The 121896-nt window shown below is 39.2% G+C and overlaps 1 protein-coding gene across 5 annotated transcripts; it reads right to left on the bottom strand.

Moving 5' to 3' along the window:
• Nucleotides 1-6360: 6360 nt before the first annotated feature.
• ADGRG6 (adhesion G protein-coupled receptor G6) lies at nt 6361-121025 on the bottom strand. 5 transcript variants are annotated; one of them, XM_054819522.1, is made up of 26 exons: nt 120649-121025; nt 120117-120295; nt 114574-114674; nt 76987-77328; nt 70721-71341; nt 65804-65872; nt 62631-62714; nt 55364-55449; nt 53943-53995; nt 53809-53862; nt 44472-44614; nt 43663-43777; nt 38387-38448; nt 36684-36891; nt 36044-36209; nt 32671-32811; nt 28852-28968; nt 27696-27741; nt 25844-25950; nt 22899-23026; nt 21316-21584; nt 19631-19745; nt 18271-18554; nt 14271-14372; nt 11725-11877; nt 6361-7057 (listed from the first exon to the last, which is right to left on the bottom strand). In XM_054819522.1, exons 3-26 carry the CDS (start codon nt 114671-114673, stop codon nt 6879-6881), a joined length of 3744 nt encoding a protein of 1247 aa, XP_054675497.1. In that variant the 5' UTR covers nt 114674; nt 120117-120295; nt 120649-121025; the 3' UTR covers nt 6361-6878. The 5 variants fall into 5 exon arrangements, with proteins under 5 accessions (XP_054675497.1, XP_054675496.1, XP_054675498.1 ...); XM_054819521.1 differs by lacking the exon at nt 120117-120295; XM_054819523.1 differs by lacking the exons at nt 120117-120295; nt 120649-121025 and adding an exon at nt 119844-120014.
• Nucleotides 121026-121896: the final 871 nt, after the last annotated feature.

Here is a 121896-nt window from a genome sequence, read left to right as displayed (position 1 = left end):
AACAAAAAAATGGTGAAGAAGTCATCCATGGGTCGAGGTCCAGCTAGGTTGCTGGACCTGCACCCCCCCGAGCCACCCTCCCTGCAGAGTTCAGCCTGGGCCCATCCCACACCGAGTTGTTGCAAACGCACGCAAAACTCCTCTGAGAGCTCTTTGAGTTGCACTCTGCATGGGAAACCACAGTATTTCAGCCCCTGTCCTCCAGTGCCCCCGCAAAGCTTTCTAAGTGCTCGTTTCTCATGCTCACCCTCCTTTCTTGAGCACCCTCACTGTCTTAATCTGTTGATTGCAGCTCCGTGAGCTGAGTAGCATTATCAGCATCTGCATAATGCCCAGCTCACCCTGTACCTTGGGTAATTCTAGAAAATCACCTTGTCTGAGCAACGAGATGTTTGCAGCCAGACTGAGAGGCATGCTAGCACGTCTGCTTTCCTGGGAAGAGAGCGCCGGTGGTAGGGAGTGCAGAGAAACAGCGGAGAACTCGCGCTGGCTCCTGCCTTGTGCAGACCTGTGCTTGTGTAACTTCACCGAGAGGTGATGAGCCAGTAATGCAGCTGTGCCGTGACTCTGAACTTGTGCAACACCAACACCACCAGAGTTTTGGAGAAGTGATGGTGTCATGACGTCTGTCATGCTAGTCTTGTGCCCTGCTCTGTACACCGGGTTCTGACTGTTCCTGGGCCTCCCTTCCCACTGCTCCTTCTTCCCATGGCCAGGGCAGCCTGTGGGCTCTCTCCAAAAAAAGTAGGTGAGGCTAAAACAGGTCCTGTCCTTCCCTGCCTTCTCCACCCCATCTGTCCCGGACCACCCCTCACCCTTAGCTTGGTGCAGGTGTGCGGTGAGAGGGACATGTCAGCGAGACTCCTGGGACATGCAGAGATCCAGGGATTCAAACCGTTACAGAATTTTTTCCCTTGAAGACCTCATCAGGATTGCAGATGAGACATTTTAATTTCAACACGGTGCCATTTTCTGGTCAGTTCTGCCCCATGACAGACTGTCCTTGGGGGCAATTGTACAGCTGAGCATGTAGCCAAGTGGTTTTGCACCTTGCTTGAGCTGACCTGGTAATACATGCCGTGGGGAAAGAGTATGTGGAGCAGATGATGCAGCTGTGTCCCTTTGCTGTTGAGGAAAAAAGTGGTAGGTAGGTATGGACCTGTGTGCCACTGTCAACAGAGGGCTGCTGGTTTTTCTTTCCTCCCTGGATAACTATGCATACAGTGAATTTCTGAGTCACAGGATGGCAGCCCAACGATCAAATCATTTGTCCAGTACTGGAATAAGCTAGTGTGCAAGCCTGAAATGGTGAGCTGGCTCTGTTTGCTCAGCTGACAGCAGTGTAGAGTTGCTAATTCCATTGCACATCCCCCCCCCCCCCAAACAAAAAAGGAGAAAATGTAGCAACCAGCAAGAGAAAATACAGAGAGATTCTGTATTGCTCTTTCCACTAAATATGCCCAAATGCAGGCAGACAGCTCTCTCCCCTCACTTCCCTGAGCACAGAATGTTTGCTTTATCCAGTGATGTAACAGATTGCTAAATAATAGACAAACCTGATATGAACTCTCCTACTTATCTCTGTGTTGGTGCTTACACGTGGAAGAATCTTGTTGCATTTTCACTTGATTTTAACAGCTTTACAACTAGCAATATGCCACTGCCCTCTGCTGGAAAAGCACAAGCGATCGTGCCAGGCGAGTGGAAAAGAAAACCAGAGTGGAATTTTGTAAATGCGTAATATTATGGCACTTACTGCATTTAGAACTGGAGTGCTGAGAAATGCAGCCCCACAAGCACAGTGGGAGCCCTCTGCCCGTTGGGCAGAAAAAGATGCACTCCCATACCATGGCTCTTCCCTTCCCTTGCTTTGGTGGGCTTCCAGGATGGAAAAAACCTGGCAGTGGAAGGAAACATCAGACCAGAGTTATCGGCATTTGCTCTTTCTCCTACACTTCTCATAGGGAATACAGTCAGGATTTCTGAGAACTCTTTTCTATCTAAAGCTGTGTTTTTTGAGAACTCTTACTAGAACAGTCTGGATACAAAGTGCCCAGTTTAGGCTATATCTGGTACATGCTAAAGATTCAAGCTGGCATTTATTTTGTAGGGTAGGTTGTTCAACACACCTCGAGAAAACCATGTCATTCAAACTGCTGTCATATGGCTGTGGTTATACAAGCTGTATGGACATCACCACAATGTGCACTCCTCATGAGTACTAAATCTGGACTTAATCTAAGACCAAGAGCAGTAGCTTTGAGCGAGCAGATGTATCTGAGGAAGGGCTATCTTTGCAGAAAAGGTTTCCATGAGATTTATTTAGCTATTTCTGGTTTGGTGCTTGAAACGTATCAGACTGATTTCTCATCATGAGGGGCATTACATTCTTCCCGAACTACAGAAATATTATTGCTAGGTTAGCCTCTAAGCATGGAAATACCGGAGCTGCTGCTTTGAAGAACCACGGTAGATCCTCAGCTTAAAGCTGGAGGGTCAAAAATATTAGTTTTAATTGACAGGGGCACAAATAGCCGTGGTGGTGTGTTGTTCCTACTCCAATGGCCTGCCTCCATCACTGGTCAGGGTGACATACCCTGGGGAAGGGGCAAGAAACCACGTGGAAAGTGTAAGAAGATGCAGAGCAGGCCTTGGCAACTACACTTTCCCTCCCCCCTCTTTCCCTTTCAGTTTCCTTTTCTTTCTTTTCCCCTTCTCTTTCCCTAGCACTGCAGCAAATGATTGTCCTGAGGATGGGCCCCACGATGGGGCCAGGAGCTCTGAAAATTAAGTGGACCGAGTAGCCAAAGACCGGCTAAGCAGAGGGTGAAGGGGAAAGCCCCCTTAGCAGAGCAGCAGCTGGAGCCCTGGGCATGAAACGGCTGCTCCACAGACTGGTTTGCATGATTGGTTTCCCTGACCTTAACTTCTAAGCCCTTTGCCTAACTTGCTGATCAATATATGGTTTTACGTCTTTATGTATAGTAAATGCATAACAACTCTTTATAATGGCTCTGTGAATGACACACTGCTGCCCTGTAACTTGGTAGCTGTCCCTGTGGTTACATAGATGCGTCTGTTTATGGATCAGCCTTTCAAAAGTAATAAAATGAAGTGGCATTTTATGTAACTCAATGGGTTACAGTAGGAACCTGTTAACAGTAGAGGATTAAAATAAAATTGTTCTTGATATTTAAAAAGTGATGAAATGAGGAGAAAAATAAATCCACCCCCAAACGCTGCAAATCACTCCTTACAAGTTTGGCATCTGCCAAGATCCTACTTGGAAAAAAAAAAAACCTGGTCTCCTTCCCTCCAAGGGTCCTCCCACGCCGTTCGAGGCATAAAGCTCATGGGTGGCGTTCACTGTCCACAGACACGCATGGACAGACCGTCCACAGGCACACCCAGCATCCTCAGTAATCAATGCCACAGCACATGGGGTTGGTTTTGACTGCTTTCTAAAAATATTACTGCTAAATCTTCATATTCTGTGCATTTTCTGTGATGACTTAAGTACAGGGGAGCAGATCTGACACATTTCAGCAGGCTTCTGTGTTCTTTATAGGTAAACATTGAAAGGTAGACCATTAGTGCATTACATTTAACCTTTATATATTAGTGTGCATTAATCAAGTGATTGGCTGACTTAATTATTTCAACTGTGATCAGTCAAAATATGGTTGTAGTTAAATCAAGTTACTGATAATGAGGGACTACATTCAGCTGGAAAGAAACATATGAATAGAAATAACCCCTGAGTTTTAGGTTATTCATTTGTAGTATTTCTAAAAGATCATCCCAGCATATTTTCTGTTGCCTTGATTTTCCTTTCATTTCTATGGCATGACTGCTACCATAAATAAATGAACTTGCATAACTTTCAGATGATTCACTGGATGTGACATTGAGTAAATCACAAAAGGGAAAAGCATACTCTGCAAAGTGCGTTCCTCTGATGAGATGGAGTTAGTCTCCCACATTTCTTTCAACATTTTGGCTAGACATCTACCTGTCTTACATAATTAATAAACACAAGATTATTTTCCAGAATTCCACTGAGTAATTTTTGCCGTTAAACACTAAAAAAGAAGAAAAAAAAATCAACCATTCACTATTAAAAGACTTTAATTATTTGGAACACTAACATCAAGAATGTTTACTTGAAAATGTTTCTTTCCACTTTAGTCCATCTTCAAACCTGCTACACTATATTCCACTGACTAGTATTACAAATTACACTGACATGTTTCCTCATACTTGTAAAAGATAGAACTACAGTAAATTGTTTCACAAGGTGTTTGGAAAAAACATATATAAGAAATTATTCTTTCCCTCTTCTTCTATGATGAAGCAGAAGCTTAGTTTTAAAGTAACAAGAACAGTCATTATAGAGCTAAATATATTTGACATATTTAACCTCACAAATAAATAAATATATACAAGGGAGGTTACAGCATGTCAGCTACAAAGTAGAAGCTTTACACTGTAGAATTGAGAGCATTCAAGAGCATCTAAGTGATACAGACAGTTTAAGATTACTACATGGTAGTAAAAAAAGAGAAAAAATCTTAAATCAGCAAAAATATAGGTAGCTGTACATTAAACTGATAGGTTACAGCTCAGTTTCAGTCAGGATACTGTGTTTGCTTTTTATTTATATTTTACTGATCTATTATGTTTTATTGATTCCTCATTTTTTCAGGAATGTTTGGTTTTCCTTCTCTTCACTTCTGAACACCTTAATCATCAGGTAGAAATCTCACAGTAAGCTGCTACGTGAACACTATTATCTACAGTAGTTAAGCAAGTGGGATGATAAAATATAAGTTCAGTAAATGCTTGTACATAATCTCTCCCTAAAATATTTCCCTTATTAAAGATATCTGACAACATTCATCCTGTTAAGAATTACACTTTAAGTGAATTGGGTTGACTTCCATTCACACCACCACGTTACGTATTTGTAGTTACAAGACTGAGGTTTCGTTAAGGTCCGTGTAGCGACAGCAGTGTTTCTGGATGGAATACTGTCAGGACATCCTCCTCCTGCCAGGTGCTTGCAGCCAGGGAAAATAACGCCATTTGTGCGGTCACAGCATTAAAAGATCTCTGCACGCAAAAGCGTGTGCAAAGAGCAGAGAAAGGCACAAATCCACATCCCTAATCACTGAACATCCACCTGCTTGGCAACTGAAAAATCTCACAGCACAACTTTCTGGTCACATTCTGAATACCATTAATTAAATATTTGGCTAAAAATGTTTTGGTAAAAAGAAAGCTTTTAAGAATGAAAATTCCCATTATGAGACATTTTCTTCTCAAAAGATTATTTGAAAAAAACCTTTGATATTCTGGTTCACGCTTTCAGCGACATGTGCAGTTACGATTTTTACAAAACCCGTCATGGAGTGAAACGTGTTTCATGAGGAGAGATGCACTTTTGGCAGCCATGACCGCACGCTAGTGTGTCACACATTTGTAGAGATTAAAACAAGTAAGCATTTTATGCTCTGGTCTCTTGTCTGCACACACACACACAACTCGGTGTTGTTGTGCACACAGAATAGCAATGCGAAATTCCCTATGTTGCCTGACCACTGTTTAAACTCTGTGCCTCCCACAACCTCAATCAAATCAACCAACTGGGAGGGGTGGGCAGGAAGGGGATGCTGACACTGATAATGTTACGTGCCCGGAAAGATGTTATTTATTTATTATTGGTAAATGTATTCCAGGTTATTCTAATGTTGCAATGCCATCTGATGGAGGTGTCTATACATACAGTATATGTGAAGTACAGAGACTGACAAATGAACCCATGGGCTTACAAAGTATTCATCTTGTATTTAAATACTTAAGTTTCAGCACCGTTCATTGCTCTTAGATTGCCTGTGGTACACGTTGTGGTTTCCTCTGTCATATTTACTGCGTGCACTATTATAAAAATATGTGTGGAGAGGGATCTAGGTGCGTATTTATATATCTATATGTAGTTGACTGTCTTCTATTTCAGTTAGTGAAAAAGAACATTAAACATAGAATTGCGATGGGAGATGCCGTAGTTCATACATACCAACCGATGAATGTTGAAACATGGCTTTGTGTAAACTTTGGATTTACCTGTGTACTTGTTCCACACAGATGCAAATGATACGTACAACTGTCTGTTTCCATACATATCAATGGGCTTAAAATTTGCAAGAGTTACCAGCAACCTGCACGTCCTTCTCAGCCAGCAAGTCTATGTAATAAGTGTGTTTCTATGTACATGGATACAAAATAGCCTGAATTTACAGCACATACTGTTTTGGTAAGCAAGATTAGGTCTATTTAGTCAAAAATGGTTTAAAATAACCCTTTAACACTGGTGTTAAGGTTTTATTCACTTACGGATAAAGAACAGACAGCACTAGACAGTCAAGGAGCAAGAATCTAACAAGTGCCATAGGGGAAATCCATATTCTTCAAAAGCAAAACCCCATCAGTAAACTGTTCAATAAGAGCTTGCCTGTACTAGGTGACATGGCTGCTATTTTCTCCAGGAGTCAAGACTTGCTTCTGTTTGGACTATATAATTTAGAGTTAGGCTTGTGTCTCTTCAGTCTTACAAAATATTTACACAGGATTACAATTAGCTGTCCAGGCATCATGTTGGCTGGCAGACATTTAAAAACAGCTCAATACCATGGTGGAAAATTGTCTTTTTCCACAACAGTGAAAAAGGCAGAGAAATTGGTCCTCGAGTGGAAGCTGTTAAGAGGAAACATTATAAACTGGGAAAAAATAACTAAACAGGTCACATTCTGTGACATCCAGTATTCTCAATTCCAGGCAGACTTTTGTCTTCCTTTGGTTCAAAAAATTCAGAAGCCCAGTTAGAACTTTGTGCTGTGACTAAATGTGTCGGACATGATGATATTTTTATAGAAGTTGTCAGAGTGAGGATTGCAGTATCCCTTGACCTTGTCAATAACTTGGTGGACAGGGATGATTGATGTCTGTTCTCCATCCTCTTGGCCAAATTTTGAAGATGGCTTGTCAAGAAAAACATTCTCTAGGAAGAGGAAAAAGCAACAATAAGTTAGGGCATCTTAAGCAAATTCATAGTTTAAGAGGTGTGTCACTCCCACATAGATATGCCTTCAATTACCACTACCACTGAATGAAATTACTGCCCTAAAAGCCAGCAAACTGGCTTTTTTGGCTTGGCATTGCTTCGTCTAAATTCTTTTCAGATGTCTGGTTTTGTGGGCAGACCTCTCAGGTCTCTCTTGAAATTATCCCCCTATTATTTTACCTAAAGTGTAACTGACTCCTACGACCCTTTAATATATTAATTTACTGTTGATGCTTTGAATCTTAGAAACTAAAAACATTTCAATGGCACTGGAAAAGGGGTGACCTCCGTAATATCTGGTAAATAATATCTTCATATAACGAAGTAGTGGAAAATGACAGTAAAAGGATTTAATTATTTCAACAGTGGAGGTTTCAAGCTATGCACAGAAATCACGTATTCTGTGCACAATGTAGCAGAAGATGACTTGCATCTTAAATCAGATAACCAGAGCCAAGACTGGCCTAAACGTTGTGCTTGCCCAACATCTCTTTGTCTTTTGCGTAGCGTGGAGGGTACAGACTGAACAGCTGTGGGGAGGAAAAGATGCCGAAAAGTGGCATCCCTTCCGAGATCAGGTGCTGTAAGCCGAGGGTGGAGCTGAAGAGAAAAAGAGGCAAGGCAATTCCCAGTCGGGCTGGGAAAAGTCTGCTTCAGCAGCTAACGGCATTGCTGTTCGGAGAACGGTCAGTAGGTAGAGCTCATGTAGTGAGAAACGAGAAGGAGAGAGCTTGTTTCTCCTTTTCTCAAGCACATTGTCCTAATGAGCTTTCTTATCTCTTCCACTGGAGTGCACAAAGCCGGAATTAATTCTCTTAAGCCAGGCAAGGTGTGGACCGTCGTAAGGCAACAGTAAGATGGAATATCCTGTGAAGCAATGTTTTCTACAAGTGACATTTTTGATGGCTGTTTACAAGACCTTGGTGAAATCGCCTTCAAAAATTCCTTGCTAAAGGATCATTTAAACAATTTTTCATATTATTTAACTATGATTTCATATAAAAGTTGTTTCTTATAGAAATAAATCATTAATTAAAAATAAACAGAAAAGTAACCCACCCCTGTAGAAGTTACGATATCAAGCCACAAAAGAGTATAAAGTGTTGCATGAAGGAGAAATGGATTGCAGCGAGAAATCAAAACAGTTGTACTGATGAAAAAAGAAACAGGCATGTTCAGGCATATCAGAATGATTATTTTCAAAGCACGTAAGAATGTCCATGAATCGCAGCAAACAACGCCATGTCCAATAGCAAACTGCTGGGTACTGTCTGCCTTTCAAGGCAATGCATTTATTAGCGAATGGTACTACATTTTGAAGTTTTTCTATATATTGAATATCTTATTACAAAGATGAAAAGTTAATTCTTAGTCTTTAGGGAAGGTTTCTGAAATTCCTCGCAAATATGTTCACTTTTTTCACAAGGCATCATTACATTGTTAAATACCAGCTATTTCCTCATGCAATTTACATGCACAGGAATTATGTAAGTCCTTTGAAATCAGTGGGGCCCTCTTTTTTTTAGCTCAGTGGGCTTCAAAGGGTTAAAATCCTGTATCATTGAAGTAAATGGGAGTTGTACCACCAAATTCACTGCAGAAATAATCTTAACTTCTAATTCATAGAAGCGTTATATATGGTATTTAAGTACCATCTACAATAAGTTTGTGTCAGACTCATAGACAACAGGGCCACAAAATGCCAAAGTGATTTATTTCGTCCACCCAGTAGGGTCCACCCAATATTCGTGTCCCAGTTGGTGCATTCTGCATTCAACTAGCAGTTCACAGCATGGCTTTCAGGCATGTATAGTTTGTCATTCAGACTTACTTTGGGTGTGACTGGATATGAAATAACAATGGTTAGAAGACTAATTCCATAATGGCCATAGACCAAATAGAAATACAGTATCTTAAAATCCCTGTAATAACTTTTTAAAATATGTAAAATTTTTCTAGGACTCAATCAGAATGGTTTTGCTTTTTAATGTATGCTTTGTGTATGGCTGTTCCAAGTTAATCTCCTTTCCCCAGACTACTGTACACAGGCATCAATGTCAGGACATGGTCTATTTCCTAAAATCGTATCTTCCAAATACTTCGTGCCCCACGCAGAATGCAGACACCCAGAGTTTGAAGCACACTTATCCTTTGATTCAGCATCAATGTCGCAAGGCATAACAGTGAGAAACAAGCAGCGTTTCTGATTAGCAAAGTTCTTTGTGTCAATGAGAACGTCATGCAAATGGCACCCCTCCACCCTGTTCAAACCATGCATTCAGCAAAAGCAATTCTCACTTTACCTGTAATGCTCCACCACTGATGAGGAAAGGGCCTTAGAAGACATTATCTATACCACAAACACATGAATGCTTGTGTCAATTCCAGGGAGCACATTATAACCATATTAACAAGAGTTGCCAAGACATTATTTGCCTGCAGTTTAGCTAAGACATCAAACTGAGAAGTTTAGCTGTATTAAAAATCGGAATCTTAATGTTATTTTCTGTTATTTTAACATGTAAGAAGATATGTCAGTATTTAAAAACCTAATGTTAGCAAAAATTCCTTCAGAGTATCACAATGAAATGTGTATTTTCAGAGGTCAAAGCAAAATTTATTAAAATTTTAAAAATATAGACAAACTGCATTATTCCCTTAATGTCCAATAAACAATCACTTTACAAACTATGATTACATTACCAACTGCAATCTCTTTTAGGAAATAATTTATGCATGGGATTAAGCTCACCACTTTTGAAGACAGTACATGAGCATGTTCCTAATTGCAAGTTTCTTTTAACTTACTTCTTATCTGAAGCTGTTTTATTGTTTTGCTTCAAGAACGCATTGCAAAAACTCCAGCACTAAGTATCTTTAATTGTCAGACTGATAAAAAGCCCTGAGTCCAACAAAACATTTAAGCATATTTTTATCATTAATCCCAATACCAAGGGTCTAAAGGTTGATCTGCCACGAGTACAAATGGGAATTCTCTGTCTGCAGAACGGAGAATGCCCTGCAGCGGAAGGGGCACGATGCTCTCCTCCTCTACTATTGATAGTAGCACTGCCATGGGTGAATATTACAGACGCCGTTCGTGGAAGACTGCTGACAGAAACGTCACTTCGTAGGAGAGAGGGCTGAGGATAGCCTGCTCAGGGCAGCTGGGTGCGTGGCACACCCAACCTGGGGCGGCAGCAGGGACGGGCACCCTGGTGAGGCAGGCACCAGCTGCGCGCTCCCGGCACGACTGTGGATGGCAGTCCTGAGACCCAGCTCACGTACACCAGGGAATTTCTGATACCGCTCATTTTTACTGTATTCAAAGCAAAGGTACTTCGTGTACATTCTTGAAAACCAAATAAGATTTACACTCTTAAAAATACCTGATGCACAACCCCTCACGCTAATGGATGCGCTGCATATTGGTTAGTGAGAAAATAAAAATGTAATTCTTAGAAAAGGGGATTTCTAGACAAAAATTGTCTAGAAGCACATCTAACTGAACTAGGTAGTGATCATCAATTAAAAAAAAAAAAAAAAAGAAGGTATTTCCTGGAAACTATGCCACATATCAAGAAAGGAGACTGTACCATCATAAATGAGACGTTGGGGACTTCGGAAAATAATTTATACTTAAGGAACAACATAACTTTCCTTCCAGTAAAATCATATATTTCATATCTAAACATTGCTTTCAACAAGTATTTTAAAGCAAGTAAACACATCTTTGGGTTAAATATATGCACAGATTTTATTTTCACTATGCTTTAGAAGAGGATTCTGTGATAATGTTACGTGACTTTATACAGGACAAAAACATGAGTTCGCAAAAACACAGTAACAAAAAAATCTGAACTATTCAAGAGATTTTCTGAAATACTATCTCAGATAGAAGCAAACAGACTTGCAAAAAATTCCAGCTCCTCTCTTTTCTTCTTGCTTTAAAGTGTTCTTAAAATCAGCACATTTTTATGGCACGAGTGGAATACAGATGATGTCTTTTATTAGATCTACCATTGCCATCTAAATAAATAAACAGTAGATACGGCATGCTAATTGTAGAAGGGAAAGACAGTGCATACTCTGGGAACACAATATTCATTTTCAAGGTGCCTCCATTTGCCACTTTACCCATAAATGTGTTACAGTATAATGGAAGGAGTTTGGCCAAGTGAATCAGCTGTGGACTTGGACTCCGAACACTTGGTTCCTATTTCCAGCTGTGCTGCTAGCTTTGCTGTTACCTTAGGCGATGAACGTCATCTCTCTGCGCTTTGGCTACCCTGTCTTTACAAGGGGATAAGAAGACTTACCTTATTTTAGCCAAAAAGGTAAAAGCGATATACAAAAAGCGAGATTTGCTTTCGTCATGCCTATTTTGTTTAGCACGGGAACATACCGAGATCAGAACTATACATTGGATGCATTGTATATTAGATTAAGATTCTTACCGAACAGTAACATTTATTTTAAAAATACTGAATCTGTACAAATTGGTGAAACTTTCTAACATTAACCTTGCGACAGAAATCCCTACTGTACCTTTAACATGAAACTACGCATTCACAGCTGCACTGTGTTACAGTGCAAGAACTCACCTGTATGGCTGTTTCGTTTGCAATATGTATTCGTTGTAGATTTTGATTTGGATGTTAAGTAGGTTGAATTGGAGCCGATAGAACTAGAGGATAAGGATTTCCCAAGATTATCAGAACTCTTCTTTATAATATTGGTTGCTGTTTTGCTCCAATCTAGAAATGATTGAAAAGTTTTACATAAATAATTACCATGTGTACATAAATAATTGACTAATTTATTCAGTTATGAACATTTCAAGTATCAGACGCATTTCTTAATGTTGCTAATAACAAACAGCCTATCCTTTTCTTGTCAGGTAGCCTCTTTGATTCCTAAGATACACAAAAATTATTCCAACTTTATTTGCTTTGCTGTTTACCACAGCAGTTAAAACTGGTGGCTCTAACAGTCTAACAATCATTTGGCTGGACAGCAGAACCCTAAGAAAGATCCAGCTTTCCAGGACGCAGGAGAGCAGTGAAGCTCTGAATCAGTATAGGGATGCCAAAGTTTCATGACCTGAAGAGAGAAATCCAAAGGGATGGGTAGGAAAGGGATGGAGACGAGCATTTACAGTACTGTTTAAGGGCTTGATCTGCTGAAGTAGATACTACATACTAGTGGAATTGCACTTGTTGTTATAGGGTTTAGCATATTGGTGCACTGCTAATAATGATGAATAACAATAGTTACTCAGTAGTTCACATTCGAAGAGTTTTGTCCGAACTGTTAACACAATTGGCTCTTATACTGGAACAACTTCTAAAATTAAATGAAATAACTAATACCAATAAACTTATTGAGGAAAACTGACACTGGAAAACTCATCACAAGTGTCCCAATACCAATAGAATAAATGTATCTAACTACTCTTTATCATATGCTTGCAGGTAGGTGCTGCTAGTTTCACACTTTCATCTTGTTGCCGTAATTCACTGTTCTGCAATGAAATGCACAAAATGGAAGAGAAGTCCAAACCAAAGACACATGGGCCATTTTAGCCTTGATCTAAATCAAGACAAATATTTTACCCTAAATCATTGCTATAGGGCATAGGTTACTATTTCTCTGATCTAGCTAGGGCAGTGTGGCAAGGCTTTGGCTTGTTTGTTTCTTTGCTTTAACATAGCATGCCCTAAAGTACAGTTCAGTCGGATAGGTATGTAAGTTCACATTTGGCTTATATTTCACTGTTCTGCCTGAAAACTGTGTCAGGTTCATGGAGAATAAAACCAGCTGGTGGTGATGGACTGGTTAATGCTAGGCGTAATGACAGCACATTAAGTATACCACTGAAGTACTCAAATCCTTCAGGTTTTTATTTCTATCGTACCCACAAGCTGCCCAACAGCAGCATAAAAATCTGGAAATAATTTTATCCATCTGTGTTTTCCAGTTCAGGAGCTACAGCATGAACCACATGGAAACTGAACATACGAAACAATCTGGATGCCTGATCAGAATGAATACGCTTTTCCTAATTTGTATTAACTCTCTGAAATCATGAATCAGGTTTTCTTACTACAAAATGAAAGCATAAACGTTTTATAGTGTACAATGAGAACGCATTCCCTAAACAAAATGGAGCAAGACAAAGCAAAAGTCTTTATGGCAAAGCAGTTAGTTACAACCTTGAAACAAATCTTGGATACCAAGAAGGAAAGGACACAAGGGTATTTGGAGCACTGTTATTATCCGGGATAGCCTGGCTTACCTTCCTAGGCAATGAGCTTATGCCACCTTACATCAACTGTGGATTTCAACCCTGGTCATTGAGCAAGAACCGTATGAGCAAGCATTATACGGTCCAAAATCATTACATCAGACAGCAAAGCAAGAACAAGTTGCCTAAACGCAGGAGTCTAATGCCACCTGAGATGGCCAAAGGTGCAGGAGACCATACAGGCAGTGTCCCAAGTGTTGCACTTTGAAGTGTCCAAACCAACTGCTCTCCTTTCTCCCTGAGAGTTGCTGATAAAGATTAACTTCAATTCTGGAACATAATCAGGCTTCTGCTAAAGGAATTTTCTATGTTTTTGAGTCTCTAATGGTCTCTGTGAATTATATGGTGAAGGGTAGTACAGTTTGAAAAGGCAAAGATAAAGGCAAAAGAAGTCAGAGTATTTCTATCTGCCTTTTAAGAATTGCTCCTACATCAGCCTAACAGTCCACACAATTCAGTCAACATACTGTAAAGTAGGAGAAAAGGAATAAGATTGGCTTTTGAATGACAGAGTTTGAATCTCTGGATATTTATTTAATTTTTTACATTTATTTTTTGCAGGGTCCAAAGGGCCTTCCAAACCGTGCTTACAGCACTACAAAATTTACCAGCTGCCCTCAGTGGAAAACCGAAAGAGAAGACTTGAGAATTTTTATGAAGTGATATCTGAAAAGTCCCTTGGCAATTGTTAGTACTGAAGTGAAGTGACAGCCTATGATTAATCTGTTTTTCCACATCTCTGGCCTACATTGTATTATATTAAAAATAACATAGCGAGCTGTTCACCTGGACTTTTATGGACTACTGCGGCATCTAAAGAGGGGAGCTGTGAATTGCTTTTACCTGAATTGTCTGCCAGTCGGAATCTGCCACAACAGAGATGTCTCCTCCATTGTTTCTGCACATTTTCTTTCATAGCGCAATGGAATACAAATATAAATAGACCTGCAACAAAAGCAAATAAACAGCAAATGAAGCATGTATTTATAAGTAGATAAACAGATTAACTAAAGTCTGATAACAAAAGTATGAAGTACAAGCAAAGGAAAATAATCTTAAAGTTTTGTTATTGCCATCTATCCCTCATTTAAGTGGTTTGGAAATTAAAGATTTCCCATCCTCTAGCTGTGATGTAGGTGTCTGGGATATCCGAAGAGAGAGAACAGGACCCCTTTTATTGACACCGTTGATTTAGATCCAGCTCAGTGTGGATCTTTAGTTGTTGTTGTTGTTGTTGTTTTTGCTTAGAGGAAAATAATTAAAAGGTTGTGTCTTTGAATCAAATGAATATTTTGCACCCAACAGGACTGCAAGAGCCAGATTGCAAAGTAAATATAGACACTATTATATTAGCAAGAAGATATTTTATATTCTTCTGTTCCATATCTACAGAACTGTGGGCTGTATTCTTTTAAAACCAGACCTCTTGTAATTGGCACTAAAGAGTGCCCTGAAAAAGTACACTTGGATTTATGTACATCACATGCATGTACTTGAAATGATTATGAAAATGGTAAGAATATGTTCACAAGTACTAATTAGGTGTCCAGCTACTTACTTCTGAAAAAAATTGCCTGGTTTGTGCAAGCAATCACAATAAATGTGTTTAAGAATGTTTTTGTAGAGTTCATTTTTCTCATGCAATCCTATAATCTTTATTTTCAAGACAGAAGATAAGCATCTACCATGTGGTAAGGAAGGTCTTAACTGGGCGTATGGTACAATTTCATCATTCTACAGAGATACTTTGGAGCTAAATATAGAAGTTGGAAATCTCATATGCTCCTGGCGCTTCCCAGGCAGGCACTTGCTGTGGAATCTTCCATCGTTCTCCGGCTTGGCCTGTTCTTGTTTTACTCTTATTCTCTGGGACAGAGCCAACCTGGGGCTGAACACCTGATGGCAAAATGTTACTGCCAAATCCCTCATGATTATATCTTAAACATGAAGAAATGCTACATAATGTGGGCAAGCGTGGTTAAGTGCCATCCACTAAAACTGTTCCTTTATGATCATCATGAATAGCTCCGTACACTAATGCCTACTATGGTTCAGCTGGTAGAACACAATGGCAGGGTATAGCTTGGAAAAAAAATGCTCTGGAGCATAAAATTATCCTCTCTCCTACAAAGCGCTGAGGTCTAATTTTGCGTGAATGCTTGTCATTGAACTGGACGTGTATTCGCTTATAGCCGTCAGGCCAGGCTGCGACAGCTGAGTTCGCTTAACTTGAGGTAAAGGTTGTGTTGTGAAACATATTTTTTGCAAAATTTTTCAAGAGCTAATGGGGACAAAAAGGAGAAACACAGTTTAAGGAAGGCAAACACACCTTAATGTATCCCATATACAAGTTCTGTTGAATTATGGTTGCTATGTTTGCATTTAGTAAAATATTTCTGTGTGTGATTTAAGCACAGAGTAATTCTAGTCCAGTTGCTAGCAGCTCCTACAGGCTTAGAGTTATGCAGTTGTTGGTGGCCCAAAGTACCTCTTAGGACTTCTGCATATCTACAGACTTTGTAAATTGATGCTTAATTAAATTGTGGTGAAAGTTTGGAACATTCAGAATGGCTAAAGTAGAAAACGTGTATGTCTATAGTAATACAAAACGAACGTACTGCATTAAGTACTTCGCCTTTGCCCTGTCTGGGCTTGGTCTCTGAAATTTTTTTCTCTATATTTCATTATTCATTAAGTTTACAATGTGCTTTAGTAATACAGCTTTGGTTTTGTTTCCCAGAGCCAAATCAGACCCTAGGCTTGGCTCTAGCTTGGCTCTGACTTGAAAGTATTTGGCTTGCCCAGGCATATATATAAAATGAGTAGCCAAAAAAGAGATGTTCCCAGATTTTTTTACTCTGAGTGTCAAAGAGAGAAAAATCATTTCCTATGTAGATGAAATAGCAAAGTACAGTAACAGCAGTAGTTTCTGCAATTTACTATTTCACTGCCAGTGCACAGAAAACTAGGTTGATGGAGGCTGCTGGTATAGCTTAAAATACTAGTGCAGTTTTCAAAAACTCGCGAGAGAGAATAACCATATTTACTGAGGGCTCAATAATTAACCTCATGCTAATACTGGTGAAAGACTTGCCATACTGAACTGCTTTTTGCTGCTAGAAAACGCTTCCTGATACAAATCCTAAATTTTTCTTTGCTCCATTCCGTGCCCTCAGCGCTACGTGTGCACTACACCAGTTACATGTGATTTTAAACATCCTCTTTCTTGTTTCTTTAGCTTTGCCTAGCTCTTTCTGACACAGCAATAAGTAGTTTCTGATACAAGATTGTTATCTTCCTGTGCTTGATATGACAGGCCTGAACACATACTGTGCCATCTTTGCTACCACAATCCATGAGAAGCTCATCACTCCTCTTTTTTGCGTTCACTCCTCAGGTTTTTCAGTTTCATCTTCTGACTTAACTGCCTTCCAAATATTCATTTTCCATTGAACAGTGCTATTACCCCACAGAGAATTAAGCAGTGGTGGTCAACCTTGTGTGCACTCTGTACATACAAGCTTATTTGATTGCACTGGAAATTCTGGTCACAGAGAACTTGTTGAATTTGATCCTTGGCATGCTTTTCAGAATTTTAATCTTTTTTCATGTTCTTCCCATACTTCTAATCTCTCTAGGCCTTTCTGAATTTCTAACACAGACACATTGCAGCAAAAATTTCATTATGCTGCTAGGGGAGTATCAGAATCTGTCCTTTGGAAAAAAAGTCTCTAGTAAGAACACCACATCCAAACAATTTTTGCCATTTTGCCTAGTGTTTTAGGTTGAAACTGACTCAAACCAAAACCCACAACATTATTCTCTTTCCATGAAAGCTCAATAAATCTTTTAGCGCCGTAAATATGTCTCAGTTGTAACAGATAAAATCCACACAGTGTAATATTGAGTGCTTTTTCCATAAAGGGAAGATATTTTGCTGACCCTGGGAAAATTTAATTTTTATCTCAACACACGTTCCTCCAATGACATTCTTGGGTTTGTTTTTTGTTCTATTTTTTCAGGCAAATTTATTTTTTATATCAATATGTGTGTGGTATAACACATGCCCCTTCAATGACCTTCTTGGGTTTTTCTTTTTGTTATGTTTTTAGTTGTTCTTTATTAGTGGGTAGGGCAAGTGGAGGTGGAAATTCTGATGTCATTTGGTACAAACACAAATTTCAGCTCTGAGCTGAAATTCTTTTAAATGTCAGCTATATAATTCTGTAATTTATAACTGTTTGATTACAATTTACATCATTTTTCAGAAGAATGAACTACGTTGGAAAAGTAAAGTATTCAAAACTTCAGTAAAGGAAACAAAAATAAGCTGACTATAACAATTGCTGGATTTTCCTTAAAGAACCAAAGAATATCCCATACCTCTGTGCTATCTCTCCACACTGAAACAGGACTGAATTTTGTTTTATGAGCTTCTCATGCCTTAATAAAATAGTTATGAGCTTTACACATTCCTTACAGGAATAAATTAAGGAAAGAGGCTTCCTATATTTGTTATAATCAGTGAAAGGAAATGTTGAAGGTCATACAGCATCTATCTCAACGGAGATAGCTGCAGACTGTTAGCTAGGAATAGCACTATTTATAATACAGTGCATTTTATGGAAAAGACCTTGAAACATTAATTAATTTAACTAAGATATTCAACCTGTACCTAGTTGGTATCATTATTCCACACAGGGGGAAACTAGGGATGGTTTAGTATCAAGGAAAAATCTAGGGAGCTTGGATCTGAGTTCCCTAGTCAAATCACTGGACACAATATGCCCCAAACAGCAACAGCTCAAATATTACTTGTTCTCAGAACAGAAATTCAGCTTACCTTGCAATGAATTGAAAATTGAGAAGAGGTACAGGAAAGGAAGAGTTAAGGGACCCCAGGCAAAAAAGGCAAAGCCCCACGTCATGCCCAGGAGGAAGGTGAGGCTGACCACGCTACGGAGGTTCCTCAGGATCTCTTCCTTCAGGCTCCGATTAGTTCTTTTCCCATTCCTCCCACAGATCTGCACCATCACCACAATAAACATGGCAACATTCATCAGAAACATGATTCCAAAGTAGCCGGCACAAGTCACATAAAAGACAACTTCATTCTTGATCCAGCAGCTATAAAAAAAATATGAAAATATGATCATTTTTAGATAATGCAAACTATCCCTAAATTATTTATATGACTACAAGGAAAATCAGTCTATGTCTGATACCAGTGATGCAGAGCTATACTTTAAAATGAAACCTTTCTCCATTTTCTGTCTGCAAATGGGATGAAGCCCAGTAGCATCTTAAGTGACTATGGCCCACAGTATCATCATGTCAGAAATCTGAGGGTTGTACTGCATTTTAGTTAAAACTAACTAAAAAGGAAGTCTGACCTCAGATACAAGCTGTGGGAACTGCAATCCTATCATGGAAAGTTTAGACTCGGCACAAGTAGCTTCACCACTTTGATCCCTGTGAAGCACAGGATGCTTTAGTAACAGAGTGGGCAAACTTGGATCTTCAGTGCCAAAATCTCAAGTTTCTGCCATTTGAGCTAAAGGAGAACTCATACATCTCTGGAGAAGAAGCAGGACAGGTAGTCCTTTGAGGTACCCATTTGACAGCCATGTGAGAGATCTAGCTTATTCCTCTAGCAGCAAACGGCTGGAATGCTTAGCATGATACTTTAATAAAAATACAGAGTGACATTTTTATTTAACATGATGAAGCTTTGCCAGGCAAAGAACAGAAAATGAGGTAGAAGTCATATAAAAAAATTGGCATTTAGAGATTATTATCTGGACATCAAGAGAAGAACATAGAAAGCTATTGAACTACATTGACAAAAGGCTGGTTTATTTACAAAGGAGACTAATTTTATACTACTAGTTTCTTTGCTCTTACCTAGAAGATATTGCTCTCATTTAAGATAAACCAAACCAGATATTTTTATTTTATTTTCATGACAAAACTTATGAATTCTTCTTTTGCCAGAGGAGTGTTTGTACCTGGCATTGGGTAATGCAGGTTTCCCTCCCACTTTTCTTATAGACTTCTTCACGCTTCACACTAATTTAGAAGATGATTTTGCCCACTTTGCTTGTTTAATGCACCTCTGACTTTTCCAAAGCAATTTGACTGATGCTATTTTTTTTTTGCAGACTGTAAATGCTAAATTATAAGAGATTAAAGAAAATACTCACAAGTCGTCTCCTCCTTGTCCGTTAGCATCTTTGCCATATAACTCTTTGCCATAAACATGACTTGCATTTGTATTAGCACTTGCTAAAATTATTGCTATCACCAGAGCTGGCAAACCTGTAACACAAGAAAACTTGTAGCTTGCTTTCAAATCTCCTAAACCTTCAAAATCACCATGCAAAGCTTAATTATTGATGTCTTCATCCCTATTGCTTTAGTACAGAGTATCCTGAGGTAGTTCTATGTTAGAAAATTGCATAAAGAAGTAGAAGGAAACAATTTTCAAACAGTAAAAATGTATAAAACTTCCAAAGCACTTAATGGGCATTAATGAATAAGGCTCATAATGTTCAGTAAGGTAGAAAATGTTATTTTAGTAAGCGATATGGAAACTAAAGTAAAATAATCTCCCTTAATTACCCAAAGTTAAATTCGCAATTGCACACAGGCTCTCATAATATAGCAAGGAGAAGAAGATTAACAAATTGTTACAACAATGAGATCTAATGGGGGATGGTATTGGGATTTTTTTGAGGGATTTTTTTCAGAGATGCTAATGTCACTTGATTAGGCTGGGGAAGTGGGGAACATGAACTTGAACCTGTAATTTCTCTACTGCTTTTCTCAACTGTAAATGTCTCCTCTTTTTCTACAGTATTATATATCCTTTATTTAAATGTGTCCCCCCAAAAATGAAGTAAACTATATATTTTTTAATAATAAAGGGAATATTTTGGGAAAACAGACAACTATGGGGAAGAGAACTCTGTGCAGAGAGTTAGAGCTCTCACAAAAGAAATGTACATTTCCTGACATGCCTTATTTACATGGCTTATCCTTGCCATGATAGAAGAGATTCAAAGGGGAAGAGGTTAATTTGCTTTTCCAACCACTCAGTCCTTGTCCTCTGCTGAGGTTGCCAAAGAGGATGCTAGTTGCCAATGGAAAGACATCAATTATCAGCTGGACTGAGGTCAGCGCTCTAGCCATGAGGTTAATGGTTTTGTATTGTGTTGTATTATTTCAAACACAATATGTGCATTCAGGCAGAAGGCACAGATTCCTGATATAGAAAAAAAAAAGAAGAAGAATAAAAGCCTTGCTGCCTGAGCCTCGAGGTTATTTTTCGGTATTACACTTTCCATTTCAGTCCTGCAGTGTACACTGCTTCGGGCAGGCAGGATCTCTCTGTGGTTTAAACACTGTGCTGAAGCTCAGGAAATTTTGGTTGTTTCTGATTCCGCCATATCCTTTGTACTGTTGGCAAGAAACTTTAAGCTGGATTGAAAGGTTTTTGAAAGTCAATGCAAAGATCGCCATAGGCTTTGTAGTAACTGCAAGCATTTCTGAATTCATTGTGCACTACTGTTCACCATCTCTGATACGACACTAGCATTTACCCTCTCCGTTTCTGGTCTCTCTGGAAAGTAAGACCAGTTTATCTGGTCTCTCCGCTCCTCCTCGGGCTGTGAGCTGCTCCAGGCGGAGAGCACCAGTTACGGTGTATTTGCACAGAATTGTACATGGGAACTCAGCAACAGAGAGGGCTGGCTGCACGCTGGCACGGCCGCGGGGCCGGGAGAAGGAAACGCTGATTTTGATTCTGCTCTGCATTTGTGATAGAGAGCTTTTATATAGCATCACTTTGAAATACATGCTATGGAAATACTGCATCTACTGAACTCACCCCAGCCAATGATGCAAAACTTCAGTATGTATCGCCGTATATAGGTGTTGAACACTTTCACTAGAGCGATGTACATGTGAACGGCTTCTAGTCCCATCCATGTAAAGGTGGCCAGAAGAAAAAAGTGCAAAAGTGCAGCTACAGCTATGCAGAGGCCATCTACGTCAAATGATGCAAGCCAACCATCAAGTAAGAAGATCAAGTTAAGAAAGAGCAGGGCTGTGCTCAAATTCATCAGGATTTTGGATGGATAATCTCTTCGCAACTTCCTAACAAGAGAAATACAGGTGCATATGATTAATTGGCTTCAATCACTCAAGCGGCCTACAGCAGGTTTACCAGTTTACAAAGTAAATAAAAGCACAGGGATCTCCTCTCAGCCATAAGCTTTTGTGGCAATAAAGCGCAGTGATGTGCACTTCTGTGTAATATCGCTGAAGGTTCCTGTTGTATGTGGTGGGGGAAAGCCAGTACTTCTTCGGGACCTTAATGAGCTAATTCATTTTGACAATATTTTAGCAACTGATTTATTATTAAAAACCTTTCAAATTAAATATAATACAATGTAGTTTGTACTTTAAATGAAAATTGAAGAAAATGAAAACTTTCAAAACACAGCTGGCCAGAAGCTCATCTCTGGATCAATTTAACTGTTAAATTTTGCTTAATTTTAGGAATATATTGTCCAATGCTTGCTGTTGGCTTTTTTTTTTTTGGGGGGGGGGGCGTGGGGGGCGTGTGTGTGTGTTGTGTTTGTTTTTAATAGTATCTTAGGAAGACTGAAGATCAAGTCCATTTTCTTTTTTCACTGATACGCATTGAAATGTATGAACCAAGGGGCAAGCCAACACCTTCTGCCATCTTGGACCAGAACATTATACCGTAGGTAATGCAGTAGGAATGCAATCATTAGAGATGTTTAGAACTTGAAAACCCCCTTTCCCCTGCCTGCCCCCCTCCAGCAAACTATCATTCAGCAGCTATTCTGTCCTGTCCGTTTAGAGGCAGAATGGTTCCTTTGTGTTGATATGACTTCATTTTCTCTTTTCACTGTTCACAGAACTGTATCACTTCAAAACTTGTGCATTCCCTTGAGTCACTTTCACATTTCAGTAGGATTGCTGTTGAAATTGTTGTAACACTTCATGATTTATCTTCATTTTATTTCCCTTCCTACTTCCTTCTGAAGGGCTCTAGAATGTAATTGTTCCAGTTGGAAATTTCTCTTTTTATACTTAGGACCTGTTATGCTCACACTGGTTGCAGATTTTAAAATAATACATAGCTTTTCAGAATCTGCAGGATACTGTACTCTCAAAAGAGAAAATTTTGAGACACATTAGCCTTGTTGCCCAGCCTGAGCAGCACAAGACATTGGAAACAGGAGGAAAGAGTCTGAACCTATGTCCCCTTCAAAAAAATTTCCACTTACAACTTTGCAACCATGATTTTGCAGTTTGTTTTTTTTAAACATAGATTTCCCTTCCTAGACAAATAAACCACATCAACCATATAGCTGGTTTATTTTATTTACCACATACAGGTACTTCCTTTGTGGTGTTTTTCACAGAACTAATACTTACTCAAATGCAATATACGTCAGAAGAGTTGCAGCTGAAAATATAGCAGATATCCCACAGCCTATGTAAGTGATGAAGGTGAGGACCTTGGTATTCTGTGGGTCTATTTGTGTAATGGTTCTCTGAAGGTCCTACATGAGAGAGGAGAAAGAGGCATCAGTTATAGCAAACACATTTTCCTTGAGTACAACTCTCTCTCCTGGTAATCAGTCAAGTAAAACTCAGAAGCGCTTTGGCAATACCCCTATAACCCTGACATTAGGGTTCATGTTTACTGAGTATACTTAGGCTATAGTCGTTACACCTCTCACTTCCTTCCCACAGCTCTTGAAAACATTGTGCTTTAAGTATTATAACTGCTGGGATCAGCAGATAGGCAGAGCCTGATACTGATCCTTGTAATTCAGTACCAGGAATTCAAATGTCCTTCCCTGGAAAAATCTCCTTTTTTCAAATGTTTTAGCTCCATTTCTTATAGACAACTCTCTTTAAGAAGATGTAAGATTTAAGAAAATGTAATTTAAAAGTATTTAAAAATATGCACCATTCTAGGGAGTTTCTGACTTCACTTCTTGTTAATAAAAGTTCATAAGAGTCAATGTAGCTAATCATCTATGGGTGAAACCAAGGGCAAGATATTGCTTTTTGCTTTTATGGTCTGTTTTTACATGCAAACTACAGTTATAAATAGAGTTGGTCAGAAAAATAGTGACAAAGACAACATTTAAAAAAAAAAAAAACTGGAAATGAAGCAGGAACATTCTGAGGATTTTTTTTCCAGTTTTCTGTCCAACTGTAATTGCCACATAGTGCCATCTGAGAATAAATGCCAGTGTTATTTCCTTTTTTAAGGACAAGAAAAAATGAGAATGTTTGGATCTATATCACTCCGGAGTAAATGTGCGCAAATACTAACATATAATGGTGTCCATTCTACAGTCAGTGTAACTGTTGTCCCTAGCAAAACTATCTAGCAAAAAGAAACCAGCAAAATGCTACAAAACTTGCTATTCCTCATAGGAAAAGGAAGGAGCTGTATGCAGTTTTTTACACCCTGTCCCAACCTTTTATGACAGTTTATATATGTATAAGGAGAGTGTTATTTGAAAATAATTTAATAGCTAAATTAAAGTCAGAAAAGATTATTTGAATGGAAAAGCAATTAAAAGGGTCAAAACTGTGTAAAAATCTCTTGGAACACAGCCCAAATTCAAAGAACTTCTGCCTTATTTCCTACTGCCACAAAAGCTTTCGGGGAAGAGAAGGGACTCATTGAATATATCCTAAAGAAAGCCCTTTTTTTCTCCCTCTGAGGATGAAAAGTAAAACAAGACCACAATTTAGCTTGCAAAAAGACAAAAAGCTTGTGGCTTTTTCATATCTACATCTGAGCATGACGTGAAGAGAGCAGCTCTATTAAGAAGGCTCGGGAAGGCCAAAGCTGAAAAAGTCAGCGCACGCGGCTCCCTTGTGCGGGTAAGTCCTCTGTGTCACTGCAACAAGTTAAATCGAAAACCAGATACTTCCACAGCATTGCTGTGATCGGGAGCAAACGTCTCTTCTTCAGGTATGTTTCGGAGGCCAAAGAATGTTCATTTCAGATGGAAAGAAACATTTCAGCCCATTACTGAGCATAAAAAAAATCACCCGATGTTAAGATAGCAGTATTCCATCTTTTTTCATGTTGGGATTTTTTTTCTCTCGAAAACACTTCACACGTGCAAATAGCTGGAGGCACCTGAATGCCGGAGGAATTCTGCTCCTGAGGCTGAGGAGCTCTGTACGGCTCCCCTTCACCTCCCCGGGAGGCTGTGCTCTGCCGATCGCAGCCACCAGCCTGGAGACTTTGCTTAAGGCTCTGACAGAGTACCACTCACACCTTTCCTAGCGGCCCGACGTGGGCAGATTTTTTTCTAAGAGAAGGCCTGCACTGCAAGGCGTCCCCAAAGCTGATTAAAGCCATTTATAAGAAAACATCAAATATGAGTTTACGCATTTCACGAAAGAAGGTATTGCTTTATACTTTTTGACGTCAGATAAGCATAAATCTTGTCAGATTTGCTACCTAAATTCACAAGGGGCAATTTAGCCCCTTGAATCTCAGGATGAAAAGGAATTATTGTGCTCCCTTGACTTGTCACCCTCACTAGCAGCTTTACTGACTGTAGGACACTTTTCTTTCCCTGACTGCTTTCCTTCACAATATGAGTCTTTTTTTTTTTGTTTTTGTTCTGAAAACAGCACCTCAACTTTTTTTCCTACTTTTTTATTTTCTGCAAACAGCTTCCCACTTTCCTGATCTTCAAATTTCAAATCTACCTAGAGTTGTTTCTCATTCACTTCCCTCTTGTTACACCCTCCTGTCTCAGCTGCAGGTCATTTTTGTCAGATTATGTTGTTAAGGGAAATGACAGGGACCCCTTGTACCTTGGGACTCATTAAGATAAATTTTTTTCCATTTTGCTAGTGGCAGTGTTAGTACTGGGCCTTGGTTTTACAGTCCCTGACTTTCTTTTTCATCCAGTCATGTCCCGGGTTTGAAGTTGTATGTTATAATATGCTATTTGTATTGTGGTATTGCTCAGAAGTATCAACCCCAGGTCTTTTGTGGCACAGTATTTTCAAAATTTAGAATACTCTTATGGGCATATTTTACTTTTTATTTTATAATATTTAGCCACTTGTAAAGAAAATAATAATAATAATAATAATAATGTGCTTTCATGACTAACTTTACTCATTGCCTCATTTGTGAATCATTATCACTAACTATTTTGTTATGAAAAGATAACTTCATGACAATAAGGGGGGAAATGATGCATTATTATTAAAAATGATGTGTAAAAGGAATAACACAAGTAACAAAAAGGAGAGCTGTCTTGACCCAAGACAAAAACTGCATTGCAGTTCCTAGGAAAGATGGGTTGGTGAACAGCGAGTTTGCCTACCATTAGGACCCCGAAGTGCGTGAGGTGATTGCACAAGCAAACCGTCTCGTTTTCATTGGACTCTGCGTCCACTTGGCAGCCCGCAGGGTTCCAGCCACCGTTGCCACCTGTGGAAATGAAAGAGGAGAAACCATACTTTCCAACAAACTCATGTCACCCTCTCTTTCAACAAATTTCTCACTTCGTCTTGTGCAAACGCAGAAGTGCTTTCTCAAATTGAATGAGCGAACATTAAAAACAATGAGGAGAAGAAGCAAGCGTCAGATTTCCTAGTTTCTGCAGAGAGTCATGCCAGATGAATGTCCCAGTAATGGACTATTGAGCAGAAGCAATAGATGGAGATCTATAATACAGGTAAGGACCTTTTTGTTTAATGAGGGATGCATAAGACCTACTACGTAGATCATGCATTAAGACACACCATAGTTTTACCCAACAATAAGATGGTTTTAGAACTCCATCTTACCGCACTGATGTGACGCCTGCACCTCCCTCCCTCCTACTCCCCAGGCACGTGCAAGCATTTATGAGCCCTGCCCTTCCGCTCTCCAGTGTGTAATGCAGAAGGTCAGAGTGCATAATCCCAAATATCTTTTGTGGCCTTAAGAAAAAACATGAAGTAAACTATCCCCTACTTGCCCCCCCTGAAAAGGCCATTCTGAAAAATAAGTAGAAAGATTTTTATTTTTTAAAATTAAATGTCAAAAATTTCTGATTACTTCTCCTTTCCTTTTTCCCTGCTAAAATATGAACTAATTTTGTGAAATAGTTGATCTTCTCTGAACTCTTAAAGACATTTTTGCACAACTTCAGGCAAAATCCAGCAAATTATCTGACTGGCCCTATAACTTTACCTCAAATTCAAGACAGAATCTTACAAAAGATTGTGAAGATGTTCCAAAACCACTTAAAACTCTCCCCCACCTCAAGCATCCACTGAGAATAGTTTCCTCCCTGTGTGTTTCTCCTTTGATGTGCTGCTTAAGTTTAACTTCCTACCTAGGGTCTTTTTTTCCTTTTTCTTTTTTTTTTCCCTCTTTTTTATCCTTCTGCATTCTCCTCGGTTCTTCTGTCTGAATTTCCTGCTTTCAAGTACAACTTTGGATGGTAAATTTTATTTTCTTGCAAGATTCTCTGTACTAAACCCCTCCAGCTGAAATCCTACTGTTAACGACAGTTACTTCTTTGCTCTGGAAGAGTAACATCTCAGTAGTGATCTCTAAAATAGAAGGATCTGGAAAGTCATCCCAGAGAATGGCTTTGTCTGTGCAAGGGATGAAGAGCTTGAGTGTAAAAGCACCCAGAGGTTAGGCAGTAGCAATGAAGAATGAGGTAAAATGCTGCCTTGTTAATTTGTGTCTCTGTATGGGACCTCATCGTGCTGACTGTCATCCATTTAGAAGGTGAATGAAGTTTGTGTAAGGTAGTTTCTAACCTCCCACAGAAGAAAAAAACAGCTTGAGATTTGTAACAAGCACAATCTCACAATTAAATAACCCAACATTTTTAAAATGACCAGTTAAAAGTATGGCTATGAACCATTCATGTGTCTGAGTAGCATTACTATTTTATTTGCACATACAGAAATATCAGTGAAGAACAGCTGTCAGATACAGATAAGCAGAGAAACTTAATTTAAAAATTTAAAATGCTACAGAAATTTACATAAAATTCTTTAAAAGGATATTTAACATCTGCTGCAACTGTACTAACCAGAAGAAATGATACAGTGTAAAGACTAATTCTGCAAGGACTGATTAAGAAGCAAAAAGGGCCAAGACTGTGACTGATTCTAAAACTTAGACACCTTTATTCCCCCCTGTAAAAGAGATGACAGTATTTTTAAACTTACCATTTTTGTTCATATCCCAGAAGACACAGGTAGGCTTAGGATTTTCCTAAGAACACATGCAAAAGCAGACTTTGTATACCTCTTCAGACATAAATCTCATCAACATACACATTTAAAACAAATGTTTTCCTACATATCTTTCCATTTAATGAGCTGAAGAATAAATATCATTTGGATTGTTGAAATTTTGTCCAGTGTCAAATTAGAACTTATTCTGCTAGAAAGACAAATCTGCCCAGATTATAAAATCTAGAGCACTGTTCCTTTTCCACATCCTCAGAATAATGAAGTTTGATTGTTTCACTAAAGTTATCCATGAGTATGATGTCTTTACAGAGTCTAAATACTTTTTACTGTTCATTTCCTTAGGACTTCTCACTGAATCCTCTATGTACCTGGCCTTGAAAATGTGCAAAAGCTTGCTGAACCTAAGTGGAGGTTGTTTTGCCTGACTTCAAAATAATCATTATAATGAAATGCGAGATAAAGTTAAGCCAACTATGAAAATTTCAAACCAGGTTCTCATTACATAAACAATTTACTTAGGTATTGCATTTTAACATCATCTTTCTTAACTTCTCTAGTGCTATTACCTTTTTGGAATAGCTACTGACAACGTGTCTGAGAACAGAGTCAAACTCACACGGTTTTAAACCGAAACAGTATGTGCCAAAAGGTTGCTTTTGGTCTGTATTTCCCTAAACTGTAGCCATCTTTTAACAATGTGGTTCTCTCCATTCTTCCTTTGCTGAAAACCACATAACAACAAAATAGCTTGGGGAACTATTAACAAAGCAATTCATGTCTGATCAAAGAATTTCAGTCATTCTAAATCTCGTGTCCCTGGTCACCGGTCACGAACGTGGTCATGAACAGAGGTTTCACCTACAGTTATTGGCAAAGAAATTGCTTCTGAGTGGCAGAATCAACATTCTTCCAGAAAAATGTTAGATCATGAATGGAGGAGGAATGCGTGAGGATGGGAGATGTTATTTATTTTTATTTTTTTCCTTACTTGCTTTTATTCTAGAGTTTTTATTTCCATTTGAATTTATGTTCTTACTCAAAATCCATCCAAATCAATCAGGCTATACGCTCAGCCTTTACTATATATAATCTGTATTCCTGTTCCTTTGAATAGTCAGTCCTGTCTTACCTGAATTTTGGTATGCTTAATTGTAACCTTCACATAATCCTGAAGATCCTGAATGGTTATGTTTCCAATACTGCATGCCACCACAAAACTGGTCAAATTGGCAGGATTTTCTGCATCCTTTGAAAGATTCAGAAAAATATAATAAATGCTTACACAGCACATAACATAAAAGCCAGACTACACAGTTTCATTTTTGCAGCGTGCCAGAATAAATAAATTGTCAGCATTTCTACACTTTTGATCATGCAATATAAGAACATTATGTTTATAAAATCAAATTATGGGTTTGCCTCATGGAAGTTTCCCTATTTTCCTTATAGTCATAAACATATATATGCACAATTACAGACAGAGGTTAGAAGGCATAAACTCCCCTTTTAATCATTATGTCTGATGCCAAAAAAATTATAACTCAAACAATGTAGCAGATAACAACCCATGATATGATTAGCTCACTTCCCTAAACAAGAATGAACTAGCTTTCTTATCTTATTGTCGACGCTATCCTCCTTAGCTGATGCAAAGTTCTTGGAGAATAACCTGTTTTCTGCGTATAGTTGCTAAATTATCCTCCATTTTACAATGAGTGATTGAGAAGTAGTAAACAAATTCAAAGCAATATTACATACTGTAGGAGACAATATTTTCTACAAGGTCTTATTTGATGGGAATTTAAATAGAAGACTGATGTCATTGCTAAGCAATACCATTTCTAACCTGCAGTGAAAAAATACCAGGTTGATAATTTTCCAGAAGAGAAGTTTTCCTTGGAAACTGATGATTTATTAAAATGCAAGTGCTTTGGAAATACTATTTTCTTTTGACGAGCTTCCATTTAAACTTACATAGTTACATGCTGGGTTGGCCTTATGGGAAGCTGGGAAGCTTGGTCACTGCTTGCAGCAGATCTTGGGTCAAATGAACTGTATTGCCACTCACTTTCCCTCTGGGCTGCCAAACTCCTGAACCCCCCTGATTCCTTCAGTCTAGGGGTTTTGTTAGCCTGACAAAATGTCAGGTATCAGCTCAGCACTGGGCTCATGAGATCCCACCACTCATGAGAGACAGAATAGCTGCAGTTATTAAGTGCACATTATCCTGAGAAGAATATTTCATTTCTTAAGAACTATATCCAAGAGTTTTCAAACACGGTATTTCAGATTATACTGGAACTTAGTGACACAATTTCCTAAAAACTTTAAAATTGCAGAGGCATGAAAATACAGTGTTCTAGATAGTTCTTGAGCATTCAAACGATAGAAAACCTCTTGGCTACCACCTAAATGTCAACATCTGACAAAGTCTATGAAAGCTTTTGGACAGATTTCTATGGGTTTCAGTGGATCCTGTCTGTAGCAGATAACAAAAACCAGAAATAACTATCAGATGGTCTCTTTAGGGAAGGCAATTTAATATATTCTTATTTGTCCTTAGAAAGGAATAGAAATAATGTGTGCATTAAAATAAAATACAGATAACTGCTTATTTAGCTATAAGGCTGTGCTTAGCTAAAGTTAGGGGTAAGCTTTTAGCCAATAAAATACAGAGGCACAAAGTAAAGCAGTGCTGAGGCTAGCGTCAATGAGAAATCTGGTCTAGTCTAAACAATCATTACAATTCATGTATTTATCATATTTGCACGCTATTTTCATGGCCTCAGAACTCATGAGGATGATCCTTCCAACCTAACTTTAGGCATGCAAAAAGAAGGTGTCTAGAACTGAAGTAGCCATTCTAGGGTTTCTTAACATAGTCAATGAAAGGAAACTGGCACATCCAGGGCATAATCCATCTTACCTATTCCATATATCTAGGTCAAATACGGGTTGCCTAAAAATAAGTGTCCATTTTAGAGGCTTTAAGGTATCCTGCTCAGTCTCCAGCTACTACTGCAGAAGATCTCACGCCTCTTACAGGTTCCTTGTCACATCTGTCAGACGGTAGCACCTTTGTACCTTGGGGTGTCTCAAACTGCACTGTGCTCCTTTGGGGAACCGGTGCCTACTCCTGCACTAGGATGAGATGTCTCGCACCTCAACAGTGTCCATTGTTTTCCATCGACTGGCTTGGAAGGCAATTTATGGACAACAGTTCAGGCATAGGGTATGTACATTGAACACACCTGCCTTTGGTGAAATGAATCCCACACTGAATAGCTTACATCAGTTTTTCATACAGTCTTCTAAGTAAAATAAACATCGGATTTTAACGAATGACAAGATAAAACTTACTAGCATACTCTCAGTCGCAGTAAAAAAAACCCTCCAGTGCTGTAAAGTATGATGTTTTGCTCTTATGTTGAATGCTTGTAAGAAATATGGCTAATAGCATTGGGATTTTTTTTTTTTAAATTGCAATTGGAATAAATATATTTATGAAATACTTTAATACTAATGGATAAAGCTACTGGGTTTGAGATGGCATGTGGATCAATTTATTTTTAGGCTTTGTTTTTAGCCTGTATTTATTTATTTTTTTAGACTTACTAAAATGTGGTTTTTACACATTTTTAATTAATAGTGTTGAATATGTTACCCATTAATAGGCTGAAAAACACACAAAAAAATGGAAGGAATTTTAGTTGCACATTTAGATGCAAATTATCCTGGTTTTTGCTTTTCAAGGACTTATTAAGTATCCCTTAGAAACAGATTCTAGCACCATTAAAGGACACATTTTGACTTTATATTATTTTATGCCATTACGACAAGCCTACATCTGTATTCTTCTGGTTTCCTTATTAAATATATCCATCCTGTTTTTCTCAAAAGTGGGCTTAAAATGAATACTATTTTAAATGGTTAAAGATACTTCGGGGTGTATTTCAGAAGGCAACTGAGGGTCATGGGTATTTTCTTGCCTAGATTATCTGAAGAATCTGGATACACTGCCAATAAAAACGATACTATAGGGACAATACAATACTAAAGAGTTCTGCGGATGCAAAAGAGCCAAAGGTCACTTGAAATACTAATGGGAAAACAAACTCAAGTCTTCTGAGGCTCAGTCCACTCACTATGAAACAATGTTTCCTTCTTAATTAACTCTTTTTTTTTTCTAAATAGGTATGGTTTTGGTTGTTTTTTTCCAAGCTGCGAACTCGTCCTAAATTTTTTGGCATCTGCCATGCAGGAACTATTTATAATTGCCATGTGACCGGACCCAAAGGAGAAAAAAATCAAATCTACCTGGATCCCTTTAGTTTTCAGGCACACGTATTGTTAACCTTTTTCCACATTAAAATATGGTGTCCTCATGAGAACACATATATGAAAAGAAGAATAGTATGTATAGGAACAAATATTCTCTGGCTGATGACCATCAGCCCAGAGTTTCCAACTGAATGCAAATAGTCAGCTGGATATGAGTGCCAACCAACTCTTTTAAGGAAAAGAGAAAGAAAGAGTACTTGGTAGTGTTATAGGCCAAATTCCCTTCTGACAGAAAAGAACCTGGCTCCACTGAACGTCAAGGATGTATATTAATGCATTTTAACAGAAGTTATGCCCTTTAAGAGGCCTTGCTACTCTGATTATAAGCACTTGGGATCCAGTTTTCCATAGATTACCCTGAGAAAAAGTTTCTCTCACGTGTGACAGGAATTTGCAGTCAAATCCCGGACTTTAATTCAGCTTGGGCACTTTGGCTATTTTGTCACTCTGAACATAACACCGCCTCTAGTGCCTACATCTGCTATCACCTTCTCATTCCTGTAACTCATGAGATGCTGTCAAATGATTACACAACAGGAAACTTTTAGCAGCTGCCTTTGACTCACCCTAATGGAAATGAAATTATGTAAAGCGCATTATGGTTTACCTGAAAAAGACCGTTTTTATTGAAGAAAGTAAATTGAGCCCTGGATATAACTTCAAACTCATCTTGACTTAAATTCTTCAGTAAACTTGGTGGCAGAACAACAGAAGCAAAGGCATTTGTCTGATCCTTGTCAAAATCTATCTGTTAAACAAACAGAGGAACATGTTCAAACAAACCCCAAACCATCCATTGTCCACAGCTGGGTTCACACCCTTACACAGAGATATCTAAACATGGGACTAGAACCAATCAACACTAATATGACCTGTACCTATGTAAGGCATAGGAGGTTTTCCCACCCCTCCAGCATGAGATCAGCCTTCTGCTACAGGCAGATACTAGACAAACCAACCAACCAACCAAACTCTTCCCCTGCTATAATGATAAATTGGAAATAATGAGATGGTAATAATGGCAGTCATAATAATTTTCAGTAACCTTCAACATACTTTTCCTCATACCAAAAAATGTTGACAACTGAAAAATATGTTCTGATTCCTTCTTTCTTGAGTTGTATTATTGGGCTTGATCTGCACATTTGAATTAATTCTCTTACGAGCTTTCCTAGTTTCTCTGTTACAGAAGGGAGATTTAAAAATAATGATTAGTGTCACGTCTCTATATTTATCATGCTATGTAGCAGAAAAAATACACTTTTTGCCATCAGTATAAGCTTAATCTACACTGGCAACGTGTCAGACAGCTGAAAGCCCTCTATGGCACAGGGATGTAACAAGTGAGCAGGAAATAAATGAGGATGCAAACTTGCATTTCATTAGCTGCCAGACAGCAATTCTATGACTGCACGCTCTCCCACCATGGCATACTCAAGGTGTCCCACCCCACCCATCAAAGGAAGGGGAGCAAGCCATCTCACAGTGGCTCTGTAGTAAAAGCGTTCAAGAATTTTCCTGTGAGATAAGGAAACTCACGCTCCTGACTTCTCCAGAGGCAACTTGGTCATGTATTTTTGCCTCTCACGATCGGTTGTATGATCCTAAAAGCACCATGAGCTAATAGAAACTTAAAAGGCATAGGCTACTGATAAATTTATTTAACTTCTAAATTTTCATGAATTTACTGTGAATAACAGGCATCCTTGGAAATTAGGAAGTGGTTCATAGATATCTCTTGACAGGGCTAAATGCAGTGGAATAAAAGGTTTTCAAACGATCATTCAGACACATTAAACAGGAAGTGTGTGTGTGATAAAGATGTCCCATTTGGTATTGTCTGCAAATAGAGTGGAAGACACTTCTATAAAGAAGTATGGATAGAATACAGGAACAGTTTAATAATATGAATCACAAAAAGCTAACTTAGTCAAAGGTTTGGCAAGAAACATAAAGACACGGGGGCCTGAAATAGAATCTTTCCAAATTGGCATGGATACATTTGCTTGAGATCTACTTTAAGAAAAAAAAAATGAAATAAAATCTGGAAACATTCTGACATACAGCTTGAAGAGTTTAATGCTCCCTGATGAGCCTGGGATAGATCATCACATCACTGGTGAAAAACCTGGGCTTTCACAAGGGAATCTCCCTCCAGCAGGGATAGCAAGTATCTTTCCTGGTAGGCATGGAAAATATAAATGGTGACTACAGCTGCTGTAGTCTTTTCTGGTAGGAAGGATGCTAAGAATTCTCAATCAGCTGTTGGAAATGTAAAAGTCTGAGAACAAACTCATGTTCCAATAGGAACATTATAAATAATTTGGCGGAGTTGGGATTTTATGATTATTTAGACAATGCTGTAATAAATGATTCCAGGGCAAGAAAATTCCTGGATGTCCTCAAGCCACAGATGGTAATTCTTATTATACATGCAAACATCCCAAACCTGACTTCAGAATTTTTCCTTTTTTCTTTCCATAAATACAGGATGAAACCTGGAGGAGAAACGTTCCTTTGATAACAGCTATTGAGCTTCATTAATAAGAGAGCTAAACAAAAGTAGATTCACAATCATCAAAAATTTCTAATAAAATTGATTCAAAGAAATTTTAGCCAAAACATCTATGAATATAAATATGTGAAAACTCAATTCCATTAAATCCATTTGTATCTATTTAAACCAGCATTTGAGTTTTGATCCAAAGTTTATATACTGTAAAAGGTCTGCAGCATATTGTATTACTACTACTTTTTCTAGCACTGTCTTCATTACTGTTTTTGATTTTTACAGTATACAATACTTTATAAAATGATCAGACATTTATCATGATTGTTGTCTTGCCAATTTGCAGTGGGAACTAATTTGGTTCCACAAGATGCTTATACTCTAGTGATTAGTCTTTAATCGTTTTCATAATGTCATGTTTTGTTTGGATTCAGATTTGGTTCCTCTGGCCCAAACAATAGTAGAGTTTTTTATTTTTCTATTGAATCTTTTCTATGTGTTTCTCCAAGTAAGGCTCACTGTATTTGAATGGTTAGACTTCTAGGAAACTACGATTACATTACCTCTGTCATAGATTTCTTACATAATTGTGAAAAAAATAGATTGTACTACATTTCTAAAAGCATTTAAGTGCCATAAGATGCAGACAGGCACACAGTGAAATTTAAAAAGTCTAGGCACCTCATTGCTACTGATGTCAACAGAACCTTTGGAATATCCCAAAACATGCTCATGTGCATCTCAAATGCTATTTCATAACTTTTAGATGTCTGAGCTTTTTTATTTGTGAAAAAAAGGAGAAAAAATATTTTTGAGGTGATGACAAATATCTTAACTATATCAGCCTGCCTAGATACTGTAGCATTGGAGACCATTCCGCCTTTTGAGTGATCTGTGTTTCTTTGATTTTTCATGTCTAGGCTGGTCAAGCTCCATGTGAATGTTTTGCAAGGCCTCGGACGTCCCAAATGGCATCAGCCTATCAACCTACCTGTGGACACTGGATCAGCCTTAGGTCTCTGTTAGCAGTAGACGTTTATACTGGAAGGTTAAAGACCTGTTGTATCTGCAGAAGTCTATGTGTAGATACCTACATTTAGGTGTTTTATTCTAAAGCTGAAATGCACCAATGCTAGCTAGTGCACAACGGGTAATGCATCAGACTGTTAAAGATTATTTTCCCTTTTCATTAGTAAAAAAAACCCAAACAAAACCCACCAAACTAAAAAGGATACAGTCTGTTCTGGATTTGTAAGCAAATTATTTTTCATCCGTATGGAAAATGTGAGTTTATCTGGGTTTCCTGTCACTCAAGGAAACACTACATTAATCTGTTTGGATGATTGCAGGAAAACGGAAGTAGAAAGTAGGGGGAGAAGTGGGAGTTGTAAGTGGTTTTATAGGAACCACAATAAACACGCTTGGAACAACAGGCACATTTCATGTTCAAATACAACTGCTTGTTCCATACCTGGAAATCAGATGCATTATTCTGTGGACTGACACTGAAAGAACCACCTTTGAATGAAGTTGAGTTTACAGAAGACACTCCAAGTGCGAGATTTCTTGTTGAAATACTCATGGATGGTCCAGTGAACTGGATCTTTAAAGCCAAGGCATCAATAGTTTTTAGAGCTCTAAAACCAGAAATAAAATTATTCTAAAGACTGAATACAGAAAATATTATGCTCTGTATGCTCTCCACATTTAAGATGATCCTCTTGTTATTGACTGTTTCTACCACCCATCTGTGTATTCACAAGGAAACTATCAGACTGTAAACTTATGCATCTCTGTTGCAAACAAAAGCTTTTTATTGACATGAACTATCTGACTACATATCACTAGTCTTGAAATAATTTTCCAACAATACTTAGATCTATGCTGTGTCATGTATCAGGAGACTTCTCTTCCATCTGAATACTTTGTCATGTACACAAATTTTAGTACAAGAAGAAACATTTGTATATCTAACTTGGAAAATTCTTTTTGATGGAAATCAGAAAAGTTTGGGTTTTGTACTGCAATTGTTTGTCTATATATGGAAGGATGAATCCTTCCAACCTTGCAGGTTGCTCTCAAAAGTTTGTATCAAATGCAGAAATACTTACTCTGAAGATGATGCTGCCAATACGCTGTCTGAACTGGTTAGAATATTGGAAAAAATTGTCACCACGGTAGAACCCAGAGATTCATCAATTTCTTCATCGTTCACAATTTTTTTGAGCTTCTGCACAACATCATTTACTTTGTCTGAGGTTAGCTGCTGTCCTTCACCAGTGAGATTCAGAAGCTGATTGGCTATGTCAGCTGCATTTTCTGTAAGTATACACGTAAAATGAAGTAAAAAGAGAAAATAATGCCTATCAGTCCTGAAGTAATGCAGAATTACAAATTTTTATCCTCATTGTTGAAAGCTAGAGCATGTTCTGTGGTACTTGTAATGAACATAGGATTTTATCATTTTCTCAAATTTATATTTTTATGAAAATGTATATAAAGCCTGCTGATTATTATGTACTGTCCTCACTGGCTGTGCCTTTCTTTTCCTTAATTTGATTTGAGTTTGTAAATCAGAACTATTATGGAAAGGGCTGACTGAAAGGAAAAAAAGGGGAAGGAATAAAAAGAATATTTTCTCTCTTTTTTTCCTCTTTATGCTATCCTTTCTTTTTCACTGCGAAAACCAGTTTCACTCTTGAAGTGAAACAAATGCACCCAAAGTCACTATTACTGACAAAATAGTCACTCTTTCAAGATTTGGGGAGAAAGTCTGACCCCATTGTAAATGTTTCAGTTCCTTCAGAGTATTGCACTCTTGCTCAGAGGGTTGGCAAGCACAACACACAAGCAAATTTCATGAGAAGAATCTTCCTGGTAAAGAAAGTTTGATAATGTGTCCAATGGCAAAACATTAGTGTAAATCACATGTTAAACTGTAGGTTTGATGCCACCTGGATAGAAAACTAACGTAAACGCTAACATTTTACAATATCAAAATATTTGAGATTTGTTAGAATTTGCAAATAAGATTCTGAAAGATCAGCCTTCTTTAGTCTGCAGCTGGCTCTGGTTTTTTAATGTCGTGTTTTATAACACAGCTTTTGTTACATTTACTGTGGAATGTTCATTTTACATGAAACAGTGTTTTCATATAGCCTGACTGCAAGTATTCAAACAACTAAGTTTGGTAGCCAGGCTCCCTAGGATCTCTCTATCAGAGGAGAAAGAAGAGGCTTCTCCAAGAAAGCAATTCAGAACAGGAGCTTACTGTAGGTACTCCAAATTACTTATGAGAGTATCATTCTCTTCACTAGCTCTGGCACCAAAAAAAGAGGCCATAAAATTGTTGTCTATTTATTTTATTACTCCTTTAAGGCCAGAATGACATCAAGACGTATTTTGCAAACTGAGAATAAATCTGAAAATGTCTGATCATAAGCCCAGTGAAGAGAGTGGGAGTCTTTCCACTGGCACCTACAGGCATTGGAACATTTAAAAATTTGTCTGAACCTGAATATCAAATTGAGGTGAGCTACCACCTGCCTCTATTCTTGCTTAAAGTACCTGAAGAGTTTGATTTATTTCATTATATTGGTATGCAAAGCTTTTAATGAGTGGGCTTAATTCAACTTGGTGCACTTCCCCAGAGTTTAAATATTTACTTTGCATTGATTTTTTTTTAGAAAGATTTTAAACAACTTAGCAAAAAGGAGGAAGATATTCTTCCTTAATATAACTTCCTTACAGTAAAGCAGTAACCATAGTCTACAAAACTATTCCTTTAGCCAAAGACCAATATCAATATACCCACCTGTGCAATTTCTAAGATCAGGCTGGCCCCAGTATGATGTATAATTCTGCAGACCCAAATAGCTAAAGAGGAAAAATGACAAAACTCACATCAAATACAATAGCAAAATTATGTAAATGTTTCAGAATTCTTCTGTCGGTGTCACAGGGGTCCGCTCCTCTCAATTCACAATTTTCCTAGCACCATGACCCCTAGTGAAATGAAATATGTATGCTTGACAGTGGAAATATGTGATCAATTAAGTGACAGTGCTGAGAGAAACCCTAGTTCTTTCAGACAAATTCCCAGCTGATTCCTATACTGACTTGATAAACTGCATCAGTGGAAATTCTGGCCTTGTATTTCAGGAAAGACACAAATGTTGACACAAACTATTATGCCCCTATTATAGCCTAATCAGATGCTGTTTCTATAATTTCCCTTTCATATAAATAGCTTTGATCAAGTCAATAGCAAGCCACAATACCTCTCAGAAGAACATGCATGGGAGCTATATGAAGATGTAACTTTATGCCACCCATGAAAATTAGGGCAGGTCACCATCAGATCCAGATCCAAGGTGAGGGGTAGATATAAAGATTTTTTTTTTTCAAAATTTTTTTTAAAAAGCCTTACCATAGCAAAATATCCAGATATGGCTCCAAAATTAAACACACTATTTCCTCAGTTTTCTTTAAAGACAATTATGTTATCATAGCATAGCAAAGGCAGGATGGAGAATGGGAAAAAGCTATCCTTTCACTCAGCACATGAGAGAATAAAGTTATTCCTCAGCTGATCACCGTTATTATAACAGCACACTAGCAGGTAAGCTTCTACTGTGGGATGCACAGGACTAGAAGAGACCATTACAAGAGCTTCCTCTTCTCTGAAAACACATCCCACCTGTGGTCCATACTGGCAAAAGCTAGAGGAGGCAGTGGCAAGGAAAGCATAGCACAGTGCAGAACACAGTAATTGTTTTTATAAGAAGTGCTGTACATGGACAATCAATGGCATTGTGTAGATCACAAATGAACAATAAAGATAAGAAATACTGGGGCAGCAAGGCCAGAAGCCTTAATTTTTTATGATTTCGAGGCTCTGACATAAAAACAATTTGACTTCTGTACTACTCACTCTACAACAAAAGTTGGTCAATCAGAATCTAGCAGTTCTTGTACAAGATTAAGAGGCTGAGGAAGTGAGTTAGTTAAATATAATGCTGGTTGCTTTCCTGTTTGGCACAGAACCTCAAAGCTGATTCATATCCATGCTGACATATTGTTTTCAAAAAGTAAAAGATCTGGTCTTCTCAGAACATGTTCCAGATGCAATGTGGGCGGATAAGACTACTATATTGCATTTAATGGTGAGCATCCTAAATACTGAAGAAATTGACTAATATTGCATCATCATAGTGCCATGTTCAAGGAACTCAAAGGAGATCAAAGCCATATTGTTTTGGTAATATATCAAAGGAAGTAATAATATTCCCATTTTACAAATGGGAAATAGAGATACAGTGTCTACATCTTTTGTAGATGTTCACAAAGAAAGCCAACATCAGGGAAAATTTATCCTAAACCTTAAAACCACAAGTTCAAATCTTTAAGCATAAGATTATCCCCACCTTCAGTTATGACTTAACTACTGGCAAAATGCTTGTTTCACAGGATTTCTTTTACTTTCCCTTAATGAGATGAGAGGTTCTGGATTAAACCAAATACACATCTCATCTTCATAGAATTTTGTTGAGAAATTCTTAAACAAATCAGATAGTAGTAGTGGAGTGGTAGCAAATGTGAAACTTTGGTTTCAGTAACATAAATAACATGACTTGAAAAAAGCAGTTTCATTCTGTAAGAAGGTGTTATTTTTATATTCACTTTGAACATGTATTAACTGTGGGCCTCAGTATGCCCTACATAAGTGGTAGATGAGTTTTTCTTACCAGTGAAGTTGTCCTGGTTTCAGCTGAGATAGAGTTAATTTTCTTTGTAGTAGCTGGTATAGCGCTGTGTTTTGGATTTACTATGAGAATAATGTTGATAACATACTGATGGTTTTAGTTGTTGCTAGGTAGTTGTAGTGTCTACACCAAGTGAAGGACTTTTCATCTTCTCACGCCCTACCAGGTGCAGAAGAAGCTGGGAGAGCACAGCCAGGACAGCTGACCCAGGCTGGCCAGAGGGATATTCCCCACCACAGAACATCATGCTCTGGTTATAACTGGGGAAGCTAACTGAGAGGCGGCATTGCTTCTTGGAAATACACTGGGCATCAGGGTGTTGGATTTTATCCTCCTACATGTGGTGAGCAATTGCATTTTTTCATCACTTGTTTTATATATATATATAAAAATATAAAATTATAGTTGTCGTCGTCGTCATCATTGTCATCATCATCATCTTCCTTTGTTATCCTATTAAACTGTCTTTATCTCAACCCACGAGTTTTTGTTCCATTCTCCTCCCCATCCCACATAGGGGGAGGGATGAGCGAGCGACCACCTGGTGCTCAGCTGCCGGCTGGGGCTAAACCACGTCAGTCCTTTTTGGTGCCCAACATGGGGCACGAAGGGTTGAGATAACAACAGATCTGACTAGAGCATGTTAAAACAAATTTGTTATAAGCATTCATTATATTAGTTTAATTGTCACTGGTCACAACGTCGTTTTATGTGTTCATGGAGCTGTTCTCAGAGTTGTGTTATTTAACACCTCACTTGCTGTATATACTGGTTATCAGTGTTTATGTGTGGTTTGTCACCTCTAGGCACTGGATTAAGGTTATTGCTCTGCTCTTCGGTGTACTACTGGCTTCTAGTATGATAAAATCATACCACTTTGGTATCTCTATCCAGCAGTGGTAGGCGGTGCACAGAGTGAAGCGACAGCAATGTCTTCATCTTGGTACTTCGGGAGCCATCTCTCGGAAGCTATTAATAATTACACTTTTTACTTTTTCTCCTTGGAGAGCCAATATGTGAGGGACACACCTTCCTTCACCTTCCCCTTCTCTTCCAGGCTAATTACAATAGCTCTTGAGAATGTAGAATATCCTTGGGATGTTCAGACCAGCATGTTTCTATTGCTAGGTCTCCTGAATGTGGTTCAGGTCTTGTTTGGGGTTAAATATATAAATAATATATATATACAAATATACCTAAGACGAAATGGACATGAAAGTCAACTTGTTTAGTAAAGGATGATGGACAGGGCCATCACAAGAGCAGGAGGAAGAGACAGAACCAGAGATTACCTGATCCCTGTCCCTGAGTGAGCTGCAAGAGAGGACCCTTCTGTTGTGGAGTTGCTGAGGATCAAAGAACAACAGGTGCCAATTGCTACCAGAACAGTGCACTGGTGGCAATATCACACCAACCGACTCCCTGATTCCCATCCATAAGCTGATTCGTCAACTGGAGTGTCAGGGAGTGATCAGCAGAACCTGCTCACCCTTTAACAGCCCCATATGGCCAGTGTGGAAGTCGAATGGAGAGTGGAGACTGACAGTTGACTATCATGGCCTGAATGAAGTCACACCGCGGCTGAGTGCTGCCATGCCGGACATGCTGGAACATCCGTATGAGCTGGAGTCAAAGGCAGCCAAGTGGTACAGCACGATTGATATTGCTAATGTGTTTTTCTCAATCCCTTTGGTGGCAGAGTGCAGGCCACAGTTTGCTTTCACCTGGAGGGCCGTCCAGTACACCTGGAATTGACTGCCCCCAGGGTGGAAGCACAGCCCCACCATTTGCCATGGACTGATCCAGACAGCACCTGAACCCTTGAAATACACTGACAACATGATAGTATGGGGCAATACAGCAGAAGAATTTTCTGAGAAAGGGAAGAAAATAGTCCAAAACCTTCTGAAAGCCAGTTTTGCCATGAAATGAAGTAAAGTCAAGGGACCTGCAAAGCAGATCCAGATTTTAGGAATAAAATGGCAAGACAGGAGTCATCAGATCCCAGTGGATGTGATCAACAAAATAGCAACTATGTGTCCACCAACTAGCAAAAAGGAAACACAGGCTTTCTTAGGCATTGTGAGTTTCTGGAGAATGCATATCCCAAATTAAAGTCTGATTGTAAGCCCTCTTTATCAAATGACAGGGGGGACTAGAAGTTAAAAATGTGCTCTACATCACAGCCGGGGAGATGGAGTCTCTGGCAGAAAGCACCAGGGGAGACTTGAGGCTGACCCCTGGGGTTTTGGAGTCGGGGTACAGAGGATCTGAGGCCCGCTACACTCCAACTGAAAAAAGAGATACTGGCAGCATATGAAGGGGTTTGAGCTGCTTCAGAAGTGGTTGGCAGTGAAACACGGCTCCTCCTGGCACCCCGACTGCTGGTGCTGGGTGTTCAAAGAGAGGGTCTCCTCCACCCATCATGCAACTGATGCTATGTGGAGTAAGAGCGTCGCATTGCTCACACAGCGGGCTCAAATAGGAAACCCCAATCGTCCAGGAATCTTGGAATTAATCAGTCTGTCCAGAAGGCAAAGATTTCAGAACATCGCCAGAGGAGGAGGTGATGCGTGCTAAAGAGGCCCTACACATAATAAACTGCCAGAAAATGAGAAGCAGTATGCCCTGTTCACTGATGGGTCTGTCGCACTGTGGGAAAGAATCGAAGGTAGAAGGCTGCTGTATGGAGTCCTACACAATGAGTCACAGAACCTGCTGAAGGAGAAGGTGAAAGCCATCCAGCTGGCTTTAGACATTGCTGAATGAGAAAAGTGGCTGATGCTCTGCCTTTATACTGATTCATAGATGGTGGTCAGTTCCCTGTGGGGAATTGGGTTGTAGCAATGGAAGCAGAGCAACTGGCAGCACAGAGGCAAACCCACCTGGGCTGCCCCATTGTGGCAAGGTATTGCTGCCCAGCTAGAGAACCTAATTATAAAAGTACATCATGTAGATGCCTATATACCTAAGAGTCAGGCCACTGAGGAACATCAAAACAACATTATTATTATTATTATTATTATTCCTTTGTTATCCTGTTAAACTATCTAATTCTCTTTATCTCAACCCATGAGTTTTTTTCCCATTCTCCTCATCTGCTTGGTGGGGGGAAGAGTGAGTGAGCGGCTGTGTGATGCTGTGGGGTTAAACCACAGCAGAAGTACATACTCTTACTGCACACACATAATCTCTCATAGTACAGAAATCATCTTCCTGAAATACAATACCAGCCAATGGCAACCATTATGGAGGATGCAGTTTAACTATATAACCAGAAAGTTGCATTTGAAGCTCTCAGCTTCTCAGATATTTGAACACCTACCATGTTCTTGATGCAGTCTGAACTGAGCTCCCATGGCATAATGTAAAGTTTGTCACAGTTGGTCTGGTATCTGGCCAAAAATAGTTTGGAGGGTTTTCTTCAGCTAAACATTTTTCTATAAAAATATAAATACATCAGTGTTACTGGTAAATTTCTTCATTTAATCATCTTCCATTTCTTGTCCTAAGCTCATCAACCAGTCTACAGCACAAAGCTGTCTTCGAATGAAATTCTGGGTAGTTATCTGTAGAGCAGTGGCAATGGAGAGGCATACAACAGAGGACAACATATACTGCTGCTGCTCAAGGGAAAGGATAGAACGTGCATGCTGCATCCACTTGCGCTCCAACAGCCCCCACCTCCTCCCGCCATGGGAAAGGCAATGTCTGACTGGAAGAAGTTGAATGGGAAAAGATGAAAGCTAAAAGGAAATTGATTAAGGGCAGCAGCTGCCAGGAGCACGAACAACAGGGTTCAGGAGTAGGCATGAGGGGCCTTGGAAGTCCAAAATGTCTCGTTATAGCTCTGGCTGTAAATCATCCTCAAACTACCAGACGAGCTGTCAGGAACTGTCCCAGCCTCTTCAAACCAGAGAGCACAACACTAACTAAAGCAATCTGGACAACTGTGTTTGTGTTAAAAGAGATATCTTGAGCACAGCTCTCTGAGATTAGTGGAACAATGAGGCTTAAAGGGACAATTTAAAATCTGAAACAGTCATACTGTTTGGAAATGTGTGATTATTTTAACACAGATGATGCTTATTTATGGACAAAATCTGTTGTGTAACAAAGCCAAAAACTACTTACCCACTGGATCAACATCCACAGTATGAAGCTTATATCCTCCTTCCATGGTTCCATTATTATTTAAGAGCTTCTGTCGGATGTCTTCCTCTTCTAAATTGATGTTGTTGGTAGAATTATAAACCAGAAGAGCCAAAACCCCAAAACTGCAAGGAAAATTATCTGAGTGTTTGAGTCAGAACAGCAGAGGCCAAATGTGTGGAAATAAAAATATCTGGCAAACTCTGGAATGGAACAGTGTCGCTCATTATGTTAATGTTAATGTTGCTCATTATCTGTAAATTATTATTTTTGTATATATAGGGTCATGACATGAAAGTACAGTAGGGAAATTTCATCCTCTAGTTACCATTAAAGAAGCATCTCATCAAAAGAACTAAGAAATGTTTTCAGAAGATTTAGCTTACTTTAAAAGATATTCAAAGATGAAACAAAAAAGTTGTGAGTTCTAAATGGGTCCTAATTAAATTCTAAAAGCTGGTGGCTGATGGGTTAGGAACTTAAGAGCTGATTCATCCCACCTTACAAAACTTGTCAGGATGGGACAGAAGGTCTATCTCTCCACTGACTACAGAGGAAGACTAGAAGGTTAACAAAGAACAGATGCCTAACACTTAAATGATGGAGTGAAAAACACCCCGACACACTTCTGAAACTTTTAGTCCTAATTAGGAAAGTCTAGTTGCTCAGATGAGTAATTTAAGTTTGAGCAGTAATAGCTGTTTTGTACTGTAGCCCACTGCTACTTTCTTGGGCATAAGAAGTAGTTCGAAGCGCCCAAGTCTCTTTCCTGTGAGAGAAATAAAACAGTCTCCACCCTTGTCCAAAAACATAGCTTTTCTGGAAGGGAAATAATGAACAGAAAAGCAGTTCTAGCAGGACACAGGAAAGAAGCCCAGAGTGGAAGGCTCAAAAATTTCCTCCTGGGACACAGAAAACACATGTTGGAGAAGAGAATATGTTGGTACCTAAAAGCATTGCTTGGCTCTGGCAAGTAGGAGGTGACGCCACTGAAGCATGGAACATTGGATCTCCATGGGAGCCAAAATGTGGAAAAAAGGAAAAAGCAAGCCTACTTTGGTCTGTCTTCATCTTGGCCTTGCCCTTGGATACCCAGCTGCCTGAACAGAGACAGACCTTCGTGGTGTGTGAGCAGTTCCTGGCAGGCTGGGTAGCGGCGGCGCTGCCAGCACACATACAGTGAGCGGGGCACACACCGAACAGAGCTGCTTTCACCGGCGACCCCCGGTGCAAGAAAGCAGCAGTGAGCTAAAGGATCTAGCGGTCTGCTTGAAGAAGAGTAGGAGAAAAAATCTGTAGGGGCGCTCTACGGCAGAGGGTTTTCGGGTACCCCTTCCTAGACAGACCAGGGCTTCATTTCCAAAAATCTTCCAGAAAGACATCCTCATGATGACAACTTAGAGTTGCACTTTCCAGAGATGCCTAGTCTGGTACAGTATAAAACTGTGTACAGATGTTGCTCTTAGATGGCAGATTTAACCCTCTTTCTGTCAGATATCATTCCGAAAAATGAATAACTCCAACTGACAATTCTGAAGTACTCTTATTAGTGAAATGTCATTAAGAGAGCTGGTATTAGAAAATGACATTTCAGTCTTGGGGAAAAAAAAAAAAAAGAAAAGCCCAAACTTCATAAAGAAATCACGAATGTGAACTAAATACTCCACACATTTCACTGTTGCAGATGTAAAGAAATAAGTAAATAAATATACACGGTCCCTGGTTGGTGTGGTTTTTTGCTGGGTTTTTTGTTGAATACCAGTACACTTTCCTTTTTTCTTGCCATATCCGCTGTTTTACTTGTAACATGTTGCTGGAGAAGATAAAAATGTGACTACCTGCTGGCTTGGCTTGTTTTTTCTCCAATGGATGTGTTTTAGCAGAGACATTCCAGCTGTGCCTGGCCAGGTCGCTCCTGCCCTGCTCCCAAAGATACCGAGTTCCTCCTAACATTCCTTTGGTCTGTGTGGAGTGCCTAACGTGTGGCAATAGCCTCAGTAGGGTGGATATGCATTAGCAGGCTTTTGCTGTATACCTCGGATATATTACGAGTCACCAGTTTATTGTGGCATTTATTTTTAGCAGAAGCATGGAAATTGCCTATGGGATTGCCAGTTCCTTCAGCCCTCCAGTACTTCAGCCCCCGAGTCTTCTGGCACTTAACTATCTTTCCTAAAAGATTCTGGCTTCACTCATCTATTCCCTTTACTTCAGAAGAGGAAAACTTAATATACTGATGCCACTCCCTACCTCAGCACTTTGGCTGCACAACAGAAGTCATATGTGAACAGTCACTGCTAAGACTACGCTGCCTATTGCAGAACTCCCAACTAACCAAAATTGTTAGAGTGGAGGGATAATGGCAACAAAACAGAAGGGATAATGATAGATGAGGTATAACTGGCTACAGTTATCTTGAACAATTATAGACAAAAGTATTGATTATGAAGCACTGATAAAAATAATCTGTTAAACCACTTTGTTATTTGTTTTCTGAGAAACTCCTAGAGCACAAGTCATATATACTGTGTAATAAGAACCTGTTCCATATTATGATGAAAACAATTTCTATAAACTTTTCAGAATGACTCATGCTAGCTTCCCAAAGTAAATAAATACCTTTTAACTTGACAGCTGACGCAATATGAAGCTGAGTGCTTCCTTCCACTTTTGTCACACTCAGATCCCAGAAAGAAAACATTTTAATGATGAAGAACAAAATTCTCAGTTTGTGAAATAGTAGGCCTACGCTCAAAGAATACTGCCATGCTCCGCTGGTGTCACCGGATTTGCTACACCCAACCTTACATCTTTTATTATGTGCCATATAAAAGCAGACAGATTCTCGCAGCAGTAATCAATTACAAATTACACATCACCTACAGTAACCTGTACTGCTAATATTACTGCTGTCAATATAAAAAAATGGACTGTGGTATAGGTAAACACAATGGGGATAAGTATTTATCCCTCTCTTCTCTTTGACTGAAATGGTGACAGCTGGAGCAAGCAGGAAAACCGGAGCAGACCAGCGTCTACCCCACTTTGTCCTGGTCCGCTGAGCTAAGCTGGCTCGGAGAGAGGAGTTTACGAAGCTGCACCCTCATCAGAGGCACAGGAGGCGGTGGGGGCGCCTGCGCTGCCATGGCGCGTACCACAAAGCCGGCTTTCTTCTCCGGCAGCGTGACTCAGAGCTATTCCAGGACAGTGTGCCTACACACGGGCTGTGGTCTCACCGCTACGCCATGCGAGGAGCCTGAAGGAAGGATTAACAAACCATGCGAACCGTGCAGCACGGACCGCCTCAGACCTGAAGATATGTGGCTGATAATTAGCAACGCCTATTTCTCCTCTTGTTTCAGTTGTACTAAACAGGCTGAACTAACACTGAATTATTGTGGCTGTCAAACTGTTTAACAAATCGCTATTAGTGTCTTTTGTAGTTAATGTTACTTGATTTAAAGTATATAAAGAATCATTTTTAAAGCACCTAAGTACTCAGGGAATCCAAATCTCCACTAAAAATCACCGGGAATTTAATTCCTAACTACCCTGGCATATTTGAAAAAGTTTTAAGATGTCAGCATTAAATTCTTTACCAATCTTGCTGTTATGTTGGCTTTGAAGATAAGCAGTGATGGGTAGCTATAATTCAATACCGACAACGCAGATAGGCCCACAGTCACCCGTAAACACTACTAACTTCTTTACTTTAACTAGACAAACCAAAAAAAAAAAAGCTGACTATTGCATAAGTCACTCAGTGAAGATGTAATACAAACAGCAGACAAAATGTTTGAAAACACACAGAATGAGACAGAAAGAAATATGAAAGTAAAGGAAAAATTAAAAGCATTCCACAAAAGCATATCAGTTATGGATAAACTTTTACTTGAGGTGATTTTGACTGTGATACCATTAAAATATTCAGAACAGAGAGCAAAAAAGTAGGACAGGGCATAATAGACACATTCTAAGTAATGCCAAGGATGAAAAGGCTCCTTTCTCGGCAGAAGGTGACGTTATAGAAAAAATATAAAATTTGAGACTTCAGGACACAAAACTAAAAATTGCAGCACTTTTTGGACTACTAAAAATAAAAGCATCCTAAGCTTCCCTTTTAAATTAATGGCCACTGTACCAGAACAGTGCTGGAGCTGCATGGTCACACCTCTGTGCCTAACCTTGTGTCTCCAGGCCTTGCTCCTCCTTGCAGATCTAGTGTGGGAATACAAACAACTACAGCTTTTCAACAGAAAGCACTTATAATGTGTGATGATTTAGTATGAAGACTATTCGTTATTAGAAAATGTAGCAGAAAGGCAAAACAGAAAGAGCTGGAATCCCCCACATTTCAACAGCTGGTCTTCGCTGAAATGAGTTTTTAGTTATGAATTATGTTCCAAAACAACAAAGAAAAACCTCATTCCCCAACACATTATTTTCCTAAAAATGGCATCTATCTACACCAAATCCAGTTAAAGTCAGTGGAAAGACAAAGGAAGTCCTTGGAAGCTGGATCAGGAGCGGGCAGCTTCAACGGGAGGCTAAGAAGGGATCTTCCTTCAGTCGCTCAGGAGGAATTCCCAAATTCCTCCATCTGTGATGAAGGCTTTCTCTACAGGTCATAGACACAAGATGCCAGCAGGGCACTGTGGAGAAACCTGAGGACTTCTGCTTGGCTCTTTGTTGGCCAGTTTTTCAAGCAGAAATATTACACACACAATGTACACATTATGCAGCATTTTAAAATGTTGCTCAGCACTGGTCATGGCTGTCCCTTACAGCCTTCTGTAACGCTGAAGTTGAAGTAGGGGGGAGTAGAGGTGGGCCAGGTTCAAGTTGTTCCTGGAACTGCACCAGTAGAGACCAGGAAAATCTTTAAAATAGGCATAGGTGTCACTGATATGTTCATTTATAAAAAGAATAGCATTATTATTTTGCAATGATTAATTTGAAGTAATCCACAAAGAATGCAAAAGCCTAATACTTTATTCAGTAAAGATACTTTGGACTATAAAAGCAAAATCATGCTGCTCTGATGTTTCTAACTCCTGTCTAGAACTATTACACAATCTAATTAGCTTAAGTTTTATCCAAGTGCATTAAACTTTCCATTAAGCAACACAGCACCCAAGAACACAGCATGTAGGAGCCTGAATCTGCCTCACTGCCACTGGTGGCATAACTCCCACAGACTTCAAAAACGAGGACTAGGCATGGGCAGCTCTAGTTTCCTGCTTTCCTCTCTGTTTTCATTCCCAAGAGACAGGACTTCTGTTTAAGTTTAGTGGTCTTTACACAGATTGCTACCACTGCGGTTTTTAATTTGGATGAGTTGTTTAACAGTACTAACATTAATGTTGTTTCACATAGTAGAAGCAATTGAACACAGGAAACAGGCCAAAATTATGACAATAAAGTAGTGGAATTTGGAGCAAGCATAATATTTGTATATTAAGTGGAGAAAAGGTTATAAATGAATTGGGTCCTGAATTCTCAGAATTGCTTGCAAAAGAAAAGAAGAAAGGAGAAGCAGGGGAGCTGAACTGCTTAATTCCCCTACTGAGGCAGCCCAACATAGCTGTCCAACAAGACCTAGGATCAGTAGGACCCTTCTGAGAAAAGCAGCAGTCACAGAAAGTTACGACAGTGCTGCAGTGTCACAAAAGGCAAAGAATAAACAAAAGAAACACATTTATAATTTATCTACATAAAGAACACAAGTTGGCTTAAGTTTCAAAGGTCTATGCAAAATAATGGGGGACAAAGAAACAGCTATGTCCATAGCCCATTCCCAACTCCTGTCTACTTTATTTTGAACAGCTGCCCTCTCCTTAAGAGATGGAAACAGTACAACCAGAGGAAAAAATTAAACACAGACACAAAGTTGAGTACAGCTGTGATAAAATTCTATTAAAGTAGTTAATATTCTACCAAAGTATTAGCTTGATATACTGCTGTCACCCAGAGATCTCACAGTATTAAAGGTGCTGACAATAATATGCACTTTTGGACTTGGCACTCATCACCATGTACGTAAACACATAACAAGCACAGTGTACTTTGGATTTCTGCAGCTCATAGAACGCAGCAATGAAAGAATAACAATCCACTTCCATATTTTTGTTTTGTTTTGCTCTTCTCCAGAATGCAGTACAGTTTAAAATATTTATTTGGAAAACACCTATTTTTAACATGCCAAAAAAAGCCAGCTTCCTACCTCCCACTTCCAGCTTCTATTTCTTCTCTGAATCATTCTCTCTCTAATGATTTTTCCTCTTTCACTTGCAAGAAGACTAGGTGGGGAGACTGATAACAGAAGTTCCTTGATAAGGTAGCAGTGTGGTAAATAAGGCTTGAAGCAAAGCAAAATGCATACAAAAGGTTGGGAAAGGTTTTGGGTTTGTTTTGTTTTGTTGTTTGGGGCTTTTTTAACTGTTTCATAAAATACTAATCCAAAAGGTAAGGAAAAAAGCTGCGATCTGAATGCTAAGAATATGATCTGACGTAAAGAGAGGGAAAACTTCTCAAAGAGCAATTCAAAGAATTGTGATAGTGCCTTAGAAACCAGACGGCTATGATCTTGCGGAAAATTTAGAAAAGAGACATAAAATTTAGTGAGCTAGAGTAAGACTAATATGTTCTGTTCTGTAAAAGATAAAGTTAAGGCCATGATACTTATGAGTTAGGTCTTAAATTTTAACTGTGAAGTGAAATTCTGTTCAGATGAACATGAAGGCAAGTGGAATACAAAGTACTTACGGACTAAGGGAAATAATGGAATGTCTAAATCTGCAACAGATTTATTCTTGACTATCCAAAATGGAGAAATAAGAAAATCTTTGGATAACTATTCACAGGAATAGTTTATAGGATTATTTAATTAATAGAAACTGTATGAAATCACACTGTGAGCAAGTTACATACAAGAACTCTGCCATAATATTTCAGTGGATTGCCTGAGTAATGAGAAATTAACATTACTTCCACCAGGGATTAAAAACTTCCAACCTGTAACCTGCTAAGTTTTTACACCCCAAAACATTACTCTGGTATTTTGTAGGATTTCCTTAGAATCTTACCCAGGACAGATCCAAGAAAGTGGAAAACCTAACAAAGTATCTTAAAATCAATGATTGGGAAGTAGTAGAAAAAAGCTTTCTGGATCTTCAGAAATTCAACAGATTTCTTCCTTGCAAAATCTAGAAACAGCTGTGTGAACCTCAAAGAACTGGAAACCTCGTGACTAAACCCAGGAACACTGAAGACTACTGGGAAGGTGATCCTTCTTTTGTTTCAGAAGGGAAGCAATGTACAATGATAGACATACTCAGAAGACCTAAAGGTGGGAGAACGCCAACTTTTCCCAAATGTTTCTCTTGTAAGAGGTAAACAATGCATGAAAATATATGCAAGACTTGAAAAATACATGAAAAAACAGCAAAAAATGCTGTGTATATATATTTCTACATATGTATATGTGCATATACAATGTGTAAAAAGTGTAGTTTTTGTTATTCACATATCATGTAGCTCAATTACATTTTTAATTATCCCTGCGTTACCCCTACTGGGTTGCTAGGTTGGGCAGGATCTTGACTTCTCTCTTTTTTTTTTCCTTTTCTAAGAAAACATGCACAGCATAACAATCCTGATTATTTGGAGAACAGTAACATTTTGTGTGACATGATTAGCATTTATACTAAATTATTCAGAATGATGACAAAATACCGTTTGGCCTTGACACAAAGTGCACTAGAGCCCATGAGAAGGCCAGTTTCTCATTAGACCAGGCCTACCTTGAAAAACTGTGTGTTATATTACGAACATGTAATTCCATTGCCTCTGAAATTACATATGATGAGCAAAGTAAATGGGGATGAGGTTACTTCCCTGTAACAATGATACATTATTAGAAGTAATTTAGTGCCATATTCACTGTATGTCAGAAAGGGAGGGAAAAGAAAGGGAAAGGGAAAGGGAAAGGGAAAGGGAAAGGGAAAGGGAAAGGGAAAGGGAACCAAATCCATAGGATAGGATGGCAGGATGATGAGATGAGAAGAAATCAGGTGTGCAGTCTAGGGGAGAACAGATGCTGACAAGCTGGGCTGCTAGTCTCATAAAAGATGCAGGAATAAGGATGGGGAAAAGCTTTACACTCCTCAGCAGTCTTGGAGTGTCGGTAAGACCTGAGGCATGGTCTCCACTTAAAAGGTTTTGCTGGCATAACCGTATCATTTGGAAGCGTGAAAAAAAATCCCACCCACATCACTACACCCTACTGTAAATGTAGGTCAAGCAGCAAAATAGCCCATTCAGAGACTGAGTTTACACTATACCAGTTAAATGGTTTTGCCAATAAAAGCTGTCTTTCTGCTGTGGGTGTGTGGGAAGGAGATAGTACCTTTTACAGATCTCTTCACATCTAGGTAAACTCTGTAGAAAACTGGAAGCATCAGTAACTACTTCCTGATGGTAAACTGGGAATACTGGGCTATCTTAGAAATTAAAAAGCCCAGCTGTTATCATGGAAGTTCTCAGGAGTCAGCAGTTACAGTCCTTTCCTACAGGACTTTTGCCTGCACTGCAAAAACATACATCCCATACCCACTTGTTGCCCATTCCTCACAAGACTAATTATGTTTTGGTTTCCTCTCCTTAATTTGGTCCTAAGATTCACTCCCTCCCTATATATCCCTCAGAAATCAGCCTGCTGCTTTCAAAGAAATCCCCCGAGGCCCAATTTTCAGGGGGTGTGACCTATCTAACTTTCTTTGGCTGTGTTTGAGGCCATCCCAACTCCAGTGCCTCTGAGCCCAGCAGAAGTCAGGAAATGAGAGCATATGGTAAATAGTTTAACTCACACTAGTTTGGCGTTCAATTCTAGCATGATTATTCAGTGTTTTGCATCTAGTAAGAAGTCTGTTAACTCAAAAGGCTCTGGTTCAAGAGAATAAATGCAGTGACAGTGGATAGATACCAGTGTACCAAAGCCTGGCGCTAAAGAAAGCTGGGTACGCCATACCACGTATATATGTCTATTCAGTTTTGTGACAGACGAAACCTGAGCTCTGAAAAAAATGATCTGTTAAGGTTTAAAGCCCAGCAGGTTTAAACCAAAACAAACATGATAACCAGTATGAGGTTTCTGAGCACATCCAGAGCACTCAGCTCACCAGCAGTCATATATTTACAGACTGGCAGCATACGCCCAATAATAGACAATGAATCCAATAACAGACAATAAAGCCTGTTGTAAAGCCACTTGTAATAGCAGCTGTTGCCTCTATCAAGAAAATATCTTTTAAAATGTTACCTTTTAATACTTCTTTTTTCTCTTACTCCCTCTTTTATGGAGCCGGGGTGAATGCTATAAAAGAAATAAACATTAATTAGGGTGCGCTAATTCTCAAAAGGAATGTAGGATAAACATCTTCCCCCTTCATTTACCTGATATTGACCACATACACAGTGTAATTCCAGTTCTGGAAAGTACGGTTTAGCTGAAAGACAGGAAGACATTGATCACATGAATGGTGAGATGTTAATGGAGCTCTTTGTTGCTTAAGGCAGAGTTAGAGTTTCACCCTTCTCCCCCTTGAGAAATCTCCTTCAGTTTTTCAAAGTAAAGAGAACACTCTCCCATTTCAGTGAGGATTGTTATATTAGATGTACAACTGGTAGTGAGAGATGTGGGCTTTTTTACTGACAGATGGAAATCTCTATAAGGTCACGACACAGTGAAAAGGCGAGTGCACGGGATGCTGAACTTCTCATTCTCTCCCTCTCTTCCTCATCTTAAATTCTCAGAAACACTTTGATTAGAAAAGATTTACAGACAAAACAACAGGGTCAATTTTCACCTAAAAGTCTACAACCTTATGATGATCTTTTTTTCAGGCCTTTGTACTATGTATTCTGAGCGGGCAATGGCTGCTCAGTTTTCCCCTTGGGAAACACTTCTGCATAGTCTGCTAGGGCCAAGTGACGCCTTTCTAGATTCTCTGGCGCAGGCACCTACGTACTCCGCCTGGCTACTCCTGCAAAGAGAACAACCTTGGCAGGTGTGGATGGCCGTGCTTCTGGCTGTAGATGAGTATAGGTGGTTTCCTTAGCTCCTGAAAGCTGAAAGCCTCAAGGTTTATTAAAAGAAAAATAAAGAATAATTGCCATATATTTATGACATCATATTTTCATGTAAGTAGTTGGTATAAAGACTACTTACAGATTGTGTGAGTGCCACTATGTGACCTGTCGAAAAGGACAGAGAATATCTGTATTCGGGCAGGAGGAACTTTCAGAGGCAGGAACCTCAAGAATCCCCAGAAAGGAGCTTATGTCTGCTAAAATGGGCTGAAAAACCACGGGCTACAAGAAACCTCAACAACTGACCTATGGCAGAAGACTTCTGAAGTAGAGAATATTAGGGTAAATTGGAAAAGTGTATTGCCTCACACAAGTGAACGCTGCCTGTTTTTTTATTATTTCTATCACATTATAACTTCAAAAACACATTAGAATTTGAGTGGAAAAATTTAATTCTCTATAGTGATGTTGGAACTTAGACATCTCCCTCTTTCAGTAGACAATTTTGATTCCTCCATACTTTCCAAAATCTCAACTAGCATCTACATTTCTTAAGAAGCTGGCTAGTATAGTGGAGACATTTCAAAATTTTATCCATAGTGCCTAGCAGCCCCAGCTAGACCCGAATTCATTAGTGTGCAAATCAGTAATAGGAAGATCTTCAGAGAACGCATATTAATTTAAGAATTTAATTGGTGGGTTTTTTTCTTTCCCCTTTTCAGATTGATAACATCAATGGAGCAGATTCATATATGTAATCACACAGGAAAGAAAACTTAACTTACCCATTCTGCAACCACATCATGTACTTTTGATACCGAGTTGGAGGTGGAACTAAAGACAGTTATAGATATCCTGTAGAATAGCCCACCTGTCCGTTAAAAAAAAAGCATTATAATGTGAGAAGCTGAGCAAATTTACCTTTTGAATAAAGAGACTTTAGTTTCATGATGAATATGAAGATTGGGCTGAACCCCAGATACAACGACACCTCAAGGTCTTGTTGGCATTATACAAGTTTGGAGTGAACAAGCCCTGCAGGCTTGGGCCCATTCTCACTAGTCCTGTCAAATTAGACAAGAATTCCCTCCCCCTCCATATTTTAGAGACACTTGAAATGTGACATGGAAACTCACAAACAATGTCCATAGAAATAGTATTTTGCATATGCCTTTAGTGTGGTGTGTAAAAGCAAGATCATGAAAGTGTCATGAATTTAAAAAATAATCATAATTACTGAAGTCTGTAACATGGATAAATTCCGCTCTCAGTTATACTGTTATAGTCCAGAATTCAACCACTGCAGATTAGACTTAAAACTCTGTGAGAGCAGATAAGGCTCATAAATTGAAAGCAACAAGGTAGCTGAGGACAGAATTAGGTGGGAGAAGGGATATCCATGTCTTGTTTTCACAGCACAGTCTTTGCTCTCGGGCCTGGCAATAGCCAGATAGTAGAAGAACCCACAGCAGCTTTACAAAACTGGCAGCTGAACAAACCATCTTTCAGTCACAAAATGTGTAACGCTTGGCTTGGAGCAATTTTATATTCAGTAAAATTATTTTGAAATGGCACTGGATAAATATAAATTCTCTTTAAGCTCATGTTGGTAGGCAGCATTACAAGATTTCACATCTAATAAATAACATCAAAGCGTCTCATAGTTATCCTCTGTGTTAAAAGTCTATACTTTCACAAGTCAAATTTTTTTCATTAAGCTACTAAAAATTCTGTATGCTCTAGTTGGATAAAATTTCCCAGGATGCGGGGGAGGTTTAAGAGCTTTTGGATCAATTCAGTTGCATGTATGCGCACATGTGGCATGGCTTGGTTCAGGGCTGTTACCAAATGAAGTTGTGGGTCTTGGTCACAGATACATGTATTTATATAAATCTTATGGAAATCTTACAGAGACACTACATAGGACAGAACAGGACATGACAACAACTATACAGAAATCCCCTTCTGTCTCTTGATTGTAAAGGAACTGCTCTATCTTTTTGAGTCTAAATAAAAGACCTTTTATTCTAGGTGGAGCAAATGTCATCATTTTACAACTCATAGATAATCATTTTACAAGAGCTTGAAATAAAAGCATCTGGAAAAAAAATGCGAAGTCAATATTTCCCAGTTTTATTGTGCATATTGGTTACTATCCTATTCATCAGCTGGCTTGAGTATTGTTCTCTCTTTTCATTATGGAATTGACCATGTGATCACTGCGATTAGTATGAAAATTCCTCTGGGATAAAATACTAAAGAATCAATTTCTTGCAAGAAGATGGTTTACCAGTTACCTTCTTTGGTAAGCTATGATTAAATTTTAGATATGAGTAGAATGAACTTGCTTCCTTTTTAATTTATTGGTTTTTTTCCCTCCCATAACTCAGCAGATGCACAAATGTGGTGTGCACTTTGATCTGAAAAAGTATTTTAGTTTGTTATTATTACTGTGATAGTTTCAAATAAAAAAGAGAAAAAATAAGTCTTTGGAAGTAGAAACTTGGACTTTGGGCACATTGAAAACACTTGCAAGACTTGGATCTCATTTGTATGTATATATCTCTGTATATACATATTTTCAATTTTATATGTATAATGTACCTTTTATATGTGCTATACAGATTAACACATACAGAAAGTGTGCATTATATATCTTCTCACACATTCATGTATAATCATATATATAATTATAACCTTATTTATATAATTATGTATATGGACAAAATCACCTTAATATAGGAATATGCAAAGTATTTTTAAAATCAAACATAGTAACTACAAACTATTCAACAGCTTCAAGATCTCCACCAGATGGTGACCCAAAGCATGTTTTAATGAGGTGAAAAAAGAACGAGAACAAAGAACTAATCTACATTTTAAAGCACTCTCAGGAGACTGCAGTGGCAGCTAGTGAAAACTAAAAATGATTTCTCACTCTCCAAATTAAACAGTGGAAATCCCACCTCAAAATGCTGAATGAAAAATAAATATTTTTATGGGCAGAAAATTGATGAAAAGTAGCCAAAGATAATTTGAAAAAAGAGGAAAAAGAGAACCTGGAAAAACAATTCTCCCCACACCCACCACCAACTACAAAAATATAATGATCAATTAAATACCAGGATTGTTTGATTTTAATTCTGTTGGGCACATTATCCAAAAGTTTCTTTTAGAAAATCTTTGCTTTTTGAAAGTTAAATCCTTAAAATATATTAAGATTATAAGTGAAAAACATTCATAAAATCTGTAACAATAAAATGTCATAAAAATACACAAAATACATGGCAACCCAATATATTATCCTCACAGTCCCATGAGAGCTGTCTTAGAGAAGTACACAAAAATTAGACATCACGTGTTAATGACATTTACTATCACTATGATGTTACAAATTCCCTTCTACTAGAGTTAAATTACTATTCCAAAATCTTTTCATATGCTAAATGGAGCTATATCTAAAGGATGAAAGCCAGCTACTTCTATGTTCAGTCTACCAACTGAATATCTAATAGATAAGATGATCTGGTTTTTTTCTACATGTAACTTAGCGGCTTGACGTACTGTAGTTGACCTCAGGTCGACACAGGCAGCCCAGGGCAGTGGAGTAACACAAACAAGATAAAAAGACTGCAGGAGAGCTAGTAAGTTGATTCAGTGGTGGGTAAGGGGTGGTATTTTGGCTTGTCCCAGACAAGGAATGAACATGTGCCGAAACTGATGACTGATTGTACATTACAGAAGAAACTGGCATTTGGGACTGCATGAAAGAGTGATGAATTGTGGCTGCAAGTGTCATCAGAGTGTCCTTCAAGATGGTCTCTTTGTGCTGAATAATAACTCCACTGTATGAAGATGGCAAAGGTATCATCACATCATTCATTACTGCAGTTCTTGATGACTCCAAAATAGAAGAGAGGTTTGCAAAATGTCCATAATCAGCATTTTCAAAATCCAAGGCATGAGTACTAGCAATATTCAGAGAAGGCACTCCTTCTCTGTGCTTGCTAAAGGATCCATACACCTCCCCTTCCGAATCCCATTTGGAAAGCCTCAATACATTCGTTGATGTCAGAAGAGCAGAATTCCTTATGTCTTCATTATCACCAATGATTTCTTGTTCAACTGCCCACAGAGAGTATCTCAGACTGTCCCCTTGATTTTCAACAGAGTTGTGTCCTAAAACAATTTGATGACTTCTCAGTGCTACTGCTGTTGGCAAGCTTAACTCTGCTACATCCCACTGAGGGATCAGGCTTGGAGAAACTGTATCAAGATGGTTCTGAAAACTTTGCGGGAGCTCAGGTGTGGAGTAGCTGTTAGGAGGTACACTGACTCTGAATTTTGAGTCTGAATGAAGAAGGTTCCTTAATTCCAAAGACAGTGTCATTGGAAGGAAGTCAGAACTCATCAAACTGAGGTTTTTAAAAAAACCACCTGCATCTAGTTGAACTTTACTTCTTGCTTTATCAGTAGTATTTGTTACAGCATCATTCACTGAAAGACTTTGAGACTGTGGTGATCCATGTGTTCTTGTACTGTTTACCAAACTCTTAATTGGTGTATTGATCAAGAAAGCAGATTGGCTATCCCTTGAACATGAAGGCTGGCTTCCTGAATGTGTTGGAAGGGCAGAAACAAGCTGCTGCCTATTGTGTAGGGAAGTCATATTGGTTTGATTACTTACTATGTCAGTTCCAATTTGTATGGGCAAACTATCAAATATCATTAATTTTTCTGTGGAGTTTTCAAGTACCTTATCAAAGGGACTTACCTGTACCCGTACAGAGGGTTGACTCAAAGGAGCTTCCAGGGAAGGGAAAGGAAAATCAAAATACGATTTGCTGTTGGAAGACATGGTTAGGTTTTCAAAGTTCATTGTTGACTGCCACTGCGATATTGTGGTGTCACTACTTTCTGAAATTCTCTTTGAAAGGCCTGGAATAAATGAACTAAAGATTTGTGTTTCCAAAGCTGATGCATGACTAGGGAAGTTTTCTTCAGCCCTGTGACCTAATAATCTAATGGCAGATGTTTGTTCAGAGATACTGTCAGACTTAGCAGGTGAACTAATGGATGGCAATCTCTCTGTTGGGGAAGAAAGCAGTTCATTAAATGAGAACCACCATTTTTCTGATGGCTCCCCAGAAAGCACTGGAGATGCTTCTTTCAAATGATAGGAAACAGTCCAGAAACTTGGTGTTAAAGAAGGGGAAATATCTACATATTTTGTTGGAAAATCCAAGTAACCTGAGTCCCAGGAGCTGCCAACTCTATCCATGTTCTCTGGCTCTAATATGGAAAAAGCTGACTCTTCATTTTCATTACTATTATGAAACACATCTAAATTGTTCTCCAGTACTCCATTTCTGAGGCTCTCACTTGGCTTTTGAAAATATACTGAATTTTTTAAATAGTGAGACCAGTAATTGCTATTAGATATAAATACGCTGTCACTTTCCAAATATATGTCAGTCAACAATTGTTCATAAACAGGCAGAGTGGTTACAACATGCTTAAATGCTGAGCTTGTCCAGCCTGTTCCTACCAGAAGCGCTGAAAATGCCAGTAGTTCTCTACTGTGTCCTAGGACTGAATCTGTCAGTTGGATGTGAGGCATAAATTTTGTGTATGGTTTTTTCATGTTTTGAAAAAAAGTTGTTGGGTTTGCACATGGAGTTTCCATAGAGGTTAAATTTGTAATGCCTCCTGAATGATATTCCTTAATGTGCATAGATTTTCTAAACTGAAATTCACTGTCTGCTGCTAACGTAGAAAAAGTTTTCCTATCTGCATTGCCTTCTATCATTTCCAGGTAAAAATTTTCAGGTGCAAAGTCTAGCAAATCTAGCCTACTTTTTTTGAATGATGATTTCTCCTTTGTAGGTGATATAGGTAAGCTAGAAAGAGAATGATGTCTGTCTTCTTGAATGTCAGAGGTGATGTGGTGATGAAATACAGTCTCACTCCACCAACTCACAGGCTCCAAGGTGTTGCTTATAGGCATAAAATTGGAGGACAAATGTCCAATGCTGTTGGAGGACAAAATCCACATCATTTCTTTTGTGTGTTCGTAAGCAGCGCTGCTGCTAATGAGCGAGCGGAACGCTGACTCAGAGTCAGAATGACGTAGCCCACCTGCCAGAGTCAGCGCTAGCTCTGCATTAGGATTTCTGCTTTGAAGAAGAGGAACGGCTGCATTCACAGAAGGCCCTGTAACAGCATCTGCTGCATCAGAAGTGCCATGAAATGCGCTTCTAGAACCATTCAAAATATTTTCATTTGGTAACTGATTCATCACAGTATTACGTAGGTCGATTTTTTCTGTAAAAGCAGCCAAAGTATGGTTGCTGGTCTCCTCAGAAGCAGCTGATGTGGACACCGTTGGAAGAAACAAGCTGTACATGTTTTTTCTCTCTGGGTTCTCATCTGCTGAGTTTTTACTGAAACGGAGAGGCCTTTGTTTCACTGGCCAAATAATTGGGGTTGAGATAATTCCTATGGTTTTGACCCCTTCTATCTTAGACTCTTGCTGCCTCTGTGGTCGTGAATGGGAAGATTCAGGTGAATTTCTCTTCATTCTGAAGATAACCGTAGCAGGAAGTCTGAATTCCTGCAGGTCTGTGTGTAGTAAGCCACATAGTTAATGGATTAAAGAAAAGAAATGCACCTTAACTGCCTGTTCTTGGCTGTCTGCTCTTGGTCTAAAAATCAATTTACCAAATTGATGCCAGTTAGCTGAGTGAAATTTGCTTCTACTGTAAATGAATTTGGCTTATTTTCCTTAGTCTTTCTACTTTCTTTTGGGAGTTTCAAAGCCAAAGAAAGGACTTAATTGTCCAGTTTTTATTCATACTAATATTAGTAAAGCATTCAATTCCTTCTGTAGTTACAAAAATCAAAAAGTTAACTGTTCATAGTGAATATAGAGTGAGTGGCTCCACAAAACCAAAAAAGCACAGTTTGGAAGAAATTTTCAATATTTTCTTCTTACTTCTACAGCTTAGTAAATCCAAATAGGCTGCATTCAGATAAATTCTTTCACATTGTCTACTGTACTGCCTGACTGCCAATGTACAAGAAATGATCTGCCAAGAGAAAAAATACTCCAAGAATTTTAAGTCCTACAGTAACAACTGATGCATATGGAAAAAAAAAAAGGGGGGGGGGCAAAAAACCAAACCCAGATTCTAATTTCTTTCTGGGGAGCACACTGAAAAAACAACAAAGTTTTACAAAAAATGTCTTTAAGCCTCAGATGAAAATGGCAGAAATCTATCTCTGTGATATTAATAATGTTTAACAACTGTCTTTAACCAACTAGCAAATATTTTAGCAGCACCTCACAAAATGATGCGCAGCCTCTAGGAGACAGTGATATCATAGAATTTGAGAAAACCTCAAAAGAAATCCCCGCTTTTTCCCTGTGCTAATAATAGGCTCATTTACTAGCTTATTTTTTCCCTTAATCTTTCTAAATGAAAAGCAAACGATATCTGATACTGTCAACATTTTCCCTAGTAAAGTCTGATCCAGCTCATCTTGAAGTCAGTGGAAAGATTCCTGTTGAGTCAGTGGAAGTGGCTTTGCTCCATAGGAACGATTCCACTTGGCTCCTGCACCTGACTAGTGAGGAACAGACAATCCCAGCATACTACCACCCTGGCTGCACCAGCGGGAGCTACGCAGTGCCTCACAATCTGCAGCCTTAAAACATTTCAATAGCATGGTTCTTTTCAGACCCTTTTTAAAACAATCCCTCTCCCTTCCCTCGTTCTTTGCATGGGTAAATACAAGGGGTGACACAAAGTGAGTCCCTTTTGCACAAGAGCTAGGTGAAGGTGATACAAATAAACACCAAGTTTGGTTCTGTTCTCATTTACACCGTTCTTACATGGTCCAGTGAAGTTACTCCCGATTTATTTCAGTGTAAATGAGATCAGAACTAAGACATGACCCTTGACATTATGATACTATGAAAAACACACCTTAAAATACAATAAATTTGCTCTAGACACAGTACAAGGAAAAATGTAACACAGGATTTCTTACCATTGTTTGGCTTATCGTTTCTATTAGTATCGGGCATGTTAGTGGTGACAGTGGGTGGTGTAGGAGTAGTAGCATTTACAGTAGCTGGTAATAAAGATGAGAAAGAGGTGAACTTGAATGAAATATGAATGTTAATGCGGTAAGACAAAATGGGAACAATGCATGACAATGTAAAATGAAACCATCTACACACAATGCCATAAATGTTAAATAAACACATTATTTTTTCTGCACAAAGTGATGAATGGATATGAACTGAGGTCCCAATCCTGCAATCTTCACTTTCACTGACTTCAGTGGGAGTTTTGCCAGTGTAAGGGTTGCAAGATCAGTCCTGTACTGCTTTCATAAACTCAAAAGCTTCTTATGAGAGCTTCAGATCCAAACAGCTGTGCAAAGACCAGAAAATAGATCTTATAAGGTCTAAGATGCATGCACTTAGAATATTGCTTGTGAAAACAATAAATGTCCCTACTCAGGGACTGAAGATGACGAACAAATGTGAAACTAAAATGCCCATGTAAGGATCCAATTAACTCCATTGAAGTCCATACAATGAAGAGAATTGAAATCAGACTTGAAACAATTGGAGTAGAAAATGTATTTTGAAAGCTTCATGTAGGATCTCAGCTGTACTGTTCCCACTGACACTATCAGGAGTCATCCCACACAACCCTGGCAAATGTTTCCCAGGAGAACCAGCGAGAATACTTTTCAAATTCAGAGTGAGGAGCCAAAACTCCAAATTTCCCCCACAGTGGAGTGGGAGGGTATACACGCTAGAGGAATTCAAATATGTCACTAAATTTTCAAAGAATAGTTTGGAAAATAATTTAATTTTATCTAGTAACTCCCTGGGAATGCAAATCCACTCACTGACAGATTTCTTTTTTTACTGAAAGCTCTTTTTAAAACATGAAGGTTGGTGCAGTATAATCTCACAGAGTTACACATCTTTTGCAGATTTTGACCAACAACCAGCCTGGAAAGGTTAAGCAATTGCATTTCAGTCAAGAAACTGCACTTTCGATTTTGTATGAGGTTGTTTAGTGTTTGGAGTCTGAAAGTCACAAAGTTGGGTCTCCGCTTAGGGAGCAGGTTCAGGTTTCAGTGAAACAAGAAACTTTGGGAAAGAGAAGGAAGAGTCAGAGACTGCAGCAAACAGGTTCTAATTGGGAAAGTGAACATATAAAGTGACACCCTATAATACAAAAAAGCTTTTCTTCCATGTAAATTCAGGGCTGTATTGTCTGAGAGACAAGTTTTAAGGCTTCTTACTGATTGCATCTTCCAGCCAACACTGTTAAAGGAGGCATCTTCCAGTGAATGAAAATATTTGTTAAGCATAATGGAGAAAATGGCTCTTTCATCAGACTGCAGCTGACATAATCTGGCATCCACAAACTTTGTTACTGGTGCTATTGCACAACTCACAACAAACAAACAAAAAAAGAATCCAAACTCGCCTCTCAGTTTAAAATAAGTCTGCAGTGTTGACAGAAACAGACAGACAGACAGACATCTTTTCATAATTTTCACTATTATGATACTAATGATGACGACGAGGAACAGGGTAAATCTGATCTGCCACTTCCAAAGTGACACAGAACACCAGTGACGTTGTGCCAAACACTTTTCAGAGAAGGAAAGACTGTTACCTTCATGGAAGTACTTATAATGCTTATTGAAGATGTGATGGTCTAAGACTTTAAGAGAGGCAAGTTTGAAAGGCAGCATCTTTTATTAGCGGCAGTATCTTCTACTAGACAAGTAAATAAAGCTGGAAGAAAGGATGAGGCTTTTAGAAACGCAGGCTTGTTTTGCTGAAATTGTGTCCATTTCTGGAGCCATATTAGCTGATCTAATGAAAGATATTCTCTCTCCTTTCACACCATGGCATTTTGATAGAGGAAAACTCTCAGAGTTCTTCCAAGAGAATATACAAAGATCTTTGTATGGTGGCTGTATTACCCCTTATATATAAAAAGGCTAATACTGAATAACTGTTGCTGCCACATTTACCTAAGGTATTCGAGTAGTAGTATTTAGATCATATTGTGCTTTGTGAATATGATGCCTGAAAATTACTGTTTGAAATCTGACTATGGACGTAACTGGCATTTCACTTTCCCTGTGCAGACCAGTATGATATACTCCAAGACCCTGAACCAAATTTATCTCAGGACAATCTGGAAGAAGTACACTGAAGACTGACAGAAATCTCTTACTGGCTTCCCAAGCAGAGTGCATTTTCCTTTTTACTTTTAAGCTAAATCTGATTTACTTGTAAATGCCAGTTTTGAAAGTGTTCTGAGACTTCCTCCTCCCCTTTTATATTTTATTCTCTCCTGACTCCATCCTCCACCATTCATCTTGAAAAGGGTTACTTACACACCTAGACATTATTTTTGGTGCAGCTGCTGCTGTAATTAAAGTTTAACATAGCATGCCACCTCATTAACAGGTCTGTGTTCATAAAGGTATTGTGGAAACGGGCTGATGTTGTTCATGTCAAGCATTTTTATAGAACTTCAGCCTCTAAGCAGAGCGGGAGGAATTAACTGTCCTTGCATGTCTAGTGATTCACCTATTCTTTGCATTCAACTGAGCTGACCTTTCAAGAGACCTTATGAATTCATGTATGTGGTGATTTTTACAATATTAAACCATCACTAAGTGCTGTAACAGGTGTTTTGTTAACTAATAGCTGCTGGATTTTGCAGTTGGATGTTAATTTTTTACCTGCTAATCTCAAAGTATCTAGCCTTAAAATAGCTTATTGAAAAAAAAAAAAAAAGTGTAATAGTCAGCTACTTTATTTACATCTGCTCATTTTTTATTTACAGATATATCCACTTCTTATCCTGGTTAATATTTTACTGTCAAAATGTACAGGAGGAAAAGAGGTGGAGAAAGAAATTAAAGCAATTGATTAATTCAGTTTTAATATAATGGAGACTATTTGGAAAATGTATTATCAAGGGAGTGATTCCACATATTGTATGTACAGGACACCTACACACTTGATGAGACTAAAGAATTCCTTTCTTTGCTATTTTTTATTACAGTTCACCCTTTTAGAAGCAATAATAAAAAAGAAATGGAATAAAAAAAGTTAAGGACAATAAAGATTTAACAAAGATGAAACTGTGAAAATGACCTAGTCTTCTTACCTTGGCAAAGGCTTCCCAGGTTTGCACAACTGGTTGGTTCAATTGCAGAAGAGGGAATTAGGTATGAGCCTTTAGAAAAAGAAAGTAAAATAATTAGAAATTTTTGGTTGCTGGGCATAAAACTACCATGTCTCTAAATATATTATATCTTGCAGTGACACGGTCCTCTTAATTTCTCTCAGTGGCAAAATGACACTGCCATTTGCCTATAAGACTTATGTATTTTCATTTTCTGTTGCTGCTGAGATATCCATGAAAACCCCGCAGACTTGCAAGTCACAGTCACTTATCTCCTCCTCCGGTTTTCTTAGCTTTCGCTAAACAACTTCCCACTCAATGAAGGCAGCTTGTGTGCACTGTGTGAAATAGCTTTCAGCAGAGGGGTCAGGATGGCTGCAGGATTTATGCAATCTTTATGAGTAATAACGTGCGCCTTGGAGAAGTAGCCACTCTGCTGCTGTAGCACAGGTTACCCACCACATGCTTCTGAGTAATCTGGCTGTGACAGACACCAGCCAGAGAAAAGGTGACTAAACCTGTTCCTCTGCCCAGGGTGTGGCCATGATTAATATCCTGGTATGCATGATTTATACGCAGATAATGTTATAAGTTTGTATCTCTACTGAATTATTCATAACAATATGCACACGCTTTGATGATCTGGAGACAAACCCAGGGCATGTAAGAGTGGCTACAGAAAAAGAACTGGTGAAACTGCATTAATTACACTTTGTGTATCCCCGCGGTTCAGCTGCAGATACAGCTGCTTTTGCACACTGTGTTGAAAATAATGGGGCCATAGTGCATGGCATAATCGAAACCTACTGGGAGCCTTGCCCTTTTGGCTTTTGCTTTACCACTTCAGAATCATATTGATTCAATGAGGTTCTCTCATGAAACATTGTATCCTTCCATAAAATTAAAGAGCCACCACCCATCAGCTCATAAAGATAGCGAGGAAAATATTTCCTGTGATGCAAGAACAGATGAAGCATGGGGCCTCGATACAGAAGTCGTCACATTACAGATACCATTACATGTACAGGGCAGAATTTAAAACATTTGATCCTCAACAAGTATTAAAGCTCAGCATTTATTTTTTTTCAAATGGATTAAGAGATACAGTCAAATTCACTTCCTTGATACGCTTCCCATGAACTCCAGAAAGGATATGCTAAGTGAACATACTATCTCCTGCGTGAGATTTTTTTTTTTCCCCAAAATATATTTGCTAATATTAAACAGTCAATATCAAAATCTGCTGTAAGTTATCTCCTCTTGGTACTGTATCATTGAAAGATCACCTGAAAATTGGCTTGGAAAATCTGTGGACCTTCATATGTTCTTCAGTGAGTATTTAAAAAAAAGATCGTGATTTTATTTGGTGAAACTAAAAAAAAAAAAATCAAATCCAACTTTACAAAACACTTAAGTCAGAAGACTGTATACTTCAAAGAGGGGAGTATTTTCAGTGAATATATTCAATAAACTCTTTTAAGTTTTAATTGGGTTGAATTCTGGTCAGACTAGACTTTCCCTCAGTGTCCACTAAAGAAAATATAATGATTTGGATGCAAAAAGATACTTGGCATAAGCTACTTTATGAAGTCAAGTGGCACGGTCAGTAACGTGAACATCACACATGGACCCGTATTACAGATACTTTGTGTGATATGTCTCACTCACTTCAAATGTCTAAAACTCAGACATCCATATCTGCTCGTCACACTAGACTTTCTTTATAGTGGAGAGGAACAGGCACTCCTACAGCAAAAAACTTCTGACTTCACTGAGACATCTTCTCCAATATGAGATGCACTGACCTTTGGACCAGCCGTTTTCATTCCACTATTCATAAACAGCACTGAGGGCAATGAGCTCAGCCTGAAACATCACTCAGCTGCGTAAGGCGGACGGATCCCACCCTGAGTTCAATCTGACAGCGAAATTAAGGATTCCTCTGGCCTTTGGGAATGAAGGACTCGTACGAAGTGTACATGAAGCAAATGCAATTGCAGGCGTGGACAGACATGCGGCCACGTTACCCTTAAACTGAGTAGATCATACCCTGCTATAGGTGTAGCCAGTGCAGGCTCCAAAATCAGCACCAGAAGTTGATTAAATGCTCCTCAGTTTGCCTGCACTGAGCTCTGAACTGGTGGTGTTACACCGCTATCGTTACCTAGGCTACTTATTTTAAAATTAGTCTGGATACTCAGGCTGTGTACATATACCTTTAAATGCAAGCCGTGTGAAGGTACGGCAATAAAAACAGAATTCCGTCAAGTCTTCCAGAAACACCCCACCATGATTGCACAGCTGTGAAAACATTAGTCTAAGGAATAAATTAGGAGAAGGTAAAACTATGAAAAGATTATCTGGAACAATTTGCCAGTGTTTTTATGCTTCATAAATCTACTTGTAAAAGCTTTGTCTGAAAAACCATGAAAATAATACCCCTTGAAAATGTAAGCACTGTTCAGGAACAGATATGTTGAGATCACTGCTAAACGCTTGGTTTGTTGGTTTTTTTTAAGTTACACGCCACTTCCTGGGGAAGCATTATTGGAGCTGTGCACAAACCTCTTTTCTGCATAAATCCTTCCACTGCCGCTAAATGAAGCCTAATCAGTTAGAGTCATCTCTCCACTGTCAGTGGTTTATTCACGGTCGATAGCCTGACTCATCAACTCTCCTGCTGAAGGCTGGTTTTACAATGAAGGCTTTTATTCAAGGAGATGAAAGGAAGAAAATTCTAACAATTCCATCCCTGGGATTAGTAACCATTTTTGAAATGGCAATGCACCCAGTATTTTCTTTAGGAAATACTCTGGTTCAGGACAGCCTGTATCATAGGGGGTGATCTAACATTTTCGAAAGAAAAAGACTGACTAGTGAGTTAGTTTTCTCATAGGCTTAGTTAGAGGAAGTAACAATGCTTATACATAGATACATTTGAAGTGGCTTGATAGACATCTGGGCCTAACACACAAACACTAGTGTATGTTTTCTAAACTAATGTTCTGCTGAAAGAACAGAACCACTGAACAATGACATCCCAAGGAATAAAGTTGTGGAATGAAAATAAGTGTATTGATTCTATGACAACAGCTGTGATTGATACTACATTTGTGTCACAGGACTGTACAGTCTTTAACAGAAAGAAGGACAAGACCCCATACTCCAGTCAAAATTAAATGAGACTGCAACATTACAGAGGCCTTGGTAGGTTGTGGTAGCCTTCATGGTGTAAGGGTGTAGGAGGAATAAGATTTTCTGGGAAGTTATTTTCTGTCAGATCAGTTCGTGCTGATGCAAAAGCTGCAACTTTTCTGTCCAGAATGCCCTCATCAGTCATGGTCAATGTTTAGATCAGCCTTTTCTTTGTTCTGGTAGAGGAGTGAAGGCTCCTGTTTTTATAGAGGTGCTGCTTGATTTTTTTTAGCAGAGGCATGCCAAGAGCTGTCCCAGCGAATCTAGCTGCAAATGAGTACCTCACGTTTTGGTTTGATTAAACTACAGCAAGAAAGATTTTTTTTTAAGCCACCGTAATCCCTCATGAGCTATTAGATACAGAAACTATCATGCCTTAATGATGCCAGCTTCTGGCATCACTCCTTAAGCTAAAGATTCTCAGAGCACTAACAGATGCTCTGTCAGGAGATGCTTATATTGACACTACTTAAACTATGTTTAAACTAATAAGTAGTAAGGTGTCAGAGGAGCAAGAAGGCAAAATTGGAGAGGACAACATTAGATATGAAGATACTCCACATGGTTGAGAAAGAACCAACATTTGTAATGATTTACTTTGATGGTTTTGGTTTGGTTTTTTTTAACAAATGTGTATTTGCTACAATAGGAGGGCTCAAACTCTGTCGACATGGAGTTTGATAGCAGTTGATTTTCACAAACATGATATGTGCATGTACACGCTACTGCTGGCCATAATTCAGATTTTCCCCTATGCATTTTACAATTATCCAAATATCTCTAAAGTTGTTACAAACCAAAACATTCTTTAAAAGAAAATAAAAATGATCCAGAGTGACAAAGATTTTTCAGGCTTTTTTGGGGTTTTTTTGGTTTGTTTTTTCTTTTTTTTTTTGTCTGGAAAAAAACCTGATCCAGTCAAAAATTGTCAACCAGCTGTAATAACACATTCATATATAAAAACTACACCTGGACACGTATGAGATTCAAGTGTCTGAGCCATGAAACGGGAATAGGTTGGACAATGTACTGAAATTTATCTTCTGGAGTAATCTACAGGAAGAAAGACCTTCAGTAATTACCAATTAAAAAGGACTGATAGTATGTCATCAGGAAGATAAACCCCAGTAATTTTGATCTAAAACTCTTCCTTCCTGTCTGCCTCCTCTAATTTAATCTTTTCTCCTACTTTTCTATCTCATATGCAATGTTGTTTAGTTACTGCTTTTGCTGGCTCTGCACACACAGCACAAGGCTAGTAAGTGCTCCTTCTGGCTATTCAAAGGGCCAAAGCGCAGGTATAAAACCATTTACTAAACGGTTAGTTAACACCCTTTTTTTTTTTCCTCCAGAGACCACTGTAATCTTACTTGAGGCTAGCAAGTACTTGCCTGTTATCCCCATTCAGCCTGAGTAGAAGGCCACTAAACAAACGGTTTAGGAAAATCTTTGATCTGCAGATCATTTCAAGCAGCAACTCAATATAATTAGGGGACTTGTTCTTTTCCTTTAGGGAATCAACTCTATACCCTTTCAAAGCCTCTGTATATGGTAAGAGTTGAACTGAAGTCTAAGAAAGGTAAGACCGAGCTATTTTTCTTTCACAGGAACTCTTTTTTTTCCATGCTGGTATATAATCTGTTCAGCACAATGCAGAAGTGTGTGGGGAAAATAAGCAAAAAAGATTTGGCAAGGCACACTCACCACAACTCAAATTGTTTTCTGCTTTCAGTGCTGAAGTTGGAATACTCCAGAATTCATTTTCCCAGTCTACAATGTTTCCTTTCACATCGCAGCTGAGGTTGGCCAGTGTTTGCGCATTCATGGTGAAATTCCAGAGGCGGAAGTTGTAAATGTCCCCATTTAGAGAGCTCACTTCATTGCTATTAGAGCCCAGCACCAGCCTCCCGTTTCCAGGGATAACTTTGCCAAAGATACCCGGACAGTACACTATATGATAGGTGCTTTTGGCATATATACCTATACTGCCCGAGAAGCTATCCCCTACGACACAGAGCTGTTGAAAGGTTCCCGTGAAAAACTCTGCATTCCGGGGCAACGCATTCTCAAGAATGCACTGCGTGCCTGAGACTGACAGAAAATGGCCTTTTGTGGTCTTCCCAAAGCTGAAGAATTCTGTTGACAGCGCATCGGTGTAGGAGAAAACCTTCCAGTCGTCGTTGTCATCGCTGCTGCCCTTGGTAGCTTCAAAGCAGAGTGTAAACTGGCTAAGCTCTGGCACTGACACCGTCTCTGCCACAGACACGGCGTCGACATCGGGAACCTGGGGAATGATGACTTTCTGATTCCTCAGAGACACAGCGACTAGAACCAAGAGCAGATAAATAAATCAACAACAACAACAAAATCATCACTTAGGAATAAAGGCAGCAGGGGTTAAAGTAACATTCATTAAATCAAACATTCATCAGGTGGTTTTTATCACTGTAATATAACAACAGCACACACGAAGGGGAATTTGGCTTAGGAGTGCACTCAGCTGAAAATACGCAGAGTTCATTTTCAACAGCATGGAGTCTGCTGAGCTACACACAGTTAAGAACCCCTCAAGTTGCATTAAGAGCAATTAGGACATATTACCTACTAACTTCCAACTCCGCTGCAGTTCACTTTATAAAAATTACTACTCATGCATCTAGTAAGGGTGCATTAGGCAATGGAATAAACCAGCTATTTGAAAAACACAGTATGACTTGCTTTTAATATATATTATTTTAATTACTTGTCTGCATTACACCAATGAAGTTCAGGCCTTGGTTCTTTTAATTATTGCAAGAGAAGAAAGCCTCCATTACATTCCTTGGCAAACTGAAGACTTTTGTTCCTGAATTCAGCTAGTGGGTTTCTGCAAAGCATTAGGCATCTTCTTATTTTGTCCCCGGCAGCCTTCTGGTTGAATACTGCAATCGTGTGTTTATGAATATTTATATTCAAGCTGCTCACTCTTTGCTAATATTTGGGTCAGCAGTTTTGGATTTTGCACAAGTATCTAGAAACGGCTAGTCCTCTTGCAAATATGCACTGCAGTAAGGGATTTAGGCATGAGCAGAATTACTCTGTCTCTAATCATTACTAAGTATTCTCATTTGCACTGGCAAAATGGCAGTCACCAAATGTGAAAAACAGTATCATATGACATGCGTTTTCCCCATGTGTATAGTAATGACAATTCACTCCACTTTGGAGCACATTATTTTTCAAAATAAAGTGTCAATATGCTCGGTTTTATTGGCATACTTATGGCAGCAAAATTATTCTAGTAAATTTCTCCACAGAAAGAAGTTTCAGGTTGTCAGTCGTGCAAAGGCATCAAAGTCAACAAGCCCAGATTGCAGCAGCCCTCGATTTTACTTCTAGCTCCGCGGTTCTGTGCCAGACTCCAGCAAATGTCTGCTACCTCTTTCACACATTTCCACAGAGTATATGCTGGAAGTGAAACCGTTTGTTGCGAGACCTGAAGAATAACTACCACAGCAGTTAATCCCTAGTCTCCCTTGGGATTTTTAAGTGATGCCATAACACATACATTAATTAGTAGACCTGTTCCCTTCTCAGAATGAAATAAAAACCTTTGAATATGAGAGGGTGAGACGTGAGGGAAGGGTGACTGTCATGCCACACTCAGGAAAAGACAGATATCTGGGGTATAAGGATTCTGTGTAGTCAGTGGTATTGCAATTTCCCTTTGCCAGCTGCTTGCAAAGACTCAGCTCCAAACTACTATATTTGGATATACACAAGGACATAACTTGACCAATATATTATACAGTAAAATAACATAAAGCATTGCACTTTATTTGCCAACCCAGCAACTGGAGAATGGGAGGGAAGAGAGAAAAATACTGGGCTTTTATAGTTACTGGATTTACTTCACAGATTTTTTTTTTCTTCCCAAGGGCAAAAGTATGTTGTAACAATTTTATAGATAGAAAATGTGTTCAACTCTCCATTGAAAACAGGGGCATTTTTTTCGTGGGTTAATTATACTGTAAGCTTCTTTACGTAACATGGAAAGTGTTCCAGAAGAAGTATAAGGATTCAAGACGACTTGAAAAAGAAGAAAGCTCATTCATATGAGCACTGTCCAGTCTGTGTTAGGGTGGTCAGGAGAGTTCTGGACCACCTGGTCACATTTAAACAGTATAGGAAGAGAAATAAACAGGGAGGATCTTGCTCTGGTACCAAACAAGTCTACTCAACTTTACTATACTCATCTGACAGATTTAACCACTGGCACTTTTCCCTGAAAGGACAAAAACTGACAAGTATTTTTGTTCACGTGGAGAAAACAGAATCCTGCCATCAACATTAAGTGCAGATCTCTTTCCTGATTACTGTTGCACAGCCAGTCATCATATTGATGAATTTCAGATGTTAGTATTGAAGAAACTGGTTATTCTCTGAAGAAGAATACACATACATTGTTGGAATACTCATCCAAGTGTTTAGACTACGTTCAGAATGATGTTAAATCGTTTCTGTTTGTTAGGAAGATAACTAGATTACCATGAACAAGGGTTTTTTTGGACACATTGCTATTTACTCATGAAGAACATACAAAAGTCTTGGCAGCCCGGACACAGCAGGAGTGACCAGCAACAGCAGCTCACTGTTCTGAGATCGTCTGCTTTTACAGGAGTGCTGGGATGACACAAAGCCTGCCTTTGCTGCTTTTTAAGGGCCCCTAGCTTACCTGCAGCCCACTCTCTCACATCTCATACACCTATAAGGAAGCCAGGACTCTCTATATTGTATTTTACAATCCCTTGTAGGGAAAACTCTTTCCCATCAGTTGATGGAGTTTTCAGCATGGTTCAGTGCTTGAGTGGTGGCTTCTGCTGTTCCTAGCTTCACTGCTTTCATCTGGTATTTCACTGATGCTGGAAGAAATGCACCCACTTTAATGAGGGCTGCAAAAGTCTACATACCAAATACCTGTTTGAGAGGTTTTTTGTTACTACAGCACTGAATTGTGCTTTTAAGCTGGGCTACTGCAGTACTACTCAACTGTGTGCTAATTTTACATGACACTGTCTTGGGCATTTCTGTGCTAACAGAGGTCTGTTGGCTCTCCTTCCTCTCCTTTTGGCGACTGAGTGACTTCTGCTCACCAGTGGAGCTATTACTTACGCAGTTAACTATTACTAGAAAATTATTTAACACACCAGATCTTCACCTGATGCAAATTGACCTAATTCCCCTACGAGTAGCAAAGCTGCATTTGTTTACTGCAGCTGAGGATATGGCCCATCCATCTGCTGTTGGTGTGTTGCAGGAGGTGACAACCAGGAAAGCCAACATTTGTGGCAGGCGGCCAACTTGTTATGGATAACAGGACGTGCTCTGTGAAACTCAGTTTGAAACTGCTCTTACATAAAACCAAGCAGTCACGAAAAAAAGCTGTTCTATTCTCAGCTAATTCCCTCCCAAAATTCACTTGCTCTCTTACACTTGTCTTTCCCCACATATATTTTGTCTTGTGTACGTATGGCATATTAGGATGTACCATTAATGTCGTTTTAAATGCTATTTCTAGATAGCAAACTGCCGTGTGTCTTTGAACGGTCCTTTACAACTTTGCATTACTTTGTGAAGTTCAAAATTGAACAAACTATTTAATTTTATTATTTACATATGATCGTTTCTGAGAAATGAAAGAAAATATGACTACAACGCTGTTCCCCTTGCTCTGGGAGAAATTAATGCTTTTACCCAGGTATCATGTTCGTAGCAGTAACAACGTGTCAGCTTGACAAAGCAGCTTTGAACTCCACTGGGTACCTGAAGTGAGGGGGTGTGCAATCTCTCCGATGGCTTTGGGAACTCTTTGCCAGGACAGGAGAGCGTAGCACTGGTATCTGCCATGCAGATGCATCTTAATTTCAGTGTGTGCGTGCGTTGATGTCCCATTGTCTACACGCTTTTATAACTTGCAAGGAAAGCAGTATATTATCATCCCTTTACCAAGCCCCTTTGCAGTATCCATTGCCAGGTTAAACGTTGCCATGATCTTCTGAACTCAATGCAATTGCACAACTGTGGGCAACGGGCAGAATATAGTTGTAATCTGCCCTAGGTGCATGCAGACAGCTCTCCTGGCACCCACGGTAAAAAACAAGATATCAGGTGAGAGTTACAGATTTGGACTAATGAAACAAAATTCAGCAGCCTTAGTCTAGATGCTTAACAGCAGGCTTTAGCATAGAGCTTCTGAGCTAATATATATATGTGAAACATTAAAATACAAGTCACTGGTAAAGGTCACTAATACCTTTAGTCACACTGGGGAGTAGCTGTCTTATTCAAAATGAAAGGATATCTTCCAAGACTATTTAACTTTAATGGTGCTATCCATGAATGTAAGGTACTATTCAATTTGGCACGGAGGTAATATTTTTGTTTTCATAAAAATACAATACCTATAGGTACATATACACAAATGGTTTCCTGATTACGTCTGTGGACCTTTCCTCTCCTCCTCATTTAACACACCTGAGGGCAACACTGCATCTTTCAATTTGAGTTGTAAGTCATCTTACCCCTTACAGTCATACGTAAACATTAAAATATTAAAGAAGAATAAAGGAATAAATCATTTTGCATAATCTGACTGCATATCATTTTTTATGATCCACTTGATTTTACAGCTTCTTACAACACAGCAAGAGCTGCTATTTTCAAATAGAGAAACATTTCAGAAAATTTGCCTTGACTTTCAGAAGAGAATGGGTGCTCCTAGAATTGTTACTACATTCATTTCGTCAGCATGAAAGGACCTCAGTAGAAAGAAGTATTTTTAGTTCTTCTGATACAATGTTACCTTTTTTTGTTTTCAGAGCCGCACACAAATTTTGCTGGAATAATCAGGACTACTTTTGTCTTATAATTCCTGGGCGTTACTATCTTATTTTAAAATATATGATATGTATAATAAATATTAAAAAAAAATCATGAGGAAGACGTGCTTGTGACTGAAGAGATAACTGCAAACCTCCCTGCTCTGTGTTTCTACAGCAGCCAGTCAACCAGCAGAAGGAAGTGGGCTACAATAATATAAATGCTTGATGCAATACTAGTATTCGGTGTGTGACTTCAACAAAAAGAAAGCCTACTGAGGGCATGCAACTATAAACTGCAACCCTGAAGTGGAATGCACGGTGGGTGGCATATGGGGCCTGTAAGTGATCATCCTAATGCCCTCCGTTACCTCGCTGCCCTTTACTCTCATGTGAGAGCAACTTCTTATTAATGCTTTAAACAACAAAACAAGCATCGGTCACCTGTAATTTGTACCCTCATCTTCTAGGGGGAAAACGACGAGTGTCTTTTTTTTTTTTTTTGCAGTTGTTGAGCTTTTAAAATTCAAGCATTCTAATGATTTAAGGAAGGGAAAGAAAGGTCAAGGAACTGAAACGAAAAGTAGCCATTTTGCAATGCCAGTTCCTCCCTGGGAGTTTGTTCCACCCTCTGGAAGAATCCCTAAGAAGTTCTGCCTACTGCACAACTCCTCCTCACTGTTGGGCATTTCACTGGGCCAGAGGTCCGGGCTGGCCTTATTTCTGGCTCAACTAAATTCCCTCTCACGCTCTCCTTAAGATTTCTATGTCCCTCTGTAGGTAACGCTGACCTGAAGGACTGGTGTCCTGCCTCCAAATCCTCTGGCATAAATCTGCAGGGAGAGGCATTATTAGGCCTAAAATCTTTGCATGTGAAAACTTTTTCTAACACACTCGATGTCATGTCTCAGAATAAAATAATTTATTTTCATTGAAAGAAATATAAATTAGTTAAACAAACATACAAGAGAACTCTGTAGTTTTATTCTGCAGCCTCCCCATCTTTTCCCTTCTCATGGAGGGCTTGATTCCTTTGGGAAGTGTCATTCTAACCCTTATAGGACCTTCCTTCTAATATCTATAAGACGGATGAAATGCTTTGGGTTTACTTACTTCGTACATAGCTGGCATTAAAACCTTTCTTTTGGATACTGAAGTCGCTTTTAAATGACACAATCATTTCATTTCCGGTAGAGTTATAGGATAATCCTTTGGCAGTGATGCCACAAAGGTTCATTGGACTTTCTCCATTGTCTAATGTCAGTGAATCATAAATGCAGCCCGGAGCTTCTTCAATGTCAAAATCGATAAATGTCAGCTGTATGATGAATCCATGAGGTGCTCGGATGATCCACTTGCATGCTTGGCTGTTGGGATAATCACTGGGGAAGCATGGAGAAGTGAAAACTCCAGAAGGGTCAGTTAGCACAATCCTGCAGTCATAGCATCCGTGAGCTGGCAATAAAACCACAGAAAGGCTGGAGGTCAGGAAGAGAGATAACTTAACAGGAAAGTAGTAATCAACACAGTAACTAAATCTATTTCTATACAGAAAAACATTAACAGAGATAGGAGGAAAAAAGGCAGAAAAAGGCCTGGTTTGCAGTGGGCAAAATGCTGCAGGAATAGCACAGCAAAAGAAATGAGAAATATGAGAAATCCCACACAAAAGAAATAGAAATTATACTGCTAAATATTAATTTGTGCACGCAATATATATCTGCTATGTATATTGACAAAGGCAAAGCAAAAGCAACATTTTTGGATTCAGGAAGGCAAACAAATTCTTAAACTGCAACTTCGAAAAAGATGACTGGTGTCATTTACATTTTTTGGCTGCTGGTCTGATGCTGACTGGTGGCTATTCCAGCAGCACTGTGCCATGCTATTGTTTCCAGTGGAATGTCCCTGGAATGCAGCAGCACAAGGGATGGGTTGAAGAGCGGCAGAAGTGGCAGCTCTGCAGAGCTCTCGAAGGTTAGTCATCAGCATTTCCGGCAAATGTCGTCCACATCACCCAGAAGGGTAGCAGTGAGCTACTGCCTTTTGAATCAACAGCAAATTACTGCACTCTTCCCATGCTGACTCAACACTGACATATTTGTGGCAGTCAGGCCCCAAGAAATTCTTATCCTATTCCTCATACTCCTTTGCTCACCTGCTGTGCTTATCCACGAGAATTTCAGGCCCCGTTAGTCCCCAGGTTTGCGTTGCTTGGTTGGTTTACATTTGCTCATTTATCATATGTTTACTTACTGTATTATATGATATAATTACCATGAACTGCCTGCTGCTAAAATCTGTAACAATTTGCCAAAGCTGAACAAACTAGGTGGGAACAGAACTGAACAGACTAAGTGGGAACTGAATATTGACAATAGATAACCAAAGAAACTAACTGGCACATTTATGCTAAATTAACTTGTAAACATTTCATTAGCCACAATCCTGTGTCAAGTACTACAAGTATGAAAAAAATAGGACAACGTGAACAGGCATTATTAGCTGCCCAAGCTAAAAGCAACTAAAAAGCTGTCAAGTGTAAACTACATATGGAACAGCTACAGAATAGGAATGAATGCAACAAACTTCTCCAAAGAGCCCTTGATGTTTCCTTCCACTGCTCGGGTCCTGATATTGTTCAGTCACATTCAACTGGTGTTTGCCCTAAGCAAACGGACCCTGACTCTGCGAAGTGGCGTGGCAAAAAAAGAAGCAGTTCACATCTGCAGGGAGAATTGCGAGGTGTATTTTAGAGAGTCGTTGTAATTTTAATTTGCAAATCACGAATTCATATGGCCCCAAAGAGGTAGAGGGACTAGTAATTAATTGGGTTCTCAGAGTGAAATACAGGCTGGTTATCTTAGAAAAGATCAGTGGGATGTTTATTTGTTCAAATGAGAAAAGAAAAGATTGTCTGAAAGATTTGCAGGTAACTTTAGGAAGAAGTGGCGCTCCTGACATCAGAAAATTTGATCTGTGTAGTACAAACAGCAGCCTGTCCACTCTTAATTTCTTTTTACATGCTCACCTGCCCTGAAACCCCGCCGTTCCATTTATTAACCAGAGAGGGAATATTTACTCATTAGTATGGTGACCATAAATCCTGCAGTTGTACAAACAGATGACGGCTTCGTCCAGTGGGTTTTACACTGATAGGTATCAGTTTTCAGAGAACCACACTAGACTGAGAGGGGGAGGAAGAGGAAGAGCACGCTCTAAGCCACAAGCCACCGCAGCCTCCTAGTCCAGGGCGAGTGAGCCTCTGCAGGGCAGAGCAGCTGTAAGACAGCTCCAGCTGGAAGGCTCAGTGATTCACGCTCCTGCCTTCATTATTGCTAGGATGAGGGCTACAGGGGCTGAGGATTTGGCATGGCGCCGCACCCACTCTCCTACTCATTCCTGCCAGAGAAATAAATGACACAGAGGTATCTATCTGGGCAGCTGAGAGCTTTGCCTGTGCACCCAGATGGACCTGAAGCCAGGGACTAAGCTGTTAAGTGATGTAAATGCATATGGGAATATATGGGTGTTTATGTACGCTCATTCAGCCTTGGACGCCTAAAGTAAATCCTAAGGCCATTATAAAACAATGCCGAACCAGAAAAAAATACGCCACTTGTCAGTAAAAGTGTATCTCAAATTGGTAGAATATTACATTCAACCTGAGACTGGAAAAGTCAAATTTGGCCATCAGAAAGAACAGACATTCTTAAGAGAAGCCTGCCTTTATTAATTCTGTTGATCACCATCAGTCAAAACAGGACTCAGCTCTTCTACTTATCTCCCTCTTGAGTATTTGTCATTGTTTCTATACTGTGTAAAAAAAAGTCAGTACACGTAACAAAAATACTTTTATGCCTGCTGTCTGTCACTGTAAATACTAAAACATACATTTATATTATTGGTTTTTTGCTCATTTAATCTTTTCACTAACATATTGTCATTTTATTATATACATATTGTTTTGTTGGCTTTACAGAACTAACTCAAAAAAAACAGCCCCTAAATTTAGGTAGGAAAATAAGTGCTCAAAACTTTACATACACAGAAGAAACAGATTTGGCGAGCAAAATAGTTTACTTTTTTGAAGTGGGTTGGCTCCATTCTGGCATAGTAGCTATTCTGTCCATGACTGCAATTTGAAGTAGAAATATCCTGTTTTCATGCAAATGTCCACAGTAGTAAGTAAAAAGAAAAGAAAACAAACAACAAAACTATATATAAACAGAATGGTTTTGAATGGAACTTTTTGCACAGCTTCTCATGAGACAGTTATTTTTCTATAAACACCACCTATTTTACTCATTAAAGAGAAAAATTGCTGTGGCAACTTTAGGCTGTCAGCCAAAGCTGACAGATATTTTGCAATCCCATTGGCCCAGAGCAGCTCTGAACTGTGGATATTGAATACTTGTTGCAATACACAACACAAACATTTCTACAAGCAATCTGAGATATATTAGTGATCTTAATGGGAACAACTTTAGGTATGATATTCTTGGTCAGGAACCCCAGATACTCAGAATCTGCCTGTCAAGTATTTTTTGTCACCCTAGGCCACAGGAAATTCACTCTCTAAATGTATTTTGTCTAATAAAAGCCTTCATCTTTTCTCCCCCTCTTTTCTTCCCCAAACCAAAATAAACCCATATAGTGAAATCAAGCACTCAATATCAACATTTCCTAAACAGAAAGTTTCACTGGGCAATTCATTTGTCTCCATCATGAGAATATCCTGGAATATGGTTTTTATGTCACAATTATTTTTATTTTTTTTCTGCAGGACTCATACTTCCTGTAATAAAAGAATAATTAAGTATTTAGTATGACACTTCAACACTATAGTAAAAAGGAAAATCTATAAATTCCTCTGGAGTATGTTAGAGTTTTCAGCAAAGTTATCTAAGCGATTCACAAATGTTAATTGACTTCAGAAGGGCAACTGACTGTAGGGGAAATGGCTTTTTCCCTCCTATCATGCCCATTTCATAAGGATAAAGTTAGGCATGGAGATAATGGGCAAAAAATGGCAAAAGTTTCCATGGATTTTGGGTTCCTAATCTAAAAAAGGAGAGTACTGATTTTCCTTAACTACTTAGCATTTGTACAGGGTTTTATATGTCCAAAGCACACTATCAATGGCTTTAAACTGCAGCTGGGAAAGCAGTCTGCCAATCTGGCCCACTGTAGAAAATCCAAAAATGAGTACTTAGTGGCCAATGGAAAATTTTGGTCAAAGCAATTTGGCCATCTTTAATAGGAACTTATCGGTAAAGGCAGGGATAGAATCCCGTTCTCATGGTTGCCAATTTTCCTAACCACGAGACAATTCCCTCTCTTCTGCGAGTCTCCTGCCTATTCCACATATATACCTTTTAATTTCTGTGAAGAGGAAAGTGCCCTATACTAGTCTTTCCTACATCATATGAATCATCTGAAGACCGTACTAAAACTAAGGGGCTAAGGGAAACAGCACGTGACTCATTAAAGACTGCACAGACACGCGCACATGCAAACCTCATATCTATCCTATGGAACAAAATTAATCACCCTGCTTGTCTCGTCTACCGATTTTGTCTCTTTAGAGTCCCAGCACGGAATTCCACCATTTGAACGTATGAAGACAGCCGTAGGCACTGAGATATACAGTTTGAAAGTGACTGTCTCAAGCCATTTGTGGGCAGCTGAAGCCCCAAGTCAGACCCAGAGCTACAATGTTGAATTGCAAATTTGGGCAGGAAACATTCTGTAACCAACCTCGTCCCATACGTCTGTACTTCTCTTTTTTTGATTTCTTCTTACATGACTAACACATTCCAGCACTTGCCTCCAAAATCTGTGCTAATATGCATATTTTCCTCTAGCTCCTCACACTTCTCTATTTCTCTCCGTTGTCATAATTTTCCCCCAAAACCTCATCTTTTGCCCTATTATACTCTGCACTCCTTTATCAGGCATGAGTTTTGACTTCTACCTCTCCACCTGCTTTCATTTCTGCACTTACCCAACCTTGGAGAAATGCTGGACAACAAATTTTGTTTGGCCAAGAATTTTTTTAAAACAGCAAAAGCAATTCAGCTTGGGAAACTGCCTATTTCAGCCCTAAAGACCTAAAGTTCGTGAAAGTTCGGATCAAAAGAAAACAGAGCCTCTGGCTGCTGGCAATTCATGCATTATCCAGTTTGTTTTCACACTAAGTTACACCTTGCAGTGGGTTTTGCTTTTTCCAGCTGTAGCATGCAGCTGGCCTTCTTTTCCACCTGACAGAAGTGTAAATGACTACACAGGCGTAGGCAGCAGCACCGGATACCAATGATAGCTGGCGTGGGTTGAATTAACACTACTGGTATTTTTTTAAAATCCATTAAAGGTCTCCATCATAAAAGTAAGATAGAATGCTGCTGGATTCCATTTTGGCATGAAAACTATCTCTACTTCTCCCTGTAGAGAATACAACTTTCACATGAAAATATCCTGAAATAAATCTATGTAGCTCTGGGGTCGAATTTTCAGAAAACAAAACAAGTTTATGTTAACTCTGATCTTATTCAAGTGAACAATAAAATCTCCCCTGCCTGACAGAATTAGACTGATCCTAAACCACAGAAAATCTTAGCTACAGGTACCTAGCACTTTAGACATAAAAAAGCAGTACAGAATTAATTATAATTTGCTTATGCATCTGAGAACCTTTAAGCACTTTACATACATCCGAAAAAGTAGCACTTAGAAGGATGGTAATTTTGAACTAAGTAAGAGAGAAGCACTGGGAGGTTACATGACACAGGCACTTGCAAGCATGTGGCAAAGCCCAAAATAGAAGTGAAACCTAACAATCTTTTACTGCGACAGCATGAAAAATTACCTATTTTGATGAACATTAGGCAAGAAAAAGTCTTGCTTTATAATAAGTAATTAATTGTCGGTTGCTGAGGGTTTTTTTTTAATTTATTTCTAGGATGCCATAGCAGAGATCTGGCCAAACATTAGGTTAAACGTATTTATGACTCCAAATAGATGGGTGAATGAGGTCAGCAATGGGCACACCAGCAGACAAGTAAGAGGAAGGGCCAAACCACCAAGATGTGGGTGGGCTGGAATGGCTACAGAACAAACAAACTCTTGTTATTCCAACGAGACACAAACACTAAACCTAGAACAGCTATCACATGCAAAGGCTTCAGCAGTAGCTTATCTTCACTTTAAACAAATCATTTTGGATGTAAAGGGCATCTGTAGATCTACAGAAATGCCTATACACAAAATGTGAATATAGTAATTGTAAAGAAGTGTCACGGCATTCACACTGGACATAAAGTAGTGTTTTGCTTACTCACTTATAAGTTAGTTATAAGATAAGACCTATACAAATTTTTATGCAAAACATTAAGCATAGCACTCTTCTGGAGCCTCTGCATACCAAGCCATGTTGTCTGCTCCCTGCACAACCCACAATTTGATCGAGTTCTGTCTGAGAAAGTGCAAATGAGGAGGTGTAGCAGGTTTATTTTTGCTTCTTTATTTACATTCCAAATAGTAGAAGCTGTTTGATCTCCCAAGAAGATCCTTATTTTGCTACAGTATGCTGGCCCTGATAAAAATTACTATACAAAACACATAATTTAATGTTAGCATGCATTGTAATCCTCAAATTAAACAGATTATCCTATTTCTAACTATTTAAACATCCAAATTTAAAGAAAAGGGACAAAAATAAAGGAAAAAAACCCAACAAAAAGGGATTATCTCTGCAATAAATAGAAGGGAAGTAAGACTCTCATCCTGATGCGTATAAAAGTTTGTCCCTGCCCATACAATGTTACAGGGCTGAGGTCTACTGACCTCATATGATTGTGATTGTGTATAAATATAAATGTCCCCTGATCTGTAATGATAACCTAGAACCATTTCTTCTTCAGCACTTCTACAATGTGCACAGCCCTAAATTCACAAAAATCTTGAGCAAATCCTAAAATCTCACAGATATGATTTGGATTTAAGCACGGACTTAAAGTTCAGCAACTGTTTAAAGTCCTTTCCTGCACAATGATGCCTTTGAGTCCTGTATTTGAAGCTTTACAGTCCCCGTCTTCAGCCTTGCAGCCCCCTCAAGGCAGAACGGGAGGGCGAGACTCTCTAACTGCTGCCGTAGGAAAACTACGGGGGAGGCACGGTGCGGACCCGAGCAGCGAGGAAGGCTGTGCTATCCCCTCTCATTCTGATCATTTGCTTTTCGTTTTAAGAAAAGGAGTAATAACTGGACCAACGCATGCAAACACCGATTCAGGGAGAGAGATCCACTCTCAGATACTCGGGTTGCATATGAAAAGCTGGTAACCGCGTGATTAAATTAACATGAACCATTTTACACCAATGTCCACACAGCAATCCATACTCTTCCTTCCTTTCCTTGCCAACCCATTAGGCAAATTCTGAATTCCCAAGTTGCTGACTGGATTTTGGGAGAGCGAGATGTTGATCTTTTATATCAAACTGTCACAGAAACAGTTCCTTCCAATCTTTGAATTTCCTTCCCAAATTACACTTTCTGCCTAAAGACCGGGAAAGGCAAGGTTTAATTCTAATTTAGTCATGAACTTTCTAAAAATGTCACCTGCCCTCCCCACTTAAAAATAGAAGCATTATTCCTCTGGGTAGGGTTCAAACCTATCCCATTGCTCTGTATTAGTAGGATGTTACATTAATTTCCAGCTCTGTAAAGGCATCAGTAGCAGGCTTTGACGCTGGACAACTTGTCTGTGGAGAAATACATTTCAGCTCACCTTTGGGGGGGTGTGGGGTGTTAAATTTCTCCAAACACCAAATAGTTACACTGCTGGTCACTAAAATACCTGGCAGTGTAGTGTAGGTTATCAAAAAATGAAACTCAATACAATTTAAATAATTCCTAAAATATTTATTTATATTAATAGGTGTAGAATATATAGAACCCCCAACAGGATAAACGCTACCAGTTTTTTATGTGAAACCACCTGCATAGACTCACCAGTAATATAACCAGCATAATTCAAAAAATAAGAGTCTTATAAGCTTTATATGAGTGAAACTTTACATTATCCTACTTAAAACCGCAACACATAATTAAATGCATTTTGCACAGCATGAGTATAATAAAGATGTAATTAGGAAGAATCTTTCATCTCTGTGTTATTCTTAGTTTGCAAATGTGACTTTTTTTGTTGATTTGTAAGAAAACACTATTTTAAGCACTATTAAAAACTCAGTCCAGACTCTCATTCTGCATCATTCCCATTGCATCATCTGCATAGTACTCCTTGTACCCAGCAAGAATTTAAAGCCTCCATATTCCTGACTGGAAATAGCACATAACCCTGGCAGAGCCTTTTATAATTCAATGAAAGACAAGATTGTGCTCTCACAAAATAATTCAACAATTGGGTTTTGGCCACTGAAACCAGGAGACAAAGAGCGTACTATGCCCTGGCCAGTCATATCAGCTTGCCTCGCATCTTCTTTTGCTGATGCATTATGACCTGCGGCATACGCTATAAATGGCTGAACCAGTTGGTGCACCTGAGAATAACTGAATGGTAGGAAAAAATCTCCTCACAGGCTAATATATAGACATATATGAAAGTGTAACTGTTGTCTGTGAAGTCACTTATTATTCCTGCTTACTGTTGCTCTAACCCTTACTGCTTATCAGATTATTAACAAATTAAATTTTTCATCACATGGAATTAGAAGTGGTTATTTTCTCTCTTTTGTGAGACAAGAACAAGGCCCTTAATTACTGAAATTATACGTGGCAAATTGAAAACTGATAAAAGACAGTATTTTCTCTTATGTTACAACATCAGCCTCTGGAACTCTGACCTGAAAAGTATCAAAACAAGGAACATAAAATTCAGAAACCCAACAGACATTTTTCTGCATATCTAATAAGACCTCTGAATCCCTCCAGATATATAATAATTGCTAAGAAGAGACATAATTGTAAGGGATTGTAAACCTTATGGCTTATGCTTGAAACTAATCTCAACCAACTGATCAGGAACAGTATCAATAGCTCCACCGTGATGGCAAGCATGATCCCAGGCTCCGGGACTCAACTCTTGTACGGTCGCAGCGCGAGGCTGACCCCGGCACTGCTCGGGCCAGCCCGGAAAGCTCTCCTCCAAACCCTTCCTGGGCATGGCCCGGCCACCAGCACAGGTCAGGGACCATTCCCAACACGCAATCTGAATACAGGTACCCTGATTTTTATAACCGTGTGCATTTGGGACACGGCATGAGCTGGTCTCTGAGGCAGAGAACAGCCCTGGGCACATCTCATTTACTGGAACAGAGGTGGCCAGCACATGCATGGGAAAGGGAAAGCAGCCATGCAAGGCAGAGCACAAGGCCCTATCTTGTGTATCTTACGTAGAGGCCAATACAGCCGTTCTTGCTAGTTTTGGTGGTTCAAACACTACACGTAAATCCGGGAGAAACAGGTGGTTGTACATCCTGTTTCTAACATGATAAAATTATTTTTCAGGATACACTTGAGGTCAGTAACAGTAATAATGTACTAAAAAATCAGGAAGAGCAAAGCTTAATTTTCAAATCTGAGGTTAAGATTAGAAAAGCAGAGCATAGTAAATTACTGACTCAGGAAGCATTTACCATGAACACAGGCGGTAACAAGCTACTACCAAACCCAGCAGCAGACTTTTCACTAAAACCAAGACAGAAGAAACTGATCTACACTTCCTCATGATACAACTGTATGACATGGTCCTACACCAAGAGAGATTTTGTTATTTGTTTTCTCATAAATAAATACATAAACCACAGCATGATTCTTAAAGGACACAGATGGACTAGAACTCTCCACCAATTTAGGGCGTACCGTTCATACGCAGGCTGTTGAGACTTTGGACAGGAAATTTCAGGGAACTGACCTCTTGACTTCTCAAGACTAGCATCCTAACCAGCCCTTAGACAGAGTCATCCAAGTATTGACATTATCAGCATTTGTTACACACCAGATCTCCAAAACCTTATGATAGCCCTGGAAAGATCGGAGTTGATGTTCTTCACTCTCTCAGAGTGGGATGCTAGCACAATACAGAGACCATTAGAAATTCAGTGTGTTTCCAGATATCCCATACCACCCCCAGGTCCCATTTTACACTGGAATTCAGTAGGTATTTATTTCTCTTGGGTTACTATTGCCACTAAAAGCTCTGACCCCTCTTGATCTCTCTAGCACAAATATCCTACACCTCCTGACAGCAACTGACTTTATCACAGCAGTGTCTCCAGCAGGTTTTGATTGATCTGGGAAATTGAGGGAACCAGCTACAATAGAAGAAAATATGTTCAGAGCCAGGGTGGGGGCCCTGCACTGCCTGTTTCCCCTTAGTTGTTTGGTTTTCTGCCAATGAAAATGGAAGGGGAAACAAACACACTGACTGGGTAGATCTGCCCTGACCCATATGAGTGGAGTTCACACTGTAGACACAGTTATGAATTTCCCCCAGAGGGAGGGGGTAATGTGAAAATCCTGTGTTACACCCATTGTAACTTAAGAATATTTTCATTGGCATTCCTGTGATAATCTTATAAAAATAACAGAATTGACTTGCTAGTTTTGGCCTGAGTTGGATTTTTTTTTTTTTCTTCCCACAAAGTAGCAGTAGTTTGGGACAGAGAGTGGTATTGACAGTTCAGTTTAGATATGCTGGTGAAAAAAAGTATTAACTAGTAAGTATATGGGCTAATACAATAAGCACATAAGCTAACACATGTCAGTAAAGAGAAAATTATCTTAGGAAACAGGTGAGTTTCTTGTGAGGTCGTTGCATGTAACATAATGGTTTCAAACTGAGATCTACATATCACACTCCATCACAAAAAATGCTGAGATTTACAAGAGGAATGGTCATCAAGAATGTCATATTTTTGCTCACTCCAGCAAGAAGTTCTGGCTGCTGGGTCCTAGCTGTTCAGTTGCTGTATTGTTACAAAGAGGATCACATCCTCAGCTGGAGTAAATCCATGAGCACAGTTAGCTTCAACACAACTATACAAGGCTGTACAAGCTGAGGAGCTGTATGGCTCAGTAATTTCTTGGGTATCATTTGTGCAAGCAAGTGTTGTGCTTGCCTGGGAGGCTGTTCAAAAAATGAATAGGTAAACAGCTGACAATCTTTTAGTGAGATCTGGTTTGTAGGAATTTGGGATCCCACCAAACTGCACAGACACTGGTTAAAACAATGTTGTATCTGGGCACAGGTCATGCTCTTAGTAAAAGTCAGTCATACAGATACATACAAGAAATACATTTCCTCTACATACACATTGGACACAAATTAAAGAAATTGTTAGGATGAAATTTCTTGGTAACAGAGTATTTTGTGCTGTGAAAGTAGAAAATAATGCCTCTTCACTAGGTGCTTTACCCAACAAATCCAACACACACCCAATATCCAAAGCAGTTTCCATTTGACCCATGATGCATTCAACATCTTTTATCGCTTGTAAGGGGACAGTTCAATTGCAGAGTTTTCTTTCCCAGGCTGCAATGTTGGAATGCCTTTTCTGACTGCTACTATCGGTATTCAGAATAAGCATCACTCTTAACTCTCATGAAGGCCTCTAGAAAACACAATGTAGGGGGGTTATTGTACTGCTAGTTGATGATATTCTTCAAGCTTTGTGTGTTTACAGGCCAAATTTTGGGTCTAGAAATTTTTTTAGAATTTTTTAGCTATCCCAGAGAAACTGCTATTAATGATGTGGACTACCTTGCAGTAGAGGTTGAAACTACAGTCTGCTGGTGTTTAACAAGATGCAGAAACTGCGCACAATTACTTTACACTGGAATTCACTATTATCATACAACACCAAGGCATTCTAGACATACTCGAAAACACCAACTCAAAAGTGATTTCATACAGAGCCTTTGAATAATTTTTAACATTTTTTTACCTGTCCTTTCTACTAGTTTTCAAAGTATATATTTCAATATGATTTGGGCTACTTAAATTTCAATACTTTGGTATCTTCTGTGTCCTTTCAGTAAGCTTTAAAAAAATAGACGCTCTCAGTAATACATCTGTCTCATCTGATCTGCAAGAAGCAGCAATCTAAGTCAAAATAGTTGCCATTTTTTAACATCACAAAATAATAAAGTTTGTCTATTATACACAGAAATATTCTCTTCTACCCCGTCATAGAAAATTAGTCATACTTTCACCTTCCAAAGACAACAACCTATTCAGTGTTAACGCTTATTATTCAATCCATTTTGCCCAGAGCAAACTGAAAAAGGTGTTCTGAATAATATGAGTGGTGTTCGTCAGGGATCGGTACTGGGACCGGCACTGTTCAACATCTTTGTTGGCGACACGGACAGTGGGATCGAGTGCACCCTCAGAAAGTTTGCCGACGACACCAAGCCGTGTGGTGGGGTCGACACGCTGGAGGGAAGGGATGCCACCCAGAGGGACCTTGACAGGCTGGAGAGCTGGGCCCGTGGGAACCTCATGAAGTTCAACAAGGCCAAGTGCAAGGTCCTGCACATGGGTCGGGACAATCCCAAGCACAACTACAGGCTGGGCGAGGAATGGATTGAAAGCAGCCCCGAGGAGAAGGACTTGGGAGTATTGATTGATGAGAAGCTCAACATGACCCAGCAATGTGCACTCGCAGCCCAGAAAGCCAACCGTGTCCTGGGCTGCATCAAAAGAGGTGTGACCAGCAGGTCGAGGGAGGTGATCCTGCCCCTCTACTCCGCTCTCATGAGACCCCACCTGGAGTACTGCGTCCAGCTCTGGGGGCCCCAGTACAGGAGAGACATGGAGCTGTTGGAGCGAGTCCAGAGGAGGGCCACGAAGCTGATCAGAGGGCTGGAGCACCTCTGTTTGACTGACAATAGGTTTGACTGAGTTTGACTTGAAAACCTCTCTGTTAGCTTTCAAACTGGTTTATGTCTTGTTTTTATTATTTACCTACTCCACATCTTAATGAACAGGTTTCCAAATATTGATGTGATGTTTTTAACAGGTCTGCTACAAAGCTAAACTGATCTCTGTGTTAAGAGCATGTATCACATTTAATTACGCAGTACTGGACCACTTCAGCCCTCAGATACCAGGGGAATTCAATTCTACACTGAAAGAGGAATTCTGAAAATAGACTTACATACAACTTCTTGTTTCCCCAAAACTGAAATCAGCAAGTTATTCAGCTTATTATAAGAACAAAAAAGCTTTCTTAGTCTTAACAGAACTTGCTTCATGTGAAGGAACTTACTCTATTTTCTGTGATGGTTCCGCAGTCATCAGCATTATTTGGAAACAACATCTAAAACACTTGCCACTAAATGGAAACTGCAGAGTTTTACAATTGATTCGCTCTGTAATTTCTGAAACCAGACCAAGCCAATCAACCAAAGGAAACCTCTTTCATGAATCTGTTATTTACATATAAAGCAGACAGGAAAAAGGTATTTTGTTAGCTCTGGAGACACAGTCTAAGGAGGTTTTAAAAGATTAGGAAGCATAATGACAGGTGCACAGTGTTCCTTGAAATGAGACGGGAAGTGAGTACGAGACAGAACTTCATGGCATCATCCTTCTATAAAACTAAATGGACAAACTGTTCTCTCTTAATAATGACTATACACTAACATTTACAAGCAAGTACCGTACCTTTACTTGACCTTTAACACATTGTACTGCATTAATTGCCTTAACTATTCAATTAATGACAGCCAAGCCCTGATTTGCTCCCATATTCCTTCTGTCTAAGATTATTTTTTTTAAAATATTTTCCTGAATTATTAAACTCTGCAGTTGTTTTATATCCAACAAAGCTTTGAAGTTCAAGGAAGCTATCATCTCAAAACTTAACACCCTCACCTTTTAATTTTTCTGCTAATGTTTCTAGCAAAACCCACCCTCAGAGAACACCAGTAACAGTGGTGCTCTCCCTTCTTAACGCTGTTTCCAACACTGCTTCCAACACCAGGTGAACATTTCAACTGTTCTCAAAGGAAGCCTATTTCAAAGCACAGTTAAAAAGATATATTCTTGTTTAAAGTTGGAGTCCACTTATCAATTTTCTCTGTCTTTGCACCTGAAATATGAACTAATAGAAAAGTATCTATTCGAGATCTGCCATCAGTATTGAGTATCTAGACAGAATATCTGGACCTCTCTGAGAACCAAACCCCAGTTTGACTGCAGGTTTAATATTGTTGAAATTTTCAAAGCCTCAAAGACTGAATCCTTCAAGACAGTAAGTCCTGGGCTTTCCAGTGATGGAGCTGCACTGATACCTAAGATAAAAAGGGCTTAATGAAAAGAGCAAATATGAAAGAGACACTAATCAAACTCTAATATTGAACACCTGACTCTGAAGTGTCATGAGTGATTACAATTCCCACTGCTTTCACATTACTTACCTTTGATTATAGTTTTTAATTGCAATTACTCTGATTCTGTAAATACTCAAAATCTTAAAGTTCACAATAACTTTTGATGTCACATTTGAACAAGCAATGTGCAAGCCCAGAGACGTACACATACCAGCACAGAGAGTACAAGCATACTCCTCAAAAAAAGGGAGGGGTATTTTGCTTCCTGCATGTAGATTTACTTGCAGTAACAGTCAATAACAAGAGTTAGAAGCACATGGTTAAAAGATAATATATTTTTACCCATGACTACAGGTTTCTGATTATGCAGAGTTAACTGCAGTTTGGAGGGAGAAGGCAAGAGAAATATCTCAGTGTCATGACATAGAACGATTAACAGAAAAGCAATTTGCCATGTGCAACAATCAATAAAAAAGCAACAAAATATAAAGCTTATGCCAATTGCTATGGCACACACCATTATGTAACCAGTATGACCCTTCACCATATACTAAGTAGAGCAGCAAGGTATTCAAACTTACCTCATACAATAAATAGAATAAAGCAGTATTCTTGGGGTTCTTTTTTTTTTTTTTTTTCACCTAACTTCTTCACATATTCTGTGTAAACTATTAAACTGCAAACTGTAAACTTGGTTCATAAGTAAACCCATCAATGACTTATCTCCATTCTTTTAGGACTTATCTCAATGATCATTTCCCTGCATTGAAAATTCACTTCAGGGGCTAATAAAGCATATCAGTAGAGTGTTCAAAAGCAGTCTGAGGAGACTGGTGTGAATAGCGTCTGTCTCCCACACCCGCATCCTATCACCCTGTAAAGCACAAAGTTAGGGTGAACTCTATTCACTGTTGCCCACCCAGATGTTCTAGATATTTCATCGGAAGTCTAGACAAACACTTAAAAACAGGAATTCAGCATAATAAATTTCAAGTTTTGAAGAAGAAAATATGTTTAAACATATTAAATAACATACATAAAATATAACTATTTATTTTAGTTTGAGATTCTATGCTTACTAGAAGCTTTTCGCCTTTCATGGTCCTTGGCCAGACCATCTAGTTTTAGGTTTCATCCAAAATTTTTTTAACTCAAAGAAATGTTCTCATTGTTTGCAGTGGGATTTGAAGCAAACCCTATAGACTCAAACATGAAAAAGTGTAGTTGATAATAAAGGAACCTCAGAGGGTGATCCGACTGCTGGTCATGTACAGTTTCTGAAACAGAAATAAATGACCTACTTTTTTATTTCTGTTGAACTTTGTGTGTGAAGATAGTAAAGTTGCTTGAGGTGAATACCTTAAGCGTGGCAATTTTTTATATGGAAAGCATACTACCTATGAATGATTATAATATCTGATCAGAAAATATCAGGCAACAGAGTGGAGAAAGTTCTTATTACTTCATAAATCTACAGTGCTAGTTTTGAATCATCGCTCAAGGTGGTCCCTGCCAGGCATACAGAATGAAGAGAAAATTTGCACAAACAAAAAGTAAAAGTTATCTGACAAATCATTCCACCAATGTTGCCCTGTCCCTCCAACTTCTATCTGAATACAGAAAGTGATAAAAACTGTAAGATAATGAAGCAGATCACAGAACATTTGCGGAAGGAAAGAAAAATACAAATGCAAGACTTAATCTGGGCTAATACATTACCTCCATAGAGGTAGTGTCAGAAAAGGCAAGAAGTGGCCTAAAAACGTAGAACTAACTGTTGTTTGGTGAGTCCAAGCTGTAACACAGAGTCATGATAGGAAGGCTACAGACACAGAAAATAAGGGAAGGCACACCATAACACCACTTTTGTTGCTTAAATGATCATATCATTATACTTACACAAGGGTGGAACAGAAAAAAGCAGGCAAAGCCTGGTGAAAAACCAGTGAGGGCTGTATCTGACCCTCTCTTTCTCCTAATAGTATCTCCTTCCGAATATTATATACTGCATCCTGAGAGCAAGGATATTCCAAAATGTCCATTAGACCGTCCTATGGGTAGGAATTAGGAAGTTGTATATTAATGCTGCAACGTATAGGTTGGAACCCACTGTACAGACCTGCTAAAACACAACTCAACATACTTAACAAGTTGGTAAGTGTTTCTTCCCATGCCATGGCGAGATTTTTTTTTAGTGGGCTTATTTCACTCGTGCAAGCAAGAGAAGAATGAGTCATGCATGATTTCATAACAGCTCTGCAGAAATTAGTCCAATATCACGGTTGTGGGAGAACTAAGCTGGACAGGCTGTCAGAGCACTAAGGAAGAAGGAGAAAGAGTCCAAAACCATCGTTAAGAAGTACAGAGTAAAGAGGATAGAGTCTGTGTAAACAGGAAATAAAGGAAGTCTTGCCTTTCACCCTGACCATAGTGTCTACTAAGAAAAATTAAACAATTCCTTTCACACTATGTGCATAACCAAGTAGTCATTGTATTCTGCATGCTGTAATGTCGACCTAAATCCACCTCGCTACAGTCCTGTGACAGCATTATTGCTTCAACAGAAGTCAGTGACTAAGCCTAGAACTATGGTAGACTCCCGTGGCAGGAATGGCAGAATTTTTAGGCAGATCATCTGAGTTTTATTTTGATTTATGACAGATCCACTTTGTTAAGACTAGGTCTTTGGTCAAGAGTTCAGTCAATAAAACTTACTGACTTTACGTTCTTTTTCTTCTAGATTCTTCTATCAAGGACTCTCAGCTAGTAGCTCAACTAAGATATAGTCAATATAAAGAGCTCCTTAGGGAAAGTGTTCCTTCCTATTCTACTTACTCCAGTTGACCCTAGTGCCCAGGTCTGCCAAACAGCTGCTGCCCAAGAGTTAAAGAATTATTGCACCTACTTTCTTAAGAGACGGGCTATTCCAGATCTCCTAGTTCCTATGAAATTAAATGTATTAAATCTATTTTAGTAGCTGTAGGGCTGGCACTAGCACCAATTACTTCAAGTTTTTCTGTGAAAGTTACTGAGCAGTGTGTGCAAACCAACAGGGAAGTCTTCAGTGTGGTTCAGGATAGCTTCAGTATAGCTCTCCCTCAGTGTGCACAGAAGAGTCAAGAAATCTTTTAATACCTGCAGGTATTAAATCTAATATGGACCTAATATCCTGTCAGCTGATCCAGACATGTTAATTTGGTCTAGCAAAGTCGCAACTGGAAGATCAAAAACCTGATAGCTGCTAATTGGACCTCCTGAGAATAAATAGCATAGGAGTAACTAGACAGGAAATCTGATTTCCAAAAAATGGAAAAATTAAGAAATCTTCTTCAAAAAATATTCTGAAAAATAATATCAAATAAATCACTTTAAGTGAATCAAAACATTTCATTGTTATTGTCTTTAAAACTTTTAGGAAACCTTTTTTTAAATATTGAAGTCAATTCAAAAGTGACTCAACACTTTGCCTTGAATTTTCAGAGCAGTGATTTTTCTCCACCATGACAACATTGACAGGATAAAAAAATCTATATGAAATTTTCTTTAAAATTGACATACTTTTCAGTTTCAACAAAACAATATATTTGGAGGGAAAAAAAAAATCAGTCTTATTTAATAACAACTGCATTCCTCATCCAAACAGCTTTCCAGGAATTCTGATATCTTCTTTCTTCTTTGCAGTTTTCTTAAGTGTTACTGTGCAGTAAACTCTGTGGTGAGGCAGAGTGCTGGAGATCCATCTGTAGTCTGAAAAGCCTTCAGGTGTGCTAGACAGGTGTCCTGCGACTCATGACTGCAGGGGTTTCTCCATCCAGGCAGTCCCCATCCCCTCCTGTATTCGGTCTCAAGACTACTCGGCCAGAACAGCCAAAACAGGCTCTGACAGTATACAGTACTAACAGCAATTACAGCATTTTATAGCATGTGATAATTGAGTCATTATGATCAGGCTGCAACAGCTACAAGAAGGAAAATTCTTATACTAGCTCAGATGGTAACTGCTTGCATGTTTTCTTTAGCCGGGTCTGGATCAGTTATGAAAATGGCAGAGCACTGCTTGATGGTCTGCCTAGGACACAGCTGGGCAAAGTACCTTCCTTCCCGATGAGGAAGGCCAACAATGCTCAACAGACCCATTTAGGTACCCACTCGTATGCAATGCCAAGGAAACAAACCCATTGCATATGCCATGTCAAGGAAACAAAAGGTTGATGTAATCCTGATCTAAACAGCCATGAAACTGTGACCGCATCTTCCAGTATTGAATCACACGCTGCACTATGTGGTAGTAATGTTGGCAGGCTAAACACTTTTTTGGCTTATCTGGTAAATCTGCTCCAGCCTGAACGCCAAACTTAACTAAAATGAAGTGCCAGCAGCAACTTTAAGCAGTTTTTAGTTATGGAAATGGCAGAGGGTTGTTTGTAAGTAATCAGGCAACTCCTAGATTCATTGCCAGGTATGAATTGCAAGCCTTTGCCAGAAATGTCTTCTTTCATTAATGAGCAGACAGACAATTGCACCTTTCCTTTTCAAGCTTCTCGGCTGTTCACAAGTGCTACCTTTGAGGCTGACTCTACTGACAAAATGAATGCAAAATGATAACAGAGACAAAAATATGAATACTGTAGCCTAAAACAGCTGATCATACCAAATTCCAAATGGGACAAATCAACAAAAATAAACACCACCATGCTTACATTCCAATCTTCTCAGTAGAGTAAGAATGATCTTATTTTGCCTGTCTGTGGAGAAAGGGCTGTGATGAAGCAGCTCCAGCGAAATAAAAGGGACAGAGTAGATTAAGCGATATAGGTGCGATGGAGAGTTGTCATGAGAGGTCTGGAAAGCCAACCTTGTACCACTTACTGCTTTCATCAGTATGAGGTGTCACTGCTGCTGCTTGCAGGGATGAGCCCACCTCCTCCAGTACGAGTCACACAGTCACATTCCTTCTTTAGTAGCAGCAAGGCCACCTTGGGCCGTACATAGCAGGACTACAGCTGCTCTGCTGCCTATAGCAGACTTCTGCTCAAAGCAACTCTCTGCTCTGCCTGAAGCTGGTCCAGCTCCCAGCACTGTGTCTCCAAGACTAACCAAAGGCCCAGTTTAATTTCAAAAGCCAAAACAGGAGCTATAATGGGACATCACCTTGTTCTGGTTGTAATCCGTGACTCTCAGCACAGATGCAATGTGAAATGTATTATTTCATGGCAAATGACAGTGACAATAAGAAAATGGTAGTTCCAGTACAGAAATTCTTAACCTCAAGAAGTCAAAGTGATGGTAAACATTGCAGATACTATGGAAAACAGGTATATTGGAAATATATTACAATAATCAGAAGTACATGATTTTCCTCCTTTTTGGCATTTAGAGTGGTAAAATATAACTTTAGAATAGAAATGTGGAAAAAACATTCTAAACAAGACAGTAGGCAGGTATAAAGAGACATACTTCTACTGCCTTCTTGCCCATGAGACTACCCTTGCACATCAGTAGTGTCATTAATTTTAAAAGAACTCTTAGACGTTCTAGCTATGAATCATGCCCACTATCTGTATATATATCTATTATTTTGTAAAGTGGAATGTATGAAAGGCTACTGTTCCAATTGTAATGCTGACAGCCCAAAAGAATTTAAATGTGTAATAATTTAAATACATTAAATCATTTGGGTATTCTCATTCACGCTATTTTGTCTCATACTTAAATCTGCTTTAAACCAATTTTGTTATTCTCTTCAAATGCAAACCTTGCTATTTCATTTACAAGCTACAAGCCTTCCTGTTCTAAGAAAACAATTACTTTCCAGGAAGTAATAGTATCAGAAGTTTCTTGGCATCTAGGTTTACTAAAACAACAAAAGTAGCACAACAGTGTTACCTTCCACTTAGAACTGACTTCTGTGTAGTCTTTCAAATGGAAAGGTATAAAACCCTCTGATCTCTGAACTAGCTGATCTCTCAACTGCCCATCAAAAAGAAACAATCTATTCTATTCATGTGGCCATATCCAAGTCAATATGAGGATATGCAGAAGTGCTCCATCCTTTCAGGGAGAGGTAGGACTGTGAGTCCCATGACTACCAGATCTGCACTGTGCAGAGTAACACATCTGTCTCTAAATTTGTGAGATAGAACATATAGAATATATGGTGAATTGCAGACTCAGTTCCTTCTGCATTTTAGTTTACTCCTGTCTCTTCTGCATTTCAGAAGAAAGCAGAAATTCATGCTTTCTTTCTTCCGATGACGGGTTTTTTTCTCCCCTTCACAGTCTGAGGGAGCATTATATGAAAAACAGACATTTGATTCCTTCCTCAAGATGGTCACACTGTGATCTAGCTATTCACTGCAATTGAAAAGGTTCTTCTGCTAATGTTCACAGTTGTGAGCTGCAAGAGTGGCTCTAGGACAAAATCATAATGAGGAACCACCACTCAAGTGAGCTGCCTAAACCTTTCATTACATTTTAATAAAGTACTAGAAGTACCGCTCAGTCCTTTCCACTGCTTGTCAACGTGATCAAACACATCCTATTATTTTTGAGCCCATTTCCGGAAGATACAGTCTTAGTCTAGAGCACTGGATCAGCAGTGTAATTACAAGTCACACATTCTGAAGATTTGCTAATAATGTTAACACCTGTAAAGATTGCCAGTAACTGGCAGTCAGGTAAAACTGGTTTACTCCAATTTTATTTTTCTCACTGAGCAGACCAGCGCCTTGGCTACCACAAAGGATATGTGGTATAAGAAATGCTAGAATTAGTGGACACCTGGATAAATAAATTCTATTTGGGAGAGTCAACATGACTTCTATAAAGTGACGTTTTGTCTTACAAACCTCTTGGAGTTCTCTGCAGGGTTCAGTAGTGCTATGTTGGTAAATGTGACCCATTTGACATCAGAGTTCACTTGGATATCCAGAAAGTTTCTGGCAAAGACTTTCGCCAAAGGCTTTAAAGGAAGCTAAGTAGCCACTACATAACAAGGAAGGTTCTGGCTTAGATAAATAACTAGTTAAGAGGTAGGGCATATGAGCACATGTGAAGCTGTAAAAAGGCAAGAAAGTCACCAGCAGAGTTCCACAGGGGTCTTTGCTGGGGTCCACGTTACTTAACATATCCAGAAAGTATCTGGAAAAGCAGTAGAAGAGTACAGACAAAGTTTGCTGATGATAGAAAGCTGCTCCAGAGAGTAGATATCTTGAAGACAAACTGTAAAGAACTGAAAAATGAGTCTCCTATAAGACAGACTGACTAGGCAATAAAATGATAAATAAAGTTCAACGTAGATAAGTGTGACAGTACCCTGAGTGCACTAAAAGCCCTTAATTAGCTTCCACTTCTTGCTGGACATATGCTGTAGGTGTATCTGTTTCTGGCCTTGTCTCTATCTGTTTCTGACCCGACTCCCTGGGTGGACCCTGGACCTGATTCATTGCCTCACCCTGTCTGCTAACCTGACTCAGGCATGGTGGGACTGCACCTGGTCAGGGAGGGCCCTGTCTGCGCTAGGGTTGCCCTGGCTCCCAGGTCCTCCCCCATCATGGGCCACCCGGCTCCTGCTGTTCCCAGCTAGCTGACAGCCCAGGGCATGTCTGGGTGTCCTACCCTGGGCTTAAATTAAGCCCTCAGGCCACAGGCAGAGGATATCTGGGTGGAGGTACTCAGTGGGGATGGTCAGGGCAATTGAGAGAGTAGTCAAGTACTCCTCAAGCTGGGAAAGAGATGATTTAAGAGAGATCTGACAAAGGTCTACAACGTTGGTGACAGGGAAAAGGGAGAGCAGGAGTAACTCACTGTCTTCACTTGGTGGCCCCTCGTTACAGAAGCCAGGTTCAAAGTAAGGAGAACAAGGTGGTTCTTCATGCAGTGGGAAGTGGATACATGGCACTCCCTGCCTGAGGACAACCGTGGAAGTGTGAGTTCAAAGGGAGAGCGGGCAACTAGTTGGCAGCAATCCGTTGCAGACTACTAAACAGGCAAGCCACACCAGCCTCAGTGAGATTTTCATTCCCAAAATGGAAACAGTTGAAGACTGGGAGAGTTTTGAGGAGAAGCATCATGTACATAGGTTTATTTTAACTCTTGTATTCCAGGTGCTCATCTATGAACGCTGGGCTGCTTGGACCCCTGGCTTAAACCAGTAACAGATCTACTTCTGTTCCAAGGGCAGATGGGCATCAGGACCTTGTCCATGGTTACAGGAAAATTAAATTATTTGATGACTTGTAATCCGAAAACTGCCACAGTTATTAAACATTTCTTAATTTCTGGAAGACTTGTTTTATCCTACCACTAGCCACATGTCTGGAGGGTAAGAAAAACAACTTTAGCTCTAAAGGAAATCCTTTTTCAATTCTGATGTCTTAAGGATTACAATCCTTGTTCTTTTTGAGGATGTTGGCAGCAAAGGTGCTAAGGAAGCAGGGGGATACTTGGCACTGCATGCCATTTGCAGTCTTTCATCTAGCAGAAGAACTTCACATCAAAGATATCCTACCCTTCACTAAATATGTTTATTTATTTACTTATTTTATTTATTGCTGAAGAAGTAGGCATCTTTCCACAAAGCTCTGGGCACCCTGCCATTACTTCGTATACACAGAAAGATTTTATGTGTTTCAGAGAATCCCACTTCCTAGCAAAATGCTGCCTTCATTCAAATCTCAGTCCACATAGGACCTACTCATCCAGACTCCAACATTCCCCAAGTACTCCTCCAGAAACTAGAACTGCAGAAGTAGAAGCCTTAACATCTCTTCTCTAGATAGATACTTTCTTGTCTCCCTTTTGCTAAGTGTAACACTGAATCCTCTGTTCCAAATGCAAAGTGTTTTGTTTTCTTTTTCCAACAGGACAACACAGATCAATCACCAATAAAGAAAGAATTCCAGTGCCTTAAAAAAAGAACACACACACACAAAAAAACCCCAAACCCCAAATCCCACAAAATCTCCATTTGCACATTATTGCCCTAGAAAGAACATTGAAGAAGATGGAGAAAGGACATATTTCAAATATGTATACAGAAATCTCCTTAAAGTTATGGATGGAATAAAAAATTAAAAGAGAAAAAATATCTTACAAGTGATAGTAGCATGTAGAAAGTACTACAACAGAATACCTCTGTTCTTTTTTTTCTTTTCCATTATGAAGTACTATGTTCTAGCGTTATATAGGTTGTACAGAACCAGGCTGCTATTGTTCTAACTGCTGGGTCATAATAAATAATTAAATTAAAAGGAAAGTTCTACTCCTAAGCAAACTGCTTCACAGTGAAGTGGCTTGATTACTCCAGTCACTGTCAATCTCACTTCCTTAAACTGTATCAAAAATATGGTGAACATCCTGATTAAGTGAGAATTCACAAAACAAGAAAAATAAGTAAATAACATTTTGTTAACAAGATTTTTTGCTCTTTATACAGGTTAAATTAAAATTCTAAGTAAGCATCTCTAACAGTAATTATATCTTTATCTGCATATACACACACACCCCAACATTATAAACCCCTTCCAGAACCATGCAGACACCATTAGGATTGCACAATCAAGGACAATTGAAGTTAGGAAATGCCAGACTTAACCTTCCTTTGGCCTTTGCGCATAGATAATTGAAAAAAAAAAAAATCTTCAATTACATAATCACACACTACCGTTTTTGCAGGACCTCATTCAGTGCACAGGAAGGACAAATCCCATGAAATAAGCAACTTTTCAGTATCCTGCTTTACCTCCGTTCTTCGATGTGTGACCCTCAGCCTTGCAGAAATTCCAGCCCTCTCTTGAGACACAATCACTGATTTCCTCGTGAGCTCTTCTTGTGGTGTTCACTAGTACAACATTTGAACATTTCTCCAATGGTTATTAATTTAAAACTTACAATATGACTGTGAGAGAAGAAGCAATCCTAATTTCATTTTACAGAAGGGTAGGCGGGGAATATCAAGATTGGAAGAATCCTCTGACATTGGGTGGACATTTCAGACATGCAAGACCCAACTTATTCTTGATTTGCAGCATTATATAGAGGTTAATGTAGTCAAACACAGTTCCTATTCACTTCAATTGCAATTATAGATGCAAATCATTCTATAGCTTTAAATTAGGCACAGAAAATGAGACATATTAAAAGACAGCCATGAAATTCATTTGCTCAGCCGCCCCTAGCAAACAAGATTCAGAGACAGCTTTCAGTTTTCTAGCACAGTCTTCCACCACCCTAGCCATGAGATCTTCTTGCAATCCAACGCCTCATTTAGCATACATATTCTACCTCTGGCCACACATTAAGTAAAGGCCTTACAAACCATGTTTGTTTTCAGCCTCACAGTACGTCTGCTCTGTACAAAGCTGGAGGCCAATGACAAAAAGCAGGTGACTTTGTAATTAAAGCCTGCATCATCACAGTAGATGTGAAAACAGAAAATTCCATAGGCAACCTGAATTCTTAAATTCTGTTATTTCCAAATTATTGAATTGCCAGCTTTCCAGCCTTAGTACCGTCTTTATAACGTTGTCTTCCTAAAGCTTTCTTCTGTTATTTAAAATAAGTCAAACTTTAAAAACTGCCACTGTGTGACAATCAAAGGAAACCTGCCGCCCTGGTTTATGCCTTTATTTCCACCACACAGGTTTCTGACATTTCAACTGCAGGAGCGAGTGCTGATTCTAGATTATCATTCTCAATTTTGGTTCACTAGCTGAATCCCAATCTTTTTCTCACCTCCACATAAGACAGGAAATTATTATAAAGTAAAAAAATGTAAATGCCTTACTCTCTGTCCAAAGTGGTAAGAATGAAGGGTTGTGTTACTTTAAAGCAGTAACAGACAAGTAAGGGACATTTAACAGCATGTGAAATTTCAGAAATAAACATACTGTGTCATAATTAGAAAAGATAAATTACCGGGAAACAGCAATATCCATATGCAATTGGGAGCCTGGATATTCACTCAAAACTCTCATATTGCTGCTGATAAAAAGGTGCTCACAACAAAAAACATTCATTCAAGCCTCATACAGATATATTTTTCCATGACCAAAGCAGCCCATACTCAAGAATATAATTTACTTAAACTGTGGACAAAGGCTCTGTGCTATTGGGCTAGACGTATAAATCTGTTAGCACTCACAGACAGCACAGGAGATCCACCTGCACAATCCAAATATACACATTAACGTGTTTCCGTGTGGATATTTGTCCTTAAACTGTTCCAACAGTTTAGCTGTATTAAAGTTTAAGTTGCAGCATAAACATATAATGTTTTATAGACATTTTTATCACATATAATTTATATTAATTGTATTTTTAAAGTAGTGCCAAAGAACAACTCAACTAACTTTATTTATGGCAGTACACAAGCACAGGGTAATGGTCGATTCTACATCCAGACAATATCTCTCCAGTGAGATATGATGATGCTAACTAATACTAGTTATGAAAGATCAGGCTACATGGAGAAAAATAATAAAATGCCACCATTATTACTATTTAACATTTATATTATATGTCTTTAAGGGGACAACCCTCATGGAGTTGCATTATAACTTTAAAAATACAGCAGGTGAATTGCTAATCTTACTGAAAACTCTGCATGTGTAATGTACACCATAACCCCAAGGAAGGTCCATATGGGACCATATTAACCAGATCAGTGTTCAGACTGGGCATATTGGTCTTCAGTGTTTTTCATAATTGTTGACAAATTGGTAAGTATAGCCCAACAATGGTATCTAATGGTGCAGATTATCTCCTTGCATTTCAGGTAACTGGTTCTTGAATGTATAGACTGCTTCGGCCATACAAAGTCTATTTGCACAGGATTTGATTATCATGATATTTGTTACAGTTGGTGTTTGTGTACATACTTCTAAGTTTACATTCCAACACCCTAAGTTTTATGAGGAATGATATAAAAGGACTAATGGGGACCGTTTATGAGAACTATTGTGAGGGCCAATATTAAAAAAAAAAAAAAAAGAACTACAAACCTGAAGACAATTAAATTATGACAACCTATAAAGAACAAATTGCAGTTACCACAGAAGAGCTTCTTGGCAGGGAAAAAAAAATGTTTCCTTTAATTTTCCACTAACTGCTATTAAGTGTTTTATGTTTGTGACTCACAACGTTCATGTTTTGATGACCAGATTCTAGTTTTTTTGTTTTTAAAATTTGCAAGATTATTTTCCATTCTGCTGTCATTGTATCATTCCTTACAATGAATTCTGCAAAGGAAAGCTAACAGAAATCTAATGGGAAACACCACGAATTGCTAAACAACCAGATTTTTTGTGTTTGTGTGTAGTTTGGCTTGATCCCTGCTAATAGATGTTTCTTCAGATTTTCACATATTTCAAGTGAATAAACACAGTAGCTGACTAAGATAAGAAGCATTGCAGACCTCACCCTAAAGATTAAAACTGTGGCCAGGCTGAGCTGACTTCTCACTAGAAACGCACATGCTACAGTAAAATATGAGGAAAGCTCAAAAAAATCTTTCATGCCACTCTAATCAAAAGCAATCCATTTAAAGAAGAAAAAGAAAACTTTCCTATGTGTGTTGGGATTAACAACCAGGCAGATTATGGATGGATGGATAGAAACACAAATTTCTTATGATATTTTAACTGGCTCTGCCAGTTACTGAACAATCCCCAGCAAGATGCAGTAAACCTAGTGGAAAAGAGGGTGATACAGCAAAAATCTTCTCCTCGGCTCAGTTTTTGGGAGTGCTGAGAATGCTTGTTTCCCACTGAATCTCTGGGAATCTGAGGTGCTTCGAGCTCCTGCAAATGGTACAGGGTCCTGCATAAAGCATGAACAGTGCTGGAAAAAAAGTCTCTCAGTATCAGTCCTTCTAGGACAGTGTGCAATTGAGTTTTTTGCTGGAGCTCAAGTCAATTCTTAAGTACCAAGTCAGGATTCACATGACATAGGGATTACACAGACAAAAAGCAGAATACAAAACCCTCTACCACTTCAAGCATTACTGGCTGAGATCACAGTAATCTGCAGACAAAACCCACAAGTTACAACATATAATCGCTGCCAAGTGTACACAGCAGCTCTTCTTTCATTCTTTAATCCTTTTTCCTTTCTGAGCACCAACCAGCAATGCTACAGCACCATGCAAGTCAGATCATTTAAAGGCATGGGGCAGAACCTTGGCTTCCTCTGACAGAACAATATTGTTTGGCCAAGACACCAACTTCCAAATAGTTTCTATTTGGATATTTGGGGAGGGATTTTAAGAAGTGCCCAACAGTGATGTATCTCAGCTCTTATTTAAGGGGGCTGTAAAATTTGTACTGACTTTGGAGGGACCAAATAAAAATCAATGTTATGCCATCCAGTTAAAATGGAGGAACCACTAGAATATATATATTGTTGAACATTTACTGAAGAGTTTCCTTATCTTATTCCAAAAGCTGTGCAAAACTATTTCAAGGTTAAAGCAGATTTGTCTCAACTTCACCATTCCTAAGTATAAGAAAGGAAATGGCATGCTTGCTATGAATTTATTTTATTATTTTTTCAATCACGTTATTAATGAGAGCTCTTTTTCTTTACTTTCTTGAAAAACATCTCAGTTTATTTAAGAAAATGAATTCTTTGTAGAAATAGGAAAATATGGTGAAATTTTAAATTTAACATTGTAATTTTCTCCTTCAAATTGACAATATTTATTACATCGGAAAACTGATTAAGATGATAAAGCAAGATAAATGTTTTGAAAACAATAGCTTTAAAAACTGGACTCTTCTCAGCTACATTTCTGGCATCTGATACATTCCATTGCTATGATGTGCTATTCTGAAAAGATTTATGCAGCCAAGCACAAGAAAATAGGCAATTTTTTTCAAAGATCTTGAGTTTAGCTATTGATTATATAATTAAATTGCCAGTCACTCAATTCTGATATGCTATAAGCAATGTAGAACAACTTCAGATACTTTTGTTGAGGGTAGTAGTCAAAGGAGCTGCCTAACAGAGAATACTTGTATCGCGTACATCAACACTACTGACAGCGAGGGGAAGAAAACCACCCAAAACTAAAGACAACTGAATAAGCCAGACATACATTATTTGCAGGTAACTTCTAAGTTACTAGTGTTTGTCAAAGGACTTAGAAACCACTCATTTGATATTACCCTCATGTGAAAAATATGCGCAGATTTTATTAGAGGGAGGGAGTGTATATAAAGAGAGGTGTTTGCCTTTTTAATCCTCACTACTACCTTCTGATTGCAATGTGCCAGCAGAGAGAAAAAATTATTATTACACCAATGTTACTTCTACCATTTTGACTTTCACTGAGACCCTTCTGAGAACGTGGAAGGGTTAAATGCAATTCATTTGCAATGCAGGGAAATAATCACTTAACAGAAGAGTAATTCCCCATAGGCAGAGACAGAGAGGGAAGCCCCGACTGGTGGTGGTGGTGGTGGTGGTGTACAACGTCTTTGCCAGTTCCAGTGGCAAGATTTTAACAGAAGCATACCCAATTCAAAATAAGATCAAAATATTGGACATCATGGAAACAATATACTGCCAAAATCTGTCAGATCAAAGAAAAAAACCCTACATTTTATAAACGAGTTACATAATAAACTGTAACCCGAGCAGCTGGTGCGCACAGCACATTTGATGTACCAGGCTTACACATGGAAGGGAGGGGCTAATTTTTTCATAGTTACACTTCCTTTAAATATTTTTATCAGTCAAACAATATTTTGTTTTTTAAAAACCCCACAACTTCTAACTCATTGTATGAACGATGCCTTTGTTCAACACTGGCATTTCACCCTTTTATTTTTGTATGTATATTACAGATATGATTTCCTGAAATACAAGAATTCTCTAAACCAAAGTTAAAATCCACGATGAGTTGAACACAATTTGGGTGACACGTTATTCAAAATATTGGATAGATGGACACCTATACCCAGCATGAAAATTCTTCGTTATTTTAGATTTCAGTAGGAGAGACGCAATATTGGTGTTCCTTTGCGTATGTTTAATGACTCAGCAGGCAAGGTGATTTCAGCATTCCCTGTGTACTTCCAGTTTCTGCAAAGTACAGTACAATATATGACTAACATACTTTGGAACTGGAAAATATTTAGACATAGAATTAAAAGAAAAAGCAGTAAAAGGCTTAAATTTTATACCCTCTTATAAGCCTTTCCTGTAAATTCAAGACAATGAGAAAACAAAAACCCCACAAACCCCACACCTCCCCTCACTTCTCACACCACAAAACAGAAATCACTGAGGACTGGGACTTGTACAAATGCCTCTGTGACAACTTCAACCATGAGATCTTTTTCTCCACCTAAAAAGCAAGTTCTGATAAAAAAATGACTTCAGCTTCATAGTATGGATTTGTCACTGCACAGCTCTTAATGAGAAGAGCTGTGAGAAGCCAGAGCATGCATCTGAACAAAACAAACTCTGTTCGAGATAGGGAGTTGCAGTTTTCTGTCTGATACCCATTAAGAAGCATATTCATGAGGGAAAAAGCTGGAATTGGAAAAACTCTGATCGCATTGTATCCTTTCAAAAATTAGGTTAGCTGTGTGACGATCTTTTCATGGATCTACCCTGTCTTCTGCAAAAGCGAACTCTTGCAGATATTTATCCCTGAAAAAGCAGTTTTAAAATATACTGGAAGACAGTTGAACTGCTTTGGGGATATCCAGAAAATAAGTGGTTTCAAGAATGGGAACTAACTTTCTGTCACTCTTTAAAAGAGCAAAATATTTTCCAACACACACTTTTTCAGTCTACAAGAACTTTCAGAAAATATGTTCTCTGAAAATATACCATGCTGACACTTCTATAGAATACTAACTATCTTACATCTTCATTGATATAGCTGTAGTTTTGGAGTATTAATCTGAGTTACCACCGTGGTGGCCTCTCTTGTCAAAAGTGACTATTTGCTACACTGGAATTTGGACAAATTAGTAAATAATGGAAAATTTCAGAAATTGCTGAAAGGAAAATTCACAGAACAGGAATTGTTGAGCATGTTTGGGGGCTGAAATCCTGACAACAATTAGCAAAATTGTTTCCAACTAACAAATTGAAAACAGTCAATGTACTGCTCAAGCTACTGTTGTGCCAGAAAATAGGGTAAAAATGACAACATGAAAGATGAGAAAAAAGGAGTACAAGTTCATAGTGGTACCAAAAAATTATGACTGGAGTTTGGTTTAGAGTGGCAAGTGGCTTGATTCTTCAAGAGAAGGCCAATAAAATGAATTAGATACCTGGAGGCCAGACTACATAAGCAGAACTCTAACTATGAATTATGCACTTAATTTTCCTGTGCTGTACCAAGAATTAGAGCTTAGTCTGTCATTTACAGGAACTGAGCAAACCAGAGGGCACTGAGTCCAGACAAAACAAGAGGTGTTTCTAGAAGCCCGGCCTTTCCTTGATACGACTGCCTATATTATCATATTTACAGCAGGAAAAGTAGTTTTGGTTCAATATATCACAGCAAGGGATATACTTCTCTGATGTAATTTATCATTATTACACTAATATTTTAGTTAACTCTGTAGAAAACATTTACAGTCTACAGCTGAAATACTTTATTTTCTTCTCATGGGAGAGATTTTTTTTTTCCACGATGACAGGAAGAAATTCTGAATCAGTACAGGTGAATTATTTAATCAGAGGTATTTCTAGACACGATCTTAACAAGGAATGTAATTTTCCAGGTGGGTCTTCTTATTTCTTATTTTCTTCTTATTTTCTTACTGAATTGTAGGTAAAATTCCTTCACTTCATTTTTTTCAAATTCTCGTAAAATAAAAGTCATATATGTTTTTCCTCATTTTAGTATTGTGCATACATAATACATGGGGTAAGTATATCTGCCTCAGACATCTCTGTGCTGTGGTTGTAATAAAAATGCAAATTTTAACATTTCAATTATTAGGCAGTGATAACTGAGGCCTTGATCTAGCAAACATTGCATGTTACACCTTATGCAAATCACTTAAGCAATCTCATTAAGTAAGCAAATCCAATATTCTAGCAAAACAATCATGGACATAACAGTACACATCCAAAATCTGCAAGATCAGCCCTTATTAATTGACAAGTGCTGACTTTACAGTGGTAATCACTCACTTCTAAAAGGCCCAGTGGTATATGAAATCAACCATTTTAATTGCTCTGTATTAATTGTAATACATACTAAAATGGATGTCACACAATTGCTAGACTTACATGTAAGGAACTTTTATCTGGAAAACTGTTCTATTCCTGTTAAGACCTTCAATTCATGATGCAACATTTCTCACGTTACTAATCCACAAGAGAAAAAAGTGATTTGCAAAGACTTCAGTTGTTTAATGAGACAGAAACTCATTTTGTTCTAAAATGTTCATTCGCTTTATTGAGAACAACGGACAAGTACCATAAAGAATGCATTTCTTTACATAATCTCTATCAGAGGCAGCCTTTTGTAAAGCACAGTCCAGTTGGCCACAAGTCATTGTGAGGCTATTGTCGGATATACCACCGAGCTAGATACTTTTATTGTCCGTTCAACATTCACAAACTGACAAATTGTCATGTGGCTATGTTTTTAATTTTTAACAGTGAACAGAAAAAATAAGGCAAAAAAAATTATAAATGGATACTAAAATCTACAGTTCATAAAGATAAGACCTTCAGCAAAAGGTATATTCTTTCTTTAAAGGTATATTCTTTACAGAAAGGTACATTATTTAGCCTGTCTTTTAATAAAGGAGCGCAAAGACTTTGTAAGACAAGGTCCTAGTCATCTTTGAATTTCTGTAATGTTTCATGATATTCCATTTGAGTTTGGCTACAGGGGTGTATCAGAGGAAGGTAAAAAAAAAAACCCACTCTGCTTTTAAGGTAATATTGTTATGGTTAATGCAACGAGGTCCAAACACTTTAGGGAAAAGAATTATCAGAACCATCAAAAAATTATAGCTAAAAAAAAGTAAACAGAGGTAATGAGAGGCAGCTTCCTGTGAAATTCATTCCAATAGCGATTTACTTTTAAATTAACGAACTGTCAACTAAAGGAAATACGAGGAAGCCAACTAGTAACTTTTCTCTGCAAGATTTATATGAACAGAAATTCTAAACACATGCCTCAAGCCAGCAGAAATTTAGATAGTAAACAGAACATAAAGGATTGGTTTTGATTTGTTTTGCTTAAGCTACATTAAAATATAAAAGACGACTAACAGAGAAAAGGGAAAAAATAGAAATACTTTGGAGCTATTCATTAAATATCCAGATTCCTTCTGACTAATTTCTCAATTACACATGATGTATGTATGCCTGCGTAAGGCAAGAAACTGTCAGACTGAATACCAATTTCAAACTTTTTAGGTTTTCTGAGTTTTTCCTAACTTTCACAAACGTGAATTCCCGTGCCCGAGCCAGGGGCACCACTCTCAGTCACATTTACCCTTCTCAGCAATACACGCACGCCCGTTCACACCCTGGGGGGGCCATGGGAGAAATTTCACAAAGCGCCAGATATAATGTTATAAAATCATCCTCCGCCGTACGCGAGGGTTGCGCCGAGTGACTGTGTGAACGTCTGGGCGCTTCGGTTAGTGCCGCGCACATGGTAAGAGACAGGAAGACAAGGGAATGTGCTGACAACAGTTTCATCATTGGTTGGCGATACGATCTTTGGCCCTTGTCTGGGGTAGGCAGCTTTGGGTCTGTGGTGAAAAAACACACTTCCTGACTCAGGGCATTCAAGATAAAACCCAATCCATTTTTGCAGATGGCAATGTGACTAACTCTTGCTGCTAGCGCAGGTGGTGTTAGCAATACTTCCCACCTCTTAGGAGGCTCCTGAGCCTGCAGGGTCACTCTGAAACTCTCCCATGAACAAGGGACGACTTTAATCCCTCCTTTATCTACACAAGCCCAATGACGGTGCATGAGAGACAGAGATGACCCTGTATTGGAGACTATTAGCAGCCATGGGGGTGAAGGACCTGCTTTCAGGTTTATTCTTTTTCTCACCTCTCTTTTTATTGATGAACTAAAAACACCACAAATTTTTGTTTTGAATCACCATTAAAAGAAATGAAATTAAAATTTCAGAGACTGTAACAGAACTGAAACTTACTCTTTCGTGAGCTCCTGGGGATTGATTAAAGCCCTTTGAGGACATGGAAATGTGTCTACAGACGCCAATGCGTTTTACTGATGGATGAACAAAAGGACAAATGCTTACTCTGGCATTATCACAGAATTACTGTGACTGTAGCCAACAGCAGTATGGGTCATAATGCAGAAATAGTGTAATAAGAATTGTAGATGTACTCATGGCTTTATTAAAATAAATACTTTCCACATCTTGAATAAAACTAAATATGGTTGCATGGTAGTCAATATTTAAAACAGCTATTAACTCTTATGTATCTATTGATGACAGAAGAAGGTAAAAACTCTTAGAAGTATGTTGCAATCTCCTCAAAATGACAAAAGACACTTGAAAACTAGATTGGAAAGTAATTGTGCAGACTGGAATCTGCTTTTAAGGTCACCGAAAAAACTCGAGTTCTGCTCCTGGGTTACCACAGAGAGCACAGTCAAAACCAAGAGATATTAATAATGTTGAAACATTAGACATTTTGCTATGAGAGCAGAAAAACCGAAAAGCAAGGGGATTACTAAACTGAACACTTTGTGAGGTTACAGACACCAGAAGCAACCGATTTTTACTTTCCATACTGAGCTGCTACTTTCTTATGTCAGATAAAAATGAGGCCATTGCAACAAGACAAACACCAACACAGTTTTGTAAGCACAGCAAAAGCACTCTCATTCTGAGATGTGCAGTTTCCAATGGATCTCCTCATTTCCCAGACTGAGCCAAAATAGATTCTACAAAGATTAAGGATGCACTACAGAAAATAGGGAAATCTGTAAATCATCTAACATATATCTGAGCCCCCAGGAAAGAGGACTATAGATTTAAACGATTTCTGGCAGACATTACTATACATTCCCAAGGACTGAGATTCCCCAGTCTTCCCTGGCAATCTATTCTACTGCTATCTATACCTTTCGACGAGATCTCCTCCCTTCATTTATCCTGCTGTAATTTAAGCCCATTCTTTTTGCCCTCTCAACTGCCCAGAAAGATCAGTCTATCACTTCTCACTGCAGCTATTTCTTTGAATATTCTCAGTTCTTATGCATTCCCCCTTCTGCCTACTCAAGACCAAAAAAATCTTAGTTCCTTCTGTCTGCCCTCATTAGTTATGTTTTCCAGAACTCTGTTCACTCTTTTTGTTCTCATTCGGGCTCTCTGAAACCAACAAAATGTACATACGACAGAAAAGTTAGGAATGTCTGAATGTCAGATAAAAGCGGATTTAACTCATTCCCTTTTAAACACCACCACTCTAACATCTCAGCTTCTATACAGTCCTTTCACTGGAAGACAGGCAAGCTGTTTACAAGGGAGGCAAGACTCAGTGTTATAGGTGGGGAAACTGAGGCACGGCTAAATGGCTCACTCAAGACCATGAGGGACGTCTACCCCAGACAGGAATGGAAACCTGTCAAGTTGCTTACTGAGCTGCTCTGGAACTTCACCCCATGTCACAACACGTGACTTGAAGCCAGCATGCCAAAACAGTCAGGGCTGCTAAGATTTTACTAAAGTACATGTCACATTTTTATCACTTATTTTTTCATTTTTATAATTTCTTTCTGTCTTTTTGTTTTAAGTAAAACCACAACAAAGTGTCAGAGTCCCTCCATTGATTCCTCTGAGGTATGAGACCTATATTTTGGGATTACATGCCACTGCTGCACCTGCTTGTCAGTACCTTACAGACCAATTTGCAGCTAAATACTCTTCTCACCATCCTGCTCCTGTCCTAAGTTTTCTGCTGTGTAATCCTCCTCCTAAGCTTTGTTTCTGAAAGCAGGCCAAGTCCTATAGCTCTTCTCAAGTTAAACTATAAAACTATTACTTTCAATTTTTTTCCATGTCACTGCATGACTAATATTTTTATCCTTATGAATAGCCCCTTAAATAATCCATAAACCCTGTACCTGATGATCTTAATCCCTCGCTTGTACGTAACCTCCTCTAGGCAGAGCTTAGTAAGTCCCAATAGCTTTCTAAGCTTACAGCTCACTAGTGAAGCTGGATGAATGTCAGGTTTTATGATATTTCTACTGTGAATCCACAGCCAAAGTGGCCAATACCTTTTAAGAACACGAAAGAAAAAATGCAAAAGCAGCAGTGTTTCCTACCTTGTCTGCCTCGCTCTATCAAAAAGAACAGATGAGAAGACTCCATTCTGCAGCATAACCTATGCTTTTACGTCAACGTAAAAAGAAACATGAACCCTGAGGCTCTACAGGCAAGTACTGCCAAATGACAGGTTGCTGTCAACGTAAATGTCTCATTTTCATTTCAGTCGAGTATTAACAGCAGACTATCTATGATCTCTTTCACTGTTGAACAGCAAACATTTGTCTATTGAACCTGGGTGTTTCCAGTGTACCTTAGTTATCTACTCATCATTCAAGCAGATAGGGAAATGTCCTCTCCATTTATTGAAAGTTTTGAAGACTTCAAATCTTTTCCAGTTGAAGCAAGAAAGAAATCCCCCATGCAGGGGCATGCACTTGAGATGTAAAAGACTCAAGTTCATGTCTCTGATGGAGATCAAATTTCCATCAAAGACCTGGTTCTGAGTCTCCTACATGCCAAACCAGTGCCTGAGAAAGGAGCACGGACAGTAACTGTAATAGAGGAGCCTAAATTAGCTGGAACACTTTGGCTGCTTTTACCAATCCAACGGCACCAATCACTTTTTTGCTGAAGCAGTTAGCCAGGGGCACATATGATTGTGTTGAAGTGTACCGTGGGGTTTGACATAGACCTTTTGACTCATCTACTTGTTCAGTACCGGCACAGGTAGCAGTGGTAGGCTGCGATTAGCTGAATGCACAGATGAGCTTGCGGCTGGCTTTGTCCTCACAGCACGCTGGCTACGACCTTCTGGCTCATGGGACTTACTCTTGCTGTGTCACCTGCACATTCAATAATTAAACTTTTGATAAAAGGGATTATCAAAGACTAATGGTCTTTGGGTCTTAACGTTCCAGTCACCAGATAACAGCCCACAGCAACTGTAAGTTAGAGCAGTTTTTTGCTGATTTACTTTATGATGAAGATGGCAGCTGCACGGCCCGGGAAGACAGGGACACAAAGGCCATCAGGCAACGGAGCCATGGGTGAGAGCTGGGTCCTAAGTACATTTCTGGCTACATAATTTAATGGAAATGGAAAACATCTATTACTGTGACATGAAGCTGGAAACTGCTACTGCACAGCTACTGCATTGTTTTTTCTCTAAATAAAAAGCGCAGGGTGTTGTTTTTTTTTTTTAAACCTGCACTTTTTATTTAGAGAAAAAACAATATCAAGCTAGAAACTCTTTCTATATATAAACCATCCTTTTTCCAATGGCAAGTCTGTAACAGCAAAACTAACCATCTGATATGGAATTAGCTGAGCAATACAAGCTGCTCCAAAATTTTCATATGCTCCAGAATAAACTCCAAAGCTTTTTTTTCCAGTAAAGCAGTTGGAGCTCCTAAAATATTTTTCACTCTAGTGGTTAGGAAAAGACATTTAATAAATGAAATCTCTCATTCATATGTTTAAAGAAAACAGTCAGAATGTGTTACATTACTCTGTACTCCAGTGTCATGACAGACCAAGATGATGTTAAGTTTAAACTGATTGTTCTTTACAGTGTATGATTATCTTATGTACATATAGCTTGCTGAGGAATGTTTCCATTATTCAAACCATAAAAGTGTTTAAAAATAATAAGCACACTACAGTTATTTTACAGCTTTGAATCAGAGTGAAGAGTTACTGAATACATAATCTACAGGCACAAACAGTACTGTGGAAAATGGAAGAACTATGTGATTACTTGCAGTTTTCCAGCAACCAGAAGAAATTCAAAGGAGAGGTAAGTATTAACAAGGTAAAACCAAAGGAAGGGCAAAATGCAAGAATTCAAAGAACAAAGTCAACAGAACAATAATAACAATTAATAACAGCAAAATGATAAAAAACAACAAAAAGAAAATTAATCAGTAGCAGAAAATATGACCCAACCTATCAAATCACAACTAATAATTATAATGCATCATTTTCATCAAAACATTATACTGTACATAATTTAGTCATACGTAAACATAGTCCTTAGTCATCAAAACTTTGGCTCCTAGACCATTTATTTCAGCAAGAAGATAATTTGCTGACTTACCTGCTTGCTGCATGCATATAATATATGTGGTAAACAAGCAGAGACAGTGCTGCAGCTTCCATCGCCAGTGATAGCACCACATTTCACTTACATGAGACATCCTGTGGAAAAAAGTGAGCAAGAATTCAGGGAGCTTTACAACAAGCCAAGAAAATGAGAAAATACTGTTGTCAGTCAAACTACTAACCAGCAGTAAATAAAGTAGCCCTTGACAATTATGGATGGCCCTAGTGTCGCTTAAACAGAGGCAGAAGTCTCTACGCTTGCTAAAAAGGGTCAGAAATGATGTTGTCCTTCTTAGCAGACAAAAAAGCAGAAGACTGGCCAGTGCTGGGCTTCTAAGCAGATAAGCGTGGGTGGTATTTCAGTAAAAGAAACAAGCAGCCCATATGGTGACAGTCTGAAAGAGTTAAGGTGTAGGGGTTTTTTTTGAGATTGCAAAGTTTTACTTTACCTATTTACATAATTTACATATACAAATACATTTATGCTGTTTAAATATACATATAATACACATACATATTTGTTATTAACTATATAAAGATGGTAGGTGAGAATTTGCCTCTGCCCTTAACCAGCCCTTCCATATTTTTCAGTGCTAGTATTTTGATAGCTACATTTTCTGCTGACAACTTCAATGAAAATCCTGAAACTTTCCTTGCCAAAATCTAGGGGCTCATCTGTGCTGCCAGTGAAGTCAGGGCCATCTTTATTATTTAATAAAACAAATACAATTATATAAAAATTTTTATCTGTTATAGCACGAAGTTAAAGTTTCCTTTGCCTTGAAGCATACAGGACATTTAATGGCTAAACCAAAATGTGTCCTCCATAGTGGGCAGAAGAGGAAGCAAGGCAGACTCTTAATAAATTTGGTCAGACTTTTAACCATGTATCCAAAATGAACGGTCCTCCATTACATTCCTGTCTCATTTTATTTGAGAAGTTAGCAACAAGCAAATGCAAGCAACAAGTAATGAAACACAATGCGCATTATTTTGATCAACTCCTTCCCCTCCTATTTGGCAATGATAACTGGCTTTTGTTCAGTAAGATATTATCTACTTATACTGGGAGAAAATCTCTAACAGAATCCCCAAAATATTTCACAAGTCTATTCCCAGCCACAGTATGTGAAGAAGAACCACAAATGAATAGTCATGAAGAAACACCGATGAACACAAATGTCTTCCAGGTTAGTGCGTGTTAAATACAGAAAAACGAAAGGTATTTGGAATGGCCACCGGTAAGATTTATTTGGACTGAAATGTGAAAGAAAGTACAGGGTTCATACTCAGTGGCAAGAAAAATGAATTTTCTTAAACTTGGGAAAATAGTCTTCCATCTGCTCCACAGACATTGCTGTGAACCTGCCAGTGAAACCTGGGGGCAACTGTAAATCCTCTCCCACCATAAGCTTCTATTTCATCCCAAAGTGAAGTTCTGTAATGTAGACAAGCCAAACAATGCAGTAAGATAAACCATTGTAAAGGAACAAGTAATGTTTCAGTTTTCAAAGAAGTAGTTCATCAAACCACTCCTGTAGGCTAGGCGCCAATGGGCCTAGGCAAACGGCACTTCAACAGACTGCTGCAATCAGCTAGGTTTCCCTCCAGCGCGGGGTTATGTAGACAAGTATCTGATTACAAAAGAAGTCCAGTTCTTTACAGGTAGTTGTATCAAATTAGGAATTTGAAACAGATTTATTTTTCTGAGATATTGTAAAGTCAAACTTAACAAGTGTTGCAGACAAGCATAGAAAACACTGGGCTCTGAAATACAAGAATCTCTTTGATGAAGCCAGACACACAAAATAACCAGATTATCAAACAATAGAATTATTGTCCTTCAACTTAATGACCCAAGAATCCCTATTAAAATCTCAGACAACAGAATGCTGAGGTTTGGGAACAGTTACTGTTCAATGTATAGAATTCATAAATCCACAATACTCTTAATATTAATTTAGAAAATTGACTTTGAACAGAAGTCCTTTTAAGACATGAAAAGAGTTATATGCAAATGCAAACACACACAGCATGCACATATACTCACAAAGTCATGAAATGGAAGTGTTGAGGACAACAGCATGACACACCAGAAATGCAGAAGAATATTGCTGTTTCTACAGAAGAGAGAGTTTGCAGCTACTGATGAGACACATGCCAGCCTGCTGCGTAATCGACCAACGCAAACCTGTAGAAGTGGTTGCATTACTGTTTTTTGCTTCTTGGTTTGTTTTGAGCAAGCACAGTTGAAGTTATCAGACTAGGAAACAGTCATAAACAATTATTTATTAATTCAGAAGAAATCTGTGTTGATTTTCATCATGTTGATACATTTTCTATGTGTTACAGCAATCATCACTTTTGATGTCTCTGAGCTCAGCTGAAGTTTTTGGTCACTGAATAGCTGGAGAATCCAGGGGACAACTGTTGAGATACTCAAGGCAAAAAAAAAAAAAACCACATGGCAAGTTTCTGCTGCCTAGGTCTGGAGTGAATCTACCCAGTCGCATTGCCCTTAGTGCCTTTCTTAAAGAATCTGAGATTCAGCATTACTCTGAGCGAGCTATTTAATTTGGCCAATTTCTATTTGTTAATGTTTACTTGCATTGCGGTAACGCTTACAAGCCAGTACTCCATGGTGTTAGTTTACAGACTGTTTCCTCATCCTCACTCTTGTAAAAAGCACAAGTCAAGAAATATTTCAAGAACATGGATAATCAACAACAGAGCAGAGCATAAGTGAAAACAACAAGGCGGAGTAACTATAAAGATTTTCCCCAGAGAAAAAGGCTAAATAATTATACAATTGCTATAAAAAAATATACAATTCTCCACCAAAATAAACAAATACATAAAAAATACGAAACCTCTCTTCTCCACTTATATTCTTTACTGCTGAAGGACAAAACAATTTTCCTTACACCACATCATCTCAGTTGAAAGGAAAGTTTTATCAAAATCAAACAAGAATGACCACAGAAGCAGCACGCTACCAAAACATTCCACCAATGCAGGCGCCATGAGTCAGATCTGCTGCTTTTGGAGAGGACTTCTGAAGATCTATATTACAAAGCATAACATCTACCTGAGTGCTATAAATGAGCGAGGAAATCAGTTACATGTTCTTGAGATCTTGCAAAGACAAAAAGCCAAAATTCAGATTTACGCTGTGAAGTATCACCCCTGTTCACGCAAGGAGTTGTCAGGGATGGAAGTCAGCTAACAGATTGACAACAAAAAGGCTTCTTCCATAACAAAATCTATCCCTGATATTTTTATAATGTGACATCCCAACTGGCAGACAATTATGAAAAGAAGCCAGAGCAATGGGTAAATACTTGCCAGGCATTAAAAAAAAAAAACTTAGTGGCAGATATTTTTCACCTGTTAATACCAACCATGTTTATATTTATTTTAAGGTTCATTTTCTGGATTATTAGTGTTAATTAACATCTAGAACTGAATCCAAACCCCATATCAATAATTCAACAGAAAAATTAGCAAACAGGTCTGGGTTAGTTTATAGATTACGGAGGGATGATGTGGTCCTCTGCTACAACAGCACTGATTTGATGGCCCAAGAGACCCCTTTGGTCTTGTGTTCCTATTTTAAATAGTATTAAAAGGATGTGTTCTGTCATTTAATATTCTTTAATAGCACAGAGAATGGATGTCAGCACAGCAATGTACTAAAACACACCAAGACTTTAAGTAAGCAAAGCAGTCCATAACAAAGATCTCAGAATATAAATGGATTATTTCAGTCTTTAACCCTAGGGACATTAAAATTGCTGAATACTGTTCATAGTGGGTTTTCTTTCTCTATTTTGTTTCAGTTTAAATGAAAAAGCCCTGTTCTGTCCCCAGCTGGTAACATGCTAGCAGCTCTGAACATATCATTGTAGATTATCAAACAGAGAAACAAAACAACATTTTACCCAATATATTTGGGGACTATTAGGACACCTATGGTAGCAGTACATCCATTACAGTTGGATATAGTCTCACAAGAGCAATCCCTCTAACTTTTTAAGAAAAAAAAGGGGGGGGGGGGGGGAAATTGGACAGTGACCTTCTATGGAGTCTGATAAAAGAACTACTAGTTTTTCTATGGACTTGCATTATTCCATTGTAGACACTGTGTGACATGAGCAGCTAGGCACTCTAGCTACCAATTCAATACAGTCCAGTCCACAGCTACTTTCATTTCCTATAACATAGGGAGACAATGAGCTTATTCACAATTCATTCCAGAAGAGCAAAATAGACATGTAATTTATCTAAACCATAAATGGATGGTAACTTGACACAGTTCAAGATGAAATTAGTGGGAGTCTTACTACATCTAACTACTAAACCTTGTACTCTACATGTTAGCAGCCAGCTAACACATCATCATCACCTTTTAGGAAGTATACAGCTCTGCAAGAAAATATACACAAAATGGGAATAATCTTGGAGCATTTCATTTGGATACCGTATGGTCTCAAAACATGCAATACATGTTTGAATACACCATCTTCCTTGTTCAAAGCTTCGGCAAAGTTCCCTGGAGTAGGATGTGAATTCTGCCTCAGGCACACTGACATGACTTTCTTTGGTCTTTGACATGTCTAAAGCTATTAAGGAAAAAATGTTGCTGACACTTTAAAATTAAAAGGAAGATAACATCAATTTCACAACTTTTTTTCTCATATAGGTTGTAAACAAAAATATTTTAAGCTTAATTACTCTTAAGTGGAACTACAAGTGAAAGGTGATTACAACTCACAGTTAACAGAGTCGATTTTAACTTTGAAACCCTTGCTTTAACGCACAGGACACAAATGTCCTCAAAGTTTAATTACACAGCGTCACTTAAAATGTTCATCTTGTTAGGCATTACTTATTCCTAATTATTCTTACAGTCAACCTTAAAAAACCCCTCACACTCACGCTCGTAAAAAATACCACACTGCCTTTTAATTTAAACAGTGCCAGCTGTATCAGATCCATCTTAGTCCCCCGGCTTTCCTTTCAAAATGAACTTTTCCCAGTTGCGGGCAACTAATCTGCTGGCTGTTTGCACTCTGTAGCACTGCTACACTAGGTTTTTAGGAACTCCTCCTCATTTCTGCCTTAACTGCACCGTGCACTGTTAGAAAACCCGACCCTTTTCCCCTCGGGCTGATTCCCTGAAGTCCAGCCGCAGGTCCCCTCTCCCATCTGGCCATGAACGCACCGGCGAAACGCCCAATCCCAAACCTTAGTACCTTGCCTTACCTTCGGTGAGAGTCTGTCAGTAAAGGCGAAACATACCGAGGAAGGCGCCCAGAGGCCACGGTAGTGGCCCGCCCGGGGCCAGGCGGCGCACGGACGGGAGGGAGCGAGGGAAAGCCACCGAGCCGACCGCCCCTCGCCCCCCGACGGCGGCGGAGCCCCGCGCTCCCTCTGCTCCGCCGTGCGCTGCAGGGAGGAGCGATGGGGCTGGGAAGGTTTTATGGAGCCGGCCCGGCCCTCCCTCTCCCTTTTTCCCTACTTGTGCTGGCACCGCACCTGGAGGGCTGGGAACGGTGCCTGCGGTGGACGGGGCTCCTCGACGTGAGCGACCACGGCCCCGAGCCGAGAGGCCGGGTCAGGCGGGTGCCGGGGCTCCGGCGTTCACAGCGGGCGGCGAGCGGGGCCGAGGGTTTCGCCACTTGTCTCCAAGCACGGGGAGACTCACCAGAGCAGCCCTAAGGACGGGATTACAGTGCTCTGAGAAAGGCAGCGGTCGCCCGGGACCCTGCAGGACAGCCGCCGGCGGCCCCGGAGCCCGGACGGGGCAGAGCCCTGCCTGCCCTGCCCGCCCAGGTCCCAACGTGAAACTCTTGTTTCCCCATTCCTTCAGCCCTACCTATCTGCATGGCTCAAACCTGACATTACTCATCACCTACTATGGGGGAGGAAGGGGGGGGGGGGGAAAGCCCTGCCTATCTGGCCGGGATTTCTTGCCCCACGAAGGAACCCGCGGGGGTTATCCGCGCTCCCCGGGCGCTACGGTCGGCAAGCCGCAGCCCTCAGCCCAGAGTCCGGAGAAGAGACTTACATGGTGACATTACGGGGCGGCTCTCCTCCGGGTCTCAGCAACCATCCTCCCCTACTGCCGCTCGCTTTGCCTCTGGCCCGCTCCTCGCTAAGGTCATCGCTGCTCGCCCACCTCTCCTCCACGCCCGCCCCCGCACACGCCGCCCGCGGCGGCCGGGACCTCGCCGATCCGCTCCTCCTCCGCCGCGATGCCCCCCCGCGCCGGGACCTGCCTCTCTCGGCGCGAGTCGGGGAAACTTCGGTGCCGAGGGGAGACGCCTCCGCGGAGGGCAGGGGCTGCCCCGCCCAGCCGATCCCCGCGCCCGCCGCGCTGGGGACTCAGGTGGCGGCTCCGGCGCGGCCCCGCGGACTGGCCCGGGCCCACCCGCCGCAGGAGGCAGGACGGGGCCCGCTGAGCCGCCGCCGCCACCGGGGGGCCCCGCGCTCTCTTACCGGGACCCGCTCCACGGGGCCGGCGCGCCTCTCTGGGGAGAGGGGAGGCTACCGGGACCCCGCCGCCTGCGACCCCCGGGAGGGGCGCTCCCCGGGCGGCACCACACGCCACCTTTCACGCAGTCACGGCCACGCAGCGCCCCGGCCCACTGGTTAGGGGCTAGCCCAGGGGTGCACAGTGCCCAAGCACGTTTACACCCGCAGGAGACGGTAGCCACCAAGCCCAAAGCCACCCCCAAAGGACACAGGCCACCTCTGAGGAGATCCCATACCAGGGACAGTACCCTCGGTGGTCACAACCTCCTGGGCACGCAGCACCTCGCAGCATCCCGGTGGCAGCAGGTCCCTGGGTGCAAACACCCCCCCCACACTCACCGCACTGTACACAGCGTAGATGAGCACACATGGGCCTGCCTGCACTCCTCTGGGAAACAAACCACCCCACTGTGTTCTGGAGTTGCTGACACTTAAAAGCGTGCTATTTTTCTCTGATGCACAGAACACACTACGCTTGGGATAGAAGATAGCTAGGTGAGGTGACACATCTCTGACCCATTTTCTGAAGCATACAAGGCTGTAATGCTGCTTGCACATACAGTGCTGGCCCACATCTCACTCCTGGGTAGCATTTTTGGAGGACCGTAGTTTGCATCATTTGCTAATGATCCTGAGTTGCTTTGTTCAATTAAAATCTGTGGAATGTGGTACTGCACTACAGCTGGGTAGGAAAACATTGAAATGATAGAAAGGGAAACACAGCAAGACACAAGGTCACAAACAGAGTCCAAAATTTTCACAGTACTCCTTAGATCTGAGC

The sequence above is a fragment of the Grus americana genome, chromosome 3 (assembly GCF_028858705.1).
Source record: "Grus americana isolate bGruAme1 chromosome 3, bGruAme1.mat, whole genome shotgun sequence".
In the NCBI taxonomy this organism is placed as follows: Eukaryota; Metazoa; Chordata; class Aves; order Gruiformes; family Gruidae; genus Grus; species Grus americana.
This window is presented reverse-complemented; position numbering and strand designations above follow the sequence as displayed.

What these genes read in the sequence shown, in the direction of transcription:
- ADGRG6 (XM_054819520.1), bottom strand. An exon ending in TAATGCCAGCTATGTACGAA is followed by an intron (nt 71,342 to 76,986) that starts GTAAGTAAACCC and finishes TCTTGGTTCTAG; the next exon opens with TCGCTGTGTCTCTGAGGAAT. An exon ending in CGCACTTCGGGGTCCTAATG is followed by an intron (nt 23,027 to 25,843) that starts GTAGGCAAACTC and finishes TCTCTCATGTAG; the next exon opens with GACCTTCAGAGAACCATTAC.